Source organism: Bufo gargarizans, chromosome 6, assembly GCF_014858855.1.
Source record: "Bufo gargarizans isolate SCDJY-AF-19 chromosome 6, ASM1485885v1, whole genome shotgun sequence".
Lineage (NCBI taxonomy): Eukaryota > Metazoa > Chordata > Amphibia > Anura > Bufonidae > Bufo > Bufo gargarizans.
Window position 1 is genome coordinate 271,608,148 of NC_058085.1, and position 144,179 is coordinate 271,752,326.

General features: G+C 45.1%; 1 protein-coding gene across 3 annotated transcripts; it reads left to right on the forward strand.

The window, feature by feature from the left end:
• Nucleotides 1-1,381: 1,381 nt before the first annotated feature.
• Nucleotides 1,382-119,463, forward strand: ANXA7 (annexin A7). 3 transcript variants are annotated; one of them, XM_044299303.1, is made up of 14 exons: nucleotides 1,382-1,531; nucleotides 92,316-92,367; nucleotides 98,839-98,998; nucleotides 102,037-102,378; nucleotides 104,546-104,586; nucleotides 104,718-104,735; nucleotides 107,359-107,464; nucleotides 107,556-107,650; nucleotides 112,617-112,730; nucleotides 113,995-114,165; nucleotides 115,797-115,967; nucleotides 116,409-116,484; nucleotides 117,026-117,138; nucleotides 118,987-119,463. In XM_044299303.1, exons 1-14 carry the CDS (start codon nucleotides 1,464-1,466, stop codon nucleotides 119,107-119,109), a joined length of 1,650 nt encoding a protein of 549 aa, XP_044155238.1. In that variant the 5' UTR covers nucleotides 1,382-1,463; the 3' UTR covers nucleotides 119,110-119,463. The 3 variants fall into 3 exon arrangements, with proteins under 3 accessions (XP_044155238.1, XP_044155239.1, XP_044155241.1); XM_044299306.1 differs by lacking the exon at nucleotides 1,382-1,531 and adding an exon at nucleotides 84,719-84,863; XM_044299304.1 differs by lacking the exon at nucleotides 104,718-104,735 and having other exon boundaries at nucleotides 1,387-1,531.
• The last annotated feature ends 24,716 nt before the right edge of the window (nucleotides 119,464-144,179 follow it).

The following is a 144,179-nucleotide window of genomic DNA, read 5'->3' on the forward strand; positions in this document are numbered from 1 at the left end:
TAAGATTGAAACAGCAAAGTGGGACAACCCCTTTAAGTAATAGAGGTGGACGGACAAAATTAATATATCATATCTAAGATCTTGGATGTCAGGAAAATGCGAAATTCATTTCAATACCTTGTCCATTGGAGAAATCATTTCCGGTGACTTTGGGTCCGGTGGTCCCTCGTAGAAGGGCGGGTACTGTCCCAGGGCACTGATGAGGCGCTCCTTCTCCTCAGCGTCGCCGGCGCCCTGCAGTGAGATCGGAGCAAGGACATGCGCTGCGTCCTCGTTTCCAGAGTAACAAGGGACGGGGGGGGGGGGGGACCCGACCGCGCACCTATTGTGTATTGACTCCTGGCTTGTGTATTGACTTGTCCTCGTCTGCTCCTTGTGTCTTCTGGTATCTCCTGGTATTGACTCCCGGCTCGTGTAGTGACTCTTCCTCGTCTGCGCCTTGTATCTTGCTATTATCTCCTGGTTGACTCCTGGCTTATGTTTTGACTCGCTTTCGCCTGCTCCTTGGTTCTGCTGTGACTTCCTGGTGTTGACTTCTGCTAGCTGGACTTTCTGTATTGTCTGTCTTGTTTGTCCTTTCTGCACTTACGTAAGTTAGGGACCGCCGCCCAGTTGTGCTCCGTTACCTAGGACAGGTAAGTGCAAGTAGGCAGGGACAGAGGCGTGGGTGGCAGTCAGGGGTGCACGTCTCCTTACCCCCCGTGTGTGACAGAATCACAGGCCCTATCTCACCATGAACCCTCTGCAGTCTCACTGATCATGTCCAGAACCTTGCTCAGATTGTCCAGAAGTTGGGGGAAAGTTTACTAGCGCAAGAATCTGCTCGAAACCTATCTGTCCCTAATCTGTCCGCATTACAAGCTGAGCCCCATGTTAAGCTGCCAGATCGGTTTTCTGTGGACAAATGTTTTTTGGCTTTTAAAGAAAGTTGTGAACTGTATTTACGTTTGTGCCCCTTAATTCTTCTGGTTCAGAACAACAAAAAGTAGGAATCATTATTTCCTTATTACAAGGCGACCCACAGGATTGGGCATTTTCATTGCCTCCCGACTCTCTGTGTCTTAAGTCTGTTGATGCATTTTTTCAGGCTCTTGGGGTTCTGTATGATGAACCAGACAAAGCGACCGTAGCAGAGAGTCAGCTAAAGTCCCTTGTGCAGGGTGACCGACCGGTAGAGGATTATTGTACTCAGTTCAGAAAGTGGTGTGGTCCCTCTGGTTGGAATGAACCTGCTCTCAAAAGCCAGTATAGGTCAGGCCTGTCGGAAAACCTCAAAGACATGTTAGTGTGTTATCCTTGTCCTGATACCTTGGAACAAACCATGACTCTTGCTGTGAGACTGGACAGATGCATTAGGGAGAGACATCTGTTTTTTTCACAGGTTGTGTCCAAACCAAAGATCTGACTGATGAACCGATACAGCTCAGGATGACCAGAAGAGACCAGCGCCGACGCCAGGGTTCATGTTTTTACTGTGGCGACTGTTCCTTCTTCTTGGAGATCACCCAAATCTGAGGGATCAATGGACAAGGTACTGTACTCCCCGGGGTGGTAAGAAATAAGTTACTAGTACCTATCATTATTTCTTTGGGGTCCTACAGGGGTTCAAGAAATGCCTTTATCGATTCTGGTTCTGCCTCTAACTATATTGATCTCAAGTTTGCTGTTCATGTGGGGATACCTATTTCAGCCCTTCCTAGCCCTATTTACATTGTAGCCATTGATTCCACTCCTTTGTTGGGTGGAACGGTCAAGTGTTGTACCCCTGAAATAACCTTGACCGTAGGGGCGTGTCATATGGAGAATTGCTCTTTTCAGATTTTGGAAAATTTGCCCGTAGAAGGGATTTTAGGTATGCCTTGGGTCCAATTACATAATTCTGTTATCAATTGGACCATGGGGAGGTTGAAAGATGGGTCCAAAATGTAACTCCTGTTTACATATTGTTCAAGCGGGAGTCTCTGCTGAAAATAAGACCTTACCTCCTTTTACTGAGGAATATTTAGATGTTTTCGCCACATCTGACCTGGTGAGTCTTCCGCCCCATAGACCATACGACTGCGCTATTGACTTAGTGGCAGGGTCTAGGTTTCCTAAGGGCCGAATATATAACTTGTCTGGTCCGGAACATAATCCCATGAAGGAATATATTAAGGAAAGCCTAAGTAAAGGGCACATTAGACCCGCTGTGTCCCCTATGGGGGCGGGTATTGTTTTGTTAAAAAAAAAGTATGGAGGCCTCAGACCCTGTATTGACTATTGAGAATTGAACAAGATCACTATTAAAAATCAATATTCCCTTCCATTGATTCCAGATTTGTTCAATCAGGTTCTGGGGGCGTCTTGGTTTTCTAAACTTAATTTGAGAGGGGCATATAATTTAATTAGAATTAAGGAAGGGGATGAATGGAAAACTGCTTTTAATACTCCTGAGGGACACTTTGAATACTCAGTCATGCATTTTAGGCTCAGTAATGCTCCGGCAGTTTAAAAAAAATTAACGAATGACATATTCAGAGAACTTATCGGTAGATTTATGATTGTATATCTTGATGATATTTCGATTTTTTTCTTCGAATTGGGATTCCCATGTTACTCATATCAAACAAGTGCTTGAAATTCTAAGAGAAAATCAATTGTCTGCCAAGTTAGAAAAATGTATTTTTGTGGTACAAGAAATTTTGTATCTAGGGTATGTCCTTACTCCACACTTGTTTAAGATGGATCCGGGAAAGGTACGGCTATTCTAGACTGGGTGAGACCATCTTCCCTTAAAGCATTACAACGCTTCCTAGGGTTCTCCAACTATTATCGTAAATTTATTTTAAAAAATTTGGTAATTGCTAGACCCTTAGCCGACCTAACTAAGAAGGGGGCGGATCTTGTTAACTGGCCTGTGGAAGCCATAAAAGTCTTCGAAACCCTTAAGAAGTGTTTTGGGAACGCCCCAATCTTGGATCAGCAGAAACCTTTTGTAGTGGAGGTTGATGCTTCTGAGGATGGGGTGGGGGCAGTTCTTTCTCAGGGACCCTCTAACCTCACTAACCTAAGACCCTGTGCATTCTTTTCATGTAAGTTCTCTCCCACTGAGAGGAATTACGACATTGGAAATTGTGAATTGCTGGCCATTAAGTGGGCTTTTGAGGAGTGGAGACATTTTTTGGAGGGGGCCAAACATTGTATCACTGTTCTTACTGACCATAAAAATGTATTATTTCTCGAGTCCGCTAAACGTCTTAATCCTCGGCAAGCTAGATGGGCATTATTCTTTTCAAGGTTTAATTTTGTTGTCACGTTCCGCCCTGGGGTTAAGAATGTGAAGGCGGATGCCCTGTCACGTTGTTTTCCGGGAGGGGGGAACTTTGAAGACCCGGGTCCCATTTTGGCTGAAGGGGTGGTGGTCTCTGCTCTTTATCCTGAATTGGAGGCAGAGGTTCAGGCAGCCCAGGCAGAGGCTCCTGATCTTTGTCCTCCTGGGAGGTTGTTTGTGCCTCTCGCTTTACGACACAAGGTTTTTAAGGAGCACCACGATACTGTCCTTGCTGGGCACCCAGGGGGTAGAGCCACAGTGGATCTCATTGCTTGGAGATTCTGGTGGCCGGCGCTTCGTAAGTCGGTTGAGGGTTTTGTGGCAGCCTGTGAGACCTGCACTCGTGCCAAAGTCCCTCATTCACAGCCATCAGGTCCTCTCCTTCCGTTACCCATTCCTTCCCGTCCTTGGACACATCTGTCCATGGACTTCATTACGGACCTGCCTCGTTCCTCGGGGAAGAATGTGATTCTGGTGGTGGTGGACCGTTTTATTTCATTCCTTTTCCTGGGTTGCCCAATGCTAAAACGCTGGCGCAGGCATTTATTGATCACATTGTCAAATTGCATGGTATTCCTTCAGACTTAGTCTCTGATAGGGGCACGCAGTTTGTTTCCAGATTCTGGAAGGCTTTCTGTTCTCGCTTGGGGGTTCGGTTGTCATTCTCTTCTGCTTTCCACCCGCAGTCGAATGGCCAGACGGAGCGCGTCAATCAGAATCTGGAGATATATCTGCGCTGTTTTATGGCGGAGAATCAGGAAGATTGGTGTTCTTTTTTGTCCCTTGCTGAGTTTGCTTTAAATAACCGTCGTCAGGAGTCCCCTGATAAGTCACCATTTTTTGGTGCATATGGGTTTCATCCGCAGTTTGGGACATTCTCTGAAGAGGGGTCTTCTGGTTTACCTGATGAGGATAGATTCTCCTCGTCTTTGTCATCTATTTGGCAAAAGATTCAGGATAATCTAAAGAGCATGAGTGAGAGATATAAGCGTGTGGCGGATAAGAGACGTGTGCCTGGTCCTGGCCTGAATGTTGGTGATCTGGTGTGGTTGTCTACTAAGAATATCAAATTAAAGGTTCCCTCCTGGAAGTTGGGTCCTAAGTTTATTGGGCCTTACAAAATCTTGTCCGTCATCAATCCCGTTGCCTACTGTCTTGATCTTCCTCAGACTTGGAAGATCCATAACGTTTTTTCACAAGTCCTTATTAAAACCTTATGTCCAACCCACTGTACCTGTCACGGATGGTGTAACAGAAAACAAGAAGTTACAAATAAGGATCCGACTGGCTTGATCTGAAACTAAGGAACAAAAGGGTGACCCCCTATTTAAGCCCGGAAACTCTCCCTGTCTTCTCAGCCCATGCAAAGATCTCTATGATACAAAATTGCATGCCCTCGTGCCTCGACTGTATGACACCTAATATAATAGTGAGGGGACACGACCACCTCCCTACACTTAATACGGAGGGAGTCACGGTCACCTAGGATCAAGCAAACAGGAAAACACAAAACAAAGACTTATCTGTAGAAGGATCAGTTGTAGCATCCAGCATGTACACACTCCAGGAAGTTATATAAACCGCAAAGTGATGCAGTATGGGAAGGGATTTAAAGGGATGCAATCAGTGCAACTACATGACAGCTGAGAGATGCTAACGAGATGACAAAACGAAAGCAAAACAAAAGAACCTCAAGCAGGAGGTTCTGAAGAACGTCTGTCAGAGCTTCTCAGATGTCTGGTGGTGACAGTACCCCTCCTTCTACGAGTGGACTCCGGACACTCAGAGCCCACCTTCTCAGGATGGGACCTATGGAAAGCCCTGATGAGATGAGTGGCCTTAATGTCCGTCACTGGGACCCACATCCTCTCCTCAGGACCATAACCCTCCCAATGAACGAGGTACCGGAGAGAACCGTGGCCAACACGAGAATCCACAATCCTAGAGACCTGAAATTCAAGATTACCATCAACCACAATCGGAGGAGGAGGCAAAGACGAGGGTACAATGGGTTGGACATAAGGTTTTAATAAGGACTTATGAAAAACATTATGGATCTTCCAAGTCTGATGAAGATCAAGACGGTAGGCAACAGGATTGATGACGGACAAGATTTTTTAAGGCCCAATAAACTTAGGACCCAACTTCCAGGAGGGAACCTTCAATTTGATATTCTTAGTAGACAACCACACCAGATCACCAACATTCAGGTCCGGACCAGGCACGCGTCTCTTATCCGCCACACGCTTATATCTCTCACTCATGCTCTTTAGATTATCCTGAATCTTTTGCCAAATAGATGACAAAGACGAGGAGAATCTGTCCTCATCAGGTAAACCAGAAGACCCCTCTCCAGAGAATGTCCCAAACTGCGGATGAAACCCATATGCACCAAAAAATGGTGACTTATCAGAGGACTCCTGACGACGATTATTTAACCACTTCAGCCCCGCTAGGTGAAACCCCCTTCATGACCAGGCCACTTTTTACACTTCGGCACTACACTCCTTTCACCGTTTATCGCTCGATCATGCAACTTACCACCCAAATGAATTTTACCTCCTTTTCTTCTCACTAATAGAGCTTTCATTTGGTGGTATTTTATTGCTGCTGACATTTTTACTTTTTTTGTTATTAATCAAAATGTAACGATTTTTTTGCAAAAAAATGACATTTTTCACTTTCAGCTGTGAAATTTTGCAAAAAAAACGACATCCATATATAAATTTTTCGCTAAATTTATAGTTCTACATGTCTTTGATTAAAAAAAAATGTTTGGGCAAAAAAAATAAATGGTTTGGGTAAAAGTTATAGCATTTACAAACTATGGTACAAAAATGTGAATTTCCGCTTTTTGAAACGGATCTGATTTTCTGAGCACCTGTCATGTTTCCTGAGGTTCTACAATGCCCAGACAGTAGAAAAACCCCACAAATTACCCCATTTCGGAAAGTAGACACCCTAAGGCAGGGGTGCACAACCTGCGGCCCGCGGGCCGCATGCGGCCCCCAGAGCCATGGTTTGCGGCCCCCGCCCTGCTGGGCAGAAACACAGCTGATCCTGCAATCAGCTGTGTTTCTGCACAGAGCGCCGCACAGCAGATGGATCACAGGTTTTGCTCCTCTACTGTAGCAGGAGCAGAAAGGGTCCCCGGCTATTAGTGAGAGCGGGGAAGCCGAGGAGAAGACAGAAGCGCTTTATTAGCGCTTCTGCCTTCTCTTCTATGAGCACTCTGCAGTGTGGACCCAGCGATCATGTGATCTCTGGGTGTCTCGGGAACAGAGGAGCGCTGCCCTGGTACAAAGCCTCCGCAGCAGGCTGGTTTCCCTAAAACTGGGGCTCCTTTGGATGATCCAGCTACAGTGGTAATAGTACAAAAAAAAGTCACTTATTGTCTCCCAAAAGGTCTTTCAGTGACCTCTTGGGGACAAATTATGTGGTAAAAATATATATTAAAAAAAAGTTAAAAAATGATTCAAAAAAATTTGAAAACAAAATAAATTAAAAAATTAAATAAAAAGGAAAAAGTGCTTAATAAAAGAGAGTGTTCACTGTCCCACCACAGTCTTTTTGTGACCTCTTGGGGAACATATTATGTAGCAGAAATATATTAAGTAAAAAAAAAAAAAAAAAGATACATAAAAGAAAACTGGTGTCAGTTTGCATATTGAAAGAATAAGGAGCTATAGTTTGAAAAAAATATAGTTTTTAAAAACGTTTTGTACAGTTTCCCCCAAATAAAAATTGTTGCAAAAATTATTTTGGTAGTTCAACAAATAAGATAGTTACAACCATTTGAACCACCACGCGCGCTAAATCACAAAAAAGTGTTTGGTCCTTAAGGCCTTTTCGGGCCTGGTCATTCAAGCGTTAACCAATAGGCGCCTTCCCCACTAGCAAGGTAATGTGCTTACTGGTTACTGCAGAGCGCCTATAACTGGATTGGCAGGAGATGGTAGTAACCAGTGAGCTCCGTCCTCTGCAGTGAAGGAAAACGCTGATTTAGAAATAGGAGGCAGGATGGAAGGAAATGTCACCACTTTTCTGGTAAAAAATTATTTTTAACAAGTTCCTGCAGCATGGCCTCTGAAATCGAAAATTCATAATTACCTGCTCCACTCCGCTCTGGTCCTCTGCGCTGCCTCCATCTTCCGGTTCCTGCTCTGTTTACACCTGTCAGTGCATGGCCATGGTCACTTGCACGGCTCCAGTCAATGACTGGCTTCAGCATTGACACGCTGCTTGTGGCCACATCACCGCCTAAGCCAGTCATTGTCTGGAGTGGTGTATGACCATGTCCATGCACTACCAGGTGTAAACAGCGGAGGCAATTCGAAGAACCAGAGAGGCGGGGAAGTATAACTCTTCGGTTTCAGGGGTTATGCTGCAGCACGATATTTGGGACAATTACTGGGAACAAGTGTTCATAGGAGCGCTCATATCTTATATCTGGCCGGTATAATCGTGCAGCTGATCAGTCGATTATCAAGGAATTGCTCATTTGTCAGCTGATTTGCATTATTTATCAGGATGAAAGATGTCCGATTATCTGCAGCACGACTGTGGCAGCGATCACTCCTCCCCAGTCACTTTGCACTGGCTTGTGTAATAGGCAGATGAGCGCCGATCAACATTTTTTTATTTGCGGCCCCTTGAAAATAGAACGATGTGACAATGCGGCCCCCAGACCAAAAAAGGTTGTGCACCCCTGCCCTAAGGTATTCGCTGATGGGCATAGTGAGTTCATAGAACTTTTTATTTTTTGTCACAAGTTAGCGGAAAATGATGATGATTTTTTTTTTTTTTTCTTACAAAGTCTCATATTGCACTAACTTGCGACAAAAAATTAAAAATTCTAGGAACTCACCATGCCCCTCACAGAATACCTTGGGGTGTCTTCTTTCCAAAATGGGGTCACTTGTGGGGTAGTTATACTGCCCTGGCAATTTAGGGGCCCAAATGTATGAGAAGAACTTTGCAATCAAAATGTGTAAGAAATGACCGGTGAAATCCGAAAGGTGCACTTTGGAATATGCGCCCCTTTGCCCACCTTGGCAGCAAAAAAGTGTCACACATCTGGTATCGCCGTACTCAGGAGAAGTTGGGGAATGTGTTTTGGGGTGTCATTTTACATATACCCATGCTGGGTGAGAGAAATATCTTGGCAAACGACAACTTTTCCCATTTTTATATACAAAGTTGGCATTTGACCAAGATATTTTTCTCACCCAGCATGGGTATATGTAAAATGACACCCCAAAACACATTCCCCAACTTCTCCTGAGTACGGCGATACCAGATGTGTCACACTTTTTTGCTGCCAAGGTGGGCAAAGGGGCACATATTCCAAAGTGCACCTTTCGGATTTTGCAGGCCATTTTTTACACATTTTGATTGCAAAGTTCTTCTCACACATATGGGCCCCTAAATTGCCAGGGCAGTATAACTACGCCACAAGTGACCCCATTTTGGAAAGAAGACACCCTAAGGTATTCCGTGAGGGGCACTGCGAGTTCCTCGAATTTTTTTTTTTTTGTCACAAGTTAGCGGAAAATGATGATGATTTTATTTTTTTATTTTTTTCTTACAAAGTCTCATATTCCACTAACTTGCGACAAAAAATAAAAAATTCTAGGAACTCACCATGCCCTTCACAGAATACCTTGGGGTGTCTTCTTTCCAAAATGGGGTCACTTGTGGGGTAGTTATACTGCCCTGGCAATTTAGGGGCCCATATGTGTGAGAAGTACTTTGCAATCAAAATGTGTAAAAAATGGCCTGCAAAATCCGAAAGGTGCACTTTGGAATATGTGCCCCTTTGCCCACCTTGGCATCAAAAAAGTGTCACACATCTGGTATTGCCGTACTCAGGAGAAGTTGGGGAATGTGTTTTGGGGTGCCATTTTACATATACCCATGCTGGGTGAGAGAAATATGTTGGCAAAAGACAACTTTTCCCATTTTTTTATACAAAGTTGGCATTTGACCAAGATATTTATCTCACCCAGCATGGGTATATGTAAAATGACACCCCAAAACACATTCCCCAACTTCTTCTGAGTACGGCGATACCAGATGTGTCACACTTTTTTGCAGCCTAGATGCGCAAAGGTGCCCAAATTCCTTTTAGGAGGGCATTTTTAGACATTTGGATCCCAGACTTCTTCTCACGCTTTAGGGCCCCTAAAAAGCCAGGGCAGTATAAATACCCCACATGTGACCCCACTTTGGAAAGAAGACACCCCAAGGTATCCAATGAGGGGCCTGGCAAGTTCATAGAATTTTTTTTTTTTTCGCATAAGTTAGCGGAAATTGATTTTTTTTTTGTTTTTTCTCACAAAGTCTCACTTTCCGCTAACTTAGGACAAAAAGTTCAATCTTTCATGGACTCAATATGCCCCTCAGCAAATACCTTGGGGTGTCTTCTTTCCAAAATGGGGTCAGTTGTGGGGTGTTTGTACTGCCCTGGCATTTGAGGGTCTCCGCAATCATTACATGTATGGCCAGCATTAGGAGTTTCTGCTATCCTCCTTATATTGAGCATACAGGTAATGAGATTTTTTTTTCAGTTCAGCCTCTGGGCTGAAAGAAAAAAATGAACGGCACAGATTTCTTCATTCGCATCGATCAATGTGGATGAAAAAATCTCTGCCAAAAAAGAAAAATGGAGGGGAAAGGCGTCTGCCAGGACATAGGAGCTCCGCCCTACATCCATACCCACTTAGCTCGTATGCCCTGGCAAACCAGATTTCTCCATTCGCATCAATCGATGTGGATGAATAAATCATTGCCGGGATTTTTTTTTTTATATATATATATATATATATATATATACAAAGTGCTTGCCAAAGCATAGGAACGCCGCCTCCTCCTCAGCTCGTATGCCTCGGCAAACGTATCTGTCACTGCAGAGGAGAAAATCCCGTCTTGCAGCGCCGCATACACCGACTTGCGTGTAATCTGACAGCAGCGCAATGCTTCTGTCAGAATGCACATCGGTGCTGCAGCTGGTCGATCGGTTGGTCCACCTGGAAGGTAAAAAAACAAAAAAAAAAAAAAAAGAAAAAACCAGGCCACAACGCAATAATTTTATTAACTTTGGAACAGAACATGTAACTTTAACTTTTGGAACTAAACATTAACCTGTTTGCTTACCTGTTTTTTTTTTTTTGTTTTTTTTTTTTGTTTTTTTACCTTTATAGAACAAACCTCTCCTTCCCCATGGGACAATGTGCAAAGCGCAAATCGCCCAAAGATGTGGCGAAGTGCGTTATGCACTTTGTCCCATGTGAAAGGAGACGTTTGCAGCAGCTGTGAGTGAATGGGCCCTAATAGCCCTGTGTACCTGTCCTGTGAGATGATCCCTATGCTAATAGTGTACCTGTGAGTGGTACTTCCGGAAACACTCTCCAAAGCATAGGGCAGGGTGGTCCGGACAGTCAGGACAGAAATAGCGGGTGTCACGCCTTATTCCACTCCTGCTACAGACACAACATTTTTTTCGGGGTGGCGGTCGGTTTGAGGTACCAGCAACGACACTGGGGAAGTGTCGCTCGTGTAGACGGCTAACTACACTGGTGGATGGGGCCACGGAACCTCCTGGATACAGGAGGTTCGCGATGATCTCTTCCTGAAATTTGAGGAAGGATCCAGTTCTCCCAGCCTTACTGTAGAGAACAAAACTATTGTACAGAGCCAATTGAATTAAATATACAGACACCTTCTTATACCAGCGTCTGGTGCGTCGGGAAACTAAATACGGAGACAACATCTGGTCATTGAAGTCGACCCCTCCCATGTGGAGGTTATAGTCGTGGACTGAGAGGTGCTTTTCAATGACACGGGTTGCTCGCTCAATTTGTATTGTCGTGTCTGCGTGAATGGAGGAGAGCATGTAAACGTCACGCTTGTCTCTCCATTTCACCGCGAGCAGTTCTTCGTTACACAGTGCGGCCCTCTGCCCCCTTGCAAGACGGGTGCTAACGAGCCGTTGGGGGAAGCCCGCGCGACTAGTTCGCGCGGTACCACAGGCGCCAATCCGTTCTAGAAACAAATGCCTAAAGAGGGCCACACTTGTGTAGAAATTGTCCACATAAAGATGGTACCCCTTGCCGAATAAGGGTGACACCAAGTCCCAAACTGTCTTCCCACTGCTCCCCAGGTAGTCAGGGCAACCGACCGGCTCCAGGGTCTGATCTTTTCCCTCATAGACCCGAAATTTGTGGGTATAGCCTGTGGCCCTTTCACAGAGCTTATACAATTTGACCCCATACCGGGCGCGCTTGCTTGGGATGTATTGTTTGAAGCCAAGGCGCCCGGTAAAATGTATAAGGGACTCGTCTACGCAGATGTTTTGCTCTGGGGTATAAATATCTGCAAATTTCAGGTTGAAATGGTCTATGAGGGGCCGAATTTTGTGGAGCCGGTCAAAAGCAGGGTGGCCCCTGGGACGGGAGGTGCTGTTATCACTAAAGTGCAGGAAACGCAGGATGTCTCAAATCGTGTCCTGGACATAGCAGCAGAGAACATGGGCATGTGATGAATTGGGTTCGTGGACCAATATGACTGCAATTCATGCTTTTTTGTCAGGCCCATGTTGAGGAGGAGGCCCAGAAAAGTTTTAATTTCGGAAACTTGGACTGGTTTCCACCGGAAAGGCTGGGCATAAGAGCTTCCCGGGTTAGCGGTTATAAATTGTGTGGCATATCTGTTTGTTTCGGCCACAACTAAGTCTAAAAGCTCCGCAGTCAAGAACAGCTCAAAAAATCCCAGGGCCGAACCGATCTGAGCTGTCTCAACCCGAACTCCAGACTGGGCAGTGAAAGGGAAAACTACGGGTGCGGCTGAAGTTGGGGACTGCCAATCAGGGTTTGCCAGCACCTCTGGGATTCTAGGGGCTCTACGGGCACGTCTTTGCGGTGGCTGCGACGGGGTCACTACTGCACGTGCCACCGTACCAGCTTCAACTACCCTTCTGGTGCTCGCTACTTCACCAGGTTGTACGGCAGTGCTGGTACTAGGTCCAGGAAGGGCTGGGCTGCTGGTGTATGCCTCACCACGTAATCCGACAGCACCAGCCCCACTCTGCTGCTCTTGAAGCGGATCCTGCGCAACCTGCGGTCTAGCGACACGGGGCCGGGTACGCCTGCTGCTATCAGGGACCTCAACCTCCTCGTCCGAACTTTGGGTCAGAGAGCCACTGCTTTCTACAGGTTCGTATTCTGACACGCTGGATTCATCAGATGAGGGTTCCCACTCCTCATCCGACTGGGTCAGAAGCCTGTAGGCCTCTTCAGAGTAATACCCCCTGTTAGACATGTGGGCAACTAAATTTAGGGGTATTCCCTGAGACTACCTAAGAAAAAAAAGCAAGCCTGTCTTACAAAGGGGAGGCTAGCGAAGTACCGGAGGCCGCTGCGGTTGATAAAAAATATCAAAACAGATTTTTTTATCGCCGCAGTGCGTGTAAAGTGAATGTGCAGTGATCAAAAAAAATAAAAATTTTTGTCACTGCGGTGGGGCGGGCGTGGGCGAACGCACGTGTGGGCGACCGATCAGGCCTGATCGGGCAAACACTGCGTTTTGGGTGGAGGGCGAACTAAAGTGACACTAGTACTATTATAGATCTGACCGTGATCAGTTTTGATCACTTTCAGATACTATAAAAGTACAAATGCTGATTAGCGATACGCTAATCAGCGAATAACGGACTGCGGTGCGGTGGGCTGGGCGCTAACTGATCGCTAACTACCTAACCAAGGGACCTAAACTATACCTAAAACCTAACGGTCAATACCAGTGAAAAAAAAAAAGTGACAGTTTGCACTGATCACTTTTTTTCCTTTTCACTAGTGATTGACAGGGGCAAGAAGGGGTGATCAAAGGGTTAATTGGGTGCTGGGAGGTGATCTGGGGGCTAAGTGTACTGTAGTGGGTACTCACAGTGATGATGTGCTCCTCTGCTCCTCTCCTGGAACCAACCGACCAAAAGAAGGAGCAGAGGAGCACAGCAGCCATATAACCACATCATATTTACTAATATGTGGGGTTAAATGGCTGCTGATTGGATTTTTTGAAAATCATCAACCTGCCAGCCAATGATCGTGGCCGGCAGGTTGATGACGAACTTCTTCTTTGAATTTTGCCGGCCCGCGATGCGCATGCGCGGGCCGGCATACCCGGAAATCTCGCGTCTCGCGAGAGGACGCATCGGCGCGTCCACTCAGAAGAGCACGACCGCCGCGAAGACGCAATCCTGCGTGCGGCGGTCGTGAGGAAGTTAAAGCAAACTAAGCAAGGGACAAAAAAGAACACCAATCCTCCTGATTCTCCGCCACAAAACAGCGCAGATATGTCTCCAGATTCTGATTGACATGCTCCGTCTGGCCATTCGACTGCGGGTGGAAAGCAGAAGAGAATGACAACCGAACCCCCAAGCGAGAACAGAAAGCCCTCCATAATCTGGAAACAAACTGCGTGCCCCTATCAGAGACTATGTCTGAAGGAATACCATGCAATTTGACAAAGTGATCAATAAATGCCTGCGTCTTAGCATTGGGCAAGCCAGGAAAAGGAATGAAATGCACCATTTTGCTAAAACGGTCCACCACCACCAGAATCACAGTCTTCCCCGAGGAACAAGGCAGGTCCGTAATGAAGTCCATGGACAGATGTGTCCAAGGACGGGAAGGAATGGGTAACGGAAGGAGAGGACCTGATGGCCGTGAATGAGGGACTTTGGCACGAGCGCAGGTCTCGCAGGCTGCCAAAAAAAACCTCAACCAACTTACGAAGCGCCGGCCACCAGAATCTCCGAGCGATGAGATCCACTGTGGCTCTACCCCCCGGGTGCCCAGCAAGGACAGTATCGTGGCGCTCCTTAAAAACCTTGTGTCTTAAAGCGAGAGGCACAAACAACCTCCAGGAGGACAAAGATCAGGAGCCTCTGCCTGGGCTGCCTGAACCTCTGCCTCCAATTCAGGATAAAGAGCAGAGACCACCACCCCTTCAGCCAAAATGGGACCCGGGTCTTCAAAATTCCCACCTCCCGGAAAACAACGTGACAGGGCATCCGCCTTCACATTCTTAACCCCAGGGCGGAACGTGACAACAAAATTAAACCTTGAAAAGAACAAAGACCATCTGGCCTGTCTCGGGTTCAGACGCTTAGCTGACTCCAAGTAGGCCAGATTCTTATGGTAGGTAAACACGGTAATAGGGTGTCTGGCTCCCTCTAGCCAATTGCGCCATTCCTCAAAAGCTAACTTGATGGCCAACAACTCCCTATCTCCCACATCGTAATTTCTCTCTGCAGAGGAGAGTTTCTTCGAGAAAAAGGCACACGGACGCCATTTGGCAGGAGAGGGACCCTGAGACAAGACCGCACCCACACCCACCTCAGAAGCGTCCACCTCAACAATGAAGGGCAGAGAGACATCAGGTTGTACCAAGATGGGAGCGGAAGCAAAACTCTCCTTGATACTAGAAAAGGCCTTACGCGCTTCTACCGACCAGGAGGAAAAATCTACCCCCTTTCTAGTCATATCAGTGAGTGGCTTAACAACAGAGGAATAATTCAAAATAAACTTCCTGTAATAATTGGCAAAACCCAAAAAACGCATCAGCGCCTTCTGATTCTCAGGAAGCTCCCATTCAAGCACAGCGCGGACCTTCTCGGGGTCCATGCGAAAACCAGAAGCGGAGAGAAGAAACCCCAGAAATTGAATTTCTGGAACCGCAAACATACAGTTTTCCAGTTTAGCGTACAATTTATTCTCCCGCAGGATGAGCAAGACCTGATGTAGGTGGTCCTTATGAGTTTTGAAATCAGGAGAAAAAATCTAAATGTCATCTAGATACACTAGTACAAATTTCCCCACTAAATGATAAAAAATGCTGAAAGACGGCTGGAGCATTCATCAAACCAAAAGGCATAACCAAATTCTCAAAATGACCCTCAGGTGTATTGAAGGCCGTCTTCCATTCGTCTCCTTCTCTGACCAGGTTGTATGCCCCTCTTAGATACAACTTGGAAAAAACTTTAATCCCAACAATCTGGTTAAACAGGTCCGGGATCAGAGGAAGCAGATAAGGGTCACGAATTGTGATACTGTTCAGCTCCCTGAAATCCAGACATGGTCTTAAAGAACCATCTTTTTTCTTAACAAAGAAAAAAACAGCGGCAACAGGTGACTTCGAGGGTCGTATGTGTCCCTTTCTTAGGCTCTCAGAGATATAAGCATGCATAGCGACCCTTTCAGGTTGGGATAGATTGTATAAACGAGATTTAGGCAGCTTGGCGCCTGGGATGAGATTAATAGGGCAATCGTACTCCCTGTGAGGGGGCAGTTCCTGAACACCACTCTCAGAAAACACATCCGAAAATTCAGAGAGAAAAGATGGTACAGTCTTAGTAGAAACCTCTGAAACAGATGTCGTGAGGCAATTCCCTCTGCAAAAGTCACTCCAACCATTTATTTGCCTCGCTTGCCAATCAATGGTAGGGTTATGTTTAGTGAGCCAGGGTAGCCCCAACACTAGAGGAGTAGGCAACCCGCCTAGGACGAAACATGACACATCCTCAACATGAGTATCACTCACAATCAAACGGATATTGTGAACTATGCCATTCAACGATTTCTGAGAAAGTGGAGCGGAATCAATAGCAAAAACAGGTATATCCTTTCCCAAAGTGCATACCTGGAAACCATGTGTTATAGCAAATTGATTATCAATGAGATTGACAGCTGCTCCACTATCTACAAAAATCTCACAAAAAATGTTCTTGCTCTCTAGCGCCACCCTGGCAGGTAGGACAAAACAGGGACTACAAGCAAACGGAAAACCTTCAATTTCCGCATCAACCTTGCCAATAGTAACAGATGGAACGTTTTTAGAGGATTTTTATCTTTTTGTTTCTTTATTACTCTCAAAAAACTGCCTGAATCTCCTAGAGGGACAAACCTTTGCCAAATGATTTATACGTCCACAACAGAAACAAACCCTCCTCTGAGAGCTGAATCCTCTGTTGTTAGAGGCAAGCAAACCCAGCTGCATGGGCTCCTGCTCAGAGGGGATTGAGAGAGACTGAGACCCCTGCGCACTGAATGAGACCGCCGCACTGTCCTTGGACTGAGTATGACAGGAAGGAGTGATCTCTCCTCTCTCTCTAAGACGCCTGTCAATACGAACGGCCCGAGACATGGCAGACTCCAAAGAGATAGGTCTCTCATGAAAGGCAAATGCATCTTTCAATCCCTCTGAAAGACCATGGCAAAATTTTGTGCAGCATCATTCCAACCAGTATCAGATGCCCATCTCCGAAATTATGAACAGTATATCTCTGCGGACTGTTTACCCTGGCATAAAAGACGTAGTCTAGAGTCAGCCAGAGCAATACGATCCGGATCATCATATATCTGACCCAGGGCTAAAAAAAATTCATCCACTGAACAGAGGGGCTGTGCCCCCACCGCCAGCGAAAAGGCCCAGGACTGAGCGTTATCCCTGAGTAGCGAGATGATGATCCCCACCCTCTGCTCCTCATCACCAGAGGAATGGGGAAGTAGGCGAAAATGGAGTTTGCAAGCCTCTCTAAAACGAACAAAATTCTCACTACCCCCGGAGAACGTATCCGGAAGCGAGATTTTAGGCTCAGAACAAATTCCATGAACGCAAGCAGAATCGGTCACCTCAAACTGAGAGACAGTTTTCCGGAGATCTGCTACCTCCAGTGAAAGACCCTGCATGCGGTCAATCAAGGTTGAAACCGGATTCATGCTTAAGACGGTTTTGGTGGTTTATAATGTCATGGATGGTATTACAGAAAACTAGAAGACACAAATAAAGATCTGACTGACTTGATCCAAAACTAAGGAATCAAAGGGTAAGCCCTGTAACAGCCCTAGCTCTCTCCCTTACTGCTCAGCCTATGAAAAAATCTCAATGGTAGAAAATTGCATACCTTCGTTCCTCGACTGTATGACACCTGAACACCCTATAATAGTGAGGGGACACGACCACCGGCTCCCTACACTTAATACGGAGGTAGTCAGGGTCACCTAGGATCAAGCAAACAGGAAAACACAAACAAATGAACAGACTTATCTGTAGAAGCATCAGTTGTAGCTTCCAGCATGCACACACTCCAGGAAGTTGTATAAACCGCAAAGTGATGCAGTATGGGAAGGGATTTAAAGGGATGCAATCAGTGCAACTAGATGACAGCTGAGAGAGGGAAACGAGATGACAAAACTAAAGCAAAACAAAAGAACCTCAAGCAGGAGGTTCTGAAGAACGTCTGTCAGAGCTTCTCAGATGTCTGGCGGTGACATTATTCCTTGCAAAAGTCTTCCAGTTCTGTGAGATTCCTGGGCTGTCTTGTCTGCACTGCTCTTTTGAGGTCTATCTACAGATTAAGGGCTCATTCTGACAGCCGAATGAATGAGTCTGCATATGTTCCGCAATTTTGCAGAACAGGTGCGGACCCATTAATTTCAACGGGGCCACAAAAGATGCAGACAGCATATTGTGTGCTGTCCGCATCCGTGGTTCCGTTCTGCTGCCCCGCAAAAGAAGATGTTCTATTCTTGTCCACAATCACGGACAAAAATAGGCATTTTCTATTATAGTTGCAGCCATGTGCGGTCCACAAATTGCAGAACACACATGGCCGGCATCCTTGTTTTGCGGATTCGCAAAACACTACGGTCGTGTGAATGTGCGCTTACAATGATGTTCAGATAAGGGGACTGTAAGGACTATGGTAAAACCTTCAGCTTGCGCCATTTGAAGTAGTCTATTGTGGTTTTTGAGGTGTGTTTATGATTATTATCCATTTGTAGAAGTCATCCACTTTTCAACTTCAGCTTTTTTACAGTTGGTGTTAGGTTTTCTTCCAGAATTTGCTGGAATTTCAGATGAATTCAATCTTCCCTCCACCCGTAAAATGTTCCCCGTGCCTTGGCTGCAACACAATCCCAAAGCATGATTAATCCACTCCCATGTTTAATGGTTGGAGAGGTGTTCTTTTCATGAAATTCTGTGTTTTCCTTCAATCATACCTTTTCTCATTGTGGCCAAAGAATTCTATTTTAACCTCAATGGTCCACAGGACTTGATTTCTAAATGGATCAGGCTTGTTTAGATGTATTTTTCAAACTTCTGAAGCTGAATTTTGCAGTGAGGACATAGTAGAGGCTTTCTTCTGATGACTCTTCCATGAAGGCTATATTTGTGCAGGTGTCGCTGAACAGTAGAACAATGTACCACAACTTCAGCGTCTGCTACATCTTCCTAAAGGTCTTTTGCAGTCAAGCGGGGGTTCTGATTTATCTTTCTAGCAATCCTACAACCATCTGTCTCTATTCCTGTTAACTGCCATTTCTTAATTACATTTTGAACTTAGGAAATGGCAACCTGAAAACTCTTTTCCTATCTTCTTATATCCTTCTCCTGCTTTGTGGGCCTCAACCTTTTTTATTTTCAGGGTATTGGGCAGCTGCTTAGAAGAACCTATAGCTGCTGTTTTTGGGACAAGTTTAGAGGAGTCTTGGTATTTATAAATCTTTTAAATTTCCACCACCTGGTCTTTCTTAACGGTGATTGTGAACAAGCCTTAAACCTAACTGGCTATTTAAGGTCTGAGACATTGGTCATAGTTATATGAACAATTTAAATCACACCCCTTTCTGTAGAATAAAAAATAAATACATAAATAACAAAAAATATAAATAACATATATACAAATACAAATAAACTTAACTGTTTAAAGGAACAGTAATTTTGACCAGGGGTGCCCAAAATGTTGCATGCCCTATGACCATGAGAACGGGGGTCTCAAAGTCCCATATGTGACTAGAGTGGTAATCAAGATGTGTACCATCACTCTATTCACACCAGGGACTCAGCAATCTCTGTTCTCATGATAGGCAGGGGTTCTACCCATTAATGGGGAGATTCAGCATGTAGTAAGAGGGGCAATTATTCACGGCATGTCATGCATCCGAAATACAAATGAGTTTTATGCCTTGATCATTTCCATATGACATGTTTGTGATGATTCCTGTATCCATGTTTTACCATTCTATGTGCAGGTGTTCAGCCTTACCTTGTATATGATGTTGTTTAATTTCATTGTTTGAAAGTGTTTTTTAAAGTTTGTAATTTTGTTGTGTGTTTTGACATGATTAAGGATTTTGGTCAGAAACATGTTGGCGGTGCTGCTGCATCATGCTGTTTTAATGATTTCTAAATAAAGGATAAAGGATCGAATTTTATCTTCAAGTGGGTAAACCTCTTTTACGTTTGGATTAGCTTGCACAAACCAGCAAGTGTTTCCTGCACTCATACATATGGTTCGCTCAGGAGAATTCATCCATTGAAGCTTTAGTAAACCCTGCTCTCTGTATGCAAAAAATCAGAGCATTCTCCTTATTTGGAAGAAAAATAAGAAAAGGTCGCAACCCAAAATGCCATGGATGTAGACTTTTCAATCGTTCACTATAGACTTTAGGATCTGATGCAGTTTTGCAGCAGATTTCACTGTTCCATTAAAAAGGGTGAAATCTGCACCATAAATTGCAAACATAATTGACTGCAGAGTTCTAAATCCACACTGCAGGTCAATGTGTGCATGGAACAAAAAAGCTAAGTGTGCGTGAGATTTGTGAAATCTCATACAATTTGCTGTTACTGTGTTAGGCCTCTTGCACACGACCGTATATATTTTGCGGTCTGCAAAAAACAGACCCGCAAAAAATACAGATGACATCCGTGTGCATTTCGTATTTTGCGGAACGGAACAGCTGGCCCCTAATAGAACAGTACTATCCTTGTGCGTGATGCAAAATTGGGGGGGACTCTTTTTACTGGCACATTGGGGAGCCTCTTGTTACTGGCACATTGGGGGGCTCTTGTTACTGGCACATTAGGGGGGCTCTTGTTACTGGCACATTGGGGGTCTTATTACTGGCACATGATGGGGGTGCTTATCACTGGCACATGATGGGGGTGCTCATTACTGGCACATAATGGGGGCTCTTATTACTGCACATGATGGGGGGGCCTCTTGTTACTGGCACATTGAGGGGGGGCTCTTATTACTGGCACATGATGGGCGGGGTGCTTATTACTGGCACACGATGGGGGGCTCTTGTTACTGACACATGATGGGGGCTCTTATTACTGGCACATGATGGGGGGTGCTTATTACTGGCACATGATGGGGGCTCTTATTACTGGCACATGATCGGGGGCTCTTGTTACTGGCACATGATGGGGGGGCTCTTGTTACTGGCACATGATTGGGGGGCATCTATGGGGGCACATTTTACTGGCACATGATTGGGGGCACTTATTACTGGCACATGATTGGGGGCACTTCTTACTGGCACATTATTGGTGGGCACTATAGGGGCATCTACTGAGGCCACAAAGAAGGGGTATTTTATATTGGGGGCTCTGTACAGTAGCATTTTATACTGGGACACATTATGGTGGGTACTATGGGGAAGGGGAGAGAGGAGTACTATGGGGTCATCTACGGGGGGCACTAAGAAGGGGTATTTTATACTTGCAAATTATGGGGGCAATGAGGGCATCTACTGGGGCACCATATATGGTGCATTTTATACTGGTACATTATGGGGGGCACTAGGAGGAATGGGGAGAGGAGCACTATGGAGGCATTTACTGGGGGCACTATATAGGGGTATTATATACTGGCACATTATTGTGGCACTATGGGGACATTAGCTCACCTGGGGACATTACAAGGGGGTATTTTTTGCACTGTCACATTATAAGGAGAATTATTTCTACTGGGGGGGCATTATGGTGGGCTTTATTACTCCCCCATGGTATGAGCCCCTAGTAGCAGCACCATCCTCTCCCTGCTCTGCTATCCCTCTGCCCTTTCTCCAAATCCTTATTATGAAATCTTTCTCATTAGGATAAAACACATCAGCTCTACCGAGCCCCCGGCCAAGTGTTGAAGTGATGTCCGAGATCCCCAAGGGCCAAGCCAAGTAATTGTAAGTTTTCATGTGATATATGTTTATGTTATACACATATTGCCTACACTGTGCCACATAGTATACAGTATACCTCTACACTGTGGAGTCTGTTCTATAAGCACCATTGTTTTGTGGCAGTGGACAGAAAATAATCTGAAAGTGCCCCTCCCGAGACCAGGCTCTGGATCCACCACTGTGTGACTGCAGCCTTGTATTCACATTTTGCTGTCAAATTTGCACAAAAAATCAGTTTCACTGTGACGTGTGAGTACGCCCTTAATGGTGAAGCTCAGGTGTCATCAACAACTTCAAAACTGCTTGTCAAATATGGTGCACGCCTTCTTGTTTTTTTTCTAGTTTCAACTCATTGGCACATTGCCAAACATACAGTATTCTATCAAATTACAATCTTGGAACTGAACTACAATCCTAGTAATTTACAATATATTCCATTGATAAATGAGCCAAATGATTATCATTATCACTGTTGATGTGCTGGGGTTTTCCACTATACCTAAGCTTAGTCATCACCAGTCATAATCCATATGGCAATTTGTTCCATATGACTAATGCAGCAGTGAGTAACATGCTTATCTTTATGAGCTGCTAATAATTTATAAACTTTCCTCTTGTAACTCCTTCCATTGCAGACCTGGTTGTGTCATTTAATTTTAATGTGGTTATCTGGGAACTTGATACTGATGATCCCCGCCGATCAGCTGCTGGAAGGTCAGTGTCTAAACTTCATGCGCAGTAAGGACATTCTAACGTCACATGATCACGTGACACGCTAAAGTCACCTGGCTTTGAAGCAGACGCTGGATGTATCAGAAGGGTAATATCTACATCTCCTGCACTCTGGTAATAAATGATCAGTAATATAATACTAAAATAATAATAACCATCCCTAATGATGGTGTTTAGGGTGAGCCTTTAAATGTCATGTGACTCTGTGACGTCAGAGTTTAGACACTTCCTTGTTGGAAAAGGCTGCAGTGCTTAGGTCTCTACCTAGGCCAGTGACGTCACAATAGAATGGTCATGTGGCCTAGATGCAGCTCAGTCCAATTCAAGTGTATAGGGCTGAGCTGCAATGCCAAGAACAGCCACTATACAAAGTATGACGCCAGCGGCGTAACTAGAGTATTATGGGCCCCAGTGCAAACTTTGGATCCAAAACAAGGTCCCTATGGGGAGGAAAAAAAAAAATCACATAAGGAAGGGATGGTGACTGCCCCTGTGAAATCACCAGCAGGGGGCGCTGTGCTGGCCTGTAAGACTGATGTAGTGTACGGGAGAATAATACCCCGTCACTACAGAAGGGTCACTTGGGTATTGTCGTTCCCCCTGTATTTATGGGGAGGTTGGTATAAAACATCTTGTTAATGTAATGCTATGTACTTCCTGTTACTGTGAAATGTGCATGTGCAGGCCGGCTAGGGTGTCATTCCAGCTCTGAGTCACTAGAGGGAGCTAGGGAACCCTAGTTTATATAAGGCCCAGTCAGGAAGTAGTAAGCAGGCAGACAGTGGGAAAAGGAGTCAGAGATGATCCTGTGTCTGAGTCAAGGCCAGGCTATGGGCCTGTGAGAGTAGAGCAGGCCTGAAGCCTGCCGACTAGGAGAGGGTAGTAAGCCCTGTAACCGGGTTCCGGATCCAAGGAAAAGGTTCCCCTCCTGAGTCATCATCCGTTTAGCTGAAACATCATAAGCAAGCAACCAGCCGGGACACAGAATACAACAGAGGCCAATCTGATAAAGCAAGAGGTACTCAAGATAACAGAGGAGGTACTAGATAAGGACAGCTTCAAGGATACGCCAGATATAGGGCATTAGACCTTGGAGAATAAGTCACATGTTTCAGGACCAGTCAGGAATAGTGTGCAAGCCGCCTGTACTGCATCTCCTGTAATCAACACTCTGTAAAGAACATTGCTATAACCGGCCAGTCTGTACTTCTAAGAACCAACTGTATTCAAATAGAAACCAACTGTCTTCCATGGAACTGCGCTTCCAACTGCGTCCATGTATGATTATCACTGACATTCAGTAAAGTTCCAGTTTTGGTTGGCTATCCCGTGGTTGCTTCATTCTTCTACATTACTATACACGGCGTGTCACCGTTTAATTGACACTGGCGTCACGAACATTAAATACCTGCCTGTTCCAGTATTTGCCCCGATTGAAGACGACAGTGGATCCCAGGTTAGTGGGTTAATCTGCACTACAAAGCCCAGCATACACTACTGACCCCCTGGGACACTGCATCGCTCTTTTTGGCGTCACAAACAGGATCCGCATGCTTCTGAAGTGCAGAGAAGTGTGAACTGTGTGCTTTAACTATTCCACCACCGTATTGCGAAGACTGTAACCTTTATTCCTAAATCTGTGGATTACAATTGTGCCTGGGAGGAATCGGAGACGCTGTACTGTGTTGCGCTACCCCCAGAGAGAAAAATCGCATTTGTGGACTGTGATTTATTGGACTTTTCATCAACCTGCTTGCTGTCATTGAATTGCAGCATCAGGACATCTAAAATGGCCGCCGACGCCATGAGGCTTTTTGCTGCGCCACCACGAGGTACAGAGGCGCGAATATTTGGCGCCAAAACCCTCCAAGAAGGAGGAGGAGATTGTCCTGGAGCGCCACCCACCTTGAGAAGTGATGATGCGGCTGGCTTCCCTGAAGAGTTACACCTGGGAGGCGGGCCTCAGATGGAGGTAGACCGGCCCAGTGTGTGGGAGGAGCCAGTGTCGACTCTGCACCCAGTGAGAGAAGAGATGGCTATGGCGTGCGCTGAAGAGCTTGAAGTTGATGCCACGTGTGAGTGGGGCGCCACTCCACCGGACTATCCCGAGTTGGAGGCATGGGACCCTCTAGCCTGGACAGCCACCTCTTGGGGACAAGCCATGGATTTGAGCATAACCCGTCCCCGGTCCCCACCGATCCGTCGCCGGCACGCGCAATGGCCGACTATCATGGCCGAATTGAAAGCTGCGGTCGCCAAGAAAAATACCAGCCGGAAGAAAAGATTCGAAGAAATGGCCAAGTCCAATTAAGGGGACTCCTTCCCGGGTAAGCCCCAGCTGGAAAGGCGCCGCGGGATCGCGGTGGCCTTTGATAAGGAGAGGGGATACGGGTTCATCCAGGAGTTGGGAACTGGCCGGGACTTTTATGTTAACCGGCGGTCGGTGAAGCGTCACTACCTCCCGGAGCATCTTCACAACTTGACAATGGGAGAGATAGTGGAATATACCCCAGCCGAAAGCTTACGGGGCCCCTACGCTACAGCCGTCACTCGCCCGAAGGCGCCGGCTGAAATTTGGGACCCAGAGAAAGAGGAGGTAGACCCGAGTGAGGCCGAGGAGGCGAGAAGTGGGCCGGCCCGAGCCACTCACCTGCATAGTCAGGTTTATCTAAGCCCCAATGTCTTTTGGGAGCCCATCATCTTGCAGGGGCCAGAAGAACCATACCCCCCTCCCGATGCGGTGAGTCGAGAAGAGGAGAGAGAGCGGCTGGACAGCTGCCAGCGGGCGGAAGAATGTGCTGAGGCCCGACGTCTAGCAGCGGCTGCCACCGTTACCTTAGAGGCCACTGTCACCGGACCTCCGGTAGCCCCAATGACCTGCACCAAGGCTGACATAGAGGCTCTACGCAAGAGAGTTTACTGGGTGGAGGACCTCGGGTACGCAGGATGCGTGCAGTGTATCCCGTTTCCCAGAACGGATGCAGAAATGGAGGCCATGAAAGACAAGCCTCCCCTTTTAAAGATTATCAGAGGGGACGGATTCCAGATGTGGCCGGCCTTACCAGAACAGTTGCTGCAAGATCCGTTCATCGAGTCTTCATCAGAAGAGGAGTATGACACTCGTCTGTGAGTAGTCCTTTCTACATGTCTGTCTCCATAATGGCCGTTTTGTCCCTCCGTTTGGCAATGCTGGTGAAGCTCGCTGCCAGTTCTCCACGGCCGGTGGCATTCTAATCGAATGATAGTGCCACTGTATACCACTGCTTCTAGCTGCCCATGTTGTGTTTGAGACATCCGGCCTGCTGCTAAAATCCCAGTTGTGCCTTAGTTTGCACTTTTCCCCTTTTTACCCCCATTTCAGGTTGAAAAGACATTTTTATGTCAGCACTATTTTAAAGGGTAAGCAGGACTTGCCAGGATAACATGGCCCTGGTATTGTCAGAGTCCTGTATTGTCATTTTATATCTGTGCTGCTGACAGTATTTAATAACCGTTTTTTTTTTATTCACGTCTATGTGCCCAGAGATGGACTTCCTGTGTGCAAGCCTCTGAGAAGGTTGATTTTATTATGGACCTATTTCTTGTCATGGACTATCCTGGTTCTTTAAACATCCGCTGTGCCAGGTCAGCGCCCCAGTTCCACTCACTATCCTGAGAAGAAGAGATCGACGCCCCTTGTCACTGCACTTCACCTTTGCCAATTGGGTCTGATATGAGTGTAATTGACATATATGTATGCATGCATGTGTCTTTCTCTGTTTCAGGTAATGATTCCAGTTGGGCGGGCCCTGATGGAGTACGAGGTCGTACTCAGCTTAAAGCAGCGGGGTATGTAGTGTACGGGAGAATAATACCCCGTCACTACAGAAGGGTCACTTGGGTATTGTCGTTCCCCCTGTATTTATGGGGAGGTTGGTATAAAACATCTTGTTAATGTAATGCTATGTACTTCCTGTTACTGTGAAATGTGCATGTGCAGGCCGGCTAGGGTGTCATTCCAGCTCTGAGTCACTAGAGGGAGCTAGGGAACCCTAGTTTATATAAGGCCCAGTCAGGAAGTAGTAAGCAGGCAGACAGTGGGAAAAGGAGTCAGAGATGATCCTGTGTCTGAGTCAAGGCCAGGCTATGGGCCTGTGAGAGTAGAGCAGGCCTGAAGCCTGCCGACTAGGAGAGGGTAGTAAGCCCTGTAACCGGGTTCCGGATCCAAGGAAAAGGTTCCCCTCCTGAGTCATCATCCGTTTAGCTGAAACATCATAAGCAAGCAACCAGCCGGGACACAGAATACAACAGAGGCCAATCTGATAAAGCAAGAGGTACTCAAGATAACAGAGGAGGTACTAGATAAGGACAGCTTCAAGGATACGCCAGATATAGGGCATTAGACCTTGGAGAATAAGTCACATGTTTCAGGACCAGTCAGGAATAGTGTGCAAGCCGCCTGTACTGCATCTCCTGTAATCAACACTCTGTAAAGAACATTGCTATAACCGGCCAGTCTGTACTTCTAAGAACCAACTGTATTCAAATAGAAACCAACTGTCTTCCATGGAACTGCGCTTCCAACTGCGTCCATGTATGATTATCACTGACATTCAGTAAAGTTCCAGTTTTGGTTGGCTATCCCGTGGTTGCTTCATTCTTCTACATTACTATACACGGCGTGTCACCGTTTAATTGACACTGGCGTCACGAACATTAAATACCTGCCTGTTCCAGTATTTGCCCCGATTGAAGACGACAGTGGATCCCAGGTTAGTGGGTTAATCTGCACTACAAAGCCCAGCATACACTACTGACCCCCTGGGACACTGCACTGAGCCATGCCAATGTATAGCAGGGTAATCTAGGGCATTTCCCCTAAGTGCTACCACACAGTACTAATGCCCACATTGTGGCCCCTCACAGTATTAACGCCCACCTTGTGGCTTCTCACAGTAATTAAGCCTACCTTATGGTCCCTTTAAAAATAATTATTTCCTCCTTTTGGCCCCTCACAGCAGTTATGCCCACCTTTGTTCCTGTCACAGTAGTTATGCCCACTTTTGCGCCCCTTACTGTAGTTATGCCCAGATATGTGCCTTCCTCACAGTAGTTATGACAGATTATATGCCTCTCACAGTAGTTATGCCCAGATATGTGCCTCCCTCACAGTAGTTATGCCAGATTATGTGCCCCTCACAGTAGTTATGCCAGATTATGTGCCCCTCACAGTAGATATGCCCAGATATGTGCCTTGCTCACAGTAGCTATCACAGATTATGTGCCCCTCACACTAGTTATGTCCAGATATGTGCCTCCCTCACAGTAGTTATGCCAGATTATGTGCCCCTCACAGTAGTTAAGCCCAGATATGTGCCTCCCTCACAGTAGTTATGCCAGATTATTTGCCCCTCACAGTAGATATGCCCAGATATGTGCCCCTTCACAGTAGTTATGACAGATTATGTGCCCTCTCACAGTAGTTATTCCAAATTATGTGCCCCTCACAGTAGATATGCCCAGATATGTGCCGCCTCACAGTGGTTATGCCAGATTATGTGCCCCCTCACAGTGGTTATGGCCAGATATGAGCCCCCTCACAGTAGTTATGGCCAGATTGGTGCCTCCTTACTGTAGTTATGTCAGATATGTGCCCCCTCATAGTAGTTATGCCAGATGTGTGCTCCCTCACTGTAGTTATGCCCACAGCCCCCTCACAGTAGATGTTGCCCCCAGTCTGTAGCTTTATAAAAAACAAACAAAAAAAAACCACATACTTACCTTTTTCCCTGATGACGCGCTCCCACACTCACATTGCACTGCTGGCTGTGCTGGAGGCCAATTCCGGGTCTTCAGAGCTTCTCTCACAGCCAGCAGCACGATGTGCAGCCAACAGGGGGAGCGCTCAGAAGAACAGTGAAGCAGGGAGCGGAGAGCGCTCCCTGCTTCACTTTGGAGATGAGAGCCCGGCAGTGACAAGAACTGCCGGGTGAGTGAGTATGTGCGCCCCCCCCCTCCCCCCCATCATCCTTCCTTACCGCTGCGCTCCCCCTGCCTCTGCACAGGGGGTGCATATTACACACATTTGAGGAGTGCTCTGACGGGGCCCGGCATTGTCACTGTACTTCGTCAAAGCGATCCCATTACAAGTGAGTGCAGCACTACCTTGGTATTGCAGCTCAGCACCATTGACTTGAAAGGGGATGTGCAGGCATGGGATTCAGCCAGTTCCTTCAGGTTCTCCAGATCCGGTTTTTAAAATTACAGCCAGGTGGGAGAACTGTGTTACCGTCTGAATCCCGATCCGGTGCTCTAGCGGCTGCAGCTGGAGATGAGCGCTTCCATTCCATAGTTTAGCTCCTTAGGCTTTTTAAAAGTTGGGTGATATGTGTATATAGTGTATATATGGTGTATTTATATGTATGTGTGTTGCATATATATGGTGTATGTATATGTAAACATGTGTCGTGATGCCGCGTGTCCTCCGTTGAGTAGGGAACCTATTGTTAAAAATTTGAATCCCACTCCTGGGGTTGTGACCAATGTACGGTGATGTTTTGCTTGAGTGAAAGTAGTGATTTATTGTCACATTACAATACTTTTTACATCCTCATACAGGGGAAAGATTTCCCGTACGGGGTTTCTTTACTTGTGATAGCAATTACGTCATTCTAGACTTAAATACCCTTGTGGTTTAATGTATGTAGGGGAAACATCCGCTCGCATGAAAGATAGATTCTCCAAACATAAATCCACGATAAGCACGGGCAATCTACTTTTCCCAATTCTCCTTCATTTTCATCAATTTAAATACAATACCTCGCAATTACCAGGGCCGTCTTTACCAAGGGGCAAAAGGGGCAGCTGCCCTGGGCCCAGTTGCTCCTGGGGGGCCCAAGGCAGCTGCCTCTTGAGCCCTGCTAGCTACTGCCCCGGGTGTCAGGCTGTCAGCTACACAGGCATCATGATCGTACTGTGTTAATGATCTTAATTCTAGGACCTTAATGAGTTTTGCTTTAGGACCTTAATGACATCATTACCATGTGACCAGTAACCTAGCAATTACTGGTCACATGGCTATGAGGTCATCACAGGTCCTACTGAGGTTGCAGAAGTTAACTGTGGAGCTTTTTTGTGTAAAGATTACATCAGAAAAAGGTGACAGGGGCTGTTATGTTAATATACTGTAAACTACTGTATAGTGGGGTGCTGTATACTGTGTGGTGGGCTGTATATTGTGTGGTGGGCTGTATATTGTGTGGTGGGCTATATATTGTGTAATGGGCTGTATATTGTGTGGTGGGCTGTATACTGTGTGTGGGGGGGGGGTGGCCTGTATACTGTGTGGTGGGCTGTATACTGTTGGGGGCCTGTATAGTGGGGGGGGGGGAGTGCTATACTGCTGTACTGTATAGTGTGGGGGGGCTGTATACTGTGGGTGCGGTATAGTGTGGAGTGCTATACTGCTGTACTGTATACTGTGGGGGGCTGTATACTGTATACTGTGGGTGCGGTATAGTGTGGAGTGCTATACTGCTGTACTGTATAGTGTGGGGGGCTGTATCATGTATAGTTTGGGGTGCTGTATACAGTGAGATGTTGTATACTGTGAGGTGCTGTATACTGTGGGTGCTATACTGCTCTACTATATACTGTGGGGTACTGTATAGTGTGGGGTGCTATACTGCATACTGTGTGGTGCTGTATACTATAGGGTGCTATACTGCATACTGTGGGTTGCTATATACTATAGGGTGCTATACTGCATACTGTGGGGTGCTGGAGTGCACTGTAACACTAGGGTGAGCCGAGCCCTGGTCTCCTTCCTGCAGAGCGGTGCCCACTTCCAGCCTGAGCCCAGCTGCCCAGAGCACTGATCCTGAGCCGCTGGACTCTTCAGAACTGGAAGTATTTACAGTCATTCACTGGACTCTACCAGATGTGTGGATTTTTTGTGTGTGTGTTGTGGTGGAGGGCGTGATTGCCTGCTAAGGTGTGGGAAGGCGGGATCTAGGGGGCCCAAGTAAATTTTTGCCCAGGGTCCAATCAATATTAAAGACGGCCCTGGCAATTACGCTTCCAAATTATTGAGCATGTACCAGAACCACGCAGGGGAGGTGACAGGAATAAACTGTTATTGAAACGAGAGGCATTCTGGATACATAAACTGAACACATTGGCACCATGGGCATTGACCCGTGATTATAAATTAAATAGCTTTTTATAATTTCTTTTATTTACTTTATTATATTCCATCCACAGAAAACTTGATCACCTTTGTACTATTTCCTTGATTATTGGACATTGCTCTTCCATTTTGAATCTACTATGTTTGCGACGACTGGGCCACAGGGGTAGTAGTGAGTGTACGGTAAGAGTGGTGATAATGTGCCGAATGGGTGCAGTAGTTGTACTCACTTTTCTGTAGCTCCCTGGGCCAGCGTGCAGTGGAGGAAAAGACAGCACGAAATCCTCCGGGGCACTCTCTGTTGCAGGGAACACCATCCAGATGTAGGTTGAGGTGCCCTTGATGCTATAGGGTATGCTTAGTGTGCTTTGGTGGCTGGGCCCCTGTGTTCATGACGCCAGCACTGTGAGGTGCAAATTAGGAGATGGAGTAGAATGATGAGAGAGGCAGTAGTTGAACCAAACAGGAACTTTACTTAGAAGTTGTGTTGCTGTGGTATTTGTCCGGCCGCCTCTGGGCATGTTTGCCGTGCTGCGGCTGCATCTCCGGCCAGTCCCCATTATAGTGAATGGGGCCGGGCGGACTTCCGGCAGCAAACTTGTGCAAGCGTTAGTTCGGATCCGGCAGGCTATTCCCCTTCCAGAACATCCTGCTAGACAAACCTAACGCTAGTGTGACATTTGCCTAAACTGTTTTAAATACATACCGTATTTTTAGCCTTATAAGAGGAGGTATTAGAGGAGGACAATAAGAAAAAATATTTTTCATTAGAACTCAGATCAGGCCAGCAATCGGATGCCCAATGTTAATCAGACCTCATCTGACAACCCTAATCAGACCCCCAATGTTAATAAGACCCTCAATCAGACCTCAGATCAGACCCCCAATGTTAATAAGACCCTCAATCAGACCTCAGATCAGCCTCCCATGCCACAGATCAGCCCCCCCATGCCGCAGATAAGCCCCCATGCCTCAGATCAGCCCCCATACCTTTTATCAGCCCCCATTATGAGCCCCATGCCATCTATGAGCCCCAGTTCCATTTATCAGCCTCCATTATTAGCCCCCATGCCATTTATGATCCCCATTATGAGCCCCCATGCCATTTATTAGCCCCCATGTCACTTATAACACTCCTTTATGAGCCCCCATGCCATTTATGAGCCCCCATGCCATTTATGAGCCCCCATGCCACAGATCAAATAAAATAAAAAAAACACTTACCACTCCTGCTCTGGACTCCGCCGCTTCTCACTTCCAGCGCGCTCTGTCTTCTTCCTGCTGTGGCTGTGCTGTGACCCGATGTGCACAGCGTCAGGTTACAGAGCGCCCTCACGCTGTGCGCAGCCACATCACTGCCGAGGACCAGGAAACGGTGAGTACAGAGCCTTCACCGCTTCCCAGTCCTCCGGTACTAATAAGCACTTCCATAATGGAAGCACTCATTAGTATTCACCCCATAAGACGCAGGGACATTTTTCCCCCACTTTGGTCTTATGGCCAGAAAAATTCGGTACGATATAAATGCGGACACCATATTATCATACAGTATTACAACATAATCTAAGTTAAAGGGGTTTACCGAGATTTTCTAACTGGACAGGTTATCAGTATGTGATCGTGGGGGTCCGACATTCAGGACTCCCGACCCCCTCAGCTGTTCTAGAAGGCCCCGGCTCTCTCAGTAGAGCCGCAAACTCCTCTCAGCTCACCAAGCAGTGTTGTACATTGTATAGCGGCTGTGCTTGGTATTGCAGCTTAGCCCTATTTATTTTAATGGGGCTGAACTGCGCCTAGGCTGTCTGACTGATGAACGTGACATCACTGGCCTAGGCCAATGATGGCAAACCGTTTATAGGTCGAGTGCCCAAACTACAAGTCAGTGTTTTTTTTATGTCACAAGGAAACCCTGCGTGAAATATATCTCCAGTCTAACTGTATAGAGGAAACCTCTATTTTTCCTGTTCATTACATTTCCTATGGTTCCTTTGTTTAATATGATGAATCTCTTCATTATATTATGTTACCAGCTGATTAAACATAATTGTTTAATATCTGTATTAGGGAAAGAATTTGCCTTACACAATCAGAGATGCAGATTCACATTCAAGAGTCTGGAATTGTTCATGGAAAGAGTGTGCACCTGTTTATGGTGGAAAATATCACTTCAAAGTCCAGGCTGCTACAGTATCAGTATAGGAACACCCAGCGCAGTAATAAAATCTGTCATTTTCCTATTGTCCATCTTCCTATGTTACTCTCCAGACCTGGACTACATCCAGATGCCTTCAAGTCTTCAAAATCTTTAACTGGCCGATTCATAGACGCATCATAATTGCAAGACTAAAGGACCCTAACTGCTTGGATGATACAGGGCCCAAGGTGTCAACTGGTGAATGGCTCATTTTTTACACAGTCATTAGAATATTTTTGCCTTATCTTGACATATGTCTTACACTCCCATACAACTTAACATTTATTACAGCGGAAACATTTTTGCTGACCATTAAATCTGTCCTATATTAAAATTTGTCAGCTGTGTGGTCTATTTTTTGCCAACTTATCTCCTAATACTTGTTCACAATTTCTACTATAGTGTGGTAAGAGGCTCCAGGCTCCCCACTATTCTTATGTTTAATACATTAGATTATTAGGCATGGGCTACACTCCTGTGCTAAAAATTGCCCTCAATGAAGGTTCCCCGACATGTTTCACCAGCTAACCTGGCGTCTTCAGGGGATCGGACAGTCTATGCATTGGTGGGCGTGGCATGGATCTTTTATGAACTCCCAGTGGTTGCATCATAACTCTCTCCCTATTCGGTAGTCTGTTACGCTCGGCCCCTACTTAATTCTTTGTTATCTACTTTACCATTGGGCCGGATACATCAGATGCTCCTCCCTTAGGAATCTCCTTGTACAGGGAGTGCAGAATTATTAGGCAAGTTGTATTTTTGAGGATTAATTTTATTATTGAACAACAACCATGTTCTCAATGAACCCAAAAAACTCATTAATATCAAAGCTGAATATTTTTGGAAGTAGTTTTTAGTTTGTTTTTAGTTTTAGCTATTTTAGGGGGATATCTGTGTGTGCAGGTGACTATTACTGTGCATAATTATTAGGAAACTTAACAAAAAACAAATATATACCCATTTCAATTATTTATTTTTACCAGTGAAACCAATATAACATCTCAACATTCACAAATATACATTTCTGACATTCAAAAACAAAACAAAAACAAATCAGTGACCAATATAGCCACCTTTCTTTGCAAGGACACTCAAAAGCCTGCCATCCATGGATTCTGTCAGTGTTTTGATCTGTTCACCATCAACATTGCGTGAGGCAGCAACCACAGCCTCCCAGACACTGTTCAGAGAGGTGTACTGTTTTCCCTCCTTGTAAATCTCACATTTGATGATGGACCACAGGTTCTCAATGGGGTTCAGATCAGGTGAACAAGGAGGCCATGTCATTAGATTTTCTTCTTTTATACCCTTTCTTGCCAGCCACGCTGTGGAGTACTTGGACGCGTGTGATGGAGCATTGTCCTGCATGAAAATCATGTTTTTCTTGAAGGATGCAGACTTCTTCCTGTACCACTGCTTGAAGAAGGTGTCTTCCAGAAACTGGCAGTAGGACTGGGAGTTGAGCTTGACTCCATCCTCAACCCGAAAAGGCCCCACAAGCTCATCTTTGATGATACCAGCCCAAACCAGTACTCCACCTCCACCTTGCTGGCGTCTGAGTCAGACTGGAGCTGTCTGCCCTTTACCAATCCAGCCACGGGCCCATCCATCTGGCCCATCAAGACTCACTCTCATTTCATCAGTCCATAAAACCTTAGAAAAATCAGTCTTGAGATATTTCTTGGCCCAGTCTTGACGTTTCAGCTTGTGTGTCTTGTTCAGTGGTGGTCGTCTTTCAGCCTTTCTTACCTTGGCCATGTCTCTGAGTATTGCACACCTTGTGCTTTTGGGCACTCCAGTGATGTTGCAGCTCTGAAATATGGCCAAACTGGTGGCAAGTGGCATCTTGGCAGCTGCACGCTTGACTTTTCTCAGTTCATGGGCAGTTATTTTGCGCCTTGGTTTTTCCACACGCTTCTTGCGACCCTGTTGACTATTTTGAATGAAACGCTTGATTGTTCGATGATCACGCTTCAGAAGCTTTGCAATTTTAAGAGTGCTGCATCCCTCTGCAAGATATCTCACTATTTTTGACTTTTCTGAGCCTGTCAAGTCCTTCTTTTGACCCATTTTGCCAAAGGAAAGGAAGTTGCCTAATAATTATGCATACCTGATATAGGATGTTGATGTCATTAGACCACACCCCTTCTCATTACAGAGATGCACATCACCTAATATGCTTAATTGGTAGTAGGATTTCGAGCCTATACAGCTTGGAGTAAGACAACATGCATAAAGAGGATGATGTGGTCAAAATACTCATTTGCCTAATAATTCTGCACTCCCTGTATAAGCGATCATCCTCCACAGTCTCGCGCTATCTTACCTGACCCCGCGCATGTTGCCGAACTTTAACATTTTACCCTCGCGGCATTCCATCCCGTGCATGTCTGGGCACTGTTTTACATACTGCATATCGTTTCTGCGCATGTTTGCGGACTTAGGCTATTTTCACACCACACTATAGTAGAAATTGTGAACAAGTATTAGGAGATAAGTTGGCAACAAAATAGACCACACAACTGACAAATTATAAAGCACAGATTTAATGGTCAGCAAAAATGTTTCAGCTGTAATAAAAGTTACATTTTATGGGAGTGTAAGACATACCTGTATATCAAGATAAGGTAAAAATAGTCTAATGACTGTGTGTAAAAAATGAATTAAGTGCCTTTACATATGTCAGGGTCAAATAATTTGTAGTAACTGGTGAATGGCAGCACATTTTATGTTGGGCCTCAACCACTCCCCATTAATCCATGGGTGGCAAACACTTGACATTTGTAATTGAAGGTATGACACATATGACATTTGTAATGGACTCTTTGTGTTCCCTGTGTTCATGCCTAATGTTTTAATCGGGTAATGGCTGAATTGCAGTGTACTGGCCAGTTGAGGAACGCTCTGCTGGTTTATGACCTCACATTCCTCTCTGAGGCTGGACAAGATGAGTGGAGAATTATGGGATTTTTAGGCTCCATCTTGCTATTGTTTGAAGAGCCTGAAACCATCTATGCTCTGGTCACCAAATGGATTGGCTGGAGGGCAGGATGCATCTGATAACCTTATCTGTTTTCCATGTTTTCCATTGGGAAAAGGAAATATAGGGTGTGTTTGCCCAGACCTGGTTATGTGTGAGCAGAGAGAGCCATGATATAACATCAGAACTCACAAAGCTCCACTGGCAGGAATACCTGAACAACATATTTTATGTAATTCCTTTTTTCTGTTACTTATCTTTTTATTGTCTGTAACTTGTATGCACTGTTGTTAAATCATATTAAACTGTTACGTTTAATAGCTGCTGTGTTGTCCTGTTGATGGAACCTGGTTATATTTTGTTTAGCGATCAACTGTGTGTAAAGCTCGGCTGCAGCATATCTGAGTGTGGTACCTCCCGCAGTTGTGACGAGGTGGGTTGGAATAGTCCTAGCATACCTGTGGGTAGGAGTCCCAGCAGATAGGGGTGGGGTCCCATAGAATAGAGTACTTAGGCTTTGTATAACCTGGGGCAGTCTGGGGATATCCATTCTTTATCAGCCCACAGGGAAGCGAGTATAGGCTTAGGGCTCATTCACACAAACGTTTTTTGCATTCTGTATACAGGCCGTTTTTACATTCCGTAAACGGTCCGTATACGGGTCTGCAAAAGTTGCGGACAGCACTCCATTCTGTGACCCTGCAAAGATTATTAGACATGTCCTATTCTTGTCCGTTTTGCGGACAAGAATAGGACATGGGTTGAGGTCTGGGGACTGTGGGGGCCAATCCAGCACCTCTACTTCATTGTTATTGAACCATTTCTTTGCCAATCCAAATGTATGCTTCGGGTCGTTGAAACCGAACACTATGTCGTCCTTTTCATACCCATAGTACTCAAGTGTAGCTCAGCACTGAGACCACCATTAATCCTGGTCATGCTGTAAAACAACCCCATATCATCAGGCTTCCTCCACCGAACTTGACAGTTCCTTCAATTTCTCAATCGGTTAGCCCCCTTTTTTTTTTTGTTCTTCCAGACCCATTTGCACCCATCAGAGCCCAGTCTATTGACTTTCATCTCATCGCTCCAAATCACCTGTTTTCAATCTTCTACTGTCCACTGTTACTACTTTTTTGCAAACTTGAGCCAATTCTTCTTATGACGATATTGAAGTTGAGGCTTCCTTACCTGTTTTCAGGCCACCATTCCAGACTTGCGTAATGCACAGGGTGCTTGCATGGACGTCTGTGATCTCACTATTATGAATCATACGAGCCACCTCCACTGCCGTGTTTGTCGCGCCAGAACTGATAGACCTTGGGATGAGCTGACTTGTTGACTCCTATATTTTGGCTACACGTCCACCTCTTGGCTTTGGAATGGATGGATGGACTTTATTTTGTATTCTTCTAAAAGTTTCCTGAGACTGGAGGAATCGAATCCCTATCACAGCACAATAATTCCTATCACACTACCTAACACCCTGAACTGGAACCTTCACTATATCACTATCTAATGTACACTGACTATCTCCCACTAACTATCTGTATTATATATATGAGCTAACTATCTAATGTAATTGAATAAGGATCCAGATGACTCAGCAAAGCACAGAACACAGCAATAATACTGCTCTCTCTATCAGAACTGCCAAAAACAGCAGAAAATGGCTGCTGGGGAGTTTCTTATATAGTAAGGGGTAGGCAACTTTCCTATTGGTTGCTAGGGATGTTGCTAAGCTCAGACAAAGATATTTTAGCCTTCTCATTGGCCCACAAGCAAGAAGCAGGAGGGTACTTATGAATAAAAAAAGTTGAATATTCGCAATTCCGAAGATATAGCACTATATACTAGATCTTCGTGAATTCTCGAAGTGCGGATATTCGCGATAAAAATTTAAAATTAGAATTTTCGCGATCAACACTAGTAGCACCCATCTGGACCTTAATTGCAAACTGCTGTCATTCATTCATTATGTTTAGCAGGAATAATAAAGGAATGTCACAACTTAGAGTCATACGAATAGATGCTACAGAACTGTTGGGTACTTTCTCACTAGCGTTTTTCTTTTACGGTATTGAGTTCCGTCACAGGGGCTAAATACTGGAAGAAAACGCTTCAGTTTTATCCTAATGCATTCTGAATGGAGAGCAATCCGTTCAGGATGCATCAGGATGTCTTCAGTTCAGTCTTTATGACTGTTCAGGACGGAGATAAAACCGCAGCATGCTGCATTTTTTCTCTCCGGCCAAAAATCCTGAACTCTTGCCAGAATGCCGGATATGGCATTCATTTCCATTGAAATGTATTGACAGATCCGCTCTTCCGGTGCGCGCATGCGCAGACCTTTAAATCAGTGAAAAAAATAAATACCAGATACGTTTTACCGGATGACACCTGAGAGACGGATCCAGTATTTCAATGCATTTGTCAGACGGATCCGCTTCCGGATCCGTCTGACAAATGCAATCCGTTTGCGTCCAGATTGCCGGATGGGCAGGCAGTTCCGGTGAGGGAGGCAGTTACGCAAGTGTGAAAGTACCCTGACTAAAACAGAAATGTCAGAATAGGTGACAGCTCCTCTTTAAAGGATTGAAAGGAGTGAAGGAGGGATTGCCTTAGGCCCCATGCACACGGCCGTTGTTCACAGCCGTGTGCGGGCCGTGGAACCGCGGCCTGGATCCCTTCCTGTGAGCTGGAGCGCACGGCGTCACTGGTTGCTATGACGCCGTGCGCCCCCTGCTGCCGGCACAGTACAGTAATACACTGGTATAGATCATACCAGTGTATTACTGTATAGCGGCGGCAGCAGGGAGCGCACGGCGTCATAGCAACCAGTGACGCCGTGCGCTCCAGCTCACAGGAAGGGATCCAGGCCGCGGTTCCACGGCCCGCACACGGCTGTGAACAACGGCCGTGTGCATGGGGCCTTACAGAACAAATATGCTGTGGTCGTACAATTGGCCTTCCCAGCAGGGGCATGTGCTATGATAAGGGAAACATGACTGGATCACGGCTGTGGCACAGATTACTAGCGACTGATCCTGTGGTCATTTGGATAGCCTGGATGGTTTCTCACTGTTCTAGCAATGTTTGCTCTAGTTCTGGATGGCCTCATGCTGCTATTCTGTATTTGCGGACTCCCAGGTGCAAAAGTATTTGTATTAACCCAATTAAATGAAACTATAATAACCCTTACCTTTCCTTTCAACAACCCCACTTACATAGGAAATAAAAACACTGACGACTAAGGTGGGTGATGATGGGGGTAGGCCACAACATTTACTTAATAATAACAGCCCAGAAAAAAAATGAACATCATTGCATAACCGTAAAATAAAAAAAGTATACATTTATATTAAGTGACGCTGTAATGACAAGCCACACGTATGCACTTACTGAACGCACTGTGTTAATACTGGTTACCATTGACACCCAAGTTGAATTGTTATGTGACTAATTACCAAGCAGTGTACTTACCATGTGACATATACCCTGAAACAAGATATTGATGGATGACACAACTGTGTGAAAGTAAACCACAATGTGAAAGCACTGAATATTGCAAAGATACTACACTGTATATACCGTACGTTGGTGCCATGTTGGGATGAGTCAGGGGTCAGGGAAGGGGTCATGCTGAGAGCAGTCCGCACACCAATGAGCATGTTCCAGGTGTTTTACAAATAGGGGTGCTGGAGAGGACTGTGTGATCTGAGCATGTAGGAAGAGATCAGACAAATGAAACAGCAGAGAGAGAAGCAGTGCAGAGAGATGAGGAAACCCCTGGTATAGAGTGACAAACAGCAGCAAACTGTTTTGATTGAGGGTTCCTGAGGGTTTGCTATGGCAGCCAGGGGGCTAATAAAGGCTCCTAGGCCTGATGTGTATAGATGCCTAATCAGTACTGACTTTTGCTCATTATGTCTCCCAAAACTGATCAAAAGATTGTATACTGTATATCCTCAAATGGCACCAAAATAACAAACAAAACTGACTCTGAAAAAAACAAAAACAGCTCCATCGGCAGTAAAATTAAAAAGGGTTAGTCTTTGAATGCAGTGAAACAAACTAAAAATAAAAAACTTAAGATAGAGTTTTCATTGTGCAAGAGTAGAAAACCTAAAACATATATATACATTTGGTATTGGCATAATAAAGATATGATGTCACATGTACTGCTTAATGAATACCATAAAATCAATCCCTAAGTTTTTTATGCAGTCATCCTCAAAACTGTGTAAATTTATATCATACATAAGATATACCTCAAATTTATGGCATTACAAACTGCTCCTGCCCACAAACAAACAAGCCCTCATAAGGTTATGTTGGTAGAAAAACTAAAATGTTCTTAATTTTGGAATGCAGATATAAAAACAACAGAAAAATTAGCTGTGTCATTAAAGGGTTTCTGTCATCACAAAATTCGTTATGTAGCTGGCTGACATTAGCGATGTGCTAATGAATGTCAGCAGTACATAACTGTGTAACTTTTATCTGCCCACATGCCGCCGTTCAGCCAGAAAACAAACTTTTTAAATATGCAAATGAGCCTCTAGGTGCTATTGGGGTGTTGCTGCAGCACCTAGAGGCTCCGTCTCCTCACCGTTCGGCACACCCATTTTGCTTTGACGGACATCTCTGCTCTGCGCTGTGAAATAAAATCCCGCGCCTGCGCCATCCCGTTTAGTGTTCTGTGCAGGCGCAATAATTGGATAATCACAAAATGAGCTGCAAGGGTCCCTCTTTGACCTTCCAAAATGTTGGGTGGTATGCCTTACCCACAGGGGTGCTTCATGAGTCTTATGGGGAAAATTGCAGTGGGGGCTCTGTTCCAAATAAGGCTATGTGCACTGTCAGAAGGTACAAGGAATCATCGCGGATAATAGGTACGTGTCACCGAGGTTCCTAGCCTCAGTGGAGTAAGAGACGGTTTTTATGCGTCGGCAGCAGTTGCTGTTTGACACCTTAATACTAGTATGGCTGTATAGCTGATCTGGGATGGCTCTTACTGGGAGTAGTCAAAGTGCTGGGTGGGTGACTACTCCCCATATTCCAGGCCGGGTTTTGCCAGGCATAAAAACCAGCCAGCACTGCCAGGTGAGGAAGATTACCTCAGTCTGACAGTGGAGCTCAGGAGGTGTGTGCTGGGATCTGAGGCTTGTGCCGTGCTAGAGGGCTGACACCCGTCTGAAGGGGAAACAGGTCCCCTAAAAGCCTGCAATGGACTGCTGGAGGCAGAACTGCCAACAAGGTGATTTTGGCTATGTGGACTTTCCATTGTGTGTGAACTAACACCAAGACTGCAAAGTGACGTTTTGTTTTTGCTTTATGTGTGAATAAACACGGAAGTTTGATTTAAGAACTGGTAATTTGACTCTGTTCTGCGTCAGCACACCCTGTCTACCAGAGCGAATCCCCACAGCACATAAATGATAATGACATATACGTTGAACAAGATTGTACTTCAATGCACTGGCGGAATACGTTGCCCTACCCTTTTCTTTCCTTTTGCTGAAAAACGTAGTTGACTATTATTTTCAGTATTGTGGTGGCCCACAAAAACACATGGTACACTTGTTTTTTACAATTGGAATTAACTGGTGGCATGTGATACAGTTGCCTTTGTTGCTTTGGGGCTATATGTTACATGGTCTATAACCACTGTGTCAACCAACAGATTTGGATATTCTGGCAGTCCCATAGTATTCGCCCTTTAACTCTTGTACAGGGTTCTGCATGGGAACCACCATTCAGTTCCCTCCTGGAGTAGTACCTGTAAGATTGACAAGCAGATCCACGGGGGTCAAGAGGCACCGGTGAACGGTACTGAGGGGTCAGGCAACATTGTAGTCAGAGACAAGTCAAGGACAGACCGAAGGTTAATACGGATGGTCAATGCGGAGGGTTAGGCGGAGGAGGGTTACAATAGAGTATATGTAAACAACTGGGTAAGAGGAACTATAAACTAGCTGGGCAAAAACGTGATGTGAACCCATCTTGAGAGTGAACTATCCCCTGACTATACTGATACTAATCCTGATTTCTCTTCTTCTATCTCAGCTGATTTTTACAGGATACGCACATGTCCATTGGTGAATGTATTCTGACTTTCTTCTTATTCTGGCAGCAATGCAGTGGTTAAATGCCTCCTTGGTTCTGTATTCCACTTTTGTTTGTAAAGATACATATGGTAATTGTGCCTGCAGTCCTGCAAATTCACTCATCAGGCTACGTCTACACGACGACATTTGTCGCGCGACATTTTGTTGCACTAATGTTGCGCGACAATTTTTATAATGGCAGTCTATGGTGTCGCACTGCAATATGCAACATGCTGTGACTGCGATGCAACAGTCGCAGAAAATCCATTCGAGATGCGTCTGTTGCGTCGCAGTCGCAGCATGTTGCATGTTGCAGTGCGACACCATAGACTGCCATTATCAAAAATTGTTGCGCGACATTGGTGCAACAAAATGTTGCGCTACAAATGTTGCAGTGTAGTTGTGCCCTATCTGTCGCGCGACAAATGTCGTTGTGTAGACGTAGCCTTAAGGAAGCGGCACGTAGTATGTAATTGTCTGTTGGCTGATCCTTGTATATATACAGTATACTTCTGTCTGGAAGCACTGTGAATAAAGAGTCTTTTGAGTGGTTGAGTGTTGTTGATCTTCTATTTTGTTTGCTATAACACAGGCTTGTCTACATAATAAAAAATGCACAAGTGATCAAGTGAATCAAAATGGTGTAAAAAAAATAAAAAACTGTGGGGTTCAGAATTTTTAACACCATTTGAGCAAACATTTTTGTGCAACTGCTGCTTTTATGTCGCCTTCACCACTTTCTGAAAAAAGGGAGAATGGTGTGGTGTGGGAAAGGTCATTTACTCAATTTTTCTGCTACAAATGATGACTGAAATCTACACAAGCTACAAGCTGGCATAGATTTCACTCTAGGCACATGGACTGTCAGAGGGTGTGCTTTAAGGGGTTGTGCAATGCTAGTATATTAATGACATATCCTCAGTGTAGGTCATCAATATCAGACTGGTGGGGATCCGACTCCTGGGACCCCCACCAATCAGCTGTTTAAACAGGATGAGCAGTTGTAGTTACCCAGCACTGCAGCTACAAGCAAGACTGCATGCAGTTTAACAGTAAAAAGGACGCAGCACTTGCACAAGCAACATGGCGTATTCAACAAGCTGTTTGGCTGTATTCACCACTATGGGAAAGCTATTTTTGCAACTCCCATATAGGAGAACAGAGGGTGGTTGCATATGCGCAGCTGCCCTCTATGCACTTTGGGGGCCCCTTTCTGGAGATATGAGTGGGTCCTAGGTTTATCCAGTGTCCAAAATGGGCCAACCCCTTTAATTTATGACAATGCATGTGCCTCATATATTAAGTGCCTTCTGCAGTGGCACAGGGGATATCAAGACCAGCTTAGAAAACGCCAGTTTTTCTAAATCTCCCTTAAAGAGTTTAGATAAAATAAGAGTATAGTAAATAACAATATAACAACTGTATTTATTACTTTTATTATTGGTTTATATGGATCACATAATGGTAAAACATGAAACACAGTGGTACAATAAATATACCATGTAATACATCTTGCACACAGTTTGGTAATTTTTTAAAGCAATAACAGATCCCATTCTAAGATCTGTTTAACTTAAAGAAAGAAAGTAGCAAGCGAATAAAATTGATATTGAGCTTATACATATGATACTAATATAATTATAATCAAGAATAATTTATTAAATAATGATTGACATGTCAAATAAAAGTGCACATTTAATGACAAAGACAAATGGGTGTTTAAGTTGAATGCTACATTGGAATCTGACATAATATTCCTATATTTTAAAGGATTATACAAGTACTGTACCCTTCAGTCCCATAAAGCAATGGTCATGCCTGTGCATCACCGCTCTGTTCCCATAGAAGACCTCAGGACCTTCATTTTTGTGATCACTGGGGGTCAAGGACGGACTCCCAACAGTTAAACACACAGTTCAGTGTTAATCGTGGTACAGCCCTTTAAATCTTATGTAAATGTATAAAATTCTTATTTTGAATATTGATCTGCCTTCATAGGGATCAGATGGAAAATGTTCCTTTTTGGGGCAATTTATTCATTCATCTTTAGACTGGGGAGAATTTATAATTGTAGGTATATTTGAAGATAGTTTTAAAATTGATATGCTAACTTGCACCAGGTTTATGAACAATTGTACTGTTACACCTATTTCAGTGGAAGTGCTCCTGGCGGTTACCTAGTGCGCAGTTAAGACTGGCTACAATTTTTTTTGTTTGCAGCATTTAAATTTGACTTAAAGGTGATCTACTGGCAAAACCTGACATCACTTGCAACATTTTAACTCCACAAAACTGGGATAGCAGATTTTGTAAATGCCACCCCCGTTTATTTTAACGTTACATCACCTTTTTGTTGGCCTAGCTTACAGCAAAAAAAAAAATTTTTTGCACCCCTGCTTTCTCCAAAATTACCTGCGCGCTGTCTCCTTTGTAGAGGCAGTGTAGTATAATTACAACTGCTTGTCCCATCACTTGCATGAAGATAACTCACGGGTAATTTTAAAAATCAAGCAGTGCTCGCACACATGCCGCTACCGCTTCAAACAGCTGATCGGCCGGGGTGACGGGAGTCGAACCCCTGCTGATCTGATATTGATGGCCTATCCTGAGGATAGCTCATTAACATTGTAGCACTGCGCAACACTGTTAAACAAGTTCGAGTTGCATCCTATTCTTCATTGTCATTGGATATGTAGTGACATTTTCTTTGAAAGGTCATCTTCCACTAGAGTATTGCTTTGTCTTTCTACTGGTTTGATACCCTTTTTACAAGTCCTGTAAGTGCACAATGGGAGAGAATATGTACCTAGCAGGCTGAACCGGTGCAAAATACTAAATGAGTCAACATTGCAGGTGTGTCAGGGAGCGTCGCAAAGGGCTTGAGGCTGCATGTATGAATAGTCAACGCAAACGATACAAGTTCAGTCTTAGTCTTTGGCTACACTGAGACTTTTTGTAGTGCTACTGATTTATAACTATCAAGCTACAGGTGCAAGGCAAAGCAATGTGTAGTCCACACATTATACTTAAATTCTATTCCGACTAACCAGGAGGGCAAAGTGCTATAGTCTAGATTTGTTGATTACTCTCTGTTTTATATGGTTTCAGATTTGTTGCTTGCTTTCTCTTCTTTTTTAACATTGCTCTTTTCCCCTTCCTCGTTACCTGCACAATCTCTTTGTCGCTCTCTTCCGTATGATTCATCCTCTGTAAACACGTTTTCTTCTTCTTGCTTATTGGCCCCTTCCTCCTTCTGGTTACCTGTGTTATCTCCCTGGAATTTATCTGTTTCGGACAGACATTTGCTACCGGTTTTATGGAAGAATGACGTGATTTTGCCACAGTTGTCACTCTCAACAGTTGCCAATACATCGTTGACATCTTCACTTGAAGCTTTTTCTTTCAGATTCATGAAGATTTTTGCAAAATCTCTAAGTCTTTCCTCTGTTCCTTGCAGCATTACTTTCCCATTGTCATAGATATGGATTGTTAGCCATATTTGATCCTCTTCCTCATTTCCGACTTGCAGTTTCATTGAAACTTTTTTCCTGTCAGTGTGGGGGAATTTATAGTGCCCACAGAAAACCTTAAGCCATTTGTCTCCTTGGTGTGTAGAAAATAAAAGGTTTGTAATTCGTCCCTTAGAATTTTTATCAGCAAACAAAGTCTCTGGATGCCTATGTATGGTCTGGTCTTTAAATTCAATTTTTCCATCTTTGTCAATATCCTTGGGATATGTAATGTTGTAAATATTTGACCCAGGATCTATTGGAGATGTGTATTCGCCCATGCAGTCCGTCTCCTCTTCTACTTTACAGCTTGACATTGTGTTGTTGACTTAGCGTTGAGGCGAGAATTTCTGTTCCTTGTTTGTATGATTTCTTAATTTTACGGTTTCTGAAATTGATGTAAAATGTTGCTGCTTCTTCGATGCTTGTTAACTTCTGAGTAGGCTTCCTAGCTAATGTGCTCTTAAAGCAGAGGCGTGCATTCCAAAGCCTTTACTCTTTTTGTTCAAAATCGAAACCAATAACGGCAAGAGAAAAATTACTGGGTGGAACTATTGTGCAATGGAGCTCCTATTATATTATACATCGAAGCTGTTTACTGACTCCGTATGCATGGCTTTGCTATCTGAGGACTGCCTCACAGTAATTTGTTTTCCATTACAAAATATTGTTGCTGTTGTCCTACCAGTACTTGTGATTTTTTAACCTTTTGTTTATCACTGCACGACTACATACGTTGTGGCGGTAAGATCCTAATTGCAACCTGATATATAAAAGCATTGGGTTACAATGCGACCTGCAGGTCCCTGTGACTGTGCTGTGGTCACAGCAAGCATTCTAAAGACCAGGTAAAATGTTCTCCCTGCGTGAATCACTGTGTACAACGATCCATGGCACTGTAAAGTCAAAAAGCCAGCAGCGGTACACTCTTCTTGATATGAGAGCGTGCCTGCTGCGGGCTGTAAAATTAACTGTGGGCCTGCAGTCTGTGAATTAACCCCTTCTCGCGCTGACTGTGCCAAGGAGGGATGAATTCACTTTTTTTCTGTTAAATAAAATAATAAATAATATAAAATTAATAAAAAGTTAAATAGAGAAAATAACAAAAATTGGTTATAGTTACTAGTAACTAGCCATAGATAGAAATAGTATCACAGACCATATATACACACTATGACAGGGTGTCACAATGTTTTGCAGAGAAAGTGCTGGATGGTGTGTACATTGCACCAAGTTTCCGGCACTTCATGTGTTAAAAGTCTCCAGGAAGGTTTGATTTTCTTTGTATCCAGAAGCTTCCTGGGAAAAAGAAAGCCAGTTTAGGGTCCTGGAGCCGTTCAGGGAAGAGTTGGGTGGGTTCCCTGACCACCCAGAGCCAGTCCGGGTTTTACCTACCTGGGGGACTGCTCACACAGATGTACTAATTAAGTCAGCAGCCCTGACCCCGGAGCTCTCTCTCTGGGAGTCTGGGCAGTCTATTTGAGAAGCTGCAAGCCTAGGAGCTCTGAGAGCGGTTGGCTTCTCCACCTAACTACTGAACTGTAAGTTGCTCTGTTTTCCCCTTTAAAATGCTCTTTGTGTTTTGTGTTATGAGTTTAGCTAGGGCTGCCGAGTGAGATAGGCAGGAGTCAGACGGCTATTGCTATTTTGGTTTCTGTTTGTTGTTTTGAGCAACTTGCAAAATAAATTGGCAACAGTGTGACGCACAAGCTACAAAGGTGTCGATTGTCCCTGTTTCGGCCCAAAACAACCCCGCAGGAAGGTGTAACAGTTCACAAATTGGTGGAGGATGCGGGCAGACTGATCCCTGCCAGATACCATCCCTCTAGTAACTTGAATTGCATTTCATCTTATCATCCAATACGATGGAAGACCTGGTGTTGAGGTTGGCACAAGTCTGCAAACAAGAAGCAAATGCAGTCCAGCGAGAGACTAATGCCAGATATGAAAAAGCTTTGGCGGCACAAGCTGAAGCTGCTAGGAAAGACAGAGAAACTCTTACAGAGGTTCTGCAGCAGCTGGCGAATATGCGTCAGGATTGACCTAGCAATAGTGGGTTGATCAAAGCAAGCCACTTTCTTCAGAAAATGACCCCACACGATGACGTGGAAGCATTTCTGAATACGTTTGAACGTACCGCAGATCGGGAGGCATGGCCTAAGACTTAGTGGGCGGGGTTGGTTGCTCCGTTTCTAACGGGTGACTCTCAGAAAGCATATTTTGATTTGTCTGCTGAGGATGCCCAGGACTATGAGAAGCTAAAGCTAGAAATTTTCCGCCGTTTGGGTGTCACTCCTGCTCTGCGGGTCTAACGAGTGCACCGCTGGAATTACCAATCTAATAAGTCTCCCAGGTCACAGATGCATGACCTAATTTATCTGGTACAGAAGTGGTTGCAACCTGAGATACTCACGGCACCCCAGATTGTCGAAAGGGTCACAATGGATCGCTTCCTGATAGCGCTGCCGTAGGAATTAAGAAAGTGGGTCAGTCACGCTGATCCAAAGTCTGCCAATGAGTTAGTGGAGATGCTACCTCGCAGCAGAGGGGTTTTTGGCAGGGGGGTCTGACCCCGAGAACTTGCCTGTAAAGCAGCGTCTGCCCGCAGTGGCGGGGAGAGGCGCCGCAACCTTAAATGCTGATCCTGGTTTGAAAACGTGGGTGAAGACCAACATGGATACTAGGCTGCTGAAATAGACCCTACCAGGCTCCGGTGTCCAGTGCTGGAGGTGCAAAACCCGAGGGCATGTGGCTGCTAAATGTCCTGACGTCCCAGTACCTATGGAGTGTGGAACCGCTCGGCGCCTTTCCTTCTTTGCTCATCAAGCGTGTCTGACATCTGCGCTGGCTCACATGGCACAGGTCAAAGTGGGTGGAAGGAGTGTCCAGGCCTTGCTGGATTCTGGGAGCCTCGTTACGCCTGTACATTCAGAAAAAACAGTGCATGGGTGTTGTGTGCATACATGGTGATGCAAAAAGTTATGGTACAGCGGTGGTCCCCATTGAGACTCAGTTTGGTGTGACGTCCCATGACGTTGGAGTATGTAAATCCCTGATACATAGTGTCATACTAGGGCGGGACTTTCCTTTGTTCTGGGACCTGTGGGCGGTCGAGTTTCCACCTCAAGTTTCCCTAAGTGTGAGTGATGAAACTTCATGCTAGCCTGCCTAACTTTGGGGATTCCGGTTCTGAAGTACCAGCCGGTGGGGGCCCCAGTTAAGCCTGACCAGTTCCCCTTCTCTGTGCTAGTGGGGAAATCCGAGAGACCTCAAGAGTCTGTGGAAGAGTTACATATGCCAGAAATAAACTGCTCTCAAGATAACTTTGGCACATCCCAACTGAGGGACCCAACATTAGCTCATGCTTGGGAAAATGTTGTTGTGGTTAATGAGGTTGCCCACAGTACGGGCTTGGAGAAGGTGTACCCTCACTTTGCTGTCAACCATGATCTTCTCTATCGTGTTGATAATATAAGGGGTGAAGTCGTAGAGCAACTAGTTGTTCCCAAATCGCATAGGAAAGTGGTACTTGATCTGGGTTATAAAAAACCCATGGGAGGACACCTGGCACCTGAGAAAACGCAGCAACGGGTACTCCAGAGGTTTTTTTGGCCTGGTATATTTGCAGAAACCAAACAATTCTGTGCGTCTTGCCCAGAATGTCAGTTGACGTCCCCTGCGCCTCATTACCGGGGACCCTTGGTACCGTTACCCATCATTGAGGTACCTTTTCACCGGATTGCAATGGATTTGGTGGGGCCCCTGGTGAAGTCTGCAAAGGGACATCAATACATTCTTGTGGTTTTAGACTATGCCACTAGGTATCCCGAGGCGGTTCCTCTGCGGAACACGTCAGCTAAAACAATTGCCCGGGAGCTGTTTCATATGTTTGCTAGAACAGGCATTCCCAAAGAGATCCTGACGGATCAAGGAACACCTTTTATGTAAAACGTAATGAAAGGTTTGTGTAAGCTGTTGGGTATAAAACAGTTAAGGACATCTGTCTATCACCCTCAAACTGATGGGTTGGTTGAGCGCTTCAACAAAACCCTCAAGAGAATGTTAAAAAGGGTCGTTGAGGCAGACGGGAGAGATTGGGATTGCCTGCTCCCCTACTTGATGTTTGCTGTTCGTGAGGTGCCTCAGTCATCTACTGGGTTTTCCCCGTTTGAGCTTTTGTATGGGCAACACCCCCGGGGGCTTTTGGATATTGCAAAGGAGTCATGGGAAGAGGAGCCCTCTCCCCACCGCTCCGTGGTGAAATATGTTCTACAGATGCAGGACCGCATCACAGCTGTAATGCCCATAGTACAAGAACATATGAGACAGGCTCAAGAGGCCCAAAGTCGCATATACAATCGGGGAGCCAGACTCAGGGTTTTTCAGCCGGGTGACCGGGTCCTGGTTCTGGTTCCCACCACGGAAAGTAAATTCCTAGCGAAATGGCAAGGGCCCTATGAGGTTGTAGAGAAAATAGGGGATGTGAATTATAAAGTCTACCAACCTGACAAACGGAAAAAAATGCAAATCTATCATGTCAATTTAATAAAGTCCTGGAAGGAACCGTTAGTTTCTATGGCAGCTGAGCCTCTCAGCCCTACACTTCAGGGGGGAGTTACTGAGGTGAAGGTCTCGGAGACTTTGTCAAGGGCACAAGCCCAAGAGGTAAAGGAATTCCTCCTTAGGAATGCTGATGTGTTTTCAGAGTGGCCAGGTGGCACTCATGTAATTAAGCATGATATTGTTACAGATCCACAAGCTCGGGTTTGCTTGAAGCCATATCGCATTCCTGAAGCCCGCAGACAGACAGTAGCCGGTGAGGTCCAGAGAATGTTGGAGCTAGGTGTTATTGAGCCGTCCCATAGTGATTGGAGTAGCCCTGTGGTGTTGGTACCAAATCCGGATGGGTCCTTGCGGTTTTGCAACGACTTTCGCAAATTAAACGAGATCTCAAAGTTTGACGCTTATCCCATGCCATGGGTGGATGAGTTGATAGAAAGGTTAGGTCCAGCCAGGTACATTACCACCCTGGATCTAACCAGAGGTCATTGGCAGATTCCACTTACTTCAACGGCTAGGGAAAAGACAGCATTGTCTACTCCACAGGGCCTGTTCCAGTATGTGAGAATGCCGTTTGGGCTTCATGGGGCCCCTGCCACCTTTCAGAGGTTGATGGATGAAGTCCTCAGGCCACACCGGCACTTTGCGTTGGCCTACCTTGATGACGTGGTGATATTCAGCTCGGATTGGGAAAGTCCTCTTCCCAAGGTCCAAGCGGTGGTAAACTCAATTTGGCAGGCTGGTCTGACGGCCAATCCCAAGAAATGTGCCCTGGGCCTTGAAGAGGCACGATACCTAGGGTACATTATTGGTAAAGGCCTCATCAAGCCTCAGGCACAAAAGGTACAGTCAATTAAGGAGTGGCCTCAACCTTGCACAAAAAAACAGGTGAGGACGTTTCTGGGCATGGTAGGGTATTACCAGAGGTTTATTCCAGATTTTGCCACCATAGCTGCTCCACTTACGGACCTAATCAAGAGCAAAAGCTCAGGGGGAATTTCTTGGAACAAAGATGCTGAGGTTGCGTTCTGTAAACTCAAGGAGGTGTTATGCAGTAGGCCAGTTCTGATCGCTCCTGATTTAAAAAAAAAGTTTGTTGTTCAAACAGATGCTTCCAATGTGGGCCTAGGGGCCGTGTTGTCACAGTTGGTGCATGGAGAAGAACACCCAGTGATATATTTGAGTAGGAAGCTAACCCCCGGCTGAGAAAAACTATAGTATTGTGGAGAGCGAGTGTTTGGCCATCAAGTGGGCTTTGGAGACTCTGCGATACTATCTGCTCGGCCGTCTATTTCAGTTAGTGACAGATCACTCCCCTCTTACCTGGATGTCACAGGCCAAAGATCATAATGCAAGGGTGACCCGCTGGTTCCTGTCACTACAGGACTATAATTTATCAGTGGAGCACAGAGCAGGAAAGCTGCAGGCCAATGCTGACGCTCTCTCCCGAACTCATTGTATGTTCTCGGAAAGTGTCCGTACCCACGGGTTCGAACAGAGGGAGGGGGGCTACAGGAAGGTTTGGTTTTCTTTGTATCAAGAAGCTTCCTGGGAAAAAGAAAGCCAGTTTAGGGTCCTGGAGCCGGTCAGGGAAGAGTTGGGTGGGTTCCCTGACCACCCGGAGCCAGTCCGGGTTTTACCTACCTGGGGGACTGCTCACACAGATGTACTAATTAAGTCAGCAGCCCTGACCCCGGAGCGCTCTCTCTCTGGGAGTCTGGGCAGTCTGTTTGAGAAGCTGCAAGCCTAGGAGCTCTGAGAGCGGTTGGCTTCTCCACCTAACTACTGAACTGTAAGTTGCTCTGTTTTCCCCTTGAAAATGCTCTTTGTGTTTTGTGTTATGAGTTTAGCTAGGGCTGCCGAGTGAGATAGGCAGGAGCCAGACGGCTATTGTTATTTTGGTTTCTGTTTGTTGTTTTGAGCAACTTGCAAAATAAATTGGTAACAGTGTGACGCACAAGCTACAAAGGTGTCGATTGTTCCTGTTTCTGCCCAAAACAACCCCGCAGGAAGGTGTAACAGTTCACCAAACATACACACACACCCTTTTGGTCATAAAAAAAATATTTATTAGTTTTAGCAATAGTATAGCGGACTTTGTGTGTGTAAAATATGCAAGCATATACATTTATTTCTCTTTTTGCTATCTTAAAAATAAAACACTTTTTAATCTTGAAATATTTTGTAACAATTAGAAAAAAAATTATAAGGCTACTTTCACACTAGCGTTCGGGCGGATCCGTTCTGAACGGATCCGCTCATATTAATGCAGACGGAGGCTCCGTTCAGTACGGATCCGTCTGCATTAATAACTTTAAAAAAATTCGCAAGTGCGCAAGTGCGAAAGTAGCCTGCGCGGATCCGTTCAGACTTTCAATGTAAAGTCAATGGGGGACGGATCCGCTTGAAGATTGAGCCACATTGTGGCATCTTCAAACGGATCCGTCCCCATTGACTTACATTGAAAGTCTGGACGGATCCGCACGGATCCGCACGCCTCCGAACGGCCAGGCGGACACCCGAACGCTGCAAGCAGCGTTCAGCTGTCCGCCTGTCCGTGCGGAGGCGAGCGGAGCGGAGGCTGAACGCCGCCAGACTGATGCAGTCTGAGCGGATCCGCCTCCATTCAGACTGCATCAGGGCTGGACGGCTGCGTTCGGGTCCGCTCGTGAGCTCCTTCAAACGGAGCTCACGAACGGAAACCCGAACGCTAGTGTGAAAGTAGCCTAAGAAAGGGGTAAACACTCTGATAATGAAGCGGTTAATCAACTCTTTATAAATTATCATAAAAATATTAAATCTACCAACAAAAAGAGAAAACCCTGTATTACACATCCACATGCTATGCATTGATCTATTGGTCAATTATCAGAGATTAGAAATCATCCTATGTAAATAGGGATCCGCTGCTGGCAAACAATGTATATGTAAGAGGACAAACTATTGGAGTAGTGATCACTGGTCTTCATACAGAATGGTTGCTGCATATAATTGTAGCTATTATCTCTGCTCAACAATCAGGCAAAGAATATTGATGACCTATCTTCAGGATAGTGAGGATCCTAATCATGGCACTGCATTTGTTTGAAGAGGACACAATGCTCACCGGTCCACCCCATCCCGATCATATGATGACAGTCCTGAAGATGGGTCATCAATATTTTACTCCCGGGAAACCCCTTTAAATGCAGAGAATAGATGAAGAGAAACCAGTGCACTCTTGTAGATTAGTTTATTTATGATGCCCATATTGACAATCTCTTTAACCAATCTGTTGGGTCACCTATACTGGCTGTTATAAAAAAAAATATCTTTTTCATCTGTAAGACCTATTCTTTCCAAAATGAAAGGAACCCTAGATCGTCTCCAATTTTTAGCTACTGGTATTTGAGAACTTAAAAATACATGGGCCAAAGGAACCAAGACCCTAAATGAAACTGTTTCAGTACCCGAAATAAGAGGCCAGAAACCGGAAGGAGGATATAGTTTAAGAGTTTAGCAATGCGATTTGAAAATTTCCCCATGAAAATATTAAAAGAACTACACGGGAGCTTTAAGTGGCCCTAGAAAAAAAGAAAAGTGGCCTCATATTGTAGGCAGGTTCAAATTGACAGGAGGCAAGGCCAACACAAGTAGTCAGGGACAACTTAAGTAAGTGGGGTCAGCAATACCATAGTGCAGCACATAATACCACCCCAGCAGAACCAAATAACACAAGGCAGGACAAAATACCCCCCTAAAAGCTGCCCCTTTTGGTGGATCATGAAGCCATCTGAGGATACCTGTAGCTGCAAACCTGGTATGTAGGTACTGGACTTTCCCAACAGTAATTATTGCTAGGAGGGTCAGGTTGTTATGTACCTGGCTGGCAGACTTGAGGAGAGCTCAGACAGCCCCCTCGACATCAGCCCACTGGGAGGTTTCCCTGTAGGGTCTATGGCCAGTCCGCCCCAAGAGGGACACTACCACCAAATGTGTGTTAAGTCAACATTTTGGATTCCCACATCCTCAGCTGCATTTTGTCCTTATAATTTTACCCATTATTGTCGGTGTCATACTCTCTTGCTCCTATTGTATGAATTCTATCAATTCTTCCTCTGTAGTGTGTAATTTTGTTTCTACATGGCCCTTCTGATTTGTAAAGTGCTGTGGAATATGTTGGAGCTATAAAAATAGAGATGTTATAACGCTAAAGCTTCAGAGCTGGTCCTGTTTAAAAAAATGTTTGCCCATCTACTGGCAATTATCTGTTAGTAAACATATACAATAAGATTTCTACCTGTTGCATCAGTTGTCATCCGTTGGAGCCATTTCCTTCTGAGATCCTTTTTTTAGATTGGAAAAAAAAGTCCTGCATGTTTCCATCTACAAAAACAGATGCAACAGGATCGTTTTTTTACTGGATCTTGTAAAATAAACTGATCCGTTGCAATCCTATGCATAGGGGCTCATGCACACGACTGTATGTATTTTGAGGTCTGCAAAAACGGATCTGCAAGAAATACGGATGACGTCCTTGTGCATTCCGTATTTTGCGGAACGGAACAGCTGGCCCCTAATAGAACAGTTCTATCCTTGTCCGTAATGCGGTTAATAATAGGACATGTTCTATTTTTTTTGTTGGAACGGAAATACGGACATACGGAAACGGAATGCACACGGAGTAACTTGTGTTTTTTTTCAGACCCACTGAAATTAATGGTTCCGTATACGGTCCGCAAAAAAACACGGAAAGAAAATGCGTTCGTGTGCATGAGCCCTTCTTCTGACTGATCAGAGGAACGGAAAGCTAAATGGTGATGTGAACTCAGCCTTAGGGCTCATGTCCACGAACGTAAGGGCTCAGTGCCTGTGCTGTGGACCGCATACGGCGGTTCTGCAATACACGTGTCACCAGCCGTGTGCATTCCGCATCACGGATGTGGACCCATTCTCTTGAATGGGTCCGTAAATCCGGAGATGCAGTGCGGAAGCACTGATCAGAACCCCACAGAAGCACTACGGAGTGCTTCCGTGGTGTTTCTGGCCGTGCCTCCGCACGGGCATGAGCCCTTATAATGATGACAGGGGATAACTAGTAAATTGCTGAGAGTCTGACTCCTGGCACCCCACCAATCATGGGAACCAGGACTCCATACCCTGGAATGAATATAGTGGCTGGTTAGCCATGCTCTATGGGACTTACAGAAATAGCTGTGTGCTGTACTCGGCCACCCTCTGCTGTCCCACACAAAATTATTGAAGCAGCGCAGCAGATGCGCAGCCATCCATTTTATTCATTTTGGGGTGCAAGACGACAATTCTGTTTATCGGTGAAGGCTCCAACCGACGAACTTCTCTGATCTAATAGTTACCTGCTATCCTGTGGAGGGGGATACCTTGTTATAACAAAAATAATAATTTAATGCCCTGTAATAAACTAAAACACCTCTTGATCGTTTTTTAGGATCTGAAAAAGGCAAACCATGCTAGTTTTCTCAGAGCCTTCTGCCTGTTCATTCACCTGCAGAAGTGTTGTGCCCATAAATTCTTAAAGCATTCTTTGCATGTTAGTAAAATGTTCCTGATTTCTTCAAAGCTATTTATTGAATCATCCTTAAAGGGGTTGTCCACTTTAAAAAAAAAAAAAATTATCCCATCCCCCACACTCACACACCTAGCCAAACCTTTGAAAGGGAAGTCTACTTACCTGTTCCCCGTTGCTTGGTTTTGGCTCCATGGGCTCCGGGAAGTCTTCACTACACTTCCAGTTCCCACATGTAACCCTGCTGCACAGACAGGGTCACCTACACAGCTGCAGCCAACAAGACTAAGGCTACATGCAGGGCCGCACACAGATCTCCTACAGCCCCATAGCAAAACTTATTATGGGCCCCCCTGCAAATAGTTTCCCAGTGTATGTGCATCAATCACTCCTAGAACAATGGGGAACATGCGCATCGCCCGAGATTTCTGATGAATTTACATTTTTTTTTTTAAACAAGTGGAAGAAATTTTAATTTCATTCAAATTCTAATTTAAAAAAATGTTGCCTTTGGCCTCACCCACTTTTTTCAACTTTTATGTTGGAAATAATGAAACGGGTGCTTCAAAAATGTAGCGCTCATTCTGATCACCATATTTCTTAATGCACACCAGAAAACTGGCAAAAATACATTATAAATCTGCTTCCTATTCTATAACAAAGCTATCTGGCTGCCTGCAGCCACCACTAGGGGGAGCTCAGTGAATATGATTTAAAGGGCATCTGTCAGAAGATTCGGCTGACCTATTTGCATGTGCACTTGCCAGTTGAAGGCATCTGTGTTGGTCCCATGTTTATATGTGCCCGCATTGCTGAGAAAAATATATGCAAATGAGTATTTAGGAGCAACGGGGTGTTGCTGCTACACCTAGAGGTTCAGATTTCTCTACAACTGCCGCCCCTTCTCCACTTTGATTGACAGGGCCAAATGTGATGACGTTTACACTGCCTGTCCCTGTCAATCAAAGTGCAGAGAGTGCAGCAGTAGAAGAAAGAGCTGAGCCTCTTGGTGTAACAGCAACGCCCCCATTGCTCCTAGAGGCTAATTTGCATATATTAAAACATAATTTTTCTCAGCAATGAAAGCACATATGAACGTGGGACCAACACAGATGCCTTCAGCTGCCAAGCTCACACGCAACAGTTTCATAGGTAGATGATGCCCTTTAATACAACTACTAATGGAACCTGTAATTATCTCTTTGTGTTGAGCTCCCTCTGCTGGTGGCTGCATGAAACTGCAGTGTTTTTATGCAGGGACAAGAAGAACTAATTCCGTGTTGGGGGTGTTGTCTGCCGGAAACGGAGTCTGCACACGGAGTACCTTCCTTTATTTTTTGCGGGCCCATTTAACTGAATGGTTCCGTATACGGTCCACAAAAAAAAAAAGGAACGGATACGAAATGAAAATACGTTCCTGTGGCCTCTTGAACACAAACTTTGTGTGTGTGATTTGAATGGGTTCACAATCACGGAGATGCAGAACAGAAGCACCGATAGGAACCCCACGGAAGCACTACGGAGTGTTTCTATGGTGTTTCTGTCCATGCCTCCGCACCGCAAAAAAAATAGAACTTGTTCAATTTTTTTTGCGGTGCGGACGGATCACGGACCCATTCAAGTTTGACAACAGCTGCAGTCTATATGACTGCAATCTTGTGGACTGCAGCTGTCATTCAATTGTTAAAATCAATCAGTCGTGCTACAAAAAGTCGCAGTGTAGCCCAGGTGTAAGGGTACAGATACACGGACACATATGTTGCCTGACAGCAAGTTGCAGAACATTTCATATAATGTACTTTAATAGTGTCACAATGAGACATGCTGCGACTGTGACACGACAGCCTGGCTTGTCACCGTGTCGACCTAGTCTAACACTTGGGGACATGTCACTGCTGGGTGGCATTGATTGTATGTCCCTAAATGAAAATATCATTATGGCCACCTGTTCAGTCACTAGATTCTTTCGTTCATCACAGAAATTGATAAAATTATGAAATGGTAATCTTCATAACAGTTTTGTTTTAATTTTTGTTGTTGTGATTATTAGAGTTTGGGGGGCAATTTTTTATGATTAAATCTAAATTACTAAAAGGTCATAAACAATTATTTAAAGGGGTTATCCAAGAACTATAATGCTCCCCCAAATGCCCGGGCCCCTGACCTCACTCCCTGGCACCCGCATTGCTTCTGATGCCTGCACGGCTGCATCTCCCCATGACATGGATGAAAACATCCGGTGATGGGGAAGGGGGTATAGCCAATAGCAGGCAGTGACGGGAACGAGCCTCCTTAGCATTGCGGGTGACGCTAGGGAGGCTCGTCCCTGTTGCCGCCTGCTATTGGCTGCAACCCCCAAAGCTGCACTACAGGGAGATGTAGCGGCGGCCATGCAGACATCAGAAGCAACGCGAGTGCCGGGGAGCGAGGTAAGTACAACCTGTGTGAGGGGCCTGGGCATTTGGGGGGCATTATAGGTCTTGGATAACCTCTTTAAGCCATATGCTTATCAGTTAGATAAATAAGAATTGAGCTTTAATGGGTATTAGGAGCCAGGAACAGAGTGAACATTCAGATCCTGCTAGTAGATAAACTCCAAGCTTTGCAGAGAAAAGGGCTCAACACATTTAAAGACCAACAAGAAAAAAGATTTTTTGTTCAAAATGTGTACAATGCAGTAATAAAAAATTGCCCTCAAAAGTGGGCATAGCCTTTAATTATAAACTTTTACCCTAACCCTTAAATCCCCATTTTCCCCCCTCCGGTCCCTCTTACATCGCACAGGGCAAGGGCTTTTTTGTTTATATATTGACACTGCTAGGCGGAGGACTCCGCCTAGCAGTGTTGCCGGTGACGTCCCCGGCACTGATGGGCTGGCTTTAGCACTGCCTGGCCATTTTACAGGCTAGGGCAGTGCTAAAGCCTCCGCCTAGCATACCCATGGAGAGCCCAGTGCATCTCCGGATCTCCAAAAAAAGCCTTTGTCCTGTGCGATTCAGGGCAAAGGATAGCATTGGAGCATGAAATGCTCTGATGCTCATATAAGGGGGCTGCCTGGGTGAAATTGGTGATATGTTGAGGGTTCAGATCGGAATCCGGACAACCCCTTTAAAAGGGATTGTCTGAGACTGAATTTTTTTTTTGCAGGTGGACGGACAAGGTGTAAAAAGGAAAACAAAACACATTGTCAGAACATCCTATTTCCAGTGCCATGGCTCACATTCCTGCCCAGGGGCAGACTGGGAACTTGAAGTGGCCCCATGTTATAGGCAAATCCAAATTGACAGAAGAATAACTGTCCTGAGGATGACCACAGTTAAATTCAGAAGGGCACCAGGGGGCAGATTTATCATACCTTTACTCCGGAATTCTGGCTTCAAAAGGTCGCAAAATGTGGCTGTTGAGACTTTTTACATTCTCTTGCGCAAAATTTATGCAACTTTTTGCAGCTTTACACGACTCACTCCAGTTTTAAAAAAATGGGTGGGAAAATGGGCGTGGTTAACTATGTTAATGAGTTTAACTTCAGATTTATCACAATTTTTTTTTTTAAAGTTGCAAAAAAGTCACTGTCATCTTAGGGCTCATGCACACGACTGTATGTATTTTTTGGTCCGCAAAAAATATGGATGATGTCCGCTGGTAGCAGGGTGGAGTAGGAAAACTTTTCTAGACAAAAGGGTTAGGTTTAAGCTTAAGAGAAATTAATCAAACATGAGACATGAGTACGCCGACTCAAGCAAAACTGACTTGAAATATTTGCTTTATGATGAATTCCCCCCAGGTGCGTAAGTACCTGATGCTCCTAAGAGCATGAGATTGCCATGTACCTGGCCTATGACCATGAGGAGAGCTTGGGTGGCACCCTGTGCATTGGCCCACCGGGAACGTTCCCTGTAGTGTCAGCCAGTCAGCCCCTGTTCCTGCTGGACCAAGGATGCTGCCAGGCAATCATCGGCCTCAGTGGTGCCATGTGCATGAAAGTCACCTGAAACACGTTGACTAGAAGAAGGCTTCTATGCCCCTTAAAGGTCTGTTTTGATCAGTCTGCCTCATTACTTTGTTTTGGAACAGGCGTTCAGGTGTATAAATGACTAAGCAGGCAACACATTTTGGAGACTATCCAGTAGCAACAGAGCATGAAGTATAGGAAGTACCGTATTTTTCGCCGTATAAGACGCACTTTTTCCCCCCCAAAAGTGGGGGGGAAATAGCAGTGCGTCTTATACGGCGAATGTAGCCGATTTTGCTTAGTTTTCAATGATACACCCGCCGCGATGCCGTGCGGCGGGTATATCAGCTGTGAGGGAGGAGGGGCTGGGGGCGGCATCTGCATTTATAATGACAGCGGGGCCCGTGCAGTGACTGTATTCTACTACACGGGCCCCGCTTACTGTACAATCATATCCCTAATACCGTAGTTAATTGTTGTGTGCACTGCATGTAAAAGCATAATGAGCGATGATGAGCGCTATTACTTACAATTAGAAGCGCTTGCCGTTCGGAGCAGGGAGGAGGGAGGAGGCAGGAGGCAGGCCGGGAGGACGGGCGCTGGCAGTGTGAGTCATACGTCACGCGCCTGCGCCGCCTGCTTCATGAATGCAGTCACTGCATGGGCCCCGCTGTCATTATAAATGCAGATGCGACCCCCACCCCCATTATAAAAGCAAATGCGACCCCCACACTTATGGAGGGGATCTGTGGATGACACATAGCATAAGATGCTATATATGTGTCATCCACAGATCCCCCCCATAACTGTCATACACAGATCCTCATAACAGCGCCATCCAGAGAGGATCCCCTATAAGTGTCATCCACAGATCCCCCATAACAGTGCGTCATCCACAGATCCCCATAACAGTGCATCACCCACAGACCACAATTAGTTCAAAATATTTTTTTTCTTATTTTCCTCCCCAAAAACCTAGGTGCGTCTTATACGCCGGTGCGTCTTATACGGCGAAAAATACGGTAATCACTTCTAGTTATTTTCTCAGTTACTCGAAAGCCTAGAGATGAGCTCATTTTTCCTCTGTTTCCTCTTTCACCAGTGGTTCTCAATTCAATGACCGTTAAAATTCATTAGGTGAGATGACTTACTACATCTGAGAATCACTTTTGATTATTTAAAGAGGATCTGTCACCTCTCCTCAATTCTCTATTTTAGTATATACTCATATTCTCCATAAAAATGACAATTCTGGAGTGTCTATTCTTATAACTAACTTTGTGCCATTCCTCTGTTATTCCTCCTTGAAATGCATGTCTAAATTTACAATTGGATGTTACCATTTCTGTTGCCAAATGGATGTGTCCCTACACAGCCAGACACTGACTGCCTTGATCGGACAGTGTGAGAGGGTGCAGGGACACACCCCTAACTGGTAATACCCAGCTGGCAACTTATTTCTAACTTTGTAGTAGGAATAACAGAGGAATGAAACAATACAGTTACATGGTAACATAGGGGCACATTTATTAGGAACAGCGTTTTAGATGCCAGTCTTAATAAAGCCCCATAGCTGGCAGAGGATCAGCTGAAGTAATGAACAGGTGCAGGCCTCTCCATAACTTTGGCGCATCCAGCACAGCTTCTAAATGTAAGCCAGTTTCTGACCTGTCTTACATTTAGACCTTTTTCTACACCTAAAACAGGTGTAAAAATGGTGAATGAGATGGGCCTGCCGACCCATCATCTTCCCCACCCACAATTTTAGACCTGGTGTGAGCAGGGAGAAGTTGCCGATAGCGGCGCAACTAACCATTAGTCCGCCATCTGCACCTGGAATACACCTAATACAGGCATATTTCAGTATAAAAACCAACAAAAACCTCTATCTTATTAAATGATATATCTTCTCTTATATAATGATATATCACACCCATGTATCGATTATATATTAACACAAAATATATATTACTATCCTTATTGTTTATCAAAATATAAGTAACTGTTCAGCAAATGGAAAGAGACACGATAGAATATAGATACAGAGAGCATAGCAAGGGGCATACACGTAGGGTGATATATGTTGAGGGTGGTACGTCTATCCAATCTAGAAAATACCCTGAGTCCCACAATAATGCCTAATCACATATATCCCAACAGCAAACCTGTAATGTCTCTATCGGGGCATATACAAAGAGGGTTCTGCCATATGGTAGGACGCCTTCCATACATGTAAAATACACCATAAAACAATGTGCTTTATCCTATATTCAGTATCACTGGTATTATCAATTGTGAAACAATAGTTACAGTGTAGCTCTTAGGCCTCATGCACACAGCCGTTGTTTGGGTCCACATCCAAGCCGCCGTTTTGGTGGCTCGGATGCGGACTCATTCACTTCAATGGGGCCACAAAAGATGCGGACAGCTGACTCTTCACCAGCCGCTGATGCCCGTCCTTACAATCTCAGCGCGTGCGCTCACTGCTCAGAGGCTCCAGACGCACTGACGTCACTCTCATGCGCCCTGACTAAATCACCAGCCGCCGACAGTATTTATAGCGCCCTGACCCACATGCACTCCACATCCAGCGTCTGCCTCACTACCCTGCCACCAGGTATTTCCACACATCATTGGAATTTGTTTATATTTATGCCTTATCTTTGTATATTCTGTTCCTTCAGACCTACAATCATAGGCTCCTATCAATGAGATACCAATGACACTATCTGTCCTTAATTAGCATACTAGCGTTCTCCTTCATAATCTACACTCTGTGACCCTTCCCCGCCCCTGGTTTACCTTCAAGTCTCTGATGGGACATCCTTCCTTCAATCTCTCTTTTCTACTCCTTTTCCCTTTTTTAGTTTTAACAGATTATCAGATATACTCCAATTTTCTGTGACCACATTGTATATACATTATATATTTTTCTAGACCCCACTGAAGAAGGTCTTAGACTGAAACGTCCGGGAATTATGTTTCACGTGGCCATATACTAATGGTGTACAAATGATTTACTCTGGATGTATACAAATTATAATCTGCAAAAAGAATAAAATGTAAAAATTCTTTGCACAAAAAATCTTTTGGAGTGCCGTGGATTAACTTTATACAGTCACTGTTACATGGGCAGGTGCTGTGGAGGTCTCTGTTAAGGGGGCAAGGAATGGTGGAGGTCACAGTTAAGGGATCTGTCCCCTATGGAGGTCACGGTTAAGGGGCGGAGTGCTGTAGAGGTCACTGTTAAGGGGGCAGGCCACTGTGGAGGTCACTGTCAAGGGGTTAGGGTGCTAGGGAACTCACTGTTAAAGAGGCAGGGTGCTGTGAAGGTCAAAGTTAAGAGGGTGGGCTGTTGTGGAGGTCCCATTTTAAGGAGGTGGGGCACTGTGGGGGGGGGGTCATTGTTAAGGGGTGGGGTGCTGTGGAAGTCACCGTTAAGGGGGTGGTGTGCTGTAGAGGTCACTTTATGGGGGGATACTGTCTATCTTTTAACAACACACATAAACATTAAATGAAATAGATGAAATATACCCGTGCGAAGCCGGGTCCTTCTGTTAGTAGTTTATAAAGCTGAAAATAGACATCCGTCTATCCAGTTCAGCCTGTTATCCTACAAGTTGAAGGTAGAGGTAGGAGCCAATTTTCCTTTTTTAGGGGAAAAAATTCCTTCCCGACTCCAATGAGGCAATCAGAATAACTCCCTGGATCAACGACCCCTCTCTAGTAGCTATAGCCTGTAATATTATTACACTCCAGAAATACATCCAGGCCCCTCTTGAACTCTTTTAGTGAATTCCCCATCACCACCTCCTCAGGCAGAGAGTTCCATAGTGTCACTGCTCTTACCGTAAAGAATCCCCTTCTATGTTTGTGTACAAACCTTCTTTCCTCCAGACGCAGAGGATGTCCCCTCGTCACAGTCCTGGGGATAACTAGATGATGGGAGAGATATCTGTACTAACCCTAATTTTGATAATCTTTCAGGGTAATGTAGTCCACCCATTCCAGTTATTACTTTAGTTGCCCTCCTCTGAACCCTCTCCAGCTCTGCTATGTCTGCCTTGTTCACAGGAGCCCAGAACTGTACACAGTACTCCATGTGTGGTCTGACTAGTGATTTGTAAAGTGGCAGGACTATGTTCTCAGAGTCATCACATGCATCTATGTAACTTTTGATACAACCCATTATCTTATTGGCATTGGCATTGGCAGCAGCTGCCTGACACTCGTTTCTACAGCTTAGTTTGCTGTTCACGAAAATTCCTAAGTCCATGTCAGTGTTTGGCCTCATGCACACGACCGTTGTTCTGGTCCGCATTCGAGACGGTTTTTGCGGCTCGGGTGTGGACCCATTTACTTCAATGGGACCGCACAAGATGCGGACAGGACTCCGTGTGCTGTCCGCATCCGTTACTCAATTCCGTGGCCCTACAAAAAAAAATAAAAATATAACATGTTCTATTCCTGTCCGTTTTACGGACAAGAATAGACATTTCTACAATGGGCCGCCTGTTCCATTCTGCAAATTGCGGAAGGCACACTGACACTATCCGTGATTTGTGTATCCGGGATTTGCGGACCGCAAAACACACAACGGTCGTGTGCAAGAGGCCTTTTACCATTTAGTATATACTGGTGACTTGCATTACTGTATTCCTTTCCATGTGCATAACCTTACATTTGTCAGTGTAAAACCTCATCTGCCACTTCTCTGCCCAAGCCTCTGTAGCTGTATACTGTCCTCTGTAGTATATATACACAGTATATTGTCTTCTGTAGTATACACACAGTGTAATGTCCACGCCTGTGTTAATTACTTTGCACAGTTTGTCTGCAAAAATTTATATTTTACTGTGCAAACCTTCTACAAGATCATTAATAAAAGAATAGAAGAGGGCCCAATACTGATCTCTGTGGTGCCCTACTAGTGAAAGTGACCCAATCTGAGTCTGTACCCTCTGTTTTCTATCACTGAGCCAGTTACTTACCCACATACAGACGTTTTCTCCCAGTCCAAGCATTCTCATTTTATATACTAACCTTTTATGTGGTACAGTGTCAAATGCTTTGGGGAAGTCCAGATATAGGACATCCATTGACTTAGGCTACTTTCACACTAGCGTTCGGCTGTCCGCTTGTGAGCTCCGTTTGAAGGGGCTCACAAGCGGACCAGCGCCCCAATGCATTCTGAGTGGACGCGGATCCGCTCAGAATGCATCAGTCTGGCGGCGTTCAGCCTCCGCTCCGCTCAGCAGGCGGACACCTGAACGCTGCTTGCAGCGTTCGGGTGTCCGCCTGGCCGTGCGGAGGCGTGCGAATCCGTCCTGACTTACAATGTAAGTCAATGGGGACGGATCCGTTTGAAGATGACACACTATGGCTCAATCTTCAAACGGATCCGTCCCCCATTGACTTTCAATGTAAAAGTCTGGACGGATCCGTTCAGGCTAATTTCACACTTAGACATTTTTTTGACAATATAATGCAGACGGATCCGTTCTGAACGGAGCCGCCGTCTGCATTATATGAGCGGATCCGTTCGGAACGGATCCGCTCGAACGCTAGTGTGAAAGTAGCCTTACCCAGTCATGTCTAGAACTTGCCTCCTCATAGAAACTGATTAAATTTGACAAGACTGATCCCTCATGAAGCCATGCTGATAAGGTGTTATTTGCTTATTTTTTTTGAGGTACTCCAAGATATCATCTTTTAGAAAACCTTCAAACAGTTTACCCCTGACAGATGTTGAACTTACCGGCCTATAGTTTCCGGGCTGTTTTTTACCTTTTTTTGAATATTGGCACCACATTTTCTAAGGCCCAATCCTGTGAAATACTCCCTGTCAATATAGAGTCCTTAAACATCAGAAATAAGGGTCTGGCTATGACATTACTTAATTCTCTTAGGATACGTGGGCATATGCATCTGGTCCAGGCGATTTGTCTATTTTAATCAGATGCCGCTGCACTTCTTACTGGGTCAAACAGGGCACTTTTAATGGGAAGTATTTTGACAGTCTACATTTCATATGACAGTTCACTTTTCTCAGTGAATAAAGTAGAGACAAAATATTTAATAGCTTCACTTTCTAGTTCTTAGAAATATGCGGCAGAATTAATATGCTATGGGGAATACAATTATTTACTAACGGACAATATTACCTACAGACATGTCAGGAGGGGGTGACAGGACTTCTTTAAAGGGGTATTCCCATCTGAGACAATGGGGGCATATTGCTAGGATATGCCCCTATTTTCTGATAGGTGCGGGTCCCATCTCTGGGACCCACTTATACAGAGAACTGAGCAGGGAAGATGGTGGCCGGAGGACCCCGGGTTTTCCGGAGACAAGCCACCACCAAGTGCTCTCCCTGCAGTAGCAAATGGGAGAGCACCGCGCTTGCGTGGTCACCACTCCCATTCATTTCTATGGGGCTGCCGAAAATAGACGAGCAGAGGTCGGCTCTGCATGCGCCCTCCACAACTTTCGGGGCTCCATTCTCAGTGTAGGTGCAGGTCCCAGAGGTGGTACCTGGACCTATCAGACAATGGGGACATAGCCTAGCGATATGCCTCCATTGTCTAAGATGGAAAAACCCCTTTAAAAAGAACCTGTCATCAATTTTAGGGTACCCTCATTCAGGGCAGCATAAAGTATAGACAGACAAGCTAATCTGTTATCAGGTCTGTCACTCATGAGTTGCAATTAAAGGATTTGTCTGAAATCTCAGACAAGACCTGCAATAGCCTCAAAATAAATAAATAAATCTTACACTCACCCCTTTGTCCAGAGGCATTCTCTGTGGTGCTGGTCCAGTCCTCTTGCCATGGTGCGATTGCAGCAAACGTGTAAGTCGCTCTGCGGCCCCATTCATTCCTATGACAGTTTAGCTACACTGCGTTCTTTGGTCGCACAACAGATGCCATGGCCAAAATCTCCTTGTGGACGTTTATTCAAGAGTTCTCCTGCTCCCTGGCCACCTGCTGATGATTGCCAGTTGTCTCATTAGTTTCCTCCCTAGGAGAAAACTTTTAATCAGCAGTTGGAAGGGCAGGAATAACCACAACTTTTCTCTGGCAGCCGAAATCAGAATGGTTGTCACTACTTTATGCTGCCCTCCATGAGGATCTCTTTAAAGTGGTTGTGTAATGTCATGATACTGATGACCAATCCTGAAGATAGGTAATTAATATCAGATTGGTGGGGCCAGGTGTGATGATGCTTTCACTGCCAGGGGCGGATTGGGAACCTAAAGTGGCCCTGGAAAAAAAACAACTTAAAAGTGGCCCCATATTGTAGGAGGGTCTAAATTGACAGGAGGCCGGGCAACAAAAGTAAGGAGGTCAGCAATACCATAGCGCAAGATACCAGTGCCGCACAATATATTGCCCCAAAAGATGTCCCTCTGAGTTCTATTTTCAATAGAAATCATTTTCTCTTCCAGTTGTCTGGAGGTGAGATGCGGGACATAGCTGAATATGGGCAGCACAGTGGCTCAGTGGTTAGCGCTGGGGTCCTAGGTTCGAATCCGACCAAGGGCAACATCTGCATGGAGTTTATATGTTCTCCCCGTGTTTGCGTGGGTTTCCTCCCACACTCCAAAGATATACTGATAGGGGGACCTTAGATGGTGAGCCCCATTGGGGGCTAATGTCTGTAAAGCGCTGCGGAATATAGTAGCGCTATATAAGTGCATTAAATAAATAAAATTCAGGAGGGCACGTCACTGGCCGGGTTTATGAGTATCTGATTCTCACAGAGTTAATTACCACTGATAGCCTATTATGTATGCAGCGACCGGGCTGCAGGGGCAGTATGTGAGTGTTGGTGGGCCTATGGGGGTAGTAGTTGTTTACTCACTGTTCTGTAGTGATGGGAAGGACAGCACCAGTTCCTTCGGGGCACACTCTGATTCCCGCCAGATGGTGGTTGAGGTGCCCTTGGTGGAATGGGTTTTTAGGTGCCTTGGAGGCAGGGTCTCTGGTGTTCGGGACGCCAGCACCGTTAGGTGCAAAGGAAGGTGGTAGAAAGGATGAGGAGTCAATGGTTGAAAACAATGGAACTTTTACTTGATCAATAGTCTCAGAGTAATCAGTACAGTTCATTGATATACAGTGGATATAAAAAGTCTACACACCCCTGTCTAAATGTCAGGTTTCTGTGATGTAAAAAAAATGAGACAAAGATAAATCATTTCAGAACTTTTTCCACCTTTAATGTGACCTATAAACTGTACCACTGAATTGAAAAAAATAATAATAATAATAATGTGGTTGCATAAGTGTGCACACCCTCTTATAACTGGGGATGTAGCTTTGTTCAGAATTAAGCAATCACATTCAAAATTATGTTAAATAGGAGTCAGCATACACCTGCCATCATTTAAAGTGCCTCTGATTAACCCCAAGTAAAGTTCAGCTGCTCTAGTTGGTCTTTCCTGAAAATTTCTTAGTCACAGAGAGCTTCCAAAGCATCAGAGGGATCTTATTGTTAAAAGGTATCAGTCAGGAGAAGGGTACAAAATAATTTCCAAGGCATTAGATATACCATGGAACACAGTGAAGACAGTCATCATCAAGTGGAGAAAATATGGCACAACAGTGACATTACCAAGAACTGGATGTCCCTCCAAAATTGATGAAAAGATGAGAAGAAAACTGGTCTGGGAGGCTACAAAGAGGCCTACAGCAACATTAAAGGAGCTGCAGGAATATCCGGCAAGTACTGGCTGTGTGGTACATGTGACAACAATCTCCCATATTCTTCATATGTCTGGGCTATGGGGTAGAGTAGCAAGACGAAAGCCTTTTCTTACGAAGAAAAACATCCAAGCCAGGCTACATTTTGCAAAAGCACATCTGAAGTCTCCCAAAAGCATGTGGGAAAAGGTGTTATGGTCTGATGAAACCAAGGTTGAACTTTTTGTCCATAATTCCAAAAGATATGTTTGGCGCAAAAACAACACTGCATATCACCAAAAGAACACCATACCCACAGTGAAGCATGGTAGTGGCAGCATCATGATTTGGGGCTGTTTTCTTTCAGCTGGAACTGGGGCCATAGTTAAGCTAGAGGGAATTATGAACAGTTCCAAATATCAGTCAATATTGGCACAAAACCTTCAGGCTTCTGCTAGAAAGCTGAACACGAAGAGGAACTTCATCTTTCAGCATGACTACGACCCAAAACATACATCCAAATCAACAAAGGAATGGCTTCACCAGAAGAAGATTAAAGTTTTTGAAAGGTCCAGCCAGAGCCCAGACCTGAATCCGATTGAAAATCTGTGGGGTGAGCTGAAGAGGGCTGTGCACAGGAGATGCCCTCGCAATCTGACAGATTTGGAGTGTTTTTGCAAAGAAGAGTGGGCAAATCTTGGCAAGTCAAAATGTTCCATGCTGATAGACTCATACCCCCAAATGACTGAGTGTTGTAAAATAAAAGGTGCTTCAACAAAGTATTAGATTAAGGGTGTGCACACTTATGCAACCATATTATTTTATTTTTATATTTTTTCTTCCCTCCACCTAAAGGATTTCAGTTTGTTTTTCAATTGAGTTGTACAGTTTATAGGTCACATTAAAGGTGGAACAAGTTCTGAAATGATTTATCTTTTATTTTACATCACAGAACCCTTACATTTTAACAGGGGTGTGTAGACTTTTTATATCCACTATAGCAAGAGTGGTAATCCAAATATCAACTGTAATCCTTATAACAGGCTTGGCAATTGTAGCTTGCAGAAATTCCTTTCTAATAGGTGGGAGAAGTTCTTTCTTATCTGTCTACACTATGTCTACACTTTAGCACTCAGGTACTAGATATAATAACGTCTTACTTGTAATTAGCAATCCACAGGGTGGTCTCCCTAATGGCAGGCAAATCCTCTGCTCCATTATTTGTGCAGGATGCTTTCTGACTCTGATCCACAATGTCCATAGAGGAATGTGGTAATGGACAACTTTGCGCCTAGTCGTCCGGTTGTGTCCAGGTGCTTTTAGGCTTCTCCCGGTCACTAGTGGTTGTGGAGCCCATGAGCTAAGGCTGCTTCTATCTCCACTAGACTCACTCTATATCCAAGTAGTGACTCTGGTCTGTGCTAGGTAGCTGTAATACTGTTCTACATGGCCCCTCAGCTTGATCAGGGCCAAGGGGATAAAATGGCAGCTACATCTTAGACAGGTGCTGCTCCTCACCTCCATCAACTTACTACTTGCTTAACTCTGATTCTACTTCCTCTCTGTTCTCCCTTCTTCCTCTCTGTATTAGCACACCCTGAGCTCTATATCTATTAGTGACGCCAGCACCACCTAGGGGCAAATAGATAGAATCACACTCTAACAGCCTGTTGTAGGAAATATACAGTTTACATACAGCAATAAATTAAGTTAGCTTATACACCAGTTTAAAGTGCCCACAAATATTACTGAGTGGGACACTGCATGTACCCAGCAGAGATGGGGACCTGGGGCCAGAGAAATTTCTCTGTAAGGTCTATGGCCAATCCGCCTCTGACTGACTGGCCCTGTCAAAAGTCCAGAGGAACGCGTGCAGAGAGAGAAATCTACTGACAGATGCCCTTTAAATACTGTACTTTCCAGGGGATGAGTCATTTCTTTTGACGCCTGTAATTGTTCTTGCTGCAGTTTGTAAACCTTAATAAAATAAAATAGTGTACTCAATAGTAGCTCAACCGATCTGGGAAACAATGGTGCGGTGCACTCCCCTTGATGCACCCAATGTCAATAAAAGGTAAGAACTATATACTGTATATATTTGGGGGGGCACTCAGCTATTTGGCACTGCACGGAATTGCACAAATCGATAAATATAAAAAATTATTTATTAACAATAATACACAATTGTACGCAAATGTGATCCGTAGATGTCGAGCTGGCTGTCCTATATGAACTAGATCAAACCAAACATCCACCACACACTGAAGGCAAACACAAGCCGTAAATATACCTATGGTCACTATTAGATTAATCCAGACTTTTACCACACATATGGAACAAAATACATAATAAATATAAATATCAAGCAAACATGATAGTTGGCCAACTAATACAAAATGAAAAAGTATAATAAAAATAATGTATAAAATCCACAAGATGGAAGCTATTAAAAATGTCATATAGCTCCTAATAATTGTGCCAATTGATCAATGTATATTCCCATATATATAATGTCTGTGGTTAATACAGTGTCTATATAGTACTCCAGATGGTACTGTAATTCTTAGATCACGGTAGTAGCACTTTATATTAATGGTTCATTATCATTGTCCAGCTGTATAATGTAAAAATCGTGCCTGCATTAGCAAATATGTTGCCGAACTCACTGCGTATCTGTTACTTTTCTGAATTGGTTTATCACGCGGCGTCCCTTGTGGTCCCAAGCCGTAGCGCTTGTACCGACAAAGATGGCTTGTTCCCACGCAGGAGCGCTATTCAAGCGCAGGAGATAGAAGTGAAGATTATAGACATTTCCCGTTCATGAAGTGGTGAGGAGAAGAGGCGGACGATCTTTACCAATTGTAGTTACTGCTATAACAGTGCTGACAGTTTTTTTCACCAAACGCGTTTCGGAGCTAATCGCTCCTTCAGTGGCTGGCAGTGACTAATTTACTAGTCTCTTATATAGGGCACTCCATCACTACATCACTCCAATGTAGGCGATAGATATACTTCTATTGCTGTTGCGTTTTTTTTTTTATTAGTAATATGAATGAGGAATTAAATCCTATTAAAATAAAAAGACCTCTGGATTGGTCATCGGTATCTGATCGGTGGGGGTCCGACACCTGGGACCCCCGCCGATCATCTATTTGAGAAGGCACAGGTCCTCCTGTAAGCGCTGCAGTCTTCTCCGTGCTTACCAAGCACAGCACCGTACATTGTATAATGGCTGTGCTCAGCCCCATTTACTTCAATAGAGCTAAGCGTGATACCAAGCACAGCCACTATACAATGTACGGTGCTGTGCTTGGTAAGCACGGAGAAGACCGCAGCGCTCACAGGAGGACCGGTGCCTTCTCAAACAGTTGAACGGTGGGGGTCCCAGTTCCTGAGGATATCAGTAGTATAATCCTAGGAAACCCCTTTAATGTGGTGCATGAATGATGAACTGACTTGATGAAGGAGCGTCTTGCTCATTCACCAGTTGATCAGCAGCACATTTACAGGCACCTATTATGTTGTAACGTTCAATTTTTAATAATTGGCCCAACAAATGTGCAGTGAAAATACGTCATAAGGGCTGTATTAGGCCTCATGCACACGACCGTGGTCTGTTTTGCGGTCCGCAAATTGCGGATCTGCAAAACACGTATGGCGTCCATGCGCGTTCCGAAATTTGCGGAACGGCACGTACAGCCTTTAATTTAAATGCCTATTCTTGTCCGCAAAGCGCGGACAAGAATAGGACATGTTATATTTTTTTAGCAGGGCCACGGAACGGAGCAACGGATAGTGACAGCACACGGAGTGCTGTCCGCATCTTTTGCGGCCCCATTTAAGTGAATGGGTCCGCACCTGAGCCACCAAAACGGCGGCTCGGATGCGGACCAAAACAACGGCTGTGTACATGAGGCCTTACACTGCTAGATTTAGCCGATGATTGTCAGGAAGCATTCCTTCCCAACAATCACCTGCTCATCGGAGAAGGAGACCGTCGCATTTACATGCACCGATCTCCTCCGCAGTATGGGGAGGAATGATCGCTAATGCCACAGCTCGTCCCCATACTGAATCATTTTTTGTCAGCGGCAGAGAGCGATTAGACGGCACCACTATATTGTTCTTATTTTAATATAGTTCATTTAATACTTTATTTTAGTCTCTTTATTTTAATAGGATTACATTCCTCAATCATATTACTAATAAAAAATGAAACAGCAATGGAACAGCAATATAAGTATATCTGTCACCTACATTTTATCATCTATATGTCCTCTTCTATCATTTATACGATGTGACTTCGTACATAATATTTTATATAAACTACATGCATGAACTCAAGTCATATATACTGTTGTTTTTACAAACAATTGATCTGGTTCAACTTTTGATTGGTACTTGATTTTCTATTGATACCGCCCCTTAATGATGGAGTGCCCTATATAAGAGACTAGTAAATTAGTCACTGCCAGCCACTGTAAGAGCGATTACCTCCGAATCGCGTTTGGTGAAAAAAACTGTCAGCACTGTTAGCAGTAACTACAATTGATAAAGATCGTCCGCCTCTTCACCTCACCGCTTCATGAAGGGGAAATGACTATAATCTTCACTTCTATCTCCTGCGCTTGAATAGCGCCCCTCCGTGTGAACAAGCCATCTTTGTCGGTATAAGCGCTCCGGCTTGGGACCACGTTGGACGCTGCGTGATAAATCAATTCAGAAAAGTAACAAATTAGGTCTCCTCACACTGATTAAAGGGTTTCTACCACTTGCATATCACATATTTGGTGATCAGACACTAGCGATCCGCTAGTGTCTGATGTAGCTTACAAGCTAATTATTACCTTAATCCGTTCGGCCCATACCTCAAAAAAAGCACTTATATCTTTATGCAAATGAGCCTCTAGGTGCTATGCAGGCGTTTTTCCAGCACCTAGAGGCTCCGTCTACCTTGCAGTTTGCCGCCCATCGCCTCGCTCCAGCACGCCCATCTCTTACCGTATTCGATCCTCCCCCTGCTTCAGCCTTCAGAAATCCCGCGCCTGCGCCGTTCGTCGCGGCATTCGGAGGCATTCGGCGCAGTCAATGTCTGACCGCTCCGTGCTCAGACATTTCCACTGCGCCTGCGCCGATGTCATCGGCGCAGGCGCAGTGGAAATGTCTGAGCACGGAGCGGTCAGACATTGACTGCGCCTGCGCCGAATGCCGCGACGAACGGCACAGGCGCGAGATTTCGGAAGGCAGAAGCAGGGGGAGGATCGAATAGAGTTGAAGATGGGCGTGCTGGAGCGAGGCGATGGGCGGCAAACTGCAAGGTAGACGGAGCCTCTAGGTGCTGGAAAAACGCCTGCATAGCACCTAGAGGCTCATTTGCATAAAGATATAAGTGCTTTTTTTGAGGTATGGGCCGAACGGATTAAGGTAATAATTAGCTTGTAAGCTACATCAGACACTAGCGGATCGCTAGTGTCTGATCACCAAATATGTGATATGCAAGTGGTAGAAACCCTTTAAGGTGCTATCTCCCTAAGGAGAGTTATTCCCCCCCCTTGTTCGGACACAGGCCTCCTACCCAGTTAAGCCTGTAGTCTCTGCTCTGCACTGATGAGGGGCAATCACCCCGAAACAGCTGTCTGCAGATGAGGTGCTGGCTTATTTAATATCCAAGTCATGTCTCAAGGCTTATTTTAAGAGCTGAACATTGACTTATAGGATAGCTGCCTTACATCTGGTGGCATTAGAGGCAAAGCTTGTTAAGAGCTCATTTGCATTTCTTCCCTCCCAAAAAAGTAACAGATACGCAGTGAGTTTGGCAACATATTTGCTAATGCAGGCACGATCAGCCCTCTACAGGACCAGTAATGTACTACCTTAGGCTACTTTCACACTAGCGTTCGGGTTTCCGTTCGTGAGCTCCGTTTGAAGGAGCTCACGAGCGGACCCGAACGCAGCCGTCCAGCCCTGATGCAGTCTGAATGGAGGCGGATCCGCTCAGACTGCATCAGTCTGGCGGCGTTCAGCCTCCGCTCCGCTCGCCTCCGCACGGACAGGCGGACAGCTGAACGCTGCTTGCAGCGTTCGGGTGTCCGCCTGGCCGTTCGGAGGCGTGCGGATCCGTGCGGATCCGTCCAGACTTTCAATGTAAGTCAATGGGGACGGATCCGTTTGAAGATGCCACAATGTGGCTCAATCTTCAAGCGGATCCGTCCCCCATTGACTTTACATTGAAAGTCTGGACGGATCCGTCCCAGGCTATTTTCACACTTAGCTTTTTTTTGCTAATATAATGCAGACGGATCCGTTCTGAACGGAGCCTCCGTCTGCATTATTATGAGCGGATCCGTTCAGAACGGATCCGCCCGAACGCTAGTGTGAAAGTAGCCTTAGTAATACAAGCAATATCAGTCCTCCTATGGCGGTATTACAGTAAGGGTCTGATGTATGATTCCTCACCTATGCACAATATAAAGAGGAATTGCGATAAGATATATCACTGCACGGACTTTGTTGCCTTTATTCCCATATTATTTTTACATTATACAGCTGGACAATGATAATCAGCCATTAATATAAAGTGCTACTACAGTGATCTAAGAATTACAGTACCATCTGGCGTAATATATAGACGCTGTATTAACTATATATATATATATATATATATATATATATATGGGAATATACATTGATCAATTGGCACAATTATTAGGAGCTATATTACATTTTTAAAAGCTTCCATCTTGTGGATTTTATACATTATTTTTATTATACTTTTTCATTTTGTATTAGTTGGCCAACTATCATGTTTGCTTGATATTTATACGTATTATGTATTTTGTTCCATATGTGTGCAAAAAGTCTGGATTAACCATCTAATAGTGACCATAATTATATTTACGGATTGTGTTTGCCTTCAGTGTGTGGTGGATGTTTGGTTTGATCTAGTTCATATAAGACAGCCAGCTAGACATCTACGGATCACATTTGCGTACAATTGTGTATTATTGTTAATAAAGAATTTTTTATATTTATCGATTTGTGCAATTCCGTGCAGTGCCAAATAGCTGAGTGCCCCCCTAAATATATAGTTTGTGAACCTTACCATTTATTCCTGGTGAGTACAGGCTCCTGTCAGTAATGATATGGTAGAGCCTGTTTCCACCTCATGTCAGTGAGTAACCGTATTTCCTTGATTACTGTATCATTCTTGAATGTCAGTCTTTTGTTCTGCAGTAAGCGACTCCAATGTGCAATGTGTTAAATATAGATGATGACCCTGTCACATACCAAACCTAAACCCTAAACATAGCTGATGTTTCTTCTGTTTCTATGGTGCTCATCATATCTGTCTGACAATGCAGTGCACCAAGACTGTCACATCAGAATAGACATCTAAGTGCAACTGGTGAATGAGCAAGACGCTCCTTCATCAAGTCAGTTCATCATTCATGCAGCACATTAAAGGGGTTTTCCAGGATTTTACTACTGATGCCCTATCCTCAGGATCTGGGACCCCCGCCGATCAGCTGTTTGAGAAGGCACAGGTCCTCCTGTGAGCGCTGCGGTCTTCTCCGTGCTTACCAAGCACAGCACCGTACATTGTATAACGGCTGTGCTTGGTATCACGCTTAGCTCCACTGAAGTAAATGGGGCTGAGCACAGCCGTTATACAATGTACTGTGCTGTGCTTGGTAAGCACGGAGAAGACGGCAGCGCTCACACCGGTGCCGCCTTAAACAGCTGATCGGTGGGGTCCGCAATTGCGGACAAGAATAGGACATGTTCTATAGGCTCTACAAAAAACGCAGTGTTCGCCCGATCAGGCCTGATCTTGTGCACACACTTGCGTTCAGTCCGCCCCACCGCAGTGCCAGAATTTTTTTTTTTTCTGATCACTGCAAAAACACCGTAAAATCGCTGCGGCGCTATAAAGATCACTTTTGAGGGGCATGGCGAGTTAATAGAAGTTTTTTTGTTTTTTTCTTACAAAGTCTCATATTCCACTAACTTGTGACAAAAAATAAAATCTCACATGAACCCACCATAACCCTCACGGAATCCAAATGCGTAAAATTTTTTAGACATTTATATTCAAGACTTCTTCTCACGCTTTAGGGTCCCTAAAATGCCAGGGCAGTATAAATACCCCATAAGTGACCCCATTTTGGAAAGAAGACACCCCAAGGTATTCCGTGAGGGGCATAGCGAGTTCCTAGAATATTTTTTTGGGCACAAGTTAGCGGAAATTTTTTTTGTTTGTTTTCTCTTACAAAATCATTTTCCGCTAACTTGTGCCAAAAAAATAATATTCTAGGAACTCGCCATGCCCCTCACGGAATACCTTGGGGTGTCTTCTTTCCAAAATGGGGTCACATGTGGGGTATTTATACTGCCCTGGCATTTTAGGGGCCCTAAAGCGTGAGAATCCAAATGCCTAAAAATACCCTCCTAAAAGATACTCATTGGAATTTGGGCTCCTTTGCGCACCTAGGCTGCAAAAAAGTGTCACACATATGGTATCACCGTACTCAGGAGAAGTAGGGCAATGTGTTTTGGGGTGTATTTTTACATATACCCATGCTGGGTGAGATAAATATCTCTGTAAAATGACAACTTTGTATAAAAAAAATGGCAAAAGTTGTCTTTTACAGAGATATTTCTCTCACCCAGCATGGGTATATGTAAAAATACACCCCAAAACACATTGCCCTACTTCTTCTGAGTACGGCGATACCACATGTGTGACACTTTTTTGCAGCCTAGGTGCGCAAAGGGGCCCAAATTCTAAAGAGCACCTTTAGGATTTCACAGGGTATTTTTTACGCATTTGGATTCCAAACTACTTCTCACGCTTTAGGTCCCCTAAAATGCCAGGGCAGTATAAATACCCCACAAGTGACCCAATTTTGGAAAGAAGACACCCCAAGGTATTCCGTGAGGGGTATGGTGAGTTCATGTAAAATTGTATATTTTGTCACAAGTTAGTGAAATCATTTTCCGCTAACTTGTGACAAAAAATTAAAACTTCCCTAAACTCACTATGCCCATCAGCGAATACCTTCTTAGGCTGTCTACTTTCCGAAATTGGGTCATTTGTGGGGTGTTTCTACTGTCTGGGCATTGTAGAACCTCAGGAAACATGACAGGTGCTCAGAAAGTCAAAGTGCGTAAATTCACATTTTTATCAAAGACATGTAGAACAATAAATTTAGAGAAAATTTTATATAGAAATGTAGTTTTAATTGAAAATTTTATAACAAAGTGAAAAATGTCGTTTTTTTGCACAAATTTTGGTCAATTTTGATTAATATCAAAAAAAGTTAAAATGTCAGCAGCAATGAAATACCAACAAATGAAAGCTCTATTAGTGAGAAGAAAAGGAGGTAAAATTAATTTGGGTGGTAAGTTGTATGACCGAGCAATAAACCGTGAAAGTAATGTAGTGCAGAATTGTAAAAAGTGGTCTGGTCATTAAGGGGGTTTAAGCTAGGGGAGCTGACGTGGTTGAAGGGAGTCTGTCACCACATTTCAGCATATTAGACCGATCAAATAGGGTTATATGATCCACCCAGAACTTAAAAACGGTACCTTTGTTGTAGAAAACGGACTTTTCTTTTTGCCAAAAATGAACTTATAAGATTATGTTATGAGCCCTCTCAAGTGCCCAGGGCGGTGTCTCAATCCTCGGAGCCCCAGGCAGCACCTCCTAAACGGCTCATAACCCCGCCCTCCGTGCGCCTCTGCCCGCCCGTTTACTCCCCTCCCCTGTCCTTTTCCACTGCGACTGTGCGGTCCAAATCGTAGCGGGCGCATGCGCAATGCGATGCCCGCTCCTGGCAGGGCATCGCAATACCTACAGTGGAAAAGGACAGGGGAGGGGAGTAAACGGGCGGGCAGAGGCGCACGGAGGGCGGGGTTATGAGCCGTTTAGGAGGTGCTGCCTGGGGCTTCGAGGATTGAGAGACCGCCCTGGGCACTTGAGACGGCTCATAACATAATCTTATAAGTTCATTTTCGGCAAAAAGAAAAGTCCATTTTCTACAACAAAGGTACCGTTTTTTAAGTTCTGGGTGGATCATATAACCCTATTTGATCGGTCTAATATGCTGAAATGTGGTGACAGACTCCCTTTAAGGCCTGCTACCTTGTTCGTGTGAAGGCAGCTGGATTTGGCTTTGTCCAAGGACTTCTTCTTTGCCGCATGGAGTTAACGAACACCAGAATCACAAGGTGACTGTTTTCCTTGAAGCTGACTTTTTGTTTTGTCTTTTACTTCATGTGTGAATAAACACTGAACTGTTTAATTCAAAGACTTTGTTGTTGCCTCTATACTGCATCAGCCAACCCTGTCTACCAGAGCGAATCCCCACAATATATATATATATGTATGTATATATATAGTCATCCCTCAAGATACAATGGCCTCAGGATACAATATTTCTAACATACAATGGTCTTTCCTGGGCCATCGCAACTTAAAACCAGACCCTACATACAATGTCTCAGACCCAGATCCGACCAATCAGCATGTCCATTTCTCTAGTAAAACACTGGTGTCTAGTAGCTCCTCTGAGGTACTATATGTCCTCTACTGCCCCCTGTCTGTACCGGGATGAGCTGCTCCTTTGGACACCAGGTAAGCTGAGACTCCATATTTTTGTGGTACACGTATGTACGATACTAGACCGCGAAGAAGCTCCTGCCCTCACCATAGAAAGTCATTTACAGCTTCCAGCATCTATTCCTGTCTGTCATATGTAAGGACTCTGTCTCAGTTATCTGCTTATTTTTCTTAAAACTTCACTTTTTATTATTTTGGGATGACATTTTTGGGCTCTGGAGCCAACTACTAATTTTCCATAGAGTTATGGACTTAACTTACAATAGTCGCCCCAGAACCAATTAAGGCTACTTTCACACTTGCGGCAGTGTGATCCGGCGGGCAGTTCCGTCGTCGGAACTGGCCGCCGGATCCGCCGATCTGCTGCTGCCTGAAAGCATTTGTGAGACGGATCCGGATGCGGATCCGTCTCACAAATGCATTGCAAGGACGGATCCGTCTCTCCGCTTGTCATGCGGACCGACAGATCCGTCTTGTACATTTTTCGCATTTTTACCGATCTGCGCATGCGCATGCCGGAACGACGGATCCGGCATTCCGGTATTCTGAATGCCGGATCCGGCGCTAATACATTCCTATGGGAAAAAATGCCGGATCCGGCGTTCAAGCATGTCTTCAGTTTTTTTCGCCGGAGAAAAAACCGTAGCATGCTACGGTTTTCTCTTTTGCCCGATCAGTCAAAACGACTGAACTGAAGACATCCTGATGCAAACTGAACGGATTACTCTCCATTCAGAATGCATGGGGATATGCCTGATCAGTTCTTTTCCGGTATAGAGCCCCTGAGACGGAACTCTATGCCGGAAAAGAAAAACGCTAGTGTGAAAGTACCCTAATATTATAACCTGAAAGGCTGGACTGGCCCACGGGGGCACAAGTGAATCCCCCGATGGGCCCCTGAGCAAGAGTGGGCCCCACCCCCTGCCCAAGTGCCAAATGGTACAGTAGACTGCACTACATATAGATAGGCAGCATCTTAACCAGCCTAGGCATCAGGGTCACCGACCGCCCAGAAATTTCTGGACCATCCGTCCTGTATGGCTGTCAGGTAGTATTTGCATGTAGCTGTACAGTGGGCCCCATAATGTATTTTACTGGGGGTCCAACACTGTATAGTCACAATTATCACTATATATATCTATATTCAAACGGAGGGACACCGCAGCGCCAGGCTTGCCAACAGTGCAGAAATCTCTGGATAGTCCGTAAAAATACATGTGTCCGTGATTTTTTTGAGGTTGGTGGTACCTGACTAGATTATTTTGATGGTAATTGTCACCGTTTTACAGCTCACAGTAAATGCTGGGAATGAGTTCAGTATAATTAGTATATTGAACTAGAGAAATACCATATTTGAGGAATATGGATTATTATTTACTGGCAGCCCTGATTGACAGTTGATTCACCTTTTGGCCTGTACATACAGAGTACATGCAAAATATGTTACCACCCCCCAGCCATCTGATTGTCAGCCAGCAAGGGAGAAAGCCCCAGGGGTGCAGGCTTAAAGGAGGCCCCAGGTGGATAATGTCACACCTCAACCAGCCAGTTTGGAGGCAACCAAATCTGCAGGAAAACCCCCAGCAGCGGGTCTCAGCTCTTGCCCAAGATCAATGATACCTCCAGACATGTTGACACCTACATTTCATAAGAAATTATGAATCGCCCACCCATCGCAGGCGCAAACCGGATACATGTTTGTGGCCCGGTGAACATGCCCATAGGCTTTGTTTGATGGTGGTATGCCAGGGAAGGAAGATATCCATATCTTCCAACAGAAACCCAATAGCGGCACCATGTTTGGACTCTAGTAGCCAGAACTCAGGCGGATCTGTTGGTCCCAAAACCATCTCCCTGTGACCTTCTGGACTGGAGCTATAAACCCTAAAGGGTTTTGTGGGTCATTTACAGCCAGTCCAGCAGAGGGGGGGTGGACCCCTCCCAAAAGCCGGGAGGGGAGGGGCCAGCTACAGGTTAAAAGGCTTGTGCCAGCAAGCGGGCGTGTCTTTCTCTGAAGAAGGTTCACATCGTGTAAAGTGTTTAGGGGGACCCAGGAACTAGCTGAGATCACTGCCCTTCATGTGACTACAGCAAAGAACACACCATAACCGAAAGGAACTTTCATATTACCTGGTAACTGACGTTTACTCTGCTTAACCCTGTTATACCCATATAACCTGTATCTGTAACCTCAGATCACTGTATATATTCTCTGTGTATATTGTGCTATCTAGTGTGCCCTTACGGTGATTAAATATAATTTAATCTTGTGCTATCTTGTATCTCGATCACGAATCCCCACGTCCGTGTTTTGGCGTAGTTATGAGCTACCGCGGGTTGGTTTCTCACCCTATATAATTCCTTTAGCGGACCGGGCTTATATCAAACGAGAAGCTGGTGGCAGATACCCGGGCTGAGACAGTGCTCTTTTTACTGCGGCAGTGAAAAGGCTCTCTCAGCTTGTTGCCTCTCTGTGCCCTGGTGGACAGGAGGTGTCTGTGCAAACTGTACCAAGCGGACCTTACCTGCTCCTATGGAGGGCGTAACATCATGTTTTTGATAACCCGTGACCATTCTGCGTCTCGTGAGTTTGACGTAGGCGACGTCAACGGGCACAAGGTGTGGTATTCGTCACACCATATTTTTCGCCCCATAAGAGTACCTTCACACTTGCAGCAGAGGATTCCGGCAGGCAGTTCCGTCACCGGAACGTATGCAAAGGGTACTTTCACACTTGTGGCAGTGTGATCCGGCAAGCAGTTCCGTTGTCGGAACTGCCTGCCGGATCTGCCGATCTGGATGTGACTGAAAGCATTTGTCCGGATGCGGATCCGTCTCACAAATTCATGGCTAGAACGGATCCGTCTCTCCGCTTGTCATGCGGACAGACAGATCCGTCTTGTATCTTTTTTCACATTTACCGGTCTGCGGACGGATCCGGCATTTTGAATGCCGGATCCGGCACTAAAACATTCCTATGGGGAAAAATGCCGGATCTGGCATTCAGGCAAGTCTTCAGTTTTTTTCGCCGGAGATAAAAATGTAGCATGCTACGGTTTTATCTTTTGCCTGATCAGTCAAAATGACTGAACTGAAGATATCCTGAACGGATAAGGGCTCTTTCACACTTGCGTTCTTTTCTTCCGGCATAGAGTTCCGTCGTCGGGGCTCTATGCCGGAAGAATCCTGATCAGTCTTATCCTAATGCATTCTGAATGGAGAGAAATCTGTTCAGGATGCATCAGGATGTCTTCAGTTCCGGACCGGAACGTTTTTTGGCCGGAGAAAATACCGCAGCATGCTGCACTTTTTGCTCCGGCCAAAAATCCTGAAGACTTGCCGCAAGGCCGGATCTGGAATTAATGCCCATTGAAAGGCATTAATCCGGATCCAGCCTTAAGCTAAACGTCGTTTCGGCGCATTGTCGGATCCGACGTTTAGCTTTTTCTGAATGGTTACCATGGCTGCCAAGACGCTAAAGTCCTGGCAGCCATGGTAAAGTGTAGTGGGGAGCGGGGGAGCATTATACTTACCGTCCGTGCGGCTCCCGGGGCGCTTCAGAGCGACGTCAGGACGCCCCACGCGCATGGAAGACGTGATTGCATGGCATGTCATCCATGCGCATGGGGCGCTCTGACGTCACTCTGGAGCGCCCCGGGAGCCGCACGGACTGTAAGTATACTGCTCCCCCACTCCCCACTACTACTATGGCAACCAGGACTTTAATAGTGTCCTGGCTGCCATAGTAACACTGAACGCATTTTGAAGACGGATCCGTCTTCAAATGCTTTCAGTTCACTTGCGTTTTTCCGGATCCGGCGTGTAATTCCGGCAAGTGGAGTACACGCCGGATCCGGACAACGCAAGTGTGAAAGAGCCCTTACTCTCCATTCAGAATGCATGGGGATATGCCTGATCAGTTCTTTTCCGGTAAGAAAAATGCTAGTGTGAAAGCCCAAACTGATGGCATTTCAGACGGATCAGGATCGGGGGGAGGGAATGTGCTGCTGGAGAGCCCGGCAGGGGGAGGATGGAGGAATGTGCTGCTGGAGAGCCCGGCAGGGGGTGGGGTGGGGTGGGGTGGTAGGAGAGTGGAGAGCGCGTGTCTGGCAGATGCACAGTCGCAGGGAGACCAGGGGCTGGTGCGCTGGAGCAGGCAGACGATGGGTGGGAGCAGGCTTTCCCGTCACACATGGCTCCTCTGCCCTTACCTCTTCCCACATACCTGCTCCTGTGTCCCCTGGTGACTGTGCTGCTGTGAAAAATTCTCTGTAGTGCAGCTAAACGACTAACAAAATGTACCTACAGTGTCCCCCTAATAAAGTGTCTGTCACTAGACATCCCCCTCCCACAAGTGTGTCAGCAGCAGATCCCCCCCCCCCATAATAGTGCGCCACAGCAGATCCCCCTATAATATTGTGTCAGCAGCAGATCCGCCCCATAATATTGTCAGCAGCAGATCCCCCATAACATTGTCTCAGCAGCAGATCCCCCCCCCCCCCCCATAATGTGTCAACATTATTTTAACACACCTTTCGTTTAAAATATATATTTTTCTTATTTTCCTCTTCTAAAACCTAGGTGCGTCTTAGGCTACTTTCACACTAGCGTTCGGGGCTCCGCTTGCGAGTTCCGTTTGAAGGCTCTCACAAGCGGCCCCGAACGGATCCGTCCAGCCCTAATGCATTCTGAGTGGATGCGGATCCGCTCAGAATGCATCAGTCTGGCAGCGTTTGGCCTCCGCTCAGTAGGCGGACACCCGAACGCTGCTTGCAGCGTTCAGGTGTCCGCCTGGCCGTGCGGAGCCAAACGGATCCATCCAGACTTACAATGTAAGTCAATGGGGACGGATCTGTTTGAAGTTGACACTATATGGCTCAATTTCAAACGGATCCGTCCCCCATTGACTTTTAATGTAAAGTCTGGACGTATCCGTCTGACTAACTTTCAGAATTTTTTCTGAAATATAATGCAGACGGATTCGTTCTGAACGGATCCCATCGTCTGCATTATAGGAGCGGATCCGTCTGTGCAGACACCAGACGGATCCGCTCTGAACGCAAGTGTGAAAGTAGCCTTATAGGGGGAAAAATACGGTATATCACTTATAACCTTTATCATTCATTATGGTTTTCCAATTTGTCCGTAAAAAATGTTGGATGTCCGCAAACCTGGGGACCGCCCTACTCTAGACCGATGGGGGTTCCAGCTAGTAAAAACCCACCAATTGGATACCTAGGTGCCAGGCTCTCATTTTGGGACGACCATGTGAATGGGAAACACCATAAGGGTCCATTCACACGTTCGTAAGTCTTTTGAGGATCCGCAAAACACGGACACCTGCAATGTGTGATCCGCAATTTGCGAACCGCACATCACAGACAGTGACACTATAATAGAAAATGCCTTTTTTGGTCCGCAATTGCGAACAAGAATAGGACATGTTCTATTTTTTTCAGGAACGGAATTGCGGATCCCTAAAAAACGGATGCGGATCCCGAAAATGCGGATTCGCATCCGTTCCATCCCCATTGAAAGTGAATAGGTCCGCAAATTGCGGAACGAATGCGGACCCAAATTATGGACGTGTGAATGGACCCCAAGTCCTCATTCACATTAAGTACATGAAAAAAGCGTCCTCATTCAATCCATAAAGGATCCATGTTTGTTCCGTGTGTCTGCGTGTCATCCGTAATTCCCAGACCCTGCTCAGCTGAAAATAAATTTTAAAGCGCATTTCCGATCTTCATTGAAAAACGGCCGCACCAACGGATGCCATCCGTGTGGAGTCTGTGATTTTCACTGACTTCAATGGGCGTGTTTGGTCCGCATCACAGACCAAAGTAGTGCACGTCCCTGTGATTATTTTTTTTTTTTATACTGATGTGTGAACAGATACATTTAAATCAATGGGTACGTGTGCGGTCAGCGGAAAATGTGCGAGGCCTAAGGCTGGATTCTCCGGCAACTGCCATGGCGCCTTATTCTTAAAACCGCACCCATCTGAGGTAAAAACCGCACCATGAGGCACCTTTAACCACACTGCGGTCATTACCTAAGGGCCCAAGTAATAAACAATGGCATTCTGCCTCCTCCTCTGTATTTTATGACACTATTGATAAATGTTCCCTGGCTGTGATGTAAGGACCCGTCAGGTAGCTCCAGGTACAGCCTCCCCCATTATGTCAGCTTTAGCATTACAGCATCTTTCCAGGATATCCCCATTAGCAGCTCCGCGCCCCAGGCGTTGCCATGGTAACCGGCCATTTCCCTTGGCCAAGCCCTGCATGTTCCCGCCCTGCACAAGTTTCTGTGGAGGAGACGTCATTTGACTGGGCGGAACCATCTTATCTTCCGGGTTGTTTCACATTTAGCCTAGTTACCTCCCCCACCCAAGGGAATTGCTGTGGACGGCTCCATCTTGGCAGCAGAGGGTCTTGTCAGCCACCTCCTCCCCCTCCTTGACTTTCCAGCGTTGCGGGTCTTCTGACAAGGTGAGGCGGCTGCGGGGGGCTGTGTCGCTCAGGGCTGCGGGGGTTAAAGTTTTTGGAAACTTTCTGAGGCAATTAGAGCAGCCCCAGTCTTATTATTCAATACCCGTGTGTAGCATTGCCTTCTGCGGGCGTCGTCCACAGGATGTAGCGGAGCTGACTTTGATTTTGTAGGGTCACCCGCGGTGCTGTTCTAAACCAGATGTCGCATTCTTGTTTGCCAAGTGACAAACTCCGCTCTGCTACGTCTTGACGTGACCCTGGGGATGCAGAGGGTGGTAAACATGGCAGTGTATGGCATTCACGTCCCTGGTTACCACACCCTAGGCAGGGTTCTCCTCAGGGAGGAAGAAAGTAGTAGAACATGTATTGCAGTGTGCACTGTACAAATGTAGCAGAGCCGAGTAGGTCGTCTGACCTTTGGGTTGGTCACATGACTTTCTCTCCTCTAGGAAATAATGAAAATTCCATTGTTATCTCAGTTTGGCCCAGTACACAAAGGTTTGTCCATGGATGCTCCCCCCTCCCCGCCTGGGCTGACATCTGTATCCTGGGTGGCACAGTTGCCATGCCAGTTGACTGGCACCCAGTGGGTGTCATGCCAGGGCCCGGTGCACAGTGCTTAATGGGAGGTGAAGAATTCCCCTCCGTGACTGTAACGCCCATCATCTCTCCACGCCCGTTGTCAGATTGGGTGGGATTCTGTGCCTGGAAAGCCCCATGTGCAGATGTAGCAGTGCTGCACTTCATATGTAGAGAGTTGACCTGGCTTTGGGGCATTTTAGAGGGGGTTAGGAATGCCGGGCATTTAACTGGTATTATTTTCTTTAGGTTGGAAGGTTATGTGGTGTAGGACGGCGGTGGTGTGTGGCCACATGGCTAAGGCTACCTGCGCACAATGACAATAACTCCAGTTTTTTTTCTTCTGTGCGGAGAAACCGCAGCGCAAGTCCCAGCAAAGTGCGTAAGATTAGACAAATCTCACGTAGACTATGCTTATAATTTTTTTATTTTTATTCTAAGGTGCAGAAATTGACCCACTGTGCGGATTTTGAAATCTGCAGTGTGCCAATTCTTTTTCTTTTTTTTTTTTTTTTTTTTTTTTTTTTTTTTTCCTTGTGCGGATTTCGCCCTTTTTAGGGGAAGAGTAAGATCCGCAGGAAATCCACATCAAATCTGCACCAAAAAACTAGATAAATGGTGCGGATCGTTTTTTTGCCTTAGTTTTCATGTGGATTTTCTGCACTTAAATCCGGATTGCGTGTGGATTTTCCGGACAGATTTGCATGCAGAAAATCCGCACCGTAAGTCATGTATATTGTACTCCATGAGAATTTGAAATTCTCATGCACGCGATGCAGATTTATTTATTTTTTATTTTTGCGAGCAGATTTTAAAATCCGCAGAATGTCAATTTGTTATTTTTCCTGACCGGATTTTCTCCATTCGCTTCAATGAGGAGAGGAAAATCCGCACCAATTGATGCTTATTGACCTCACGGATTTCCCTGCGAACACCCTCAGATTTCGGTACATAAATCCTGAACGTGTGTATTCGCCCTAAGGCCACCTGGGCACGTTCTGGATCACGTGTGGTTTTTCCATTGTACTGGCAAAGTGTAAGTGATGGCACAAATCTCATGTACACTTTGCAGTTTTTGGTGCGGAAATCGACGAGTCGTGCGAATTTCAAAATCGGCAACGTGTCCATTATATTTGCGGATTTCGCCCCTTTTCCAATAAAGGATTAGATCTGCGGCAAAACGGCGTCTAATCCTCAGCAGTGTTTGTGCAATTTTTGGTGCAGATTTCACCCTTTTTAATAGAAGGGTGAGGTCTGCAGAAAATCCACATCAAATCCGCAAGTAACCCATGCGGTTTTCGGTGTGGAAGCGCCATTGACATCTATGGGGAAAACCGTTCTACAAAAGGTCAGGGTTCCGGTTCCACACGGAAGAGAAAAACGTAGATGAGATTTGTCCGATCTCATTCACTTTGCTGGTAATGTACTGCATGGCGTTTATTTTACACATGTAATCCGCATTGTGTGCATGAGGCCCTAGGGCAGGAATGGCTAACCTGCGGCCCTCCAGCTGTTGCAAAACTACAACTCCCAGCAGGGTATGATGGAAGTTGTAGTTTCACAACAGCTGGAGAACCGCGGGTTGCCCTAGGGCCTCATACGCACAACCATAATTTTCATCCCTGGGCGATCCACATTTTTTCCCGTCAGCACTCTAACTCGTTTCTATGGGACCATGCACACATCAGTGTTTTTTCACTGAACCATGTGGTCATTTTGCAAATTCTAGAATGTGTCCTGGTCCGTATCGCAGACGAGAATAGTCCTTCCTGGGACTGGGGAAAATACGGCATGCACGTGGATCTGTGGTTTGCAGACCGATATACAGACATGGCCATATGCAGGAGGCCTGAAAGTAGTCAGCTCATTTCTATGGGCCCCCTATCTTATGTGGGGGTGCTGACATGATGCCAGGCAAAAGAAGGATCGGGTTGTTGGATTTCAACTCCCGCCACTTTTTTTTTTTTCTCAATGGCTAAAGCAAGAGGTGACTGGCCCGGTGTGGGGGGGATCTGCGGCTCACTGCTATTGAAGGGTTATGGGTCTCTTATTTATTTGCTTCATTAGCCAGAGTGATACAAAGTGCAACGGTGGGGAAATAGGGTGCTGCCGCCATACACCAGTCTCCCTGCGCTGGAATGAAATGCGCCTAATTTATTAAGCGGCAAATGCGTCATAATAAAAGTTGCATCTTTGGCGCTCTGTGCGCCTGAAACTCAAATCTATGCCAGGAGCTGGTGTAAACTAAGCTCTAGTAAATCTGGCAGGCCGCGATAGGACTCTGCCTGCTACCACTAAACCCCGCCTCTTTTTCTCACCACTTCAGGAAAGCGATGGGGGTGCTCAAAGTCACAAGTTATGGCGCAAATATGGCGTGCACCATAATTTGCAACTGCCACTAGTCGGCGCATGGCGCGGTAAGCTGAGCCGAGCACTGCTGCGTCCTTGTAGCTTACCAAGCCCAACTCAAAACAGCACATCAGCGGGCGTGCCGGGTGTTGGACCCCCACCAGCCCTACTAATAACCTATCCGGAGAATAGGCCACCAGTGTTAGGGCTCGCGACCGTGCCGTATTTTGCGATCCGCATAACACAGTTGCCGCCCGTGTGCGATCGTACGTAAAAGGCCTTCCATAATAGAAATGCCTATGCCTTGTGGGGCCACGGAACGGAGCAATAGATGCAGACAGCACACGGAGTGCTTCCCTCTTCTTTTGCGGCCCCTTTGAAGTGAATGGGTCCTCATCCAAGCTGCAAAAAATGCGTCTCTGATGCAGAACCCAACCACGTTCATGTGCATGAGGCCTTAAACTCCCAGAAAACCCCATTAACATCTTGAAGTTCCAGTCCGCCTCCTTTACTAATAGGTATGGACGTAATCCTCTTTTATCACGCCTTTCTGCTTGTAACCTGTAATCCGACTCTCTGAGCATAGCCCGGGGCTAGGCTGTAATACCAGCCTTTCCAGTTCTGCTGACATGGCTGCCTCATGCTAGTATGTGCTTGGCATCAATCGGGTTAATGGCGGCTGTGCCAGGATTTTCTGTGTGCTGTGCCTTTATTTGTATAGTTATGTAATGACCGTGTTGTAAAGTGAAGCAACATCTTGGGTCTGGTGTTGTTTGCGGAAAAGACAGATGTCTAATATGAAAGCTGCTGTTCTAACATGGCTGCTCCCAGTCCTATTGCCCATGTCATGGACAGGGTATGTAGCCAGTCTCCCAGGTGCCTCTCTGCTTGGTAAACCACCAACATCCATTATTAAAGTAGGTTAAAAAATATAAAAGATTAGTTACTCGTTAAATAACTTGCTGCTGATGTAGTAAATGTAAAAGGAGCCAAAGAATTAAACCCGTACCCACTAGTCACACCAAAATACAGCATTGATGTAACCTGTGACATGTTAGGCTACTTTCACACTAGCGTTCGGGCGGATCCGTTCTGAACGGATCCGTCTGCATTATTTTAGCATAGAACAGCTAAGTGTGAAAATAGCCTAGTACGGATCCGTCCAGACTTTCAATGTAAAGTCAATGGGGGACGGATCCGCTTGAAGATTGAGCCACATTGTGGCATCTTCAAACGGATCCGTCCCCATTGACTTACATTGTAAGTCTGGACGGATCCGCACGCCTCCGCACGGCCAGGCGGACACCCGAACGCTGCAAGCAGCGTTCAGCTGTCCGCCTGTCCGTGCGGAGGCGAGCGGAGCGGAGGCTGAACGCCGCCAGACTGATGCAGTCTGAGCGGATCCGCTCCATTCAGACTGCATCAGGGCTGGACGGCTGCGTTCGGGTCCGCTCGTGAGCTCCTTCAAACGGAGCTCACGAGCGGACCAGCGAACGCTAGTGTGAAAGGAGCCTTAGTCGCCCACAAGGATGTCCCCCCGGGACAGACATCTCAACACCTCACCTTTACAGGCTTCGTCAGGAGGGTCAATCCAGGGTGGGGTGGCACCTCTACAAACGCAGTTGGACTAGGGCTACACGGCGACATTTGTTATAACTAGGAATGGACGAATCGACTACGGATGCTTCATCTAAAGTCGATTCGCATAAAACTTTGTTGTAATACTGTACGGAGCGGGTTTGGTTCCAAGGTACCAAATTACACATTTTTCCAAATTTTGTGTCTCTTTTTTTATTTTTTTATTATATATAAATAAAGGTGAAACATATTGACTCAAATTTACCACAAACATAAAGTACAATCTCTGAATGGCTTGGATAAGTAAAAGCGTTCCAAAGTTATCACCACGTAAAGTGACTCATGTCGGATTTGCAGAAATCAGTCTGGACGAAGGTGCAAAATGGCCTGGTCATTAAGGGGTTAAGTATTATGCGTAGAGGTCCCTTTAGACGGGACGATACAGCAGGCGATTGTCAGGAAGGAAGAGTTCCTTCCTGGGAAGCGCCTGATCATCGGTGATGGAGGAGGCTGCAGTCCCCATACAGACTCGTTGTTTGCCGTAGGGGAGGCTGTTTACACAGCGTGCTCTCCTGCCGGCAAACTGTAACTGAAATGCTCGTTCTCTGAGTAATCGGCGGCACCTTTACACTGCCAGATAATCGCTAACGAGCACTGGTATGAACGCTCATTAGTGATTGTCTGGATTTTTCGGCCCATGTACAGGACCCTTTAGACAGGTTAGATTTCAGTCAGACTGCATCTTAAAGAAGTGGTGCCTAATGTATGACAGCCACTTCTGCTCTTCATACCATAGAAATGCTTGTGGGGTGGGGATAGCCCTCTGCTGACTACCACGCCCTGCAGTGCCGTGGGGTGAGGTGTCATTGTGAAAGGTTACACAATGCAGAGAGTGGTCACACCTTCTATTCTAGAGTGCAAGCGTAGACTAGGGTTCCTCTTTTCTACAAAAAATGTTCAGCTATTTAAATATTTTTATTTTTTTTGCAAGTTGCTGTTTGCTAGTTTTATTACAGCAGAAAACTAGCGTACAGCCTTTGTAAATGACCCCCATGTCTCTACAGACCTAGAGAGCAAGGAAGGGAGTGGACTGTAGGAAAGACAAGTCTTTGAGGGACATTTTACTAAGCATGTTGCGCCAGAATTATGGCGTAAAATGCGCCAAAAAGAATAGCGTTTTACTTTGCGCCAAATTCACCCACTGTTTTCTCGAATTTTCACCATAAAGAGTGCATCATGCCAGAAATGAGTTCTACATGTCAAAGTGGGCAGGGCTATCAAATGGGCAAATATCACGACTCATTTATCGTCCTCTTATCGGCAGAAATGGGTCAAATTGTTGCGGACAAGTAAGCCAGCTTATGTGGTGGGGTTTTGTGGAAAATTTCACATTTATGGCATAAATTACATCTATGAAAAGGGAAAAACCAGCTCGTCGTGGGAACGAGTGACAGGTAAGTATTTATTAAACCAGGACGCATTTATTTTTATGTAATATAAATGTTTAAGCAGAGTTTTGTCAGTAAATTAACGCAAAAAAACAAAATAAAAACGTCCCAAGTCTAAGACAGAAGTTGCAATTTACCAGTGGAAATACCGCAAATATGCTTCAAAAGTCAAGTGTGGTCTGGTAGAGTTGGGTGAAATATGCATTTTGGCTTAAAAAAAAAGTCTCATTTTAGTGCTATTGGCGTTAAAATGTATCAAAGCAAGAGAAATAGGCGGATAATCAAGTTTTATATATTAAAAAAAAGTCACATTTTAAAGGTGACGTGCCCATTTTTATATGAAGTGAAACAAATTGCCACTTTTGACTTGTAATGTATTTTATTTATTTTTTGGAGCAATTTATGCCATTATTGATAAATGTCCCCCCTTTTATGGATGAGCGAACCTGTGGAAGTTCAGGTTCAGCCAAACTTCAGGTCAAAGTTCGGGTTCAGGACCCGAACTTGACCCCGAACACCATTGAAGTCAATAGGGACCCGAACTTCACTTTATTATTTTCTGTTATAACGCGATTATATCGGAAAATAATAGCATTCTTAAGACAGGATGCAAAACAATATGGCCATTTAGGGGTTAAAAAAACAACTCTCCTCATCCACTTGATTGCGCTGCAGAACCTTTTCTCTTCACTGAACTGAGTGGATGAGGCGAGTTGTTTTTTTAACCCCTAATTGGCCATATTGTTTTGCATTTTGTCTTAAAGGGGTATCATCACAGACAACGGGGGCATATTGCTAGGATATGCCCCCATTGTCTTACAAGTGTGGGTCGCACCTCTGGGACCTTCACCTATATCGGGAATGGAGCCCTGCAAGGTGGTGGCTGGAGGACTCTGGTCCGGCCACCACCAAGCGAGTTCCCCATAGAAGTCAATTGGAGAGCATGACCAGCCACTGCTCCCATTCGCTTCTATGGGCCCAACGAAAATGACCAAGCCAGTGCCCTATAGAAAATGAAAGGAGGGCGGCTTCACATGCGAGTGCGCCCTCCACTACTTTCGGGGTTCCATTCTCGATTATAGGTGCTAGTGGTGGGACCCGCACCTATAAGACAATGGGGGCATATGGTTGTGATATGCCTCCATTGTCTGTGATGAGAATACCCCTTTTAAGAATGCTGATATAACTATGTTATCACAGAAAATAGTAATCAACCAAACCCGGACTTCAGTGAAGAACTTTGCAGTTCGGATTCGCTCATCCCTACCCCCATTTGTGTTCTTATGTCTGCTCAAAATGGGCAAACACATTTGATTGTGACTCTTTAGACTCTGAAGGATTAGTTGTCCTCGACAGGTGCAGCAAGTTCTGTCCATCTATGGGAGCACAGGCTAAAAATAAATACAGTGCAAGAAACTATATAAAGCTGCTGTATATATATTTTTATATTCTACTTCTCTTTTTAGTAATTCAGTGCATTTTGTGTTCTGTTCTGCAGAATGGCGTACCAGTACCCTTCATCAGGTTTCCCGGGATTTCCAGGCTATCCAGTAAGTGTTATCTCTGTGAACATGCAAGGCCTCTGATCTGTAGAGATATTTGATTTACAATGTATACAAAAAGATTTGCACACTAGTATAATACTTTGACAACATAAAATTGACTGATGCAAATATCATAATATACTGTAAGGGATGGCTCTCGAGCAGGGCGACTATGACAGATTCCTTTTCAGAGAACGGAGTTAAAGTCCAAATGGTGCTTTATTTTGGCACTTCAGTAATACAGATGATCACCCAGTTATATCATCACTGGGTCAGGTGAGGTTCCAGCACCCCAAAACACAAACATGGCAAAATAAACACCTGCCCGTCTGGGCTCTACCTAATACATAGGTCTTCTTCCTATCTCACCTCTAAAGCGCCGTTCACAGAAACAGACACTCGGCAGGACAGCTTCACCAAAGCATACGGTAAGTCCCACACCAGGGGAGAAATCCGGCTTCACTCAGCCGTACGGTCTGTGGCCACACAAGCCTCAGGCTTCCCCCTCTCAGGGTCACTTCCTCTCCCCCATACACAGAGGGTTGTTTTATCCCTCCTTGATTAACCCAGCTGGCCTCACCTGGGGCCAGGGAACCTGTAATGGACTAGGGGTGTGGACTGGAAGACTCCCACTACCAACCTGTCTCCCAGTCCAAAGAAATCCAGAACATACAAAAACCGCTCCAGCAACTATGCCTTGCTGAAGCCATACCAATTCTGGATTTCAGTTCTCGCCGAGCTAAATAGAAAAATTGGGTAAGGTACATACCCCCAACCATACCACTACCGTGCACTTTGCCACAATACGTACAGACCAATGTCGGCAGCATAACAATCGTTTTACTTAAAGTGCATATTTTCCAATTGGTATATTTTCTGTGCCTAAAGAGGGTCTCTCAGCCCTTTCTTTTACTAAACACTTAAAATGAAAAGGGGTTTTCGAGATTTTTATACTGATGACCTATTCTCAGGCTAGGTCATCAGTATCTGATTGTGGGGGTCTAACACCCGGAACCCCTGCCGATCAGCTGTTGGAGAAGGCCTTCTCTGTGCTTATCAAGCACAGCACCATACATTGTATAGAGGCAGTATTTGGTATCACAGCTCGGCACCATTCACTTCAATGGGGCTGAGCGCAATACCAAGCAGAGCCTCTATACATCTATACAATGTACGGCGCTGTGCTTGGTAAGACCCCCACCGATCAGATACTGATAACCTATCCTGAGAATAGGTCATCGGTATAAAAATTTGGGAAAATCCCCTTTAAAAATGAAAATTTCGAAAACATCCTTTCTTGGGCTAGTTCCACATCTGCTGAAACATCTGGCAGGCTGTTTCAGCAGAGAACAGACTGCCGGAGTTCACTGGATTCAGCCTATCCAGGTATTACCGTTCAATACCGGACCCCATTGACTGTGATTGCATCCAGCCTGTTTCCAGGTTTCAGTCGAACAAAACCTGTTGCATGCAGCGTTTTTTTTTTTTTTTTTTTTTTGTTGCACAATGGAAGTTAATGGGAGAACCAGAGCATTAAACCAGGCACCCACTGCTCTGAAGAGGGGAGGGTGTCTGGTTCACAGGAAAAGGTCAGAAATTTATGGAAACGCCACTGAAATGGTTCGGGAACAGCATGGGGAGGATGTATGGATGCATCTTGGACTCCCAGGTCGCTGCTGGGAACGATGTTGTCCGAATAGTACGCCACTTTACAGATTGACAATAATACGCACAAAACCGAAGATAAAATCGATTTTTAGAGGAAAAATGGTTAGGAAACGTTCTTTCCTGTATATAAAGTGCAAGTGCTGCCAAAAATTACAAGGAAGAGGCACTCCAATACGCCCTTTATTACACATAAAAGAGGGCATCCTACACACCCTTGAAAAATTATGATTGATGGCCTGCTGGTGACCCTCAAAAACTATTGGAGCAAGGGCCTGCTGATCTGACCATCTAAAACATTATGAGCGAGGGCATCCTAATAAGCATGTTGATATGATGGAGGACGAGAAAAGGGAGATTGAACCATATACCCTTTTTACTGGTGGAAAGGGTGCATGGAATACAGTGTATTCAATACACCATAAAATCAACATTTAAAGTGCCTTTCCTCTGGTGGAGTAGAGAAGTCAGGGGCAATCCAGGCCTTGTTCATTTTTATAAGAGTCAACCTGTCAGCATTTTCAGTTGACAGGCTGATGCGCTTATCAGTTATTATGCCCCCAGCAGCACTAAATACCCGCTCTGACAAAATGCTGGCGGAGGGGCAGGCTAGCACCTCCAAGGCATAGAGCGCCAGTTCGTGCTACGTGTCCAGCTTGGACACCCAATAGTTGTAAGGCACAGAGGGATCACTGAGGACGCTGAAACGGTCTGCTACGTACGCCTTCACCATCTTCCAAACTTTTTCCCTCCTTGTGACACTAGGCCGCTCTTCAGGTTGAGGGGGCTAGCGGGGTGTCATAAAACTGTCCCAGGCCTTGGAGAGTGTCGCCCTGCCTCTGTTGGAACTGCTGTGTGTTTCCCTCGTCTCCCACCTCGGTTTGGCCAAGGAACTATGTACTCTGCTGCCAGTGTCGGCTGAAAATTTTTGGAGCAATTTTTCCACAAGGACCTTCTGGTATTGCACCATTTTGCTCGTCCTCTCCACCAAAGTAATGAAAGATGAGAAGTTCTTTGTAGCGGGGGTTGAGAAGGGTGAACAACCAGTAATCGGTTGGGTACAACACGAGGGTCATGGGAAAGGCAGCCTAACATAAAGTCAGCCATGTGTGCCTGAGTCCCAACAGACAAGACATTGAGAGTCATCCTCCTGATGAGGACACAAATCTCCTCTTCTACCCATCCACGCTGAACAGATGGAATAAAACTTCCATGGGTACTACCCTATGTAGCTGAGGCAACCATCTCCTGCTCCTCCTCTTCATCATTCAATTCGCGCTGAGAAGACTAACTTGGGGTGGTCTGGCTATCACCCTGTGTACTGTCTTCCCCCATTTCCACCTCTTCCACATGCAAAGTGTCCGCCTTAATTGTGAGCAGCGAGCGTTTGAGTAGACACAGAAGTGGGATGGTTACGCTACCTATGGCGTTTATCGCTGCTCACCATCTGTGTTGATTCCTCAAAGTTGCATAAAAGACCATGTTGCAGCTCATATTTCACTACTGCCCTCTGCTGCTCACAAAGCCTGGTCAACATGTGGAACGTGGAGTTCCGGTACGTGCTCACGTTGCTCAACAGTCGGTGAGCTGGCAATTGCAAGCGCTGCTGCAGCGTTGCCAGACCGACGGAAGCTATCGATGACTTGCGGAAATGGGCACACACACAGCGCACCTTCACCAGTAGCTCGGGCATATTGGGGTAGGTTTTGAGAAACCGCTGAACCACTAGGTTGAACACGTGGGCTAGGTATAGTATGTGTGTGAGCTTGCCGAGCTTCAAAGCCGCCACCAAGTTACGGCCATTATTGGACACAACCATGCCTGGTTGTAGGTTGAGTGGCAAGAGCTCAGTCTGGTCCCTTATCCCCTGCCACAGCTCTGCGGTGGTGTGCTGTTTGTCACCTAATCAAATTCGTTTCAGCGCGGCCTGTTGCCGCTTCCCCACTGCAGTGCTATACTGCTTCCAGCTACTGACTGGTGCTGCAAGATGATAATTCAGAGGTGCAAGTGGAGGAGGGGGAGGGGGTTGGAGCCACTAACGTAGGTGGTGGCGGAAACCCTGATGGAAGTAGGGCCCGCAATCCTTGGCGTCGGTAGCACTTGTGCCATCCCAGGGTACGACGCTCCCGGCCTCCACAATGTTCACTCAGTGTGCCGTCAGGGAAATGTAGCATCCCTAGCCAAAAGCATTATCTGCTGCAATCCAACCGACCACCTGGTTGAACTGGTCTGACTTCGAGAGTGGTGTCCTGCGCCGCCCTGCAAACTGGGACATGAAGCTAGGTATCATGGATCAGTGTGTTTCTTGTGCTCTGGCAGTAGGCATAGTTTCACCGCGCCCAGGGCCACGGCCTCTGCGTGCACCATCAGCAGCACGGCCACTTCCCCGTCCCTTACTGCTTGCCTTGCGCATATTAAATTGTATATATGCTTGCAAGTATGTCACACGTACAGTAGCGCAGGTTTTGTAAGTGTCTGCACAAATAAAGTACATAGAACATCACTATTTTTAGGAAGTGCACACGTTATACAGGAGATGTAGCACAAGTAATTTAACTGTCCGCAGCAGACAGTCTATGGAAAAAGTACACTGGATGTCAGATATTTTTAGGCTGAGCACACGTTAGACAGGAGATGTAGCGTAGATAATGTCACTGTCTGCAGCGGCCAAACAATTGCAAGCTATTTAGCGCAGGTTGCGCAAAAAATATATATTGCTGCCAGGTACAACAATAGTCCTGAAAAGGACTTTTGGGTCTCTAACAAGTTTTTTCAATAAAATATTAGTATTTCACTCCCTACACTATCTGTCCCTTCTTCAGCACAGCTCTCCCTGACTAAGACTGAGCCGAACACGTATCATTTGGTGCTATATAGCACCCGATGCCACGTTTCGGCCAGCCAATCGCTGTAATGCCAGTAGCCAACATGGCTATGGCATTACAGTGAGGGCAGTACTTGCCTGCACGTTTATTGGCTGCATAACTGCCAACAAATGTGCGGGGAGGAGACTCGAGCACACGCAGTGTTCGGCCAAACACCGCGATGTGCAGAGCATAGCGATGCTCGAGCCAAACTGATGTTCGGCTGAGCATGCTTGCCCAACACTGTTACTAATTAGATTCAAAACTAAATGATACTTGGGCAACTAAAGAACCTTCATACTGATAGACTCCCTTTAAAACATTCTTATCACTGGAAAACTGTCAGCAGTATTGACCATAATTGACTCCTGACAGCACTAGCTAGGCGCTGGGGCGAGCAGGATAAACCTACTTTTTGTGGAATTTCGAAAGTAGTGTGAATATTTACTTTTTGTACTGCTCTCCATAGCCTCCAACTAGTGCTGTCAGCAGTTTAGTGTGGTCAAAACTCCTGACAGACTCAGGAAATTATGTGACTTGTGCTTGTTTTCTGGTGTTAAACAGTTACTTATTTTGGCGCATACTGGTTTTGTGCAAAAATATGCAACTTTTTTCATTTGTATGTTACTCTTGCAACTTTTGAAAAACTTTAGTAACTAGACCTGATCTAGGGCATAAGGCAGTGGTGGTAAACCTATGCCTTAGACTTTTCCTGCCATTCATCAGCACAGGGCACACTATGAACGGCACAGGCAGCACATTGATTGTAGGCAGGCTATTATAGCTCAATGATAAAGTACATGGACTGTAGTATTCAGTTTAAAGGGGTTGTCTGAGTTATGAAATAAAATTTATATAGCACTGTAAATCTGGGCAGCAATGTTTAACTAAGCTAAGCAAGTTTTAGGCCAAAAGATAAATAAATCTATATTTCTTAATTTCCCTGGTTCTCTTCTGGCCTTTTGTTACCTGCAATAACAACAATCTCTGCCCCTCCCCCTACTCTGCAAAGGGAGCGAGTACAAGTGCTGCCCTGAGTGACATGTCTGCCTGCTGGGAGACTCTGCAGCATGTTGTATTTGTAGGACTACATGTCCCAGCTGTACAATGACACTGCTAATACACATAGGATCTTCCCCCTACCTGTTTTTGTGCAATGCTCTGCATAACTCCTGTCAGCTCCTGTGCCCAGCATTTGTCTCCTCACTGCCTGCAGCTACTCGGTAAAGCTTTCAGCCCTGAGTCTGTGCCGCTGAAGGGGTTAATGTTTTTCCTCAAGAATCCAGGTAGAGAGCAACACATATCTGATCTCTTGAGGCTTGTGCAGGAAACATCATCAGAGCAGGGAGAGAAGCTGACATCACAGGTCATGTGACCCTCAGTGAAATCTGAGAAACCAGCAACTGGAGATAAAGTAAGTGAATTGTAAAGTCCTTTCATTTGTCTAGTTAGAAACATACAAAGAACAAAAAAAATATCTCAAGACAACCCCTTTAAATTGCCATGTTGGCACTGTGCAATAAATAAGTGTTTTGGATTGCAGTTTGGCCATTCAGTCTCTAAATGGTTTGCCATCACTGGTGTGAGTTCTCAAAACATATACATATAAGGCAGAGTTCAAATCGCCATTATTCCGTTCTTCTGATCCATCCTGTGAACATGGCTGAATAGATTAATTAATTCACTTATTTGGATTGCTTCTTCATGTTGTGACTTATTTGGAGGAGTCGTACCTTTTTAGAAGCGTGCACCCACACCTTGGGGGGCCTTCTACTTGCAGTGCTGCTCCTTTTGGTTGTTGTATAAGGACACCCTAACAGTCTCTCTAAATACATGCGATTACTACAATCCCAGTTTAATTTGCATAGTAGGTTTTCTCTTTGCATATAAGCATGTTGTGTTTTTTTTGTTTTTTTTTAATTATTATTATTTTTTTGTTTCTTCATAGGGAGGTGATGCTTCATATCCTCCTGGGCAACAGGCATTTCCTGGTGGGCAGTATCCTCCTGGAGGTGCCTTCCCACCTGCTGCTGGTGGAGGATACCCTCAAGCAGGTGGTTTTCCAGCTCCTGGTGGCTTTCCTGGGGCAGTGCCAAGCTATCCTGGAGGCAAGTTCTTAATTTTGCTGCCAATTTATTTTATTTTTTCCAGTAAAGGTTTCTGTTGTATTTACTAAGGAAGTCCATAATTTGGTAATTAAGTATGAGATTGCTTTTGTGCAGTGCTAAGTCTGTGTAGTGTCTTCTAGCACGTTCTTATCAACCTGCAGAATAACATTAGGGTTTGATCTCACGGGACTGCTAAGTGGCTGCTACCAGTAAGGCCAAGTTCAAACTTATTATATTATTTGGTCAGTTAGTTCCATCAGTTATTGTGAGCCAAAACTAGTAGTGAAGCCGACTCCAAGATAAGATCTAATGGAAAGATCTGCACCTGTTCTGTGATTTTTGACCCGCACCTGGTTTTGGCTTAAAACAAGACTACATTCACACGACCTTATGTGTTTTGAGGTCCGGAAACTACTGATTCCCCCCCCCCCAAACATACTCCTTCTGGCATCCGTATTGGATATTTTTTTTATTTTCGTATACGGAACGTAAAAAAAAAAAAGTTTGTGTGCAAGAGGCCTCATTGAAATGAATAGGTCCACATCCTATCCGCAAAAAAAAAAAACAGACTGGACACGGAAACAAAATACATCGTGTGCATGTAGCTTTAACGATGGTTATAACTGAAGTGTGAACTTGGCCTAAGGCCTCTTTCACACTTGCGTTGTCCGGATCCGGCATGTACTCCACTTGCCGGAATTACACGCCGGATCCGTAAACGCAAGTGTACTGAAAGCATTTGAAGACGGATCCGTCTTCAAAATGCTTTCAGTGTTACTATGGCACCCAGGACGCTATTAAAGTCCTGGTTGCCATAGTAGGAGCGGGGAGCGGCATACTTACCGTCCGTGCGGCTCCCGGGACGCTCCAGAGTGACATCAGAGCGCCCCATGCGCATAGATGACGTGCCATGCGATCACGTCATCCATGCGCCTGGGGTGCCCTGACGTCACTCTGGAGCGCCCCGGGAGCCGCACGGACGGTAAGTATGCTGCTCCCCCGCTCCCCACTACACTTTACCATGGCTGCCAGGACTTTAGCGTCCCGGCAGCCATGGTAACCACAGGGCTGTGGAGTCGGAGTCAATTTTGGGTACCTGGAGTCGGAGTCGGCAAAAAATGAACCGACTCCTACTAAATTTAAATTGGAATAAAAAAAAAAAAAAGCAAGTTTAAATGTTCGAATTCATAAACAGTTATAATTAATGACTTCTCTACTGTAAGAATAAAGGCCAATGCATGCAATGCCTCACGTAACCGCAAAACAAACGCGTTCAGTGATGTGAAGAAGCATGCTTTTCATATGCTTCACTATATGGCACGCAATGCACAATTAGGAGTGGCAACACATATACTTTCCATTGTGTTGTGTTCTGATGTTACAGGGAACACAATGCCCATGGTTATCCTCGCCTCTCACTGATGAGGGATTAAGTAAATATGTGTTTTGCTGGACTAGAGACACTTGTATAAGTGAAGGGAATGGAGGGTCAATAGTTGAAGACTGAAGCTGTAAACCATTGGAAAAACTGCTGTCATTCAGCTAAGGCTATAAAACGTGTAAACTCAGAATGTTATCTTAAAGGGACACTGACAGGGCCAATAAGCATATTGAGGTATATATATGGCACTACAGGTCTTATAATGGGTATTACAATCATATAAGTATCCCCCCTGTCCACATTATACATACAGTAAACTTTAAGTTTTATAACCTGCTCCAACGGTCTTCAATCTGCCCAAGGGGTGGCGTTTCACCTCTCTTGCTCCCAGCCAGCCTCCCCCAACTGCCGCTTAGAAGCGCCGCCCAGCTCATGAATATTCAGTTTGCTGGGCGGCTTCTGCGGTCCCCGCTCTGAAGCGCTGCGCTGAACAGTGCCCTGCGCATGCGCCGGCTCTTGTGAAGTCGGGGGCAGTAAGCGCCGCCCAGCAAACTGAATATTCATGAGCTGGGCGGCGCTTCTAAGCGGCAGTTGGGGGAGGCTGGCTGGGAGCAAGAGAGGTGAAACGCCACCCCTTGGGCAGATTGAAGACCGTTGGAGCAGGTTATAAAACTTAAAGTTTACTGTATGTATAATGTGGACAGGGGGGATACTTATATGATAATACCCATTATAAGACCTGTAGTGCTATATATATACCTCAATATGCTTATTGGCCCTTTAAACATGACTATGGGATTCTTCTAGGGAAATCATGTTTCCTTCCTGGATCCTCCCACTGCCCTATCTTCAGCAGAAGATCAGCACACAAAGGAGAAGGCAGCACCTTCTGCCCAACTACCTCTCTGTGCTAGAAGAGCTTAGAAGAACTTCTTTCTTTCCTTCAAGGAATGTATAAAATACATTTGCATATTAAATACAGAGGAGTCGGAGTCGGAAGTACAAAAAACTGAGGAGTCGGAGCATTTATCTACCGACTCCACAGCCCTGGGTAACCATTGAGAAAAAGCTAAACGTCGGATCCGGCAATGCGCTGAAACGACGTTTAGCTTAAGTCCGGATCAATGCCTTTCAATGGGCATTCATTCCGGATCCGACCTTGTGGCAAGTTTTTTTGGCCGGAGCAAAAAGCGCAGCATGCTGCGGTATTTTCTCTGGCCAAAAAACGTTCCGTTCCGGAACTGAAGACATCCTGATGCATCCTGAACGGATTTCACTCCATTCAGAATGCATTAGGATTCTTCCGGCATAGAGCCCCGACGACGGAACTCTATGCCGGAAGACAATAACGCAGGTGTGAAAGAGCCCTAAGGCTTGTTTTCTACCGCATTTCATATGTCTGCACTGCAGAAATGAAGGAAAGTATGGAGACTTGCATGCCCTTTTTTTCTTTTACTAAACTATGTAATATAACATTAAATGTGCTTTTGCAGTTTAGAAATTAAGTTTAGATTGTTCAAATGTTCTGGGTTAGACTAGGGAAATGTAGGTCTAATGTCTGGTAGGCTTACTCTAACTATGCATGTATGTTCCTTAATATTGCTTTATGTGGAAAAATTTTATATTATTCATATGCGCTTTTTTTTTCCCCCACTAGCTCCTGGATTTGGAACACCAGGTCAAGGTCCAGGATATGGAGCTCCGCCTGGTGCTCCAGGCTACGGAGCACCACAGGGTGTTCCTGGGTATGGTGGTCCTGGTTTTGGAGCACCTGCAGCTGGAGGGTATGGAGCACCTGCACCTGGGGGGTATGGAGCACCTGCACCTGGAGGGTATGGAGCACCTGCACCTGGGGGGTATGGAGCACCTGCAGCTGGAGGGTATGGAGCACCTGCAGCTGGCGGCTTTGGGGCACCTCCAGGTGGCGCACCAGGCTATGGAGGATATCAGCAGCCTTCTACTCAGAGTTATGGAGGTGGAGGACCAGGTCAAGCCCCAGGTTGGTGGTCTTTTTATTTTTTATTTATTTATTTTTAAACCGACCATATGATTGCTGGGATGCAAAACCAGGCCAGATCTCGCTGCAGATTCCTTCAATAAACCAGCTGTCAAATCTGACCTTCAGGTTGTTTGATTTTGATTGCTGAAGTCTCCACAAATTATTTCTTTTCTATTGTGTGCACCAATAAGTTCAGTTTGAGAACATTATCGCTGGCAAAGGTTCGCATGTACAAGTGTACTTTGCTGTTTGGTATCTTCTATGCTTTTTTCATGTTAAAGGGACTGGAGCAGTAAGCAGCGCTGTCATGTATATAAAGATCTAGAAACTTTTCTGAGGCCTTGTATGTCGACCAAGCCACTGACTAAAGTCAGGTGGTCTGCAAGTAAATAATCTAGCAAGTTTATTGTTAAAGCGACTCATCGCTAGTATGATGCAAATGTTTTTTACTTTTAGCCAGTAACTAGGGGGTTAAACGGTTAGCACAATGGATCCCAATTCTGGTCTCTGTTGATGTTACTGTGTTTTTCAGCTCCTTTCAATAGAGGCCAAATGCAGCATAAAATGTACATATGATGTGACTATATTACCACTACTACTTCTGTGTAGTTTATAATAAGGGACTAAGGGCTGAGTTCAGTTAGGGCTGTCTTACACGAGCGAGTCCATTGCGGGAATCGCGCTCCATGTGCGAGTGTGATCCTCCGCTCTGGACTTGCAGGAGCGCACTGCATTATCATGATTTATAATGCTATGTGTCTCTGCTTGACCTTATTTCTACAGAATCATACTGATAGCCTTATGTCACTATGATTCTGAGGAACAAAAGCCATGCAGAGACGCAAAGCATTATAAATCATGATGATGTAGTGCGCTCCTGCAAGTCCATAGCGGAGGATCACACTCGCACACAGAGCGTGATTCCCGCAATGGACTCGCTCGTGTGAAACAGCCCTTAGAGGACAAGAAGATGTGACCTCATGCACATGGCAGAGAACTTCTTATGAAATCTGAGGCATATGGTACGGTAGGGCCATTAGATTTGTTTGCTCAGAACTACTCTACTGTAATACAGATGCCTGCCCCCGTCTTCTGAACTGTCTCCCAAATGTCCATGTTTCGGTCCCCTCGAGGTGTTGTCTGCCGCAGTATGGTCACATGCTCCGCTACAACCAGTGACTGGCTTTAGGGGTGACGTGTCTCTTGCAGCCACGTCTCCGCTGAAACCAGTCATTGGCTGCAGCAGTAGATGTAAACACCATGCGGGGATCAGAACCTGGACAGACGGGAGGCAGTGCAGAGGATGTCAGTGGTGGGGAGCAGGTAAGTATGAATCTGTTTACAATCGTTATTCCCAGAGAATCCCTTTTTAATAAGAATACCTCTGTCTCACTTTGCCTTTATTTATACATATAGTGGCACATTTATTAAGGCGCTGGTCTTAATAAGCTCATACACTGGTGGTGAATCCGCCGGAGTTATGAAGAGGCGCAGACCTCTCCATAACTTCAGCGGATCCACCGCCAGTTCTAAACGTAAGACTGCTTCCGAGCTGTTACATTTAGACCATTTTGTACGCATAAAACCAGTCGTAGAAAATGGTAAATGAGGAGGGCCTGCTGGCCCGTCCCCTTCCCCACCCACGTTTTTAGACCTAGCGTGACCGGGAAGAAGTTGCTGATTGCGCCAGAAATACGCCTGATATAGGCTTATTTGTTTAATAAATGACCCCCATAATGTCATTATAAATGGGGTCCAAATGTGCCACAATGTTGAGAATTTTTTTTTTTTTCATTTCTTTGCCACTGTCGAGCTCGCATTAGGTGTGGACGGGACAGTTGCAGTATAGAATGACATTGACTGTAAGACTCTTGATTTGGTTTATGGAAATTTGTGAAGCCACAGCCGCCCATGTAAAATAAGTGTGGAAGTTCCCGTAGCAGTCTCGGTGCAAGCAGTCTGAGCATGAATAATTTACATCCTCGCGCAGAAGGTAAATGAGAGGAGGGGAACCTGCTCTTCAGACTGACAAGACCGCCACTGGCTGTGCTCCATTCGTACTGTTGGATTTGGTGCAAAATCCACAAGTCTTACAATTTACACAGAGTAAATTTTCGCTTCCCTTTTTTTAAATCTCTGATTTTGGTTCTTTGGCTTATTTTTCTAGGTGGATTTCCATCCGGACCAGCACCTGGACAACAACCTGCGGTAGGTATTGCTCGAATTCTGATGCTAGCAATTTGTGGATTAGAGGAAGGTGGCGAGATGTGTGAGATTGCTATTGTAACAAGTGGGATTGACAGACCTTGTAATCTATAGTTTTATATTGCATATTGTAGGTTAGTGTTCAGTCTCAGGTAGGTGATGCATTGCTGCTCATTGCTTGGGATTATTTAAGCATAATGTGTGCAGTGCATGCAGTAACCCTTTTAATCACATCTGAAGATGACTGCATCACTACTAATATTTTTTTTTATTTTTTTTTTACAAGATTATTGTATTTTAAAGAATATGATCACATTTTCAGTTGCTAGAGTAGCCTGTTGTGCCGTAAATATGCTGCAAACCCCAATTTATTTGCTGCCGCCCCTAATATTTCCTTGTATTTTTTTTCATTGTTTTCTAATTACTCCATGCTCTTATGCCCCCTTTGGTGTAAAGCCTTTTGGAGCAAGGTGATTGCATGCGTGTGGACTGGTTTTTATTAAATATTATAGAAAATCTGGCTGCATGTGTGTGTTCCCAAAAAGCCTTTGTGTCGTACACATCTCCCAGCTGTATTCTGTGTTTTCATCAGTTTCTTTGAAACTCAAAGGGGTTATGCAGTCGCTACATATTGATGACCCATCCTAAGGATAGGTCCCCAATATCTGATCGGTGGGTGTCCGACTTCCGACACCCGAGCCGATCAGCTGTCTGAAGAGGAGCCAGCGCGGCTTCTTCCAGGTTACACTGTACGTTGTGTTGGCGGGAGAGTGTAATTACAAGCGCTTGTTTCCTTCAGCTGAATGGACCGAACGCTTGGAATTGCACTGTACCGCCACTACAACCAAGATGAGCAGTGTAATGATGATGATGAAGCGGTGCCTCCTCTTCAAACAGCTGAAGGGTGGGTGTGCTAGGAGTCCGACCCCTGCCGTTCAGATATTGCTGATCATCAATATGTGCTGTTTGCACAACCCCTTTCTTTATTTAGTGTTTGACTTTATTACGTTAGGGAATTTTATTAGTCTGATCGCTAATTTTATAGGGGTTTTCCAGGATCAGAATCTTGATGGTCTGTCCTCAGGACTCTCTGGAGCCCACCGGTTAAGGGTGGGGGCTATTATCAACGATTGCAGTAATGGAAAATGTCCTTCAGATACCCAGAATGGCCAGTTGTCAGTTGTTTCCAATTTTTTTTTATTAATAGGGCTTAAATTGTATATCCCTAAAACCGTTATCAGTTTCTTCTACCTGATGTAGCGTTCTGACTACGACTTGCAGAGCTACAGAACAGAAAAACTTTCTATGGTCCTTCTGCAGACCGGTTTGCAGAGACCACCTTGAGTCTGCACACTCTGCTGCTTCCACCTCCCATAGACTTCAATGATCACACACACAGCTAAGACTCCTTAAGGATGGGGGTCTGTGCTCCCCACTGTCTTAGGATTGTTGAGGCATAGTGAAAGGTGATCTCTGCAGGTCTCTACCCAGAGCGACAAATTAAACTTTGCAATAAGATTTTCAGAAGTTGATCTGCTGTAACAGAAAACATTCAGAAAATGTTATTGAAGTGATATGAAAGAAATGGCAGATAAATATTCTAGCGGATTTGTGATTTGGAGTGTGAAGGGTTTGTACTGGATTAGAAAACCACGGCTGCTTTCTTCCAGAAACTGGGTCACTATTGTCCATGGGCCGTGTCTGATATTGGCTCGTTCTAGTGAAGGATTGAAATGCGGCTCATGGTTCAATGAACATCTCATGGTGATTGTCTAATATTACACAGCCCCATTTATAAATGAGTCTCTTTGACGGCTGTAGTTGTGGCATTATTGGTTGTCACCCAGATTTTGTGTAACTGCCTGACTGGTAGACGGGCTCCTTAATACTAAGAAGAGTGACATCCAGTATAGTTACCTAGGTGCAAAGTACAGTAACACTTGTCTTATGGATCTGGCTGAAGCGTGTTGAGGCTGGGTTCACACATTTTGGTTGAGGGGCACCATGCTGAAATGCGTTAGAGCTGTTTTCAAATTGACAGCAGCAACATTGCAGTTAACATTTGACAAGATAACCCCCTTCTCACGTATCCACAAGATAGGTGATAAATAACAGATTGTGAGGGGTCCTACTGCTGAGACCTCCCACAGTCCCAAGAGTGAGGGGTCCCTAACTCCTTTTGGATGTCGATCCACCTTTCCATTCACTATTGTGAGGCTGACAAAATGCTGTTTGTCGTCTCCACAGAAGTGAATGGAGCGTTGGACCGAATTGTACACTGCCACTCTGATTTAGAGAGGGGGTGGGGGTTGCCGTTGTCTCAGAATAGTGGTGGGCCCCAGCAGACGGACACTGTGCGATCCTTTATTTGTCAACTAGATGGGTTTTGTGTGATAAGCACACTCATTGACTACTTTTAGCTGCACTCAATTTGAAAACTAGACTAATCTATATGTCGGCACGTCCCCCGTTGGAATGTAATGGGGGTGACACGTCTCGCTGCTGCTCCGTTTAAAGTCTCTGGGACGGTCAGAAGTAGCAGAGGAGAGCGATGACCCAATCTTGTAATTGTGAGGTTTACAGATGACCCCTGAATCCTTAGCTTCCACATTTGCCTGCTGAATCTGTTTGGTTGTGTTCCACACTCATTGTGGCAAATTGTGAACTCTCCATCTCAGCGCATCACGAGACATAGTTTCTGATGTGATACATGGTCTCCAACTTAACATTTCTGTCTCACATCTCCTCCTATAATGTATGATGATGATTTTTCAGCCTTTTGCTGCTGCAATGACTGCCACTCAGGGAACCATCAGAGCTTCTGCCAATTTTGATGCACTCGCCGATGCCGAAAAACTCAGAAAGGCCATGAAGGGATTTGGTATGGATTTTACCTTTTTTATTTTATTCAGAGCTCTCTATTTGTTTAAGTAACATTCCTCGTTATATGATTTGTCTTGTGTCTATTACAGGAACTGATGAACAAACCGTAATTGATGTCATTGCTAACCGTTCTAATGATCAAAGACAGAAGATTAAGGCGGCATTTAAAACCGCATATGGAAAGGTATGCTCATCAGTAAAGGTGGCTATTAGAGGAACATCGGCAAAACATGGTGATTTTTGGTAGGATCAGTTGACTAACTTGTTAGTTTCCTGATTCCCCCACAAAAGCAGACGTGGCTGGGGGAGGGAGGTAGAGAACGGTTGGGCAGTTGGATTTTCGACATGAGCAATCCTTGGTTCTCATGGGAGGTAAGATGCCACCAGAGCACATCGTTACAGGGGTTGGAACAACTGTCGGCTATCTAAAGGCCCTTTTACATGGGCCGACAATTGGGATTGATCCACACTTGTTCCCGATCATTGGTCCATCTAAACATGCAGTCGATTAACTGATAAAAGCTTGTTTGTTGGGTGACTGCATCTTTTAGGCAGCACTAAAAATAATCGTTTGTCTTTAGCACATCTCTCCATGTGCTGGTGACAAGTGAAAACTGTTTGGGGGTCTACTGTCCCCAAATCGACCAGAATTACAGCATGTTAATGCAGGCACGGTTATTGTCCGTCTGTATTAGTTATTGTACCGAATATCTGCCTGTGTAAAAGGACCCTTAGGCTACATGCACATAACAGTGGGAAAAAAAAAAGATAAACTGACCCATTGAATTGTATGGAGGCACTTGGTCAGTGAAAAACAGACAGTATAGAACATGTTCTATTTTTTTTATGTCCGTTTTTCACTGACCATCAAAAAATAAAAAAACTGCTGTGTGAATAACCCCATAGACTACCATTGGTCCTAAAACAGGCGTTAAAGTCTATCACGTGTCTGTTTTTCGCTGTCATGGTCATGTAGCCCAAGGTGTATGGCCACCTTAAGACAAATGCAAGCATGAGGGGTCTCTGACGCGCCTGGACTGCTCGGTTACTGAGACGTATGGTTGTTTCTCCTCCTGAACAATATTTGAATACAGCTGGGGTAGAAATCGGTGATACTTGCTTAGGCAATATCTATGCAAACAGCACAGTGATTGTTTTGGTTACTGCACCTGCTGTATTCAGTTTCTGTCATGCTTCAGACTTCATCCGAGGCAGGCAGGGTATATTACATTTGTCTGCATTGAGATCAGACAGAGGGGCAACTTATCTAAAATTTTATGCCACAAAAGTGGCAAAGAAGTCGCGAATACGTCTCTCGCAATATTTGTGGTATTTGTAATTATTCTAAATTATCTCATTAATTTCAGAAACTTGCATATTATAGTTGAGACCAGCTCATAGCTGACACATGTTTCAGTTTCTGGCGCATAGATAGCCAGATGCACTAAATGTATCATTTAAGAGGCCTCTGCGCATCTTGTTCCAGTGGACTTTTTACGAAGACTGGCATGGCATATGAAATGCCAGTCCTGCTAAATCTGCCTCAGTGGTTCAACAGTAAGACACGGGGTGAGTTGTGGATTGTAAGGTATATTGTGGAGGACGAAAGGCATTGATGCAGGGTCTTTGGAAGACATCTGGGGGAAGCGGCAAACTATGGGGAGGGAATTTTTAGAGTCCGCTTTGCAGGACATTATGTCAGCATAATTTGTGCCAAATGTATCAGATGGTATGTACCTGTACAGAAATCTGGAGTGCAAATCGCCTTGACTTTTTTTAATCTCATAATCTATAAAATCTTGTAACTTCTACCATAGATGTGTTTTGTTTGTTTTTTGTTGTAAAATATTTGGTCTGACTGGATTGTGATATTCTGGCTTTTTTGAGTAGCTAGTAACTGAATGAAATACCGTAGATGACAAGTGACTTTATGTACATAACTTGTCTTTTATGACCGGATAGGATATGTTTTTGTGGTGTATAATTTGATACAGAAGTGAAAGTAAGTCTCCAGCACCCCACCTGCTGTCTGACATTGGTATTGTACGTCGGGTGGATTAGTGACTCGATCACCGCTGCGTTATGTTGGCAGTCTGGAGGGAAATATTTGTCTTCTAATTGTGCGGTAACTGGAGGCCTAGAGATACATTTAATGACATCCTTATGTTTGATGAAGGTGAGTTAATGATCATGTATAAAGCTGATTTAAAGGGAACTTGTCATGTGGATATTTGTATATAATTAGATTATAATCTATAATTAACTACTAAAAAGTATCTTGGATGTATTTACTAACTGGTGTGACAGATTGTTATCTCATAATATACACACAAAGATGCCGCAATGCTTAATGAGCTGATTTGAGTCCAGCTTTTTTTTTTTATTCAGAGCTGTAGCCACTCCCCTGCCCAACTGCTGCTGATTCATATGGAAAATAACTGTCAATCAGCAGAGCTTATCCATACAAGATGTTGGCAAATTGACTGGGTCAATTAAAGAAAGTGACCCAGCATTTTGCTAAGAGAATCGGTCATTTTATTTATGTTGCCCTTAGTTAGGACACCATAAAACTGGTGACAGGTTCCCTTTAAAGTAGAACTCCTGCAAAGATTTCTAGTCTCTGACCTGCTAGAATGTGATGTCATGTGACCAACTCTCTGATCCCCAACTGACACAGGACAGGAAGTCTGTTACGTTTCTAGTCATTTCTATGACCCTGCTTTCACACATGAGCGTTCCGAAAGGAGCGCTCTGTATGCGCGCTTGTACGGGTGTTTACAAGCGCGCATACAGAGACAGGCGTGCACACATTGTCGCGCGTTCCCGAAAGTCTATTGTACGGGAACGCGCGACAAACGCTCAAAAAAAGGGTCAGGTACTTGTTTGAGCGTCGGGCGTTTTACAGCGCGATCGTACGTGCTGTAAAACGCCCAGGTGAGAACCATGCTGATAGGGAAGCATTGGTTTCTCCTTGTTGTGCGTTTTACAGCGCGTAGGAACGCGCTGTAAAACGCTCAAGTGTGAACCCAGGGTGAGTGTGAGACTCCCAGGACAACATAGAGAAACAGACTTCCTGTCCACACATAAGATGCTGTGTGAGTTGGAGATTGCTGATCACATGACACAGGTGAGAAGCAGAAGGGAGGTTATAACTCACAATTACAGCCACTGGTAAAAAAAAATACATTCAATACAGTTTACATCATGTACCTTACAGGTCCGAGAATACATTTTTTGCGGGAGTTCTTCTTTAAGTAATTATTTTGTCCTGCACTTGTGGTTCATGCAAGACTTGGAGTTCCTAATCATAGCAGTGTATCTCGAAAATCATACTTAACGTGTGCTATTTTCTTTTTGCTAACCCTGGAATCGCTTGTGGGATCAGTTTAAGTACCCGCGTGGACAAGTATTAGCCGTCTTCTGCCTTCACTTGAGAGGACAGCACAATTAAAGGGTCGTCTCACTTCAGCAAATGGCATTTATCATGTAGAGAAAGTTAATACAAGGCACTTACTAGTGTATTGTTATTACTAGGGATTAGCGAATCGACTTCGGATGAAACATCCAAAGTCGATTTGCATAGTATTTCGTTTGAATACTGTACGGAGCGAGCACTCCTTTATAGTATTAGAATGTATTGGCTCCTATGAGCCAAAGTTATTGCTTCATGAAGTCTCACGAGACTTCGCATAATAACTTCATAAATCCCATTTCTGCGGTAAAAAAAAAAATTGGCCGAACTCCGGTTCGGGTTCCAAGGTACCTCTCACTCCGTACAGTATTCAAACTAAGTATTATGCGAATCGACATGTTTAATCCGAAGTCGATTCGATCATCCCTAGTTGTTATCCATATTACCTCCTTTGCTGGCTAGACTCATTTTTCCATCACAGTATACACTTATTGTTTCCATGGTTACAACCACCCTGAAATTCCAGCTTCGTTGGCCATGCTTGCACACTATAGGAAAAAGCGCTGTGCCTATGTGCGTTCCTATGGTCCCGGCCACCAGAGAGGCCAGTGTTTTTTCCTATAGTGTGCAACCATGGCCACTGCTGCTGGAATGCAGGGTGGTCATAACCATGGAAACAAGGAGTGTATAATATAATGGAAAAATGAGTCTAGCCAGAAAAAGAGGCAACATGGATAATAACTAGGCCTGCAGTAAACTATTTTAGAAATAGAGTATTCTACAGATTTTTATTTTTACGATGAATCGAGTATTCTAATGAGAAAAAATGAATTAATAGACTGTTTTCCTTTTATAAAAACTCATCAGTCCCCCAACAACCTTCGTTCCCCCCTGTGCAATCAGTCCAGGTGCATCAGCTCTCCCCCACCCCAGTGCCTTCAGTTCCCCTACTCCCCCTCCTAGCCATCAGTGCCCAGCCGCAGTGCCAGTGAACTAAAATGTCCTGATGTGTGTACGTCAGGATCCAGTGCAGCGTTGTGCGAGCAGGCGGGTGACCACTGAGCGTGAGTAATGGCAAGCTCTTCACTCACATGGCACAAATGAATCCGTTTTTTAAATTAATTTTTTTGTGTTGAGTTAATCTATTTAATTCGAGTAATTGTTTCAACTATAATAATATATTAGTAGGTGCCTTGTATTAACTTTATCTACATGATAGTGAGACGGGCCCTTTAAGACTCTGTTTTCGCTAAGTCCAGAACCTATGCTTTTCATATTTACCAGGAAGCTTCCAGCTTTTACTCCAAACGTGTGCCTTTTCCCTTTTCATGCAATAGCGGCCAATAGTGTCCTCTTGGCTGGCATCTATTGTTGTGGTATGGAATAGTGTACACTATACTATTGTATACTTCTTAATTTATTACAGAAACCCATAGGCACCGCATCCCACTGTATGTCTAAGCAGTGGGATGTGGCAGTCTTCTCTTGGAAGTATAATTTGAAAGATCCTTTCAATTTGTGCCTCCTCTGTAAGCTCTAAAGATAATGTGAATAAAGCCAAAGATTGTCTGTTTGCTGTGATTATGCCACACGGTGTATGTGTGTGCACGCCTGGTCTTTCATATGCCAATAAATGTTTGCAGGTCAAAGTCACCATCTACTTGCTTGGTTAAAGTGTCTATAAACACTATTGGCTGTGATTTATCTTAATACTTGTTTTTTTTGTTTGTCCTTTTAGGATTTGATTAAAGATTTGAAGTCTGAGCTCAGTGGCCATGTTGAAGATCTCATCGTCGCCCTCTTTATGCCTCCAACGTATTACGATGCCTATTGCGTGTACAATGCCATGAAGGTAACATTGGACATCACACTTCAGCACAGTACACTTGTGTGAAAACGTTACTATCTAACAGCCGTCTTTCAAAATGAGCATGGCAGAATTTATCAGAGATGTTCCTATGTGATAAAGGGGTGTAATCTATGTATGTGGATCTCGTGTGATTTCCCGAGCATGACGCAGTGGGCGTTGTGGGTCCACCTTTAATTTACATATTCAGCCTGAGTCCTATTTTCAGGATGCAATGGAGAAGAGTTCTTTGCTCTTATTTTTTTATTTTTATTTTTTTAACCATAATCTGACCATTTTTAGATTCACCTTCTCCTTTTCAGTTGCTCCTATCTTGTAAAGGGGGCTGTTCACATCTCTTTAGCTCTCTGCTGATCTTTCCCCTGGGGGGATGTTTGCATACTCAGGAAAATGGCATTTAGATGTACCCCTTGGCAGATCAGTTGACTTGACCCCTTCCAGACTGCCCACTGGATATCTATGTCCTATCTGCACATACCCTGTGCAGATAGCACGTATATAAACATTCAGGCAGTGCTTTAATCCCAGCACTGGGATTAAATCTCCTGCAATCTAGCAGGTTGGCTCCTGGCTGCGAGACCCTGTAGGGGCCCTGAGGAAAAGACCAGAGGCCCTTCCTCTGTTAGTCCCGACAGTCACATGACCGCCGGGGGTGTCTAAGGCAGGAGCAGAGCGCTGCCTGTGTGTAATGCTTCTGTGTATGCCCCACTTACAGTGGAAACAATGAGGTCTTTTAATGTTGACCAAAAATAAATTTAAACAAGTAAATTAAAAAATTTCAAATGCTGTTGCTAACAGAAATTGTCACCATAGTCGCCCCATTCACTCAAACCTATAGAGGTTATAGAAAGTTGGGGTCACTAAACCACTGCGTGCACAAAGTTGCCTGGACATTCAGGCCTTTTTTAGGCCCAGTCATGAAAGGGTTAATAGGGTAAACTGACTTTAAAAGATGAAGCTTTGGATTCAGACCTGCTTTTAGTGTGTGTGTACCTCTGCTTTGTAGAACACACTAGCACGGTGGACTAATGATATTCAAATGTGTCCTAACGGCAGATGGCTCGGTGGACCTAAAACGTGATGTGAACTGCCTCAGAACCATGTGACTTATGTGATGTTTGTGATTTGGGAACAAATTCTACTATTCAAATTGGATTTCTCTATCTGTTTTCATCCAGTTGCTTGTGAACTTGACGTGTTTAGTTTGTTCAGCTGTTTAAGACATTTTTTATTTTTTCTCTTTTTCTAGGGTGCCGGAACAAAAGAAGGTGTGCTCATTGAGATTCTGTGCAGCAGAACGAACGTTGAAATTAGGAACATTGTTGCATGCTACAAGTCCGAGTTTGGTCGAGACATTGAGAAGGATATCCGGTCTGATACCTCTGGTCATTTTGAGAGGCTTCTTGTGTCTATGTGTCAGGTCAGTTGAATAATTGTTATAATGCTCTGCTGTAGATGTAACTGTATTTGACAGCTTGCTAAGGCTACGTTCACATCTCCAGTAAGCTGATCCAGCAACGTTTTTTTTTTGTCCATCGGAATCCCAGCACTCATGCTGGAAATCAGCCGAATCCTGACGAGTCCCATTGTTGTCTATGGGGTCCGGCCGTGAACAGCATTATCTGGTAATTCTGGATCCAGTGAACTCTAGTGTAACCTTACATTACCCTACTTCATGAGATTTCCTTACCTCCTAACTTCCAGTCGCACCGGAAATGACGTGGGGAGGCGTGCCGGAGTTGTGCCAATCTGTGCATGTGCAAAACGACAGTTAGGTGAAAATCTCAGCGGCACACCGGGACACTGCTCATGTGCCGGAGAGCCTCAGTAAGGAAAAATTACGACCCAGTGCGCAAGCGTAGCTGACTACAGAACATCCATCCGATGTTCTCTGCAGGAACAGCTTATCAGAGATGTGAACTTGGCCTAAGGCTCTATTTCCATCTATATCAGGTTTCTGTGTTATAAGTTGCAACCATGAAGCAGTGCTGGATCCATTGCATAACAGAGGCTGTTGACTTTATAATGAGCACTAATTTTCCTGTAACAAAACATGGAATCTGTTACTGAGGTGTGAAAAGAGCCTATGTAGAATCATTGCTGTACTAATCCATAGTAGTAGATATTTGGAAACACATCAGGGCCTCGTCGCAGATTCTGTCATATCTCTGGCCAAAAAATAAAGCTGTATGCAGCACTATTTTTATTTTATTTTTTACGTCAAAATGCCAGATCTCGTTATAAGTCATTGGTGCCCTTGGTGAACAAAGACTAAAGCCTCATTCACGCGTCAGTATTCTGGTCAGTGATTTCCATCAGTGATTGTGAGCCAAAGCCAGGATTAGATCCTCCAGACATAAGGTGTAAGGGAAAGATCTGCACCTGTTCTGTGTTTAGAGCCACAACTGGTTTTGGCTCACAATGACTGATGAAAATAGCTGACCGAACACTGATATGTGAATGAGGCTTAACTTTTCCTTTCTTTTTTTTGGAGGGGGAGAATTTTGGAATAAAGTTTAATGTAGTTTACTTGGCACATGAGGCAAGAATCTGAATTGGATTAAAATAATTTATTATCTGCGTTATAAGGGACAGCCAGAAAGTAAAGGCCCTATTACACTAATCGATTTTTTGTGCCAGTTATTTGGAAAGGAATGCTCATTTTTATTAATTGGCCCATATAATAATGCTGCCAATAAATGAGCGAACACTCATATGTTGGCTGATTTCCATCTTTCATCAGGATGAAGGATGCCCAGTTATTGGCAGTATAACTTGCTGTGCAATCGGGGATCATTAGAACTGAATGGAGAGGAAAGATTGAGGTAGCAATCATTACCTTCCCATATTCTTTGCATCAGCCTGTGCAATAGGCCGATGCAAACAAGCACCGATGGACACATTTATCCTCAATCGTCCCTTATCCTGTCCAAACATTGCACAGTGTAATGTGCCCCTAAGTAAACTCCTGGATTGGTTTTGCCTGATGTCTCCAGCTTTCAGGCCATTCGCATTTGCTACCTTTTGCTAAAAGGTTTTATAATTTCTCAGGCAAATCGAGATGAAAGTACGAATGTTAACATGCAACAAGTTGAACAAGATGCCCAGCGTCTGTACCAAGCTGGTGAAGGAAAACTGGGAACAGACGAGTCTTCCTTTAATTTGGTGCTGGCCAGTCGCAGCTTCCCACATTTGAAGGCTGTGACAGAAGCATATGCCAGAGTAAGTAAACTAGTTTGCCTGCTTGTAGAGACGCATGTAACGTTTTGATTAATCTTCAAGTAATAAATTGGAAAGTGATTATTATTATTTTTTATTTTTATTTTTTCCTTAATCAACTGACACACAATAGTAACTTGCTGGAGGGTGGACTTTTAAGGCTCTATACAAAACAGTACCTACTTGCTCATAGACCCATTTCTTCGAGGGAGTGTTCCACAAACTGAACAGTTGGGTGGGGTTTTTACAGTTTGCACTACAGTGATGTTCCTGAGCAGAAGATCTTAAAAGTGTTGGTCAATTTATGTTTCAGTGTTAGCTAGTATGGCACTAAATGAGAAGTGCACATTTGGCCAGTCTGAGTACACTCGAGCTCCTTTTTTAAAGTACTTAATGGATACTTAAGGCTGTTTGTTGTAAAGCTAACTTCACGGTTTCTTACAGTTGTCCAAGCGCGACTTAATAAGTGCCATAGGAAGAGAATTTTCTGGCCATATAGAAGATGGATTGAAGGCAATTTGTAAGTAAATGCACCCAATACATGTAATTTAAAAAATAATTTTTTTTTTTTTTTTTTATGGAGGGTGGGCAACTTTTAAATCCACTGAAATGTCATAGATGAATGTAGGAAGATCAATTAACCCCCTCCTGCACAGTATCTTTAATTGTATGCTATGACATATCAGAAGATTCTTTTCACAGAATTTTCCCCTATCAAGAATAATTTAACTGCTCGGCATCAGCTTATGCAGAAGAATCATATTAGGCTAATACTTGCATTACTGTTAGAATAATCATTTACTGAATGTAATCAGTAAAAGGCTTTTTATCTTTTGGATGCTGTTGATGTAGATCTCATTACTTCCTGTTTTTGATCTCTGTTCAGCTGTAGGCAGTCTAGAGAAAGTATGCTCAGCATGCAGCCACAGTACATCAGTGTATGAGCCTTCTTCCATTTACTGGCTGCAAACAGAGTGGCTGACACTTTAGTTCTGTCCTAGCTGTGGTCGTAGAAGTGTTGGTATTTAGTGCTGTAATAATTCATTTAAATCTATTTACAGTGCAGTGTGCTATAAACCGTCCAGCCTATTTTGCTGAGAGACTTTACAAGTCCATGAAAGGAGCAGGTACCAAAGACTCCACTTTAATCAGGGTGATCGTAACCCGCAGTGAGGTATGTTTCTAGTTCACATTGATTAGAACATTTTATACAAATGTACATTTCATCTGATAAATATGCCAGGGACATTCCTAAGGTCTTATAAGATCCAGGGCATGGGCACAGAGTCACCCAAATCCAGGTCCAAGTAAGGCTACTTTCACACTAGCACTTTCCCTTTCCGCTATTGAGATCCGTCATAGGATCTCAATAGCTGAAGAAAACGCTTCAGTTTTGTCCCATTCATTGTCAATGGGGACGAAACTGAATGCTCCAAAATGCGTTCCGTTTGGTTGCGTCCCCATTGTGGATAGAATAGCACTGCAAGCAGTGTTTTTCTGTCTGATGTGGTGCTGAGCAAGAGGGATCCATTTTCTGACAAAATAGAAAACTGATCCGTCCCCCATTGACTTTCAGTGGTCTTCATGACAGATCCGTCTTGGCTATAGAAGACATAATACAACCGGATCTGTTCATGACGGATGCAGTTGGCTGTATTGTTGTAACGGAAGCCTTTTGCAGATCCATGACGGATCTGCAAAAAACGCTAGTGTTAAAGTAGCCGAATACCACTATACACGCCTTCAAACATTGCAGCCATAGAGACATGTTTAACAGTACACTATCTAGTACTATGGCTAAATTGTGCCACATTATACTAGCGGCGTTTTGTTAAAATGCTAGCCAACACAATTGCAGGTGGCAATTTTGCATGCAAAAGGTTTGTAGCTACAAGTCAAAACCAAAAAGAGCCTGAGACACACAAACCCTCTTAACAATAAAAGTTGGAGATGCGCATACATGCCACTAATGAATACAGCATGTATACATGCACATCTCTATTACCTATGCCCAAAAATCTCTGCAATCCAGACGCCAATAGACATCATAGTCAGAGTTGACAGATGTCCTGATTGGTGCAGTGCGTGATTGTGTATATGATCATCTTTTCTTGTCATAAAAAAAAAAGGATTCGCACTACCCAATTTGGATAGTCAGAGAAATAGCACCACCCTTGACCACAAGTTGTTCCTGGTATTGTAGCTTGGTTTTAGTGAAGGGAGTATGGCTAATCTGCAGTACCAGACATCTTTGTAGACAGTTGTGGTGTTGCTTTTGGGAGAAGAAACCCATTTTATCTAATCATGTACAATCCCTTTTAATCTTGTCGTAAAATCCTGTAAATGCAGAGCTGCGCTTTATGCCAGGTTCATCACAAATGTCAATGCCCTGTCGGTTTTTAATCAACGGGTTGAACATATTACTATGTCTGTAGGGAGAAGGGACATGCAAAAGCTTTATAATTAGTGGTCGGTTTGAATTATGTATTTTTCAATGTATTTATGACAAAAAAAAAGGCATGAATATATTGATAATTCTCCCTTATTGACCTCAAACCACTGCGGTACTTTCATAGCTGTTATAGAGGGGATTTCTGGGATTCTCATATTGATTGCCTATCCTTGGGATCGGTGGGGGTCCAACTCCGTCAGCTGTATGAAGAGATTACTATGCTCCCTGAGCACTTAGGCCTTTTTCTAGGCCATGTGACATCATGTTCATTAGTCACATGGACTAGGCACAGCTCAAGGTCTTGATGGGGCAAAGGTAGAGTTGGCACAAATACTGTTTGCAAAAAAAATGCTACAAAAAAAACACGTGACCCAAAACGCCAACATGTGGTTATTTTAGGGTTTTTCTAGACCCACCAGTGCAGATTTGTGTCAGGGCCCTACAAGTCTTCTGGACCAGTACTACAGTTGAAATAACGGGCTTGACTACAGATCTTAGTTTAGTTAATCATTATTTGCGATGGAACATTATATTTTATCTGGAATCTGATCCCACACTTTGTTTTTTCAGATTGACCTTGTGCAGGTAAAACAAGCCTTTGTGCAAATGTACCAGAAGAGCGTTGCCTCCATGATACAAAGTGATACGAGTGGAGACTACAGAAAGCTGCTGCTTGCCATTGCTGGTCAATAGGATCCGTCCAGTGAATGCAGTGTGCTGGGGTATATGTGTTCCACGTGGTTAATATGGTTCTGCAGGTGTCTGTACAGGAGGGAGGGGATTGTGTTCTTTTTTTTTTTTGGCGTCTTTGTTACCCATCAAACAATCATGAAACCACTTCTCCTGGGATTTGCTCCACCTTGTGTATTGCCAGGAAACTTTAGACGCATTAGTCATTTTAGTACTTTTTTCCTTTGAAAAATATATTACACTTTGTACTTAAAAACGACAATGATGTTGTTATAGGTATTTCCATACTCGGCATAATTCACATGAAACCTGCATATAGCATGAATAAAATTTAATCCTTTTTGTTTTCTACCTACACTTGCTGTGTTTTGTACTCCTTTCCGTCTGTCATGTAAACTTATTTGAATTTAAAGGGACACTAAAGAGAATACTGATGCTCTGTGCGCAGGGTCTGAGTATAAGTAAACAACTTTCTCTCCAGGTGACCAAAAACCTTGCCAAATGGCAATCATTTATGGTTGCATGGTTTTATGGGTAGGTAAACTGATGTCTTGGCTGCCTGGTTTCTACTCAGTGTGGCTTTATTCCGGATTTCCATTACGCCCCATGACAGCACCTGTGAGAGATCCTCCCCCTTCCGGACAGGAAACGGGAACTTCCCAGATCTTTAAATTGGTCCATTGCCCTCCACCACTCAGTTCTTTCTTGTTTCCTGTCATGGGACAGGAGGATTTATTTTCAGGTCTATCTTTGGGCTGCAGGACCTCTAGGGTTAAATTGATGGAAACCTAGTGGAGGTACCTGTCGGCGTAAGTCTCCACTAGGAGCCGCTGAGAAGCCCGGCGTTTGTCTCCCTTTTCTTCAGCCATGGGGGGATGCCTGTAGCTGCCTCGGTCCCTGCCTAGCCGGCGAAGCTGCGGCGTGAGGGGGGAGGTTAATCTTCTCCTCTCATTGAGGCAAACTACAACTCCCAGAATGTCCGAACAGCCTACAGCAGGGCATTGTGGGAATTGTAGTTTTACAACAGCTGGAGGGCCGCAGTTTGAGGATGCCTGCTATAGAGTCTGATTCGGAGGAAGGCGCTATTGCAGATTCGGATGCCTCCTCTGAGGATTTGACAGGGAAGCCGTTGTTCAGAGCAGAAGATACGGATATACTATTAAAGGCGGTTAGATCCACGATTGAGCTGGAGGAAGAAAAGGAGTCCAGGTCTAGGCCAGAACTTATGTTTGAGAGCCTAAAGCCTAAAAAGTCTAGGGTGTTCCCCATTCAGGACTGTATCAAAGACCTAATTAAACGTGAATGGGAGAAGCCTGACAAAAAATTCTTTATTCCTAGAGCGGTCAAGAGAAAGTACCCCTTTGACGATCAGGAAGTGTCAGCCTGGCAGGAGGTTCCGAGAGTAGACTCCCCCGTAGCTAAGATAAATAAAAGATCAGCTCTCCCGTTTGAGGATTTAGGGTCCCTTAAAGATCCCATGGACAAAAGAGCTGATGCATACTTAAGGAAGAATTGGGAGGCATCCACTTCTGCCTTTAAGCCAAATATAGCGACTACTTCGGTAGTGAGGTTATTAAAGGTCTGGTTGAAGGAACTAGAGTCTCATATAGAGAACAAGACTCCTAGGGATCAGCTTCTGGAGGCTATACCAACCATGTCCAGTGCAGTGGACTTTATCTCAGATGCCTCCGCTGATGCGTTGAGGCTTTCCGCTAGAGCGGCCGCACTGTCCAACTCAGCCAGAAGGTCCTTATGGTTGAAGGGGTGGAAGGGCGATGTGGCTTCGAAGTCAAAGCTTTGTGCCCTCCCTTGCCAAGGGAATTTTTTGTTTGGGTCAGCCTTAGACGAGATTCTAGATAAGGCATCCGATAAGAAAAAAGGATTTCCAGCACCGTCCTTCCCTAGACAAGGGAAGCCATTTCGGAATAATGAGAATAGGAAAAGTTTCGGGGATCAGAAGAAAAGAAGGGAATGGAGATCCGATAAATCAAAAAGTGTGTTTAAATCCAGACCGCAAACTTCAAGTTCCACTCAACAATGACGCCAGGCCACAGGTAGGCGCTCGTCTTTCTTTGTTTTCTCCAGCCTTGTGAAATATTACCGCAAGCGCCTGGGTAAGGGGTATTCTAGAGAAAGGCTACCTCCTAGACTTCAGAAGGCTACCACCCAGGACATTCAAAATGACTTCCCTAAACCAAAATTCTCCAAAACAGGCGGCACTTATGGAGGAAATCAACAACCTCCTGGTAAAGGCAGTCCTTGTTCCAAAGAATGAACAAGGGGAGGGTTTTTATTCAACCCTATTTCTGGTTCCCAAGTTCAGGCTGATAATAAATTTGAAAGGTCTCAACCAATATCTGTCCTACCAGAAATTCAGGATAGAATCCATCTCCTCCACGGTCCTCCATCTGTTCCCCAACTGCGTTATGGATCAATAGACATCCATCGTCTCAGAAATACCTGAGGGTAGCAGTGAGGATGGGAGAAGCAATCGTCTATTTGCAGTTCAGGGCACTTCCCTTCGGGGTATCACAGGCGCCGAGGCTCTTCACAAAGCTAATGGCAGAAATGAGAAGGTCAGACATCATTATAATCTCATACCTGGACGACCTTCTCTTGGTAGGACAGTCCCCAGAACTGTTGAGATCTCAAATACAAAAGTTCCTGGGGATCCTGATGTGCCTGGGCTGGTTAATAAATTGGGACAAATCGTCCCTGATTCCAACCTCCAAATGCGTTTTTCTAGGCATTTTATTAGATTCTCAGACACAGAAATCTTATCTTCCGGCAGACAAGAAGAAAGTTATTCAGCAGAAAATCAAGTCTTTCAGCAAAACCATGGAAGTTTCCCTAAGAAAAGCAATGTCTATTATGCGTCTGATGACTGCTTGTATTCCGGCTGTGAGGTGGGCCCAATTCAGGTCCAGAATACTTCAATGGTACATTTTGTCCAAATGGGACGGGAGGTTGCTATCCCTGGATCGCAATATAGTTGTCCCGGGGTCAGTAACCCGGGCCCTAGCCTGGTGGCTAAATATTCAGAACCTCAGTCAGGGAGTAGAGTGGTTGAGGCACGACCCCTTTTTAATAATGACCACCGACACAAGCCCTTGGGGATGGGGGGCCCATTCAGTTTTGGGTTTTTTCCAAGGCCCTTGGTCAAAAACCCAGAGCGCTCAGTCCCAGAATGCCAGGGAATTAAGAGCAGTCCTGTGCGCATTAAAGGAAAGTCTCCCATCTTTGCCCCAAAGACATATCAGGATCCTATCCGACAACGCCTCTGTGGTAGCCTATATAAACAAGCAAGGGGGAACAAGATCTCCTCAACTAATGCAGCTAGCATCCAGGATCTTCTTGCTAATACAGGGGAAAGCTCTTTCTCTTTCAGCGGTTCATTTGAAGGGCTCAAATCACCAGGTGGATTTTCTCAGCAGACACAGATTCAGTTAGGCGAATTGGTGTCTGATACAGGAAGTATTTCACTAAATAGAGGCCCTATGGGGATGTCCCAAGATAGATCTATTCGCCTCGGTGGAGAACAGTAAGTGCAAAAGTTTATTTTCTCTGAGCAGGGAGGATCGATGGGCACAGATGCTCTCACAGCCATGGGTGAAGGGCCTAGTCTATGCTTTCCCTCCCATCAGCCCATTGCCCAGAGTGATCCAGAAGATCAGGGGGAAGCAAGCTACAGTAATATTAATAGCACCGTTTTGGCCAAGAAGAGTCTGGTTTGCTTGGTTGAGGAGACTATCAATAGCCGATTCCTGGATACTTCCAGAGAGACAGGACCTATTATATCAGGGCTCTCTACATCATCCAGAAGTCAAGAACCTCCATCTGACGGCCTGGATTTTGAGAGGACATTCTTCAGGTCTAGAGGCCTATCAGAACAAGTCATTGGGACTCTCCTAGCTAGTAGGAAAAAAAGTCACCTCCGAGATCTACCTCGGGGTATGGAAGACTTTCCTCCGGTTTGCAGGGCCAGGCCTAGATTTGAGTTCACCCAGCATCCCGTTAATTTTAAATTTCTTACAGGAAGGCCTTAACAAGAAGCTTAAGCCTAGCACTCTCAAGGTCCAGGTCTCGGCGCTCAGTGCCCTATTTGATTTTAGATTGGCCACTCATCCTTGGGTGAAAAGGTTCATTAAGGGGTCCTCTAGACTATGTCCTATAGTTAAATCTAAATCAGCCACATGGGACCTTAACCTGGTTCTATCTGCTCTAACCAAGGCTCCGTTTGAGCCTCTTGGGGACATCCCCTTAAAGATGCTGTCATATAAGACTGTATTTTTAGTGGCCATTACATCCGCCAGACGAGTAGGAGAACTATCCGCTTTATCATCTTCCCCACCATATACTCAAATTTTGGAGGATAGAATTGTATTTAAGCCGGATCCTGCATTCCTGCCAAAGTAGTGTCAGTATTCCATAGATCTCAGGAAATAGTCCTCCCTTCTTTTTGTCAGGACCCAAATAATGAAGGGGAAAAAGCTTTTCATACTTTAGATGTCAGAAGGTGTGTCTGTGCTTATTTAGAGTCTATGAAGGGCTTTAGAAAAACCCTGCAACTCTTTGTGCAGTTTCAGGGTCAGAACAGGGGCTTGAAAGTTACAACCCGTACCTTTTAGCCAGATGGATTAAGAGAGCGATAGGTCTGGCATATTCAGATTGTCAGGTCCCTTCAGATTTTTCAGCTCATTCCACCAGGGCAGTAGCCTCCTCCTGGGCAGAAAAGGTTGGACCTTTTTTTATTAGTGCAGGATATGTATTTTGGGAGAAAAGTGCTGCCGGCTGTAATCCCTCCCTAATAGTCATCTAGTCTAGTCTTTCACATGTGTTGTCATGGTGCGTAATGGAAATACTTCAACTCTTACCGGTAATATGTTTTCCATGAGCCCATGACGGCACCTACACAATTCCCCCCCCCCCCCCCCCCAAAACCAATGAAAAGTAGAAAGGGTGCACTGTATGTGTGTGTGTGTATGTATATATATATATATATATATATATATATATATATTTTATATAGGAAAAGGAGAAATCTGTCTTTTAGTATTGTGCCAAAGAAGAGAGATGCCTGGCATTTATTTGGCACGGTTTCTTTCTGGTTTGCTTTTTGTGTTAGTTTCACTATATATAGGTGCATTGCTGGTCCCAGGAATCTTGTCAAGTACTGAGTGGTGGAAGGCAATGGACCAATTTAAAGATCTGGGAAGTTCCTGTTTCCTGTCCGGAAGGGGGAGGATCTCTCACAGGTGCTGTCATGGGCTCATGGAAAACCATATTACCGGTAAGAGTAATTGAAGTATTTTAGCCCAAAGCGGTAAGGCCTTATTCACACATCTGTGTTTTGATCAGTGATTTTAATGTTTGCGATTGTGAGCCAAAGCCAGTTGCTGGTCAGAAACCTAGAACAAGTGCAAATCTTTTCATTATGCCTTAGATCTTTGTAGGCTCAGCTCTTGGGTTTGGCTGACAATCACTGATGGAAGTGACTCCTGACATGCGACGAACCCTTTTCCTGTACTCCCTTGTTAGTGAGTAATGTGGACTATAATAAATGTATGAAGTAAAAAAAAAAAGACACCGATGTGGGTATAGGCAGCTCAGTTACATGGAACCGAAGTCCATGACTAATCAGTCATGTGGATTGACTTTCAAAGGGATGAGTCCCCCTGGAAAAAGAGAGAGGAAAGGGGAAAATAACAAGTGCCAGGTCCCACTGGGTCTATATGATATATAAATAATTAAATAAGGAGAGAAAAGAAGAAATGAATCGCACATCCACTGCTAATGCTATGATCTCATCCCTGCGTTCCTGCAGGAGACAGCACTAAATAGCGCATGTATACCACCTCCAAGCTACATGCTAAATGAGGCATTTGTGTACATTCTGATCAAAAGGCAATAAGTCCACTCACCACGCCAAGGCTGCCTCTGAGTGGGTCCTAACCTAAAATTTTAATTAGCCTAGTATTCAGTAGTAGGGGTTAAATTAGCCTATCATGCTCTCAGTTGGAGTTCCTGTGAGCTTCAGAGCAGGTGAGCTTTGACAACTGTTCACATGGTGCGGTGCTGCATGGGGGCCACTGTGCTGTTTTTCTGGCTGGTTGGTGGGGCCCAGAGCTAGGTATGGCATGGTCAAGCAACAGGGGTGCTGTTTGGCCACTAGGTCCCGCCGCCGGCCGGGATGGCGCCACAGCGCTGGTGGTCGCCGTGTAGCGCCGTGCCAATTTTAGGTTAGGACCCACTCATAGAGGCAACCTTGGCGTGGTGAGTGGGCTTATTGCCTTTTGATCAAAATTTACACAAATGCCTCATTTAGCATGTAGCTTGGAGGTGGTACTCATGCGCTATTTAGGGTCTATTCACACGTCCGTTTTTTCTTTCCTGATCTGTTCCGTTTTTTGCTGAACAGATCTGGACCAGATCTGGACCCATTCATTTTCAATGGGTCCTGAAAAAAAATCAGACATTGTGCTGTCCGTTTTTTTTCAGGACCCATTGAAAATGAATGGGTCCAGATCTGGTCCAGATCTGTTCAGCAAAAAACGGAACAGATCATGAAAGAAAAAACGGACGTGTGAATAGACCCTTAGTGCTGTCTCCTGCAGGAACGCAGGGATGAGATCATAGCATTAGCAGTGGATGTGCGATTCATTTCTTCTTTTCTCTCCTTATTTAATATGATATATAAATAACGTGGTGTCCAATACTCCTAGTGGTCAGGAGTATTTCTTTCACCATGTGTAATTGACAAACACATTTTTTTTTAACTATTACAATATATTTCATAAATTGATTATTGGCTTACTTCACCGACAGGTCCAACTCCCCCGCCAAGATTGCTTGTAGAGTATTAAACATTGATGTCAGCTTGAAATGGCAGTATCTTCATCAATAATCTTTTAATGGTAAGTTCAACGCATTTCAGGGGTTAACAGACAAATCCCTCTTCAGGAGAAATATGACAATAATAATAATAAAACAAAGTACAAGACAAACATATTCACAACATATAACTCTACCCCTTTAAGTAATAGCTGTCTCCCGCCAGAATTAAAATGTAGGTTCGGATATGAGGTGCTGCGTTCCACCTTGGAACGCATGTAGCTTCCGGTTAGGAGTTCCAATTAAAATTGATAAATCTATAAAATATCTTTAAAAATACATTGGTGGCAGTGGAAAGCGTTCCGTAGATGGATGCTACATCCTTTTTGTGAGTAAATACAAAGAAAAGAGGCCTTCGGAGTGGAATCTGCTGTGGAACGCATATGCGTTCAACGCCGGGTCCTGGCAAAACAGGAAGGTATGGGCTGAATACCTGAAGTGAGGGAGGAACGCACGTGCCACGCTCCATGTAGGCATAAGATAGTGTGGACTAAATACCAAAAGGGGGAAGTGAAACGCATGTAAGCTCCACACTCCATATCTACAATAGACGGCAGAATGCATATGTGTTCCATCATGTGATTAGTAGAAACTGATCTGAGGATTTACGTTGGAATCCTCAGAAAATGAAATTAGGTTAATATAAATGAACAGAAAAAAATATAAATAAAATGGTAAAGAGGAAAGACCAAAAAGTGTAAATATCAATTCATTTGAGTGGGGCACACACGTGCACCAAGAACCTGTCTAGGTAAAATCATCTCAGATCATAAATAGTAAATGGTAGTTGATGCATAATAAATCATAAATGATAAATAAAATAATTGATCATACAGGATTAATGAATGAATTGATTCATTAGATAGTAAATATTGATGAATAATCACCTAGTCAAATATAACAAATATAGTAATGATGATAGAAGTAGATAACTGAAAATAGAGGATAATCATAGTATTAATAATATGAAAATGAGATAATGAAGAAAAAGCGGTACTCGCCATTAGTTGTGTTGATAGTAGCTTTTATTCTGGGTAAAAACATGCTGGATGCGGTCACTGCACAGCAATCCAAGGCAACAGCCGTTTTGCACTAAACAGTGTTTTGTCAAGCCTCCTCCGACGTGGCTGAGAGGCCCGGTAAATACCACACTCTCTCCTCCACGTGACCAGTCAACAGGTGAGACAATTCAGGATTTTCCTAAGTCATGACGTAAAGTCATGATTTTATGAAAGACACGTAGGCGAATATTTGCTTAACTCTTTTTTTACTGAAAATATAGCAGCAAAGACAACTGAAGAAAAAAACCATAAGTGTAACCATGGTAACAACTCCACCCTCTAGCCCCTAAATAAGGAGCATCACTGGTCGGACACCTCCTCTTTCTTTGCAGTCTTCGACCGGCGAGAACCTGCAAACTTGGAACGGTCAACAGCAGCCTGAACCTCGGCTGCGGAACAACAAGGTGGGACTGCAGCTAGGTGAGTACCCGGTGGCAGCTGACAGAAGCCGATCAACCTAAAAGGAAAAATGACACATCATGGTAGTAAACTACGATTTTTTTTAACTCTGACATTTAAACGAGCATAATTTTCTACGTGTATTAAAAAATAAATAACACCATACATTATTAGATAAACGATAGTCAAGAAACACCTCACAGACCAGTAGGGAGGGCAATAAAACGCAACGGGTGGGAAATACTCGCCTCCGTGTCTTTCATAAAATCATGACTTAGGAAAATCCTGAATTTTATATCAAGACACGGAGGCTCATATTTGCAAGTTTAAAGCTGAGCAATCACGGAGGTAAAGGTGTGAGGAACAGGTCTGAAATAGAACTCCCGAAAGGTAGAGACTCGGGACCAATCTGCCAATTTCATGACATCCTCCAAGCGGGCACCGGCCACAGACATGGAGGTAGCCGATGCCCCACGCACCGAATGCGCGGTGAAGATGGAAGTGTCCATACCCGAGAGAGATGAGATCCACTTAACCCATCGGGATAGGGTAACGCTGGCAACTGGAGAGAAAGGGCGACTGAAGGAAATGAACAGCTGAGGGGAATTCCCAGAGCGGAAGGACTGTGTGCGAGACTCGTACTCTCTTAAGCAAGCCACAGGGCATAACTGAAGGGAAGAAGGAAAAGACGGATAAGATACTGACTTAATGCTAGTCTTAGTGCGTCGAGAGATATTGAACATAATACCCTCCGGTGTAAAATAACATGCGTCAATATCCAGGGCCCGGACGTTAGAGACGCGTTTGCATGAGATTAAGCAAAGAAGGGTCACTAACTTGGCCGAGAGTTGCCGTAGAGACAACATAGAGTTGGGAGGCCAGCCTTCCAGAAACCTGAGAACTGCCGCAACGTCCCAGGTGGATGAGAAACGAGGTCTTGGAGGGCGTGCCAAACGAGAACCACGTAATAATCTGCACACTATGGGATGCTGGCCGGCGGGACAACCGTCAAAACCTGAATGTCTAGATGAGATAGCTGAACGGTACACGTTTAAAGTACGGTAAGCTTTTCCTGCTTCAAAGAGCGATGTGAGGAACTGAAGGATGGCTGTTACAGGGGCCTGTAAGGGATCCAAGTCCCGTGAATAGCACCAACGAGCCCAGATGTCCCATGCAGCTCGATAGGCTCGTCTAGTGCCTGGAGCCCATGCAGACTCCAATAGCTGTCTAGTTGCTGCCGAAAAATACGAGGTGTCCCAGGGACCCCCGAAACTCGGCATGCGAGAAGATGAAGCGATCCGTCTAGAAGTAGAGGGTGTAGGTGACCATAAGGGTCGAGCAGAAGATGTGGGAAAAACGGCAAGAGCCGGGGTTCCTCCGTCAGAAGGCTCAGTAACTGGGGGAACCATGACTGTGTTCTCCAGCAGGGAACTATCAGTACCATCTGCGCCTGTTGGTGACAAACCTGAGCGAGCACTCGAGGAATGAGTGCGAAAGGAGGGAAGGCATAGTGAAGGCAGTCAAAGCGTCCACCGCCTCTGCTTCCAGGTCCGGGCGCCAACTGAAGTATCTGGGGAGTTGTGCGTTCAGACGCAACGCGAATAGATAGATGGATAACGGGCCCCACAGAGAGAGAATATCGCAGAAGCCCGTCAAATCCAACTTTCAGTCGCAGGAATCCGAAATGCAACGAGAACGCCAGTCGGCCAAAATGTTGTGGAGGCCTGGGAGGTATTCCACCACAACAGATATTCCCCTGGATAGACAAAAGTCCCAAAAGTCTTTGGCTAGAGAAGACAGAACCTCGGATCGAGTCCCTCCCAAACAGTTCACGTAACGGACAGCCGAAACATTGTCCATACGTAGGCGAATACACACTCGAACCGAACCCTGTGCGAAGCTGCGGATCGCAAAAGTTCCTGCTAAGAGCTCGAGAGCATTTATGTGAAGATGTGATTCCTCTGGGGACCACGCTCCTCCCGTGGAGACTCCCTGACAGTGGGCTCCCCACCCCATCAGGCTGGCATGGCTGAGCGTTTGATCTAAGGAGTTTATGGCAAAACCTAGGAATTCTATGGTAGTGGCTGGTATGAAGCATGACTTCTCTATGTTGAGAATAAACCCTAACCCTTGGAGAAGGGATCTGGCCATCTCCAAGTGACCAAGCAGAAGGGGCGGATCCTGGGCCATGATCAGGATGTCGTCTAAATAGATGATTAGACGAACTCCCCTCGCTCTGACCCAGGCCACTACCGGTTTCATGAGTTTTGTAAAACACCATGGGGCGGAAGAGAGGCCAAACGGGAGGCAGGTAAAACACCAGGTGTGACCCTTCCATAAAAACTGGAGAAGATTTCGGGACGAAGAGGCCACTGGGACCGTGAGATACGCATCCTTCAGGTCCAATTTGACGAACCACTCCCCTGGTAGGAGCATATCTCTCAATAGATGGATGCCCTCCATCTTGAAATGTCTGTAACGAACAAAGACATTCAAGTGTTTGAGGTTTATGACTGGGCGGAACTGGCCACCTTTTTTCTGTACAAGGAAGATACTGCTCAGTACCCCCATGTGAGGATCGGGAGATAACTCTATCGCCTCTTTCAGTAGGAGGGATGAAAGCTCCGTATTCATGAGTTTGGGTTTGGTTTGAGAGGAAGGTCCCTTGGGGTGGATACCAGTTCTATGGTGAAACCCTGGACTGTAGAGAGGACCCATTGGTCTGAGGAGATCCTTGACCACGCATCGGAAAAGAGACTGAGTCTTCCCCCAACCCGCTGAGAAGTCGGCTACGACACACAGAGATGACTTACCATATGGGCGTCTTGATCCAGGAGCGCCTCGGAACCCTCTGGAGCGTGAAGAACCTCCGCGTGATGGGAAGAAGGTTGGTTTGTGTCTGGGGTCCTGCAGTGACTGGCGATAATTAAAGGAGCCTCGGCCCGTGCCTCTGGGCTGAAAGGTGGAGCGGCCGGACAGTCGGCCCCTGAAACTGCCGGCCCTGGAGGAAAAACGTGGCTGGAAGACGCGGCGCATGGAGCTTTGCGCCTTATCAAGGGCCGTAAAGGCACCAACGTACTTTTCCAGCTCCTTAATGAAGGGATATCTGAAAAGGAGGCCTTGCGCTTCCTTGCCAGATTCTGATAGGGATAAATTAGCCAGTTTGGGCTATATCTTCATCAAGATGGCCTTCCTTCTCTCGATGGCAATTGATGTGTTTACATTGCCCACCATACAAATGGCCCTTTGGGCCCAACCCCTGAGATCCTCAGGGTCAACTTGCGTGCCTGCCACTTTAGCGGCTTCAGCTAAATCAAAGATTTTTGCTAGTGGGCCTGTCATGTCAAGAAGTTTATCTTGGCAAGCTTTTAATGTGGAATCTAGCCCCTTGCGTGGGTTGAAACCTGATTTTGCCAGGAACTGAACCACCTTAGGGTCCACACTTGGGGTTTCACATATCCTATTGGGGATAAGGGGACGAAGGCATTCTGCCTGCAGCTTGCTGCGAGCCTCTTTGGAGAGAGGTGTACGGATCCTCGCTTCTAAATATTGAGCCACGTGGGTGGCGGGGAGCCATTCTGAGGGCCTCGGGTGATGTAACTGGTCAGGGTTGAAAAGCGGGTCACCCATGGGATCTAGGATTGCGTCTTTGACGTCTTCCTGTGGCTCTAACATGGCACCCGTTAACTGAGACAGGTCTTCAATGGCAGGGTCAACTGCTGTATCAATCAAATAATCCCCTGAATGGTCGGACCAATTATCAACAGCCTTCTCAACAGACTCTGCGTCTGAATCAGATACCAGATCCGGTAGTGACCGGGCGGTTCTCCATAAGCGTGCCCTTTATGCCGGGCGTGGGTTAGCTCTTTTACGCAACTTATTCGCGCAGTCATCAGATGGACCAGAGCCATCATTGATACGTGTTCTGGAGGCAGGAGGGGGCATATCAGAAGTAGAATGAGCCCTAAGGGCCTGGGAGATCGATTGTGTCAGGGTAGCTGACATAGACCCCATTGCAGAAACAATAGCATTTGAAATGGACTGCTGTAGGATCGCAGCTTGTACCACAGGAGTAGGGGTTTCATTAACCCTGTGAGGAGAGGTAGGTCTTATATGACCTGTGTGTCTCACCTGGACAGAACCGGCAGGAGAAGCAGGAAAACTGGACATGATGTATATATCTGGAGGAGAAAGTCACCCCAACAGATCAGAGAAACGGTGCTGGAGTAGGCAAGCTAAGAGGACGCAGCGGTGGGTATCGTTGGTAGAACGCAACTGTAAAAAGCGGGGAGAGAGAGAGAGAGGGTGTGGCTAGAAGGGAGCCTCCTCCTCCCCACTGTCACTGCCAATGAGCTTGCTGCAAGAGGAAGATGGCGACCGAGAATCCCACAAAGTAACGCGAGATCTCGGCGCCAGGAATAAGAATCAAAGATGGCGCCCGAGAATCCCGTTCCCAACGAGATTACAGAAGCGCAAAGCCCGGGAAACCGAAGCGGGAGGAAGGTAAGGAAGGAGGAAGATGGGGGGGGGGGGGGGGGAATGGCCGGAGGGCGTCAGAAGCAAGAGACCCCAAAAGGGGCAGATAAGGTTATGAGGGCGGCGTTGAAAGAGGGGACAGAGATGCGCAAGCAAAGCGCAAGTGGAAAAAATGAGGGCAAGCGGAATTAGCCCAAGATGGGGAGTAATATAAAGGAAATATCAAAACGCCACAGAAGGGGAGCTCTGGGAATCCAATACCAAGGTAGATTAACCGCCTCCGGACCACCTAACGCAGATGTGCGGTCCGGAGGTGGCAGCGCTGCGCACAGTCACGCATATATACGCGTCATCTCGCGAGACGCGAGATGACGCGAATATGCGCCCGCGCATGCGCAGTTCGCGCCGGCATTTCGTTCAGGACTATTTCGTCAGCAACCTGCCAGCCGTGATCATTGGCTGGCAGGTTGCTGATTTTTAAAAAAAAACAATCAGAAGCCACATAGCAGATCATATTAGTAAATATGATCTGTTATATGGCTGCCCTGCTCCTCTGCTGGTCCTTTTCGTCGGTTGGATCCAGCAGAGGAGCAGGCTTCACAGTGAGTACACCAAACACTACACTTTAGCCCCTGATCACCCCCCTGAACCCCAATTAACCCTTTGATCACCCCTTTGTCAATCACTAGTGAAAGGAAAAAAGTGATCAGTGTAAACTGTCACTTTTTTTTCCCACTGGTATTGACCGTTAGGTTTTAGGTATAGTTTAGGCCCCTTGGTTAGGTAGTTAGCAATCAGTTAGCGCCCAGCCCACCGCACCGCAGTCCGTTATTCGCTGATTAGCGTATCGCTAATCAACATTTGTACTTTTATAGTATCTGGAAGTGATCAAAACTGATCACAGTCAGATCTATAATAGTACTAGTGTCACTTTAGTTCGCCCTCCACCCAAAACGCAGTGTTTGCCCGATCAGGCCTGATCGTTCGCCCACACCCGCCCCACCGCAGTGACAAAAAAAATTTTTTTTTTGATCACTGCACATTCACTTTACACGCACTGCGGCGATAAAAAAATCTGTTTTGATATTTTTTATCAACCGCAGCGGCCTCCGGTACTTCGCTAGCCTCCCCTTTTTTTTTCTTGGGTAGTCTCAGGGAATACCCCTAAATTTAGTTGCCCACATGTCTAACAGGGGGTATTCTTCTGAAGAGGCCTACAGGCTTCTGACCCAGTCGGATGAGGAGTGGGAACCCTCATCTGATGAATCCAGCGGGTCAGAATACGAACCTGTAGAAAGCAGTGGCTCTCTGACCCAAAGTTCGGACGAGGAGGCTGAGGTCCCTGATACCACCAGGCGTACCCGGCCCCGTGTCGCTAGACCGCAGGTTGCGCAGGATCCGCTTCAAGAGCAGCAGAGTGGGGCTGGTGCTGTCGGATTACGTGGTGAGGCATACACCAGCAGCCCAGCCCTCCCTGGACCTAGTACCAGCACTGCCGTACAACCTGGTGAAGTAGCGAGCACCAGAAGGGCAGTTGAAGCTGGTACGGTGGCACGTGCAGTAGTGACCCCGTCGCAGCCACCGCAAAGACGTGCCCGTAGAGCCCCTAGAATCCCAGAGGTGCTGGCAAACCCTGATTGGCAGTCCCCAACTTCAGCCGCACCCTGTAGTTTTCCCTTTCACTGCCCAGTCTGGAGTTCGGGTTGAGACAGCTCAGATCGGTTCGGCCCTGGGATTTTTTGAGCTGTTCTTGACTGCGGAGCTCTTAGACATAGTTGTGGCCGAAACAAACCGATATGCCACACAATTTATCACCGCTAACCCGGGAAGCTTTTATGCCCAGCCTTTCCGGTGGAAACCAGTCCAAGTTTCCGAAATTAAAACTTTTCTGGGCCTCCTCCTCAACATGGGCCTGACAAAAAAGCATGAATTGCGGTCATATTGGTCCACGAACCCGATTCATCACATGCCCATGTTCTCTGCTGCTATGTCCAGGGCACGTTTTGAGGCCATCCTGCGTTTCCTGCACTTTAGTGACAACACCGCCTCCCGTCCCAGGGGCCACCCTGCTTTTGACCGGCTCCACAAAATTCGGCCCCTCATAGACCATTTCAACCAGAAATTTGCAGATATTTATACCCCAGAGCAAAACATCTGCGTAGACGAGTCCCTTATACATTTTACCGGGCGCCTTGGCTTCAAACAATACATCCCAAGCAAGCGCGCCCGGTATGGGGTCAAATTGTATAAGCTCTGTGAAAGGGCCACAGGCTATACCCACAAATTTCGGATCTATGAGGGAAAAGATCAGACCCTGGAGCCGGTCGGTTGCCCTGACTACCTGGGGAGCAGTGGGAAGACAGTTTGGGACTTGGTGTCACCCTTATTCGGCAAGGGGTACCATCTTTATGTGGACAATTTTTACACAAGTGTGGCCCTCTTTAGGCATTTGTTTCTAAAACGGATTGGCGCCTGTGGTACCGCGCGAACTAGTCGCGCGGGCTTCCCCCAACGGCTCGTTACCACCCGTCTTGCAAGGGGGCAGAGGGCCGCACTGTGTAACGAAGAACTGCTCGCGGTGAAATGGAGAGACAAGCGTGATGTTTACATGCTCTCCTCCATTCACGCAGACACGACAATACAAATTGAGCGAGCAACCCGTGTCATTGAAAAGCCCCTCTCAGTCCACGACTATAACCTCCACATGGGAGGGGTGGACTTCAATGACCAGATGTTGTCTCCGTATTTAGTTTCCCGCAGAACCAGACGCTGGTATAAGAAGGTGTCTGTATATTTAATTCAATTGGCTCTGTATAATAGTTTTGTTCTCTACAGTAAGGCTGGGAGAACTGGATCCTTCCTCAAATTTCAGGAAGAGATCATCGAGAACCTCCTGTACCCAGGAGGTTCCGTGGCCCCATCCACCAGTGTAGTTAGCCGTCTACACGAGCGACATTTCCCCAATGTCGTTCCTGGTACCTCAACCCAACAGTCACCCCGAAAAAGATGTCGTGTCTGTAGCAGGAGTGGAATAAGGCGTGACACCCGCTATTTCTGTCCTGACTGTCCTGACCACCCTGCCCTATGCTTTGGAGAGTGTTTCCGGAAGTACCACTCACAGGTACACTATTAGCATAGGGATCATCTCACCAGGATAGGCACACAGGGCTATTAGGGCCCATTCACTCACTGCTGCTGCAAACGTCTCCTTTCACATGGGACAAAGTGCATAACGCACTTCGCCACATCTTTGGGCGATTTGCGCTTTGCACATTGACCCATGGGGAAGGAGAGGTTTGTTCTATAAAGGTAAAAAAACAAAAAAAAAAAACACCAGTAAGCAAAAAGGTTAATGTTCAGTTAAAAAGTTAAAGTTACATGTTCTGTTGCAAAGTTAATAAAATTATTGCGTTGCAGCCTGGTTTTTTCTTTTTTTTTTTTTTTTGTCTTTTTACCTTCCAGGTGGACCAACCGATCGACCAGCTGCAGCACCGATGTGCATTCTGACAGAAGCATTGCGCTGCTGTCAGATTACACGCAAGTCGATGTATGCGGCGCTGCAAGACGGGATTTTCTCCTCTGCAGTAACAGATATGTTTGCCGAGGCATACGAGCTGAGGAGGAGGCGGCGTTCCTATGCTTTGGCAAACACTTTGTGTATATATATATATATATATATATATATATAAAAAATAAAAAATCCCGGCAATGATTTATTCATCCACATCGATTGATGTGAATGGAGAAATCTGGTTTGCCAGGGCATACGAGCTAAGTGGGTATGGATGTAGGGCGGAGCTCCTATGTCCTGGCAGACGCCTTTCCCCTCCATTTTTTTTTTTTTTGGCAGAGATTTTTTCATCCACATTGATCTATGCGAATGAAGAAATCTGTGCCGTTCATTTTTTTCTTTCAGCCCAGAGGCTGAACGGAAAAAAAAAATCTCATTACCTGTATGCTCAATATAAGGAGAATAGCAGAAACTCCTAATGCTGGCCATACATGTAATGATTGCGGAGACCCTCAAATGCCAGGGCAGTACAAACACCCCATAACTGACCCCATTTTGGAAAGAAGACACCCCAAGGTATTTGCTGAGGGGCATATTGAGTCCATGAAAGATTTAAATTTTTGTCCTAAGTTAGCGGAAAGTGAGACTTTGTGAGAAAAAACAAAAAAAAAATCAATTTCCGCTAACTTATGCGAAAAAAAAAAAAAATTCTATGAACTTGCCAGGCCCCTCATTGGATACCTTGGGGTGTCTTCTTTCCAAAGTGGGGTCACATGTGGGGTATTTATACTGCCCTGGCTTTTTAGGGGCCCTAAAGCGTGAGAAGAAGTCTGGGATCCAAATGTCTAAAAATGCCCTCCTAAAAGGAATTTGGGCACCTTTGCGCATCTAGGCTGCAAAAAAGTGTGAAACATCTGGTATCGCCGTACTCAGGAGAAGTTGGGGAATGTGTTTTGGGGTGTCATTTTACATATACCCATGCTGGGTGAGAGAAATATCTTGGCAAAAGACAACTTTTCCCATTTTTTTTATACAAAGTTGGCATTTGACCAAGATATTTTTCTCACCCAGCATGGGTATATGTAAAATGACACCCCAAAACACATTCCCCAACTTCTCCTGAGTACGGCGATACCAGATGTGTCACACATGTGCACCTTTTCGGATTTTGCAGGGCATTTTTTACACATTTTGATTGCAAAGTTCTTCTCACACATTTGGGCCCCTAAATTGCCAGGGCAGTATAACTACGCCACAAGTGACCCCATTTTGGAAAGAAGACACCCCAAGGTATTCCGTGAGGGGCATGGTGAGTTCCTAGAATTTTTATTTTTTTTGTCACAAGTTAGCGGAAAATGATGATTATTTTTTTTTTCTCTTTTTTCCTTACAAACTTGTGACAAAAAAAATAAAAATTCTAGGAACTCGCCATGCCCCTCACGGAATACCTTGGGGTGTCTTCTTTCCAAAATGGGGTCACTTGTGGCGTAGTTATACTGCCCTGGCAATTTAGGGGCCCAAATGTGTGAGAAGTACCTTGCAATCAAAATGTGTAAAAAAATGGCCTGCAAAATCTGAAAGGTGCACTTTGGAATATGTACCCCTTTGCCCACCTTGGCAGCAAAAAAGTGTGACACATCTGGTATCACCGTACTCAGGAGAAGTTGGGGAATGTGTTTTTGGGTGTCATTTTACATATACCCATGCTGGGTGAGAAAAATATCTTGTTCAAATGCCAACTTTGTATAAAAAAATGGGAAAAGTTGTCTTTTGACCAAGATATTTCTCTCACCCAGCATGGGTATATGTAAAATGACACCCCAAAACACATTCCCCAACTTCTCCTGAGTACGGTGATACCAGATGTGTCACACTTTTTTGATGCCAAGGTGGGCAAAGGGGCACATATTCCAAAGTGCACCTTTTGGATTTCACCGGTCATTTTTTACACATTGTGATTGCAAAGTTCTTCTCACACATTTGGGCCCCTAAATTGCCAGGGCAGTATAACTACCCCCCATTTTGGAAAGAAGACACCCCAAGGTATTCTGTGAGGGGCATGGCGAGTTCCTAGAATTTTTTATTTTTTGTCGCAAGTTAGTGGAATATGAGACTTTGTTTGAAAAAAATAAAAATAAAAAATCATCATCATTTTCCGCTAACTTGTGACAAAAAATAAAAAGTTCTATGAACTCACTATGCCCATCAGCGAATACCTTAGGCTGGGTTCACACCTGAGCGTTTTACAGCGCGTTCCTACGCGCTGTAAAACGCTCAACAAGGAGAAACCAATGATTCCCTATGGGAATGGTTCACACTTGGGCGTTTTACAGCGCGTACGATCGCGCTGTAAAACGCCCGACGCTCCAAAAAGTACATGAGCGACTTTTGGGGCGTTTGTGGCCATAGGACACTGTAGTGAATCACACAAACGCGCGTCAAACGCGCGTTTACTATTACAAAAACGCGCATAAAAATGCGCGTCAAAAACGCGCGTAAAACGCGCGTTTGCGCAACGCTCAAGTGTGAACCCAGCCTTAGGGTGTCTACTTTCCGAAATGGGGTCATTTGTGGGGGTTTTCTACTGTTTGGGCATTGTAGAACCTCAGGAAACATGACAGGTGCTCAGAAAGTCAGAGCTGTTTCAAAAAGCGGAAATTCACATTTTTGTACCATAGTTTGTAAATGCTATAACTTTTACCCAAACCATTTTTTTTTTTGCCCAAACATTTTTTTTTTATCAAAGACATGTAGAACAATAAATTTGGCGAAAAATGTATATATGGATGTCGTTTTTTTTGCAAAATTTTACAGCTGAAAGTGAAAAATGTCATTTCTTTGCAAAAAAATCGTTACATTTTGATTAATAACAAAAAAAGTTAAAATGTCAGCAGCAATAAAATACCACCAAATGAAAGCTCCATTAGTGAGAAGAAAAGGAGGTAAAATTCATTTGGGTGGTAAGTTGCATGACCGAGCGATAAACGGTGAAAGGAGTGTAGTGCCGAAGTGTAAAAAGTGCTCTGGTCATGAAGGGGGTTTCACCTAGCGGGGCTGAAGTGGTTAAGGAAGAAGCAAACATATATATATGGGTACCGATAAAGTACACCCTAAAGTTATATAATATAAGTATATCAAAGCACAGTAAAAAATCAAAGCTACTTATCTGTGTTGGAGCAGCAAAGAAAGAGGAGGTGTCCGACCACTGATGCTCCTTATATAGGGGCTAGGGGGGTGGAGTTGTTACCATGGTTACACTTATGTTTTTTTTCTTCAGTTGTCTTCGCTGCTATATTTTCAGTAAAGAAAGAGTTAAGCAAATATGAGCCTCCGTGTCTTGATATAAAATTACATGTCAATGTATCTACTACAAATACATACAATGTTAAAAACAACATCATTATATAAAGACAGCCAGGTCATTCTTATCATTCAGACCCAGTGGTCCCATGGCATTAGTTTTAATAATCCATTCAGCTTCTTTTTGTAATAGTTTACGCTTTCTATCTCCTCCTCTCATGGGTAGTTTAACTACTTCTATGCCAGCACATTTTAAAACCTTTTGATCTCCCAGATGCATAGTGTATGTGTTCAATGAGGAGGGTCGCTCCGATACCAGTTTCAATTGATTTCTTATGTTACAAAATCACAAAAATATTGTGGCAAATATGGGAGAGCTGCTCAGACCCCAAACACTGTAGTGTGTTTCTCTTTGGGGGAGCAGTCCCACCGCATGTGAACCACAGAAATATAGTGACAAATATGGGGGAGCTGCTCAGACCCCAAACACTGTAGCGTGTTTCTCTTTGGGGGAGCAGTCCCACCGCATGTGGACCGCAGCAAACGACCATGCCCAGCAAATAATGCGTACAATGGAGGACGCCGGTGCGGTCCACATGCACCACAAAGGCATCCTACACAAAACGGAGCATTGTGCGGATAAAAATATAATTATATAAATCACAGAAGAAAATGCACCGGAAAATGCAACGGATATGCCACTGACTATACTAGCTGGTCATAAAAGCACATATTAAAAGCTAAGACTTTTGCCAATATATTCCTGTCAGGAAGATATCGGAGCCCATCATGCACCATGTCACGGTCTCTGAGCATGGCAAGGGTCCTACCACTACGCTATCTGTGGTGTGAACACGGTCTGAAGGTGATGAAATCCAGCTCGCAGCCAAGCTTCCACACAACTGCATAGCAGGTCAGCTAATGCAATGTGAACAAAGCAAGACTGTAAGCCACACCCATATCGGACCGTGTGATGGAGGCCACCAGGTCCAAAAGAATGTTTAAATGCCAGATAAAGGCACATTCAATACATATAAAACAAAATCACAAAAATATAGTGGCAAATGTGGGGTAACTGCTCAAATCCCAAACATTGTAGCGTGTTTCTCATTGGGGGAGAAGTCCCACTGCATGTGGACCACAGAAATATAGTGGCTGTGAGCTGGATTTCATCACCTTCAGACCGTGTTCACACCACAGTTAGCGTAGTGGTAGAACCCTTGCCATGCTCGGAGACCGTGACTGGGTGCATGATGGGCTACGATATGTTCCTGACAGGAATATATTGGCAAAAGTCTGAGCTTTTAACCACCTCAGCTCCCCTTGCTTAAACACCCTTAATGACCAGACCACTTTTTACAGTTCTGCACTACACTACTTTCACTGTTTATTGCTCGGTCATGCAACTTACCACCCAAATGAATTTTACCTCCTTTTCTTCTCACTAATAGAGCTTTCATTTGGTGGTATTTCATTGCTGCTGACATTTTAACTTTTTTTGTTATTGATCCAAATTTACTGAAATTTTTGCAAAAAAAGACATTTTTCACTTTCAGTTGTAAAATTTTGCAAAAATAAACGACATCTATATATAAATTTTTCTCTAAATGTATTGTTCTACATGTTTACCCAAAAATGTTTGGGTAAAAAAAAAAATGGTTTGGGTAAAAGTTATAGCGTTTAAAAACTATGGTACAAAAATGTGAATTTCCGCTTTTTGAAGCAGCTCTGACTTTCTGAGCACCTGTCATGTTTCCTGAGGTTCTACAATGCCCAGACAGTAGAAAAACCCCACAAATGACACCATTACGGAAAGTAGACACCCTAAGGCTACTTCCGTTTGAAGGGGCTCACAAGCGGACCCGAACGCTTCTGTCCAGCCCTAATGCATTCTGAGTGGACGCGGATCCGCTCAGAATGCATCAGTCTGGCGGCGTTCAGCCTCCACTCCGCTCAGCAGGAGGACACCTGAACGCTGCTTGCAGCGTTCGGGTGTCCGCCTAGCCGTGCGGAGGCAAGCGGATCCGTCCAGACTTACAATGTAAGTCAATGGGGACGGATCCGTTTGAAGATGACACAATATGGCTCAATCTTCAAACGGATCCGTCCCCCATTGACTTTCAATGTAAAAGTCTGGACGGATCCGTTCAGGCTAATTTCACACTCAGACATTTTTTGACAATATAATGCAGACGGATCCGTTCTTAACTGAGCCACTGTCTGCATTATATGAGCGGATCCGTTCAGAACGGATCCGCTCTGAACGCTAGTGTGAAAGTAGCCTTAGGTATTAGCTGATGGGCATAGTGAGTTCATAGAACTTTTTATTTTTTGTCACAAGTTAGCGGAAAATGATGATTTTTATATTTTTTTTTCCTTACAAAGTCTCATATTCCACTAACTTGTGACAAAAAAAAAACTTCCATGAACTCACTATGCCCATCACGAAATACCTTGGGGTGTCTTCTTTCCAAAATGGGGTCACTTGTGGGGTAGTTATACTGCCCTGGCATTTTGTAGTTTGAAATTCAAATGTGTAAAAAATGCCCTGTGAAATCCTAAGGCTGGTTTCACACGGGCGTTGCGGAAAAATGTGCGGGTGCGTTGCGGAAACACCCGCGATTTTTCCGCGCGAGTGCAAAACATTGTAATGCGTTTTGTACTCGCGTGAGAAAAATCGCGCATGTTTGGTACCCAAACCCGAACTTCTTCACAGAAGTTCGGGCTTGGGATTGATGTTCTGAAGATTCTATTATTTTCCCTTATAACATGGTTATAAGGGAAAATAATAGCATTCTGAATACAGAATGCTTAGTATAATAGCGCTGGAAGGGTTAAAAAAAAATAAAAACGTTAACTCACCTTATCCCCATGATCGTGTAGTTCCCGGTCGGTCTCTTCTTTAGCTGTGGGCTTGGGCTGAATGACCTTTGGTGATGTCAGATCACATGCTCCAATCACATGGTCCATCACCATGGTGATGGAGCATGTGATCTGACATCACCACAGGTCCTTTAGTCACAGCTAAAGAAGAGACCGACCGGGAACTAGGCGATCATGGGGATAAGGTGAGTTAACTTTTTTTTTTTTTTTAACCCTCCCAGCACTATTATACTAAGCATTCTGTAGTCAGAATGCTATTATTTTCCCTTATAACCATGTTATAAGGGAAAATAATACAGTGAATAGACTGTCACCTAGAACCCATGCGTGAAAATCGCACCGCATCCGCACTTGCTTGCGGATGCTTGCGATTTTCACGCAACCCCATTCATTTCTATGGGACCTGCGTTACGTGAAAAACGCAGAATATAGAACATGCTGCGATTTTCACGCAACGCATAAGTGTTGCGTGAAAATGACCGCTCATGTGAACAGCCCCATAGAAATGAATGGGTCAGGATTCAGTGCGGGTGCAATGCGTTCAACTCACGCATCGCACCCGCACGGAAATCTCGCCCGTGTGAAAGGGGCCTAAAGGTGCTCTTTGGAATGTGGCAGGGGCGTACATACAGGGGTCGCAGTTGCGACCGGGCCCGGCACTCCAGGGGGCCCGGCCGCCTGTGGACCCCTGGCCCCGCCCTGCAGTAGTGCTGTGCCTGCCTGTATCAACCAGGCGGCCGACCCGGGGCCCGCCTCCCTGTGTTACGTGCACAGCCCTACCCTCCTTCAGTCTCCTCCCCCTGATTCTCCTCCCCGTGTGTGCGGCGGTGCGGCGTGCCTCATCATTTCCTGTTGGGCGGCCGCACCGGACATGACGTTTCCCAAGGCTGCGCAGATGCACAACAACCCGAGACGCAGCAGGGAGAAGGCGCCGGAAAAGCTCGCGAAGATGCCGGTGCCGGTCCGAAATGAAGATGAGATTAGATTTGTAAAGAAAAAAAAAAGGTCTTCATAATTGCTCACCACATTTATGGCGAGTGAGTTCAGAATAGACTCAGAGTAGGGTCTGCTGGGGGCTGGCAGGGGCTGGCTTTATAACTAGCTCTCCTATATTTCTGTAGCCTGCAACCTCTGACTGCCCAGTTGGGCTGAAACTACTACACCCAACATGTTCTGGCAGTAATAATAAATGGATATTGGTGCAATTCTGAGCTACTAGTCTATATAATACATATGTATTATATAGACTAGTAGCTCAGAATTACACCAATATCCATTTACTATTACTGCCAGAACATGTTGGGTGTAGTAGTTTCAGCCCAACTGGGCAGTCAGAGGTTGCAGGCTACAGAAATATAGCAGAGTTAGGCTACTTTCACACCTGCGTTAGGTGCGGATCCGTCTGGTGTCTGCACAGACGGATCCGCACCTATAATGAAAACGCTTGTATCCGTTCAGAACGGATCCGTTTGGCTGCAAGCAGCGTTTTGGTGTCCGCCTCCAGAGTGGAATGGAGGCTGAACGGAGGCAAACTGATGCGTTCTGAGCAGATCCTTATCCATTCAGAATGCATTGGGGCTAAACTGATCCGTTTTGGGCCGGTTGTGAGATCCCTGAAATGGATCTCACAGGCGGACCCAGAAACGCCAGTGTGAAAGTAGCCTTAGGCTACTTTCACACTGGCGTTTCTGGGTCCGCTTGTGAGATCCGTTTCAGGGCTCTCACAAACAGTGCAAAACAGATCAGTTCATCCCCAATGCATTCTGAATGGATAAGGATCCGCTCAGAACGCATCAGTTTGCCTCCGTTCAGCCTCCATTCCGCTCTGGAGGCGGACACCAAAACGCTGCTTGCAGCCAAACGGATCCGTTCTGAACGGATACAAGCGTTTGCATTATAGGTGCGGATCCGTCTGTGCAGACACCAGACGGATCCGCACCTAACGCAGGTGTGAAAGTAGCCTAACTCTGCTACTGGTGGAGGGATGTTGGGGGGGCGGCGACGGGGAGGGGGGCCCCATGGTTCAGTTTTGCATCGGGGCCCCATGGATTGTGTGTACGCCACTGGAATGTGGGCCCCTTTGCCCACCTAGGCTGCAAAAAAGTGTCACACATGTGGTATCGCCGTACTCAGGAGAAGTTGGGAAATGTGTTTTGGGGTGTCATTTTACATATACCCATGCTGGGTGAGATAAATATCTCGGTCAAATGTCAACTTTGCATAAAAAAATTGGAAAAGGTTGTCTTTTGCCGAGATATTTATCTCACCCAGCATGGGTATATGTAAAAAGACACCCCAAAACACATTGCCCAATTTCTCCTGAGTACGGCGATACCACATGTGTGACACTTTTTTGCAGCCTAGGTGGGCAAAGGGGCCCAAATTCCTTTTTAGGAGGGCATTTTTAGACATTTGGATTCCAGACTTCTTCTCACGCTTTAGGGCCCCTAAAATGCCAGTGCAGTATAAATACCCCACATGTGACCCCATTTTGGAAAGAAGACACCCCAAAGTATTCAATGAGGGGCATGGCGAGTTCATAGAAGATTTTC

Coding starts and splice junctions, on each gene's coding strand:
- ANXA7 (XM_044299303.1), top strand. CDS start 1,464: ATGTTTTTACTGTGGCGACTGTTCCTTCTTCTTGGAGATCACCCAAAT. Junction 107,651..112,616: donor TTAAAACCGCATATGGAAAG/GTATGCTCATCA, acceptor TTGTCCTTTTAG/GATTTGATTAAAGATTTGAA. Junction 115,968..116,408: donor TGACAGAAGCATATGCCAGA/GTAAGTAAACTA, acceptor GGTTTCTTACAG/TTGTCCAAGCGCGACTTAAT.